A 144,179-nucleotide genomic window follows, 5' to 3' on the forward strand; every position below is an offset into this window, starting at 1 on the left:
GATTTCCTTCTTACACTAATTTGTCCTGCACTATCGCAGTCTGCTTGCACTAGTGCAGGAATAGAGATTTATGCAGAAGGTATAAATGGTGTCTTTACTAAAGGCGTTTTACTTCCTGCAAGGGCTTGAACTTTTCCAGGTTCAAAGCACTCAAATCCTGTGGCAAGAAACTAGTTCTTGCACTGGATCAGAGTTTCTTGCACTTAGCATTTAATTCTTAAAATGAGTTCTTAGTTATTGCAAGTGCTATTATACTATTAAATCAAATTGCACACATAAAAATGAATGTTTTTGATCTCGATAAAGTGTAGGAATAAAGAAACAATCCATATACATTTATCCTGTCATAAAGCATTTAATGAAAGAAAGAAAATTGCAAAAAGTAGAATAAGAAGGTCTATTGTATCACACCAACGTGTACTGGTGCAGGTTCATTTCTCCTGCTTGGACTAGGCAAGGAAAACCAACCAAACAGAACTGCAGAAAAGGAAATATCACACCAACGTGCACTAGTGCAGGTTTATTTCTCCTGCTTGGACCAGGCGGGGAAAACCAATCTGAAATCAAGTGCAGGAAAGGAAATTTATCTACTTCACACAACGGATCCACTTTCACTCAGACAGGAAGGCATGTGCTTGAAAGTAAATTACACTTGACAATATAAACACAAATTACAGGAAACAAGAAATAGGGTAAATGTGTTGGGTTGGCTGGGCCCTAGCCAACCAACGCGTTTCCCTTTTAAATAAAAACGCTGCTCAGTACTTCAATCAATTCATCAGCTCAAATACAGAAATGTGATTTATAAAACATGAGGCAGAGCTCCCTTTTATTAATTCACTGAGGCAAGTACATGCGTGAATACATCGTCCAGCCCAGATTCGGGCGATAACAAAATACAGCAACCTGTTACCACCTCTCTGGCTATCTCTGTTCTATCAAAAAACTCCCTTAGTGCTATTTACATTCTACATTATATTGATCTTTGTCTAAGGGCCAAAATATATCATTCAACTGATTACATAACCAACCACAGAATTTAGCTTCTCGACCTTTAAACTTAGACAGTTAACAAAACAGGACGTATCCATTCTCCAGCTTTCGTTCTTCACAGTTTTGATCTCAGCTGCCTTTGGATCAATCTTGCTGCCGTGGTTGAAGCTGCTCAAAACGGGGCGATTCGATCTCGATTACCTTTGGATCAATCTTGTTGTCGTGGCTAAAGTTTCTCAAAAGGAAGCGGTGATCAAGGAGGTTCAGATCTACTACACGGATTTATTGTGCTGGCAACGATGCAAGATCCGATCCTACACTAGGTTCAGCAGTCACAGTAAGTACTATAACTACCAAATAAACATTGGAGATATCGATAAGTTACAAAGAGTGATTAAAAGTAAGAAATCATGTAATAAATGATTAATTAATGCTAAGTTAAAAATATGAAAAATATAGTGCATACGAAATATGTCACCGTTCTTGCACTGGTGCAAGATGAGGGTGTATACAAGAGGTAAAACAATGGTAAATGGTTATAATTTAGGAAGGGGAAAATGGCAAAAAGAGAGCAAATTAGGGGGCTAACAATAATCAGCAACAACACAACATCAAAATAGTGCCAGATCAACTAGTAGTCTTTATTTTGATTCTATAATAATCTATTTTTGTAAAAATAGTTTAGGATATCTTCTTAGTTCTACTGTTGTATAAATAACTCTCTTCATGAGTTATTAAAGGGTTTCACCCTTGATGAAGCATTTCTAAACATTTGATGTACTTGACTTTTCTGGATGCTTAATACAAAGCAAAGGATTCTGAATTCTCTTTTACACAGTTTGTGTTTCCTGTAAGTTTTTCCAGTATTACTCATTATGTTTCTCTTCATATTCTTATGTCTTACAGAGATACCTAGGTAGGAATAATTGACTTTCAATCTATTCCTATAAGCTTATGAAGTGATAATCTATAAAGAGAATGAATTAATGGACTGTCTATTTAATTAATTCCCTCTGAATCAATAAATCATCAGCATCTTTTGTAAGCTTAAGAATATTCTCTTAAACCTTCTGAACATTTTTTAGAGGTTTTCATACTTATGATTATTTAATTTTCAATTTGAAAACCGTGATAATCATATTATTTCTTTGTTTCTTCTCACCACCATACAAGTTATATCACTGTGTGAAATTTTATAGCAGCCCTCTACTTTGATATTAATATTATTCAAAAGGTTAGGCATTACAGTGTTACATTTGTTTCATTCATTGGTCCTCCTGTTGGCATTATGATTCTGGTTTGGCACTATGGTATAGGTGTTGTACTTGATGGAAACCCACTCAAGTGGCAAAACTCTGTTTATGCTCTCAAAATGATGGAAAATAAGAGGTTCGCAGGTGCAGCGTTCAAAAGGTGCAGACCCGCAGGTACGCCAACCAAGAAGTGCGAACATATCCGCATGTGCACAGTTCAGAAGGTGCGGACCCCAGTTCACTCACTCCAATGCAGAGAAGCGCACACACGTGGGGTCTCTTATGTTTTGGCCCTTGGTATTTAGCCCGTCGTTCATGATCCTATGGTTTTGGCCTGTGGTATAGGATCTAAATTATTGAACCTCGGTTTGGATCCCCTGTATTGGTTTTCGATAGTTTTGACCCATGGTTTGAATAAGGGCTTGCCTATAAAAAGGAAAGGAGATCTCTTGGCTAGACACTTGTGAAAATTGAATATCTTAAGATCTGAAATTTTGGGTAATCGGTTTTAAAAGCTAGATCTAAATCAAGGTGAAATTGAAGGCGAATCTATTGATAGGTCGTGATCTCTTGGGCGCATGATCAGATCTGTGGATCTGACTGTCTGTGGCACATTGGAGGACTGTTAATTTGGCCCTAATCAAAGGTTCGCAGGTCATCCACGGCGTGAGTGCGGGGGTCCGCAGCGCAGCAGAAGGCACAGTGCGGGGATCCGCGGTGTAGTAGAAGGCGCAAGTGTGAGGTACGCATCTCAGAAGAAGGCACAGTGCGGAGGTACGCAGGGAAACAGAAGAACTAGTTGTGAAAGTACGCTGTCAGGAAGACAGTGCAGGTGTGGATCTGAGCAGAGGTACGCAGGCAGCAGAAGGAGTAGGTGCGGAGATACATAGAGCAGAAGACTGACCAGGTGCGAATCTGCGTAGTTTAGACATAGAAGAGCTGCGAATATTCGCATGCCTCTATTGGTGAAGTTGTGGACCTATCTTGAAACATTTGTTGGCTGTCTTTTATCTATTGCTGCAGAGTTCTGGGTTTAGATTTCTGGTATTACTTTTATGTTTACATCATTCTGAGAAGTTGGGTGATTCATTGGTTTGATTGTATAAGGAGATTGGTTGATTCACATGTACTTGATGATTATCTGATGTTCTTGGATCCAGTCTGAAAATTAATGAAACGTGGTCCTTAAAGAAGTAAAAGAGATAAGGGGGTCGTAGCTCCCTTCCAGGAGAGACTGGAAAACGAGAGAGGGTTGTAGCTCTCTGCAGGTTGCAGCTTGTATACTGGTAAAGGATTGCACCAGTACAAAATCATTGTAAAAGAAGTTTCTAATTGAAAGAAGATAGAGACATATTGCAGCAGGTGGTTTTCACCCACATTGGGTTTCCACCTTATATCTGGTGTTCTTTGGTGTGATTATCTGTTTTTCTTGTTCTTGCTCATTATTATATGGTACTGACATACACACTAATGATCAATATCTAAATAAGAAATTAATTGAAAAGAATTTAATAATACTAATTCACCCCCCCCCCCTTCAGTATTATTTCCAACAATTGGTATCAGAGCAGGTCCTTCTGAAGAAGCTTGATCGCTTGAAGGAATATCTATCATCATGAGCAACTACGAGAGGGAAGCATCAATCATGCCACCAATTTTTGATGGGACAAACTTCGTATATTGGAAGGTAAGAGTTACTGCCTATCTTCAATCTCTGGGTACAGAAGTCTGGGACATCATAGATACAGGGTATACTTTTCCATCAGCAACTCCTACAGATCCGGCTGAAAAGAAGAAATATGAAACAAATGCAAAGGCAGACAATACTTTATTAGGATGTCTATCTCAATCAGAATTTGTCAAGGTTATGCAGTATAAATCCGCAAAAGAAATATGGGACAAGATTGTTCTGAGCTATGAAGGAGATGATCAGGTAAAACGAGCAAAACTTCAAACCCTCAAAATTCAGTATGAAAATCTCAGAATGTACAATGATGAAAGTGTGGCTAACTATTTTCTTCGTGTAGATGAGATTGTTAATTGTATGAAAATTTTGGGTGAAGAAATAAAAGAGGCTGTTGTGGTTGAAAAAGTTCTAAGATCTTTGTCCCCTAGGTTTGAATCTAAAGTTTCTGCAATAGAAGAAAAAGAGAATCTACAAATCCTTAAAAAGTCACAGCTGCACGGAATTCTAACTACTTATGAAATGAGGAAAGGAGGTCCATCAGATAGAAGAGAAGCTGTCTTCAAGGCTTCAGGCAAAGGAGAGTACTATGAGTCAGGAGAAGAAGAAGAATCAAATTTTGTCAGAAATCTTCAACGGGGTATTGGAAGATTCAAAGGTAAGTTACCTTTCAAATGTTTTGCTTGTGGAAGATTAGGTCACTATGCTGCAAAATGTCCTCATAAGGATAAGATGGACAAGGGGAAGGAACCTGTTAGATGGAACAAGAAACAGAATGCAAATAAGAAAAGCTATTACACCCATGAAGACAGTGATGGACTTTCAAATAGTGATGAAGATGAATGAGGTAATGAATATAAACTTTTAATGGCTTTTGAAGATGATGATTACATGTATGCTATAGATGTGGATGGCTTTTATGAAGAGATTTCTAGACTCAAAACATGTTTAGAAGAAAAGAATGTGATCATTGATACTCTGCAATTCCAACTTGATGAAAAAGAAAAATTTCTTGAGAAGTTAGAATGTGAAATTGTTGGCCTTAGAAAGGAAATTGAGAAAACAAAGGCTCTTAATCTTAAATTTGTTAAAGGATCTAAAACTCTGGATGAGATTATCAATGTACAGCGTTCTCCTCTAATCAAGACAGGTCTGGGGTATAATGGAGAAACATCTCAAGCATCCACCTCAAAGAGTTATCTCAATGTAGCAAGAAGGAATGAGCAAAAGCCCAATGGAGATCACCAGGTAAAATAGGGACGAATTACATCAAGAATAAACAAAGACTACCAGGTAAATCAGGGGCAATCCGCCTTAAGAATGAACAAAAGCTACAACCAGCCACAGGTAAAACCTTCTCAATTTGCCTCAAGAAGGGATGACAATAGAAACTACAATCATTTGGTAGGTAGAGTTGATAATCGCAGAAGTTTCTTCAATGGCCAATGTTTCTCTTGCCATAAATTTTGCCACAAAGCAGCTCAATGTGTTGCCTATAAAACAATCATGACTAGAGAAGCTCAAAAACAAAGAAATATTACTGGGATCATGAAAAGGACTTATAATAACTTTTCGGCCCTTGAAAATGAAATTGAATGTTCTATTTGTAATAACTTTGGTCATGAAGATTCTGAATGTAGGAGCAGGTTTTTGCAGACAACGGAACAAGCCTCAAGTACCAGAACATGGAGAATAAAGGAACCACAACCAGAAAGATGTGGGATAGCTTTTTATGTAGAAGGATAGGAAAATCAATGGTACATCGACAACGGATGTTCGAAGCATATGACAGGTGATAAAGAAAAACTTGAATCATATACTGCTTTAGAAAAGGGAAAGAAAGTTTCTTTTGGAAATGATACCCCTATAGCCATAAAAGGAATAGGCACTGCTCAATTGAAACAAAAGGTCAAAGCTGGAAATGTTTTGTATGTTGATGGCTTGAAGCATAATCTATGGAGTGTCAGTCAGATGTGCGATCAGGGAACCGAGGTAATATTTCGATCAAATGGATGTAGTGTTCGTGATCTTGATACAGGAAAAATAGTGATCAAAGGCAGAAGAACTCCAAATAATCTATACATATTTGAAGAAGGACAACAACAATGTTATTTGAGCAAGGATGATGAACACTGGCTATGGCACCGGAGGTTGGGGCATCTAATTTTTTCACAAATAAGGAAAGCATGCAAATACCAGGTAGTTCGTGGTCTTCCAGATATCAAAATTCTAGACAACACCATATGCAAATCATGTCAGTTTGGTAAGAAAACCAGAACTAACTTCCCTGAGAAGGAAGGATCAGCCAGTAAGCCTCTTGAGCTAGTCCACACAGATGTATGTGGTCCATTTAGGACAAGGTCACCTCGAGGAGAAGAATACTTTATATTATTCATTGACGACTTCTCCAGGATGGTTTGGTTGGGACTTATGAAACACAAGGACGAAGCATTTGAAAAATTAAAATATTTCAAAGCCTTCGCTAAAAACGAATCAGATCAAAAAATTAAGTGCCTCAAGTCTGACAGAGGTGGGGAGTTTTCCTCAAATGAATTTTTCGATTTCTGTGAAGAACATGGAATAAGAAGGGAATCCTCTACAGCTACGACTCCTCAGCAAAATGGAGTGGTGGAAAGGATGAATAGAACGGTTCAACAAATGGCTTGTGCTATGCTTGATGAGTCTGGAACTCCCGCAACCTTCTGGGGTGAAGCTGCATTTGCTGCGGTTGTTATTCACAACAAAACAAATGTCCGAGTGAATAGCACTCAAACTCCTCATGAGCTCTGGTATGGTGAGACTCCTTCGGTAAAGCATTTCAAAATTTTTGGAAGCAAATGCTATATTAAGAATAATGATGAACAACTTGGCAAACTTGAACCTAGAGCAGATGAAGGCATTCTCCTTGGTTATTCTCCCCACAACAAAGCATATAAGTGTTACAATAAAATACTTGGAAGAATTGTTGATAGCATTGATGTAGTGGTTGATGAAAAAGGATACATTCCTAGGCAAGTAAATTATGAAAATATCGAAGAGGATGAAGACTACAGTCCAAATCAGACTGAAGATGAAGAAGAACCTCAAGAGGCACCAGAGGAACAGAGAAGACTCCATCCAGATATGTTCAAAATAATCATCCAGAATCTCAAATCTTGGGGCAAAAGGAGGCAGGCGTACAAACAAGAAGAACAATTGCAGAAGCTTCAAGCTATTTGGCATTACTCTCCTCCACTGAATCACAAAATGTAAGAGAGGCATGCAAAGATGAATGCTGGGTCAAGGCAATGGATGAAGAACTTGAGCAGATAGAAAAGAACAACACTTGGGAGTTGGTTCCTAGACCAAAAGATAAGAATGTCATATGGACAAAATGGATCTTCAAAAATAAGTTGAATGAAAATGGGGAAGTAATTAGAAACAAGGCCATACTTGTTTGTAAAGGGTATGCTCAACAAGAAGGAATATACTTTGAAGAAACTTTTTCTCCTGTTGCAAGACTTGAGGCCATCCGAATGTTCCTTGCTCTCTCAAGCTTTCAGAAATTCAAAGTATTTCAAATGGACGTGAAATCAGCCTTTCTGAATGGAGACTTAGAAGAAGAAGTATATATTGAGCAGCCAGATGGTTTCATTCTTGGGAATGATCCAAATCTTGTATGCAGACTGAAAAAGGCTCTCTATGGTCTTAAACAGGCTCCAAGGGCTTGGTACTACCATTTGGACAAATATCTTCATCAACAAGGTTTTTCAAAAGGATCAGCAGATAGCAATCTTTATATAAAAATTGAAAATGACAAATTGCTAATACTTGTTGTGTATGTAGATGATATTATCTTTGGCAGCAATGAAGAAGCCATGAGTCAAAGCTTTGCCTTGGTGATGCAGAAAGAATTCGAAATGTATTTTCTTGGAGAGCTGACATATTTTCTTGGTCTACAAATCCAACAAAATGAAGGCGTATCTTTTTATCTCAAACCAGGTACCTCAAGCAGATTTTGAAGAAGTATGGCATGGAAGATGCAAAACCAGTATGTACCCCCATGGTTACAAGATGAAGCCTCAGTGCAAATGATGAATCAGCAGCAGTACATCAGCCAACCTATAGATCTATGATTGGAAGTCTACTTTATTTGATAGGTACCCGACCAGACATCATGCATGCAGTGGGAATAGTTGGAAGATTTTAGGCAAATCCAAAGGAAACTCATCTTCAGGCAATAAAGATAATTTTCAAGTACCTTCAAGGAACTCAAAACTATGGCTTATGGTACCCTAGAGATACAGATCTCACACTTCATGCTTATACATATGCAGATTGAGCTAGAAGCGTGGATGACAGGAAGAGCACAAGTGGTGGTGCATTCTTTATGGGTTCTAGATTAGTATCGTGGTTCAGCAAGAAACAGAGTTCGATTGCTTTATCTACAGCTGAAGCGGAATATGTGACTGCTGCATCTTGCTGCACTCAACTCCTTTGGATGATGCAGACCTTGCAGGATTTTCAAATCACTTGTACACCACCTATCTCCATCTTATGTGATAATACAAGTGCAATCAACATTTCAAAGAACCCAGTCATGCATTCAAAGACCAAGCACATACCGATCAAGTATCACTTTCTCAGGGAACAAGTTCTTGAACAAAAGGTCAAGTTGGAGTATGTTCCTTCTAAGGAACAAGTTGCTGATATACTCACCAAACCATTGCCCAGGGAGACCTTTGAATACCTCAGGCAAAAGCTGGGGGTTGTTGATGCATCATCTTGTTGTTGAACCTCATCTGTTTCAGAGATTGTTGGTTGTACGCGAGTTTCATATGGGGTATACGCATACATTTGCTGGCTTATGGATTGGTCGAAGATCGAATGGCACAGGTTCAGGGGGAGCATATATAATGCATTGTTGGAATTATGGGAGATTGTTGGCATTATGATTCTGGTTTGGCACTATGGTAGAGGTGTTGTACTTGATGGCAACCCACTCAAGTGGCAAAACTCTTTTCAGGCTCTCAAAATTATGGAAAATAAGAGGTTCGCAGGTGCAGCGTTCAAAAGGTGTGGACCCGCAGGTACACCGACCAAGAAGTGCAGACATATCCGCAGGTGCTCAGTTCAGAAGGTGCGGACCCCAGTTCACTCACTCCAATGCAGAGAAGCACGCACACGTGGGGTCTCTTATGTTTTGGCCCTTGGTATTTAGCCCGTCATTCATGATCCTATGGTTTTGGCCCGTGGTATAGGATCTAAATTATTGAACCCCAGTTTGGATCCCCTGTATTGGTTTTCGATGGTTTTGACCCATGGTTTGAATAAGGGCTTGCCTATAAAAAGGAAAGGAGATCTCTTGGCTAGACACTTGTGAAAATTGAATATCTTAAGATCTGAAATTTTGGGTAATCGGTTTTAAAAGCTAGATCTAAATCAAGGTGAAATTGAAGGTGAATCTATTGATAGGTCGTGATCTCTCAGGCGCATGATCAGATCTGTGGATCTGACTGTCTGTGGCACATTGGAGGACTGTTAATTTGGCCCTAATCAAAGGTTCGCAGGCGATCCACGGCGTGAGTGGGAGGGTCCGCAGTGTAGGAGAAGGTGCAGTGCGGGGATCCGCAGCACAGCAGAAGGCGCAGGTGCGAGGTACGCATCTCAGAAGAAGGCACAGTGTGGAGGTACGCAGGGAAACAGAAGAACCAGTTGCGGAAGTACGCTGTCAGGCAGACAGTGTAGTTGCAGATCTGAGCAGAGGTACGTAGGGCAGCAGAAGGAGTAGGTGCGGAGATACGCAGAGTAGAAGACCGACCAGGTGCGAATCTGCGCAGTTTAGACACAGAAGAGCTGCGGATATTCGCATGCCTCTATTGGTGAAGTTGCGGACCTATCTTGAAACATTTGTTGGTTGTCTTTTATCTATTGCTGCAGAGTTCTGGGTTTAGATTTCTGGTATTACTTTTCTGTTTACAGCATTATGAGAAGTTGGGTGATTCATTGGTTTGATTGTATAAGGAGATTGGTTGATTCACATGTACTTGATGATTATCTGATGTTCTTGGATCCAGTCTGAAAATTAATGAAATGTGATCCTTAAAGAAGTAAAAGAGCTAAGGGGGTTGTAGCTCCCTTCTAGGAGAGACTGGAAAATGAGAGAGGGTTGTAGCTCTCTACAGGTTTCAGCCTGCGTACTGGTAAAGGACTGCACCAGTACAAAATCATTGTAAAAGAAGTTTCTAATTGAAAGAAGATAGATACATATTGCAACAAGTGGTTTTCACCCACATTGGGTTTCCACCTTGTATCTGGTGTTCTTTGGTGTGATTATCTGTTTTTCTTGTTCTTTCTCATTATTATATGGTACTGACATACACACTAATGATCAATATCTGAAGAAGAAATTAATTGAAAAGAATTTAATAATACTGATTCACCCCCCCCCCTTAAGTATTATTTCCAACACCTCCAAATTAAAACAGAACCCCAAAACAATTATCTTAGATGCTCTAGCATGATAGCTGACCATTATCATCTCAGAGGTACAACATTGCCTCCGTGGTAGGAGATAAGAAACCAAAAAAGGCACCAGTAAGACAGTCACCACAAAAAATCCCCACAGAACAGACAACAAAGGAGAGAATGGACAAATAGAAACAACCGATGGATTCGCGGGACTTGGATGAAGAAGAGTTGAATGAAGGGAGTGAGGATATCAACGGAGAAGTAGTGGAACAAATTTCTCAGTTGCCACCGTATATGCCACCGCGGAATCCAACCTCTTAATTGGTTAAGGATCCAAACACTATCAAATTTAAGGTATTCACACCGTTGCTACTGAAGGAAGTGCCTATTGAAGGTGAATTATTGGCAAAGGTGCCCCAACTTCGCATGGAAGATTGGGATTTGAATGACTGTGAGAAATTTCCATAGCTTGACCCCAGCAAGTATCTGAAGGCAGTGTACTATGAGGAGTCGGGCATCACAATAGTTGAACCAATGAAATGGGCGACAGGTATTCAGTGTGCAGGATTGTTGAATATTTTGTACGTCCGACACTTTGGATGAAGCGACATAAACACTATTTTTGTGTGCCAGTTGTTGGTGCTGGTCCATGATGGGTGCATATAGATGGGAGAACCCATCCCGATTAATGACATGTTGACACAGAGAATCACAACATTTCCCTATCATGGCGCGAACCCTGCAGATGGTTTTGTAGGGAAGTCACTTGAGAAAAAGTTGGCGGACTAGATAAAGAGTGACTTCGAGCTAATAAAAAAGTCTTAGGGATATGCCATCAGTTCAATCAAGGACAAAGTTGTGCAGTTTGTTGCGCAAATCTTGGTAGGAAATGATCCGGGTCCGGGTGTGACAAAGGACCCTTCCAAGACCTTTTACTTTCATGATGTGTTAAATTGCATTTTTAAAATAACATAAATGAATACATTTGCATGTTGTAAAGAAGAGGAACATAACAATCATCAGCAACATAAAAATCAAAGACGTTGATAACAGAGTTCATCCAAGAGGGACTACGTCTCCGGGCTTTGGTGTCAAGATGGTGTAGGTCACTACATTAAGAACTGTCAATAGTAATGATCTACACAAGAGGTGATGTCACTATCATACAAGGAAAATGCCCTCATGCAGGAGTGGTGCCAAGAGATGTTCCGCTATGGGAACTCTCAGTAAAAAAGGATTCCTATCAGTATGACATAAACTCATGCATGATGAGCATCCCACCAACATGGCATAAAAGGGATCTCAATGCAACATACATGGTGACAACATGAGTATCCCATTAACAAGATGACAAAGGGATCTCAAACATGACGAATCATGACAACAAGTACATCACACATATGATTCTGCATCACATCAAGTAGGAATCATGAAAACGAGTAAGAAACAAGATCCCACATCAAACATCAAACAGGGATCTGTGCAGCACAATGCATAGCAAAAGAAGTACATGAACATACTGCATAGACCTCACATCTAAGGGGTCATTTGAAGAAAAGGATGTCAAACTGCTGAAGCTGGCTGTACCATCAATCTCATGGCGTCGGATCTCATGGAATGACTACTCGCACATGGAATGCTGACACTGGCACTCCACTTAGAAAAGTGGCCAAAAAATTAAATGAGCAAATGGAAAATCTTAATGCACCATCAAATTTGTGGCATCAAATAGTGCAAAATCGACTGTCAAATTTCTGAATTTTGAGAAAGTGGAAATCTAGGGCTTAAGGAATCTTTTAGATTCCCCCTAGATTCCTCAAAGATTCCCTCCTCCGAGTCCTCTACAAATCTACTACTCAGATCATGAAACTAACTATGCCATCGGGTTCGTGTCACTAAGAGGTGTAAGATCAACATAAAATTTGTCCAATCTGGACACTGCAAAAATTTCACCCTCCTGGAATTTGCTCAATCATGGTTCCACTTGCAATAAATTAATTAAAAAAATATTGCCTCGAATTCCATGCTCGCTCCTGGTTCCTCCATGCTGCCCTGGGCACACTGTGCAAAAGAGGTTTATATAAATTCTCCAGCGAATTTACCAATGAAGTAGTTTGGTGTAATGGTAATAATAGAACTTGGTTGAGGAGGGGTCGGGTGGTCAAACCCCGCCCCTCCCATTGTAGTTTTACAAAACTGCATTGACTTGATTTGGGGGTCAGGTCCGCATTGGGTGGGCCGCCCCATATTCTCCATAACACCTTCCAAAAGGGCGTTGTTTTATGTTTGGTACATTGGTGGTGATTGATGGTTACGGTTTATCGTGGAGCCGCCGCGTGGGCGGGGTCGTCCCTCCCGCTGGCTGTGGGTTCAACTCCCACCAGCCTCGTTTAATATGGCACATATAGTTGGAGTTTTGGGGGTGTGGGCTGAGTCCACCTAAGGTGGCCCGCCCACCCCATGTTAAGTTTGTTATATGTTACGGGATAGTTGGAGGAGGGTTTGGCGGGGTCATGGCCACCAACCCAACATTTAAATGGTGTTTGGTGTGGTTGGGCTAGTGGGGGTCATGGCCCGTCGGCCTTTTAGTAATTATTTTTTTGTAATATGGTTTTGGGGGTGGCGAGGGTGGTGGCCCGCCACCACATTTATATTTTTTTAATTTTTATTTAAAATAGGGCATTTTAAAAAAATTATGTCTAACATAAGGGTTATTAGACAAATAAAGAGGCAACAATTTCACCCACTTTCGAGAGCTAGGTTTCATGCCCTGGGGTTAGTCAAATTGTAGGACACTTAAACCTGGCCCACAATCCAACTTTGACAAAATACTTGACTAGCTTGTTCTCCCTCATATGAGCTTGAATTGACGAACCGTTTACACTGTGTTGTGGCCAGCAACACCCCCCCCCTTAGTTCATTTAAGTGTTGACCAAAATACTAAATGAATGGGGACCCTTAGTTAATTTTTAGGAAAAGCAAGAATTTCTTTTCTTCAAAATAAGGTTACCATCATATGCTTAGGTAAAGCCTCTTGAATATTTTAAACCTAAGTCTATGATAAGGAGAAAATCTTTAAAGTCGCGTTGCAAAAAGATAGGAAATACCTTCATTTCTCTTTAAAAAGCGGTATGCGCAAGATCCTCGTGTTAAGAATAACATCGCATCGCAACAAAGTAATACCCATAAAGAAAAACTTAAAGATTCCCTGATCTGAGATAACGCCGATCGCAAGATCGCATATCGCAGAAATGAGCCGGCAAGATTTGGCAAACATCAAACTTCTGCGATCTGCGATGTTGCGATCGATGCGATGCTACATCCTTGCGATTTGCGATGGTATGATTTGCGATGGTGCGATTTTCCATCGCGCGATATGCGAGGTTACGTAAGCAAATCATAAATCACTTCATTACGAATCCTTCGGGCACGCCATTCAAAGAAAAGCCACTTACCATAATCTGACTCGAAATCATGCGCTTTTGATGATAGTAAATGAATTAGTTGTCAGTTATTAAATGGATTAAAGAAGCATGCCTTGGTAGAGATTTACTTCATGTAAGGTGGCATATTTGATACATCTGCTGCATTTAAAACTCTCCCATCACCTTTCTGGATCAGTCATTTCCATTTCACTCGTAATCTGCAGGAACGAAGAGCTAAGACGATTCAGACACAAACGCAGGAAGAAATGGGAAAGAAAAATAAAGCTCAAAGCTCCGAAGCAAAGGAAAAGACGAAGGAGATGGCGCCTTTGTATACAGACACAGCCTGTAACAAAGACGCGGGAATATCAACATGGGAAAGCATGTACAGGCTGCTAGAAGAGGAAAATCCTAGAATAATGAAGGTTGCTGCTGACGCGGGCTCACACCGCTCTTCTGAGGCATCCTTAGAGGACCTAGCATGTTCATTTCTTCACAGAATAGCGGCAAGACCCAAAATTCTACCATATACGGATATGATCAAGTGGATACTGGATGATGCAGACATGAACAACAGACAATTCAAAGTTCAAGGACACGGGCTTATCGGATCGTTTGCTGCGCAAGATTTGAAGCTTATGTATCATCTTCCTGAACCGCAAGCGACCTATAACGCACAATTCGTTAAGAAGTTCGCGGCGAAGAACCCAGATCTATCAGACACCACCAAAGAATGGTCTAGAAAAGAGGAGCCGCTCAAAAAGGACAAAAACGGTATGTACAACACTGGTTCCCTCACCTCTCCATATTGTTTTGCTGCGGCCATGCTCTGTAGGTTATTTTGGATGCCGGATATTAACAAGTTTTCGTCTGAATGGCTACCATTAATTGATGCTGCCACAAACGTCGACATTATAGATTGGGCCAAAATCCTTTCTGATAATCTATACACGGCTGTTATCAATTACCGGTCTAAAAGATCCTTGTCTCAAAGGGTCTATCCTCCTTTTTATCTGTCTGCATATGTTATGGATTTTGTTTGTCTTGTGTCTAAATTCCCTACTATGGGTTGGAAATGGACTAACCAAGACCCATTTCCCATCCATGTTTATCATAAGGTATTATGGGATTCTCAGTTTGCCCCTCACTTCTACCAGATTTTCCACGGGCTTATTTTGCCCCTATATAGAATAATGTATGATAAAGACCCCCCGAGGTGCTCTCCCGAGGCACAAATTGACATCATCCCCATCGCGAGATGGTTCGAGGAAGAATGGTTTACTTATATTAGAGTTTTTGGAAGCACTGTACCTCCACATGTCCTACCCCTATATATCCCTGATAAACTTTTGGCTCGGGAAATTGCTTATCAAACCTGTTCAGAAGGCGGCCTGACCAAAGACCTAAAGGACAAGAAGAAGGCCATATGGCCTCAATTTCCTGTAGCTTGTGGGGCCTTCTCATTGTTCGATGTAGGACACGCTTTCGGCGAAGTGGAGAATGTGATGTGTCTTCAATTATTTAAATTCCCAGCAAGGCCATTTGACCCAAATGATGTTGCCCAAGAGTTCACAACGAACGTCAAAATAAGAGTGTTCTCTGGAAAGAAAGATTTGTTTGATGATCTGTTTCAGAATAGAAGTTCGCTCCAAGAAATTTTGCAGGAAGCTCGGTCAAGGTTGTCTCCAGATGACCTCCAAAGATTCTTGTTATACAGAGAAAGAAGGCTCGCCAGTATTCCTCTAGAGAAGCTGCGACTGCCTGCTAGAGAACCGACTCCGAGCATTAGCCTCAGCGAAAACTCTAGCACTTCCAGATCTAAGTCCAACGCCGCGCAAGGAGTACCTGAGCATCCTAAAGAGTCTGGATACGACCAAGGAAAAAACGAAGAAACAACTAAAGATACAGCCCAGTCAAGTGCAATGTCTCAACAGCAAATTATCACCTCCCCACCAAGAGATGTCCCCCCTCCTGCCATCAAAGCACCACTCGTCACAACAGAGCTAGACAAAGAATGGGAAACCTTCAATGAATTGATCAATCTTGAAGGGCAAGCCCCGAAAACACCCGTGAACAATACACAGGTAGTGCAAGAAGTGGTTTCGACCATAGTCAACAGTGTCACAGAAGCAGAACACGTTCCTATCGCTCCACCTTCTGAGCTTCTACTTAATGTAGAAGAAATTCCCCCACTGGATGTATTCTATAGTCCCCAACACAAAGCAGTTGTAAGGAGACAGAGGAAGAAAAGAAAACTAGAAAATACACTGTCACAAGATGCTGAACATTTGGACGTCTTATGGAAAGACCCCAATAATAACCCGACTGAAAATCTCACGAAGCTGTCTCAGATCGCAGGAGCATATGCTTCTGCAACTATTGATAAGGCATCGGAAGTTCAGCAACTATTGAAAGAACAAGAAGACCAGATACAGCTGCTACAACAACAGTTGCAACAAGCCAATGCTAACATTGAAGCTTCCAGACAGCTCGAGAAACTGCAGGAAGACTTTCAACAGATGCAGATAGGCTATCAAAGAAGTCTCGACGAGAAAGGAAAAAAATTGCAGACTTTACAAGAAATGCATAAAGATGAGCCTAAGCTGGCAGAATTCATTTCAGAATCTATTGGCTTGAACGAGCAACTACTGCAGCAACAGGAAGAGTTGGGACGTAAAATATCACAGTGGAGTCACTATTGCAAGCTGAGCGATAAAATCACCAATCAAGTGGTGGACTTGCGGAGTGACTATGATCAGAGTGACAAAAGGGTGACGGAATATTTAACTTGGCAGGATGATGATGAAGGTAAAAGAGCAGGTGCACCCAGGATAAACGAAAATAATAAAGAATTGCTCTTTAATAAATGGGATGATCAAATCAGGCAGGCGGAGCGAGCAGCAGAGACAGTGGCAACACAGGCAAGCATTCTTATCGACTGTGTAAATGAGAATTTACACAGGGCCAATTTAATTGCAGAGACCACCCCAGGGTACCTACCAAATAAGTTACAACTGGAAACAGAATGGAGGCAGAAAGCGCAGGCAAAGGGGAGAGCAATCCAAGCATTAGCCAGGTTGAATTGGGAATGTTACTGGACGTACTTGGTCAAGCCGCACAGCCAATGGATGACGGTGAAATGCATCACAAACGCAGCCGAAAAAGTAGCGCCAGCTCTCGTAGATGCCGTTTTCGCAGCCCAGCTCAGCGCAGAAATCAGTCAGCCGACTCTCCTCAAGCCCATGCTGAACACTTGCAACTTTAAGGACCAAGTTCATAAGTAACCTTATTTAGAATGTTGTTTTTTTTCTTTCAACTAGATTAGAAAAAGGACGGTCATTTGAAAACTGCATCCTAAATTTTGTAATAATACTATTATTAGAATTAGGAAGTAGTATTTTAACCCTTCTCATTGCATTTGGAGAAGGGTCCAGAAATTTGTCAAAAACTTGTCCTCGGAACATGCACTTCTGCACCCTCAGGGGAGGTTTTGATGAATGGATGGATCGAGATTTATTAATGTTTGCATTTTAATGTCTGCTACTGATGTTGCACTTTTGTACTCTTATTAGATGTTAGAACAAGTGGAGGTAAATCGTTATTGCTTGAAGCTTATGAGTAAAACCAGTCATAAATGGTACTTTTATCTCTTGGCCAATTTCTGCTTATATTCTTAAAGTGATATGCAGTTTTCAGTTGTTTATATGTTAATGCATGAATGTGTGGGTTACCATTTAGCACTTCTGTACGGTGGAGTCATTTATTTGTGCTTGATATATGAATAACTTATTATGCGGTATGCTGTTCACAACTGTTTTGCTTAACTTTTTATGCAAAGTGGTTTATCTTAATTGATTTCTATTCTTATGATAGCTGAATGATCTTTATTACCAGTCATTGTTCGAAATCTCTTTAGATCGCATAATAGAAGAAATACACCCCGGTTAGCGTAGATTAGATGTGTTGTTTCTTATTAGATTACAATAGCATAGAGTTAGTTTAGAAGTTTGAATTAAATTAGCTTAAAATACTCCTAGATCAGCATCATCCAACTCTACACACACACACACCCCTTAGATTGGGAAACTGGTCCCATTATCCCCAGTCGGACCCGCTATACCAAACGGATAAGGAGCTGCCAACCAAGGTCCGGACCGGGTGGGTATCCCCCTTGTTGTCGACCCAATTTTCGGGGCTTCAACACATTGCCACGATCAGGATGACGAGATCTACGCTTTGGTCATGGTTCGAAAGCATTCTAATTACTTTGATTTTCGAGCTTTCATAAGCCCTCTTTGTCATGTGTGCATCTCTAGAGCCACCTGGATAAATCCTCCCCACTAAAGAGCTTTTGGTTCTCCAAAAGCATGAAAAATAATCTGCAACTTCTCTGTACCTTGTCTGCATCACAAGCGTCTTGAAAGGCCTCGCTTCAGTCTCCTTCACCTTTGTTCTTCAGAGCCTTAAGTGATGAGCTGACACCTACAACCTCTGCAACTTATAGTACATTGTTTTGCAAATTACATGCTTGACTTTCATGACCAACTAATGATCCAAGCATCCCACCCTTGCCATGAGTTTAAAACACATACTCAGTGGTCAAGTTTACATCAATATGGACACCATACCCCAGCAATGAAAACAAGGCCAACATATCATTGTTTCTTCAACAAGTGATGGAAAACACATCATCACTGCAACACATGATTTACAATAATAAGGCCAAACACTATTTTTGCTTCGAAAAGTGATGGAAACACGACATCACTTTCACAGTTTATCATGCAACTCAAAATAAGACCAAACATCATTGTTTCCTAAAAAGTGATGGAAAACATCATCACTTTTACATTTTAAAATGCAACAAATGATTTACAAAAGCACGACCATGATAAGACAACATATTTAGAAACAATTTTTCACTTATCAATGTGAATGGGTCATCCCCTGTGGTGGTTTTGCTTGTCAAACAATTGTTTCACCTGGTTCATGCACCGACACTTTGTCTTTAAGGCATTGCTCTAGATGAAGCCTCCAACAAGTGGCACTTTGATGGCCACTTCTTTCGCAATGATTGCAATAGGTATTGTTCCTCCCTATCTGCTTAACATGTTTCTTTACCTGCTGTTGAGAGGGTCTTTCACACCTCATCCTTTTTTGTGCTGCCATTCTTTTCCAACACTTAGAAAATGTAAGGTTATGTAATCCACAAAAGGTACATGTTTTTCGATGCCATGTTTTACGTTCATCATTAAAAACATGATTATAATCAAAATGGACGTTTGAATGTCGAGAGTGGTTATACCTTTCCTTTTTGTCTCTGGTGTAAGTATGGTGATGAGAGCTTGCCTCGGCTCTTTCCCTGCAATGGCCACTGCCATGGGATGATGGGGATGTGTTCCCATCATTCTCTTTCCTCGAAGATTTCAATGATGTCTCGAAAGAATCAGACACCTTCGAGCATTCTCCCTCGGTGTATCTCAAACTTGCAAATTGAGGTCTCTACACAACTTCTAATGGTAACACCTTCGAGCATTTTCCCTTAGTGTATCTCAAGCCTGCAAATTGAGGTCTCTACACAACTTCCAATGGTTGAGTTATGCCTTGGTTATTAACACCAAGTTCTTTTTCCTCCTCATGCCTCGTCCTGGTAAGGAGCCTCATGTTTGTCCCTGTAATTGGGATCTTGAAATCTCCAACAGAAATCATACAATGTGAAGATGAAACCAAAAGGAAATCAACATCTTTTACCTCCTTTGTCGATTTGGAAAGAACTGATGAGGGCTTCTCATCATCTGTTGTTGGTGGTTCGCTAGTTGTCTCGACGCATTCCCCAACTTCCTTTATAACATACCGAAGTCCTGTCTGATGAGGTAATTCTTCTACTTTGATGGGGTTGACAATGCCTTGGCCATTAACGCCCAAGCCTTTTCCTTCATACCCCATTTTCTTCAATAGTTTGGAGCCAATTCCTATGGTATGATTATCAAAAATAGCGAAATCATCATCAGGACACATACATGATTTCAGAGAACTACTTTTTACCTCACATGGGTCACGCTGCAACTTTTCCAAGGCCTTGTCCTTTGCTTGCAGCTGTCATAGTAGACTATGTTTCTCCTCTTTCTCTTCATGTAGAAGCATCTTCAATTTAGCATTATCTGTTTGAAGACCTTGGTTGTTGTGCTTCAATTCTTCCAGGGCCTCTTCCATGGCTCGCAACTGAAGCTGAAATCACTCCTTTTCCTTTGTCTCTTTCTATAGAGTTTCATACATTATTTCCACCCTTTTGGAAATTTTGAGCATGGTCTCGTACATCGCTTTTTCATCCTCTGTCGCAGCACATTCTATTGTTCACGCTTGCAATTCACATCCACGCAAAGACCACTCCGATACCACTTGATCCGCGTCTAGGTGTGACAAAGGACACTTCCAAGACCTTTTACTTTCGTGATGTGTTAAATTGCATTTTTAAAAGAACATAAACGAATACATCTGCATGTTGTAAAGAAGAGGAACATGACAATCATCAGCAACATAAAACTCAAAGACATTGATAATGGAATTCGTCCAGGAGGGACTATGTCTCTGGGCCCCAGTGTCAAGATGGTATAGGCCGCTGCATTAGGTGTTGTCAATAGTGATGATGTACACAAGAGGTGATGTCGCTACCGTACAAGGAAAATTCCCTCACACAGGAGTGGTGCCAAGAGATGTTCCGCAGTGGGAACTCTCAATCAAAAATGACTCCTATCAGTATGACATAAACTCATGCATGATGAGCATCCCGCCAACATGGCATAAAAGGGATCTCAATGCAAACATACATGGCGACAACATGAGTATCCCATCAACATGACAACAAAGGGATCTCAAACATGACGAATCATGACAACAAGTACATCACACATATGATTCCACATCACATTAAGCAGGAATCATGAAAACGAGTAAGAAACAAGATCCCAAATCTAACATCAAACAGGTATCAGTGCAGCACAATGCATAGCAAAAGAAGTACATGAACATACGACATATACCTCACATCCAGGGGCCATCTGAAGAAAAGGATTTCAAACAGATGAAGCTGGTTTTATCATCAATCTCGTGGCTTCGGATCTCATGGAATGACTTCTCGCACATCGAATGCTGAAACCCGCACTCCACTTAGAAAAGTGGCCAAAAAATAAAATGAGCAAATGGAAAATTTGAATGCACCATTAGATTTGTGGCGTCAAATAGTGCAAAATCGACTGTCAAACTTCTGATTCTGAGAAAGTGGAAATCTGGAGCTTAAGGAATCTTTTAGATTCCCCCTAAATTCCTCAAACATTCCCTCCTCTGGGTCCTCTGCAAATTTGCTTCTCAGATCAGGAAACTGACTGCGCCATCAGGTTCGTGTCCCTGAGAGGTGTAAGATCGACATGAAATTGTCCAGTTTGGACATTGCAAAAATTTCACCCTCCTGGAAATTTTGCTTAATCATGGTTCCACCTACAATAAATTGATTAAAAAAAATTGCCTTGAATTCCATGCCCACTCCTGGTTCCTCCATGTTTCCCCGGGCGCATTGTGCAAATGAGGTTTATATAAATTCTCCGGCAGATTTACCAAAGAAGTAGTTTGGTGTAATGGTAATAATAGAACTTGGTTGAGGAGGGGTCAGGTGGTCAAACCCCGCCCCTCCCATTATAGTTTTACAAAACTGCATTGACTTGATTTGGGGGTTGGGTCCACATTGGGCGGCCCGCCCCATATCCTCTGTAACACCTTCCAAAAGGTAGTTGTTTTATGTTTGGTACATTGGTGGTGATTGATGGTTACGATTTATCATGGCGCCCTCTTGCCAGTCGTGGGTTCAACTCCCACCAGCCTCGTTTACTATGGCACATATAGTTGGAGTTTTGGGGGTGTGGATTGGGTCCATGGAGGTGGCCCGCCCACCCCATGTTAAGTTTGTTATATGGTACGGGATATTTGAAGGAGGGTATGGGGGGGTCATGGTCGCCAACCCAACATTTAAATGGTGTTTGTGCGGTTGGGCCAGTGGGGGTCATGTCCTGTCGGCCTTTTAATAATTAATTTTTTGTAATATGGTTTTGGGGGTGGTGGGGGTGGTGGCCTGCCACCACATTTATATATTTTTTTAATTTTTATTTAAAATAGGGCATTTTTTTAAAATTTTGTTTAACATAAGAGTTATTAGACAAATTAAAGAGGCAACAATTTTGCCCACTTTCAGGAGCCAGATTTCATGCCCCGGGGTCCGTCAAATTGTAGGACACTTAAACCTGGCCCACAGTCCAACTTTGACCAAAACTTTGACTGGATCGTTCTCCCTCATACGAGCTCGGATTGACGAACCATTCACATAGCCGCGATCAGGACGACAAGATCTACCCTCAGGTCCTAGTTCTAAGCATTCTGATTACTTTGATCTTCGGGCTTTCATAAGCCCTCTTTATCCTATGTGTGTCTCTAGAGCCACCTGGATTAGGAAATATCATGAGGAAGTGTTGTGTAGATGAAGTGTCAGCACCAATGGTATCCTTGGCTGCGCAATGCAACAAGGGGGTCCAGTTCAATTAAGCAGGCTATCTATGCCAAGAATTCCTCGAATATTTCCGCGAAGAACAGGAGGAGGGTAAAGCGTTCCACTATGTGTGGCTCTTATTTTTGATAGCCCTGATAGCTTGGAGGACGCCAGATGATTCACAGTTCCCCACTATGGATCCAGATCTATACGAGGCTACAAAATTTGTCTCTCTATGGGCATCAAAGGACCCTACCCGTGCCGTAGAAAATAATATGTTCTAAGTGTTATTTGAAATGGATCTGTGGATGGTGATAAACTAGCAGCCAAGGTTGTCACCGAGTCTACTCAAGGAATATCGAAGCATCGCTGACCTTAAGGCCCATTTCCACCATGTTTATATTCGCGGGAGGCATGATTTAACGGAGACATGGATGGAGTTTCTGTTTCTATTCAATGAAGATGATATCACCCAGCTAGTCCTTCATTGGTTGACTGACTGGCTCTCTCTGCCAGGACCTGAGGCGGGCACAGCAGGGACTAGTGAAGATGTGTCGAATAAGGAAAAAACAACTGAAAAGAAGGAAAAGAAGAAGGTGACATAGAAGGTCACCATTGATGTAGAAAATAATATCATGTAGGAACCAGAGCGTGAGGAAGAAGAAGAACATCACACAAAAGAACCTGATCAGGGTGGCGAAGACCCCTATGTAGACTTGGAGGACGTTGATTCTCCATTTGTTGTCAAGAAGCAGAAGAAGAAAAGTGTGGGAGGCACACGTAAGAAGTAGAAATCTGATAAGTCTGTCAACACAAAGCCCCTGGTCCTCACTGATGGGGACCTCAATGAAATTGGAGACACTATCCAATTTTCTGATGAAGGAGATTTGGGAAACATCGAGGATCAGTACAAAGTCGTGCTGACAGAGGTCCAAAAGGGCCTCAAAGAGTTGCAAGTTCAAGCACGCCAAGTTCAAATGAGTGTGGTTCAAGCAAGCATGGTACCAATGACATCAGGTAGTTTTCAGTTGGTACTCACTTCAAAGCTCCACATTGTACACCTGCCTAATGGATCTTTACAGTTGAACAATGTCAAAGATAGGGAGAGTGGGTAGCAACTTAAGAACGTGAGTATTAACCTCACGACACTCCCTCTACAAACATTTCATGAGCTACACTAGGGTGTAGCATATGATCTAAAGGTGAGAGAGCAATAGGCTCCCATGGTGATCAAAGATGCACAGATCACTAGTCAACAGATGTGTGATGAAAAGCACAAAGCTCTCCAAGATCAAGATGAGGTAGTTGTGTGAAGGAAGCAGCTGGAATAGGCCATTTCCAGAGTATGCAGTGAGATTTCAGAGCTCCAAATTCAGTCTGAGGCTGCCTCAAAAGACAAAGTGTAGCAGCTGGAAGATGCATTCAAAGAGTCGAAGGTGCAAGTAGATAAGGTCTATTTTGATCTACAGATGCAAATCATTGAGCTACAATTGGAGCTATAGCCCACCACACCACCTGAGATCTGAGAATAGAGTGAGGCTGCCATCAAAATGAACATGTAAAATATAGGCGCTCCAGTCAAGGACTATAGCCAACTGTTCGAGGAAACGTTAGAACTATGGGCCTCACTGTAAGACGATCCACAAGTGAAAAATATTGAAGTATAAATATGGGATAAGCAATTGCGGTATGATGAAATCAAGGTAGACACACACCTTAGAACCTGTGCAACGGTTCGCCTAGTTGAAAGAAGGGACATCCCTGAAAGCACAAATCTAGGAGTTGTGGAAGAAGATGCAGATTATCACTGCACAAATGTAGCCTTGGGAAGAAGAGCCAGGTCAGGTCTCATAGACTATGGAGGGCAAGCTCAAAAGTATGCAGCAAATGTAGCAGACAATCAACTTATTAGAAGAAGGAACGACTACAGAGAAGTTGGTCGAATAAGTTTGACAAGCAACAACACAATGCATGGAGGTGCTTCACCCAATAAAGTCTTCATTCAGTAGCCTGAAGGTGAAGATGTAGAGTGTACCAATGGAGTGACTCGAGGACGAGTGACATCTTTGTGTTGGGGGCCTATTGGGACAGGGTCCCCTAGGTCTAATTTTGACTAAGTTTTGTAAAATCCTCTGCATTTTAAGGAGAGGAGCGTGTAGGTCATTAGGAGTTAAGGGGTTTTAGGAAGGTCAAAGCCCCTTAGTTTTTGTATTTTTTTGAGCTCCGCCCATGGTTTGTAGACCATGGTATTGTAATAGATCAGTATATAAAGGATGTCTTAGCTTGTATAAAGGAGAAGAATTAGATGGTTGATACTTGTCTAGAGTTTGTCATCTTCTGTAATTAGGTGAAGGGGAAGGCTCCTGCTCTTGTGTGTGCAGAGACCTTGGTAAGTCTGCAGTTGTGTGCACAGGCCCTTGCAGTTGAATGCGTAGGCTCAGAAGTCTGTATTGTTGAAGAATCAAAGTAATAAAAGGGAATTTTGAAGCATATTTGGGTTCAGTTACTTGTTTATTAGTTTATGTATTTATGTATGGTTGTGATTCGTTATACTGTATTTTCTCTGTAAAGTGCATCACAAAGATCCGAATAGTGTTTATTAGGTTTAATGATGCATACTAAAGTAGTTATGTGTAGCTCATAGATTTGTTTAGTACAGAAACTGTTTACAACTATTCTTATGGAGTTACTGGTTTGCAAAGGTCGAATTGAGCCCTAGAATAATAGAGACCTGAAAGCCACACTCATACCCCCTCAGGATGCAGAAACCTGGTTCTAGCATCCCCCTATATTACCTCGGTGAGACTGTGATTTGCCCTGCGTAGGTCATTATTGAAAGGGCCGTTAGTATAGGGTTTTGTTGGTTAGCATAGCCTAACTTCAAACCTAGTTCTAAGCCCCAAATCCAACATGCATAAAATAAATAATAGTGAAATAAAATATCACATACCACTATTGACACAAAATATATCCTAGGAAACCCTTTAGGGAGAAAACCCAACTAGAAGGTGAGGCCACTCTACTCTCTTTCTCTGAATAGAAAATGGTTACGAGTACACAAAATTATGGCATGTGGCTTATGGGTTACTATAGTGAAAAAATTATCTTTGTGTTCCCTCTCATCTACTCTACATGTCTATGGAACAAGATACACTTGAAAATAATGGAACCCCTTTTCCTCCTAATGGCTCAATTATAACACAACCCGATATCATACTAGTGGTTATGTTTGACTCCCTCATCTCCTAAATAGAGTTAAAATATGGATTATCCTAGGGTATTATTCATAATAATCACGTGTCTCACCCCTTTTCCATGATTTATGGGGCTTGGTGTGACATCCTCTCGAATTATGCTGGTGAAAACAAGGAGGTCAGCTTCTGAGTGGCATACATTTTGCATACAAACTCTGATTAAGACGATTCTTGCACCACCGTGTGGAGTACTGAAGAAGGTATGTTTTATTGATTATTTTTTCATCTTTTCTTTAAAAACTCATAATCCCTTTGCATCATGAACTAGGTAAATAATAAGAAATTATGGCAAAATCTATGAGATTTGTATGTAACGCAAAACAACTAATAATCGCCATTTTCTTATGCAGAAAAAGGGAAAAACAAAAGATTGCCGTCCCAAGGAAAAAGATAGGGTAGAGTTAATTGTTGTCCCTGTGGCAGGAAACCATATGCAGACAAGGCGATCCAAATTGAAGCATATCAGCCAAGGAAAGGAAAAGGAGATATCGAATCGGCACAAGAGAACAAAGGGATAACTGGAATTAACAGTTTGGCAAATCCCTCAGGATCCTTTGATCCTGAGGGATCGCAATCTTAACTATTTTTGCATCATTGATATCTCCGCTCGGCTGTTATAAAATGGGGCAGCACTACTAGCCCAGGGGGACTGGTTGTTATTCTTATGTAATTTCTCGCTGTGTTCAAAACTTTGATCATCGACTCTCGTTGAGAAGTGATCCACTGTAACTTTGCTTGGATGCTTTAATATAAATCTGGTTGCTGTTCCATCTTTGATCCTGGAATAATCTCAAGCGGTGTATCCCTGGAGGCTAAGGGCTCGGCCCTGGTGGAACACTTGCTCCTGTACCATTATCTTTAATTCGTGCGTGGTTTTTATTATCAGCTTTGTTCGGTAATCTGATGTGTTTTGTTGTTTTACATCACAGCTCTGTTATATTTACAATATCGTTCTCTGTGATAGGAATATCGTATTGTTCATTTTGATCTTGTAATGTGTTAGCCTCCTGCTGCAACAGGTATTCATCTTTCATGATCGACATTTTTACATGCCAAATATGTCATACTCTGCATGTTGCAACGTTCCATATTTGCTACAAAGGCCAGAGAATTGCCCATGAGAGTGTGCTAGTCTAAATCCCACTGCTATGTTCCATTTTGATGAGTTGTTCCATTTTTGATAAGTTTTTTTCAATTAAGGGAGTGGCCAAACAGCTTAATCTTGGTCTCCCTAGGTTTCAAATTCCTGTTGTAGAATATAGAGAATCAGCATCTGTCCAAACAACTTAATCTTGGTAGATTTGTAGATAGGTAGAGAAACAAGGGTGCTCAACTACTTAATCTGAGCCCCTGGATGAAATAAGTGTAGATGTAGATAGGAGGATAGAAAGAAGAAAAGAATGAAAATCTAGGTATGCTAGTTCAAGTGCACCCAAACCAAAAAAGAAGAGAAAATGTCAGGCAAGTAGGCTGGGTAAGTAGTTTTGTGGTTGCAGAATCAAGCTGTGTGATCCATTTCATGCTTTCAAGTGTTATACCTTTTCAGATCACAAATGAAATGCAATTTTCCCTTGGAGGACTTCAAGCGAGACATGACTAACTCCCCCTTTTTCTTATTCCCCAAATCATTTACTAACCTCCCCAAAGAGGTCAAGATCTGCTTGATTTCTCTTAGGTTTCATCATTTGCCATATCATTGCCTAAGTAAAGATCTGCTTTGCTTTAAGGATGCTTATATTTCTTATACGAGTCATTTTCCCCTTAATAGCCTAAGATTCGCATACTTAGCGCTCTCTCATCATATTTCATATTAACTGCTAACTTTATTATGTAATTCCCTATCTATCTCCCCTCCCCCGACTAACGCTATGTTAATAATTACCCTATATACTTATCCCTTCCTCTGGTTGAAATATAACCATAAGTATCGCTTGGGAATTACTAAGTTTACTTGAAACTTAGTAAGAACCCTCATTTCGCTCGAAAAACCATCTTCCTAAGATGTTTGGACTCCTTCCAAAACACAAGACCCCCCTTCAAAAGCCATCGGACTCATTCCGATGCATCAAGATCCCTTCCAAAGCTGTAAACGGCCTTTCCAATCACATTAACCCTCCTCCGATAAGTCTTCCTCTCCTCCGACGCGATATTGTTGTCGGAGGTCGAGGCGTTCATTCATCGGCCTGCCCCTTTATACTCTCCCGATATCGCTTCGCCTATGTGATTTCGCGATCGGCAGTCGCAAGGTTTTTTTACCTATATACATACGCCCCCTCTCGTCCGCCGATGCGATATTGCTATCGCATCCGAAAGCATATCGCATCGCAATCCATGCATTTCTGCAATATTTCCCATCTTTTTCACAACCGCATGCCATGTCGCCTCTCCAAAATTGGCGATCTCCCCCATCACATCATATATATAAAAACTATTGCCCTCTGCCCTTGCCGATTGCCGATCTCCGAGTAAAAACCCCGCCGTACTGCCACATCACCCTGCCACGTCACTACTGTACTAGGACCCCCTACTGACGTCATACTTATGTCATGCCGACGTCATCACTAAAGGAAGGCGCGAAGGGCGCAAATCGCAGCAAAGAGAGCCCGGAATAAAAATCTGAGGCAGTGTTCAATGCGCTAATCGCACATCGCTAAGGAAAAATGACCAAAATGGAAAGCCTCATATCGTTCAGCTTCCAAGAGGCCCGAAAATTCGCAGTTTTAACAGGATTTCTTCATTTATGATTCCTATTCAAATCAGTCAGCGCCAGTAGCATTCCAGGAGCCACGGAAATCATTTGCAACAGCCATTCTTGCCTTGAAAGAGCAGAAAAGGGGCGATGTGATAGTTTCAAACACGCCGAGGGAGAGAAAACAGCCTGATTCAAGTGTCAAAGAGTATCAGAGGAAAGATGAAGCCCAGAATAAATTAAAGAGTATCAGTGAAGCAGCAAAGAATATCAGTTCGAAGCGGGCAAACATTAAAAGCCCCCAAACATAGTCAAAGAAAGCGGTATTGCCATTTAAAGGCTCTCAGATCACAGTTAATACACGTCAAAGCCACTCAAGAGCATGGATCAAAGCCCAAAGCACATTTATGGCTGAATGAACCGCACAAAGCCATAAGGACAAATTTCAAAACATATTTTTGAGGCAGCTGCCCCAGCACAACACTTAGATATCTTCTTGCATTAATTCCACGACAAGATTAGATTAAAAAACTCATTTCCCTCAGATTTGTTTAAGATCTACTGTAATGAATATTGAGATATTTTCCCTATATAAATGACCTGAATTCATTGTTTAAAGGGTTGGTTGGTTGAGTCGCCCCACGAGAGACCCGCTCTGTATATCTGATATGTTTTCTTTAATCAAAGATGGCTGAAAAGCTTGGAGGATGGACTGTCTGATGTGTTGTTACTGTTCTGAAGAATGAATATGGAATTCTTGTGTTGCAACATGATCCAATAAGTGTCTCTTATCTCTGTTTTAAATTCATACATGTTTTTATCATACATATATCACCATCTAAGTTACAGAAAGAAAGATTAGCTTAGAATTTGCATGGCTGCACTCTATGCTCAGTTTCTGTGACTTCTATATGTTTTCTTTGGACTCAGGCATAAAAATGAATTCCTCATGGCTCGTATTTGCTCTGTTTCATTCATGTTTGACAGTTATCTAGGGATTCTTTATTGCTCCTAGATAGAGCTCATTCACCCTCCCTCCGTTAAGCTGAAAGAGAGATTCTTAATTGCCTCTCTTTTCTTAGCATTCAATCCATCTCCATTTAGCTTGAAAATTGTTTCATGTATAGCTATCTTGCTCCATATTCCTCTTGTGATCAAGAAAACGCACCAGCAGTCCCACTCCTTGACTCCACGCCCAATGGTTCTAAAACTTTCATGCTATCCTTGCCTCTTTACTTGAAAGCATCATCCATCCCACCAAAACTAAAACAAAACCCCTGTACTCAATAACTAGCCTAAAATCATCACGAACAAAGCTAAATCCTAAAGAGAGAGCCCTCTCTGACTGCTGGTGGGCTAGCACCTGCAATCCAAAGATTGGTTTGTGGTTACCTCGGCCGTATCCTTTAAGGAGCTTTAAGGACAACCTGAGTGATAACATAATGGCGACTCCACTGGGGATATCCTCAGTTAATCTCACAAATCAAGTTGGAGAGCTCCACTGGGAAAAACAATGAATTTTCTAATTGCTGCGTATTCCTTAAAACTACAGATGAAGCCTGAATTTCAGCCAGGAAGCCTTGGAAACTAGTCTTGCTTTGCATTTACAGGAGTAAACAAATGCTGCTTCAGTCAAACTTCGTGCTAGTTTTAACTTATACATAGCTGTTCCAATATTTGATCAGTTCCTTGCTAATTCTATAAAACATTCGCAGAAAATACCAAAACAAGTTCAGAATCTGGCTCCCAAAAGAAATTCACGGTATACAAGGTCAAATCCAGACCCAAACCCCCCAGTTATTTTTGAAAATCCCAATTTAATCCCAAGGAACCTCAGGAAGCTAGAGCAAAGAGAATATTTTGTTGACTTTAGCCCTAAAACTGTTCAGCCAAGCTATGTTTCAACCCCTGTCAAGGTTTTATTTCGTTCCACCCCCACTTCCCCTTTTTCATCATCCACCTCTCAAAGCACTCCTTCCACACCTTCATTTACTGCACATACTCCCCTAACCGCTGTTGTTACAACTGTTCCAGCTGTTCCTATTGTTCCACTTATCCCTGTAAACATGGCTAATAGATATGCACCCCTGCAATTGCCTGCTAATCCAGGGGCTATGCCTCAGGATTATCAAACTAAAATCACATATTTTGATGGAACTGGTTCTTGCACAGCCCTTCAGCATACAAAGAAGATGCAAGACTATTTTGAGAGCTACGAGATAGATGACGATAGCGTCAGAATGAAGATTTTCGTCCAAAGTTTGACAGGTGATGATGTCAAAACTTGGTTTAGAGCACTCACAGCCAATTCCATAGCAGACCCAGAAGCTTTATACCAGTCATTTATCAATAGATGGGAGAAAAAGAAAGACCCCTTGCACATATTATCTGAATATGACACCATAAAAAGAGGCCCTCAAGAATCTGTCTTGGACTATTGTGCAAGATTTAATAATGTTTATAATGCAATACCACAGAACTTAAGACCTCCACCTGATCTTGCTTTGTATAAATTCCCTGATGGTTTTGACACTGACATGGCTTATCAGTTAAGGGAAAGAGCCCCTCAAACCCTTGCAGACATGCAGAATGTCGTTGTTAGCGTAGAGGCAAATCTAATTACCAAAAGAAACAGAGCTAGAACTGAGAGAAGAACCACCTTTAAAGAGGAACCCTCAGCCTTAGATAAAAAGCTGGATGCTATTATCAGTGGCATGCACAGGCTAGGAGACAGAATAGAGAGTGTTGAGAGGAAATCATCATGGGAAGGACCACAACCTAATACCATAAGGAACCCAAATTTTCGGAAAACTCAGAATACAAATGCTGGTAGGTCTAGCCCAGACCATGATGTAAGGCCTCCTTTTCACGAAAATTACACTGAAGCATCTACATCTAGTGAACAGACGAAAGACACTCACATGAACTTGGTGGATTCGAGGGCTGAGCAAAAAATTTTCCTAACTCAACAAGACCAAGATGAGCATGACTTCAATGAATTCCAGACTAATTCTGGTGAGCCTTTTGATTTTAAACAACGTTATGATACTGTTGTGTATGAGATCCACAAACAATATAAGCTAAGAACTAGGACCATTTATATTTCTGAACCTATCAAACCAAAGGATGGCAAACGGTCCGATAAAATTAAAGGCAAGGCTGTCATAATAGAATCAACTGATATACCTGTCCCAAACCCACATAAAGTGACTGTAGGGGACATAACAGAAATGCAGCCTTCTAATGATCAGCCTCTGCCACCCTCTTCCTCAAAAGAGAACTCGAAAAGCGTTCCAAAAATCCCTCCTAAAACAGAAAAACCGCAACCAATCACTTCCCATAACGCTGATAAACAAGACCAAATTGTTGATACTCCAATGGAAAAAGGGAAGCCTGCCTCCCAAAACACTAAAACCCAGTCTGAGAAATCATTTGACTTAGAGGCAGAAATAGGTAAATTAAAGATATCTGTCCCTCTCTCAGAACTTGCTAAACATGATGTGTATAGGCAAAAAATTCAAAGATCACTTCAAATCCCAGAGAATAAGGATGATGTCAATATTCTAGATGATCAACCTGAACTGTTGTTCGGTCCGGAAGTTAATGGAAAATCAACATATGGATCTGTCTTACCCTTTTATGTCAGTTTACATATACATAACAAAGTCTTGCACAATGCTATGTTTGACTCAGGTGCCTCACACAACCTTATGCCCAAAGCTGTAATGGAAAAGCTGAACCTTGATGTAACAAGACCTTACAAAGATCTATTCTCCTTTGACTCAAGCCAAGTCAAGTGTTTAGGCCTCATCAAAGACTTGTGTGTCTCCTTAGTCCAATATCCCAACAAGACAATCCTCATGGATGTGGTGGTTGCTGACATTCCACCAAAGTATGGCATGCTATTATCAAGATCTTGGGGTGCAAAACTCCAAGGATCCCTCCAATTAGACCTCTCTTATGCCACTATATCTGTCTTTGGGCAACCAAAGAGACTGTATAGAGAAACACTGATGAAGTATGTGGTAACTAGTGAGGACAAACCCCAAAATTTTCCTATTCACTCAATCCATTCTGATATGGATTCTTTTATTCTATTTACTGATGAAACAAATACTCTCATTGATGATAAGCCATTGGCTTTAGAACTAAACACACACACCGATGAAGAATTGGTTGCCCATACTGATCAAACTGTCAAAACAATCAAGGCAACCAGCATACAAGAAAAACCTCCCCAAGCAGAAATTTCAATTCTACCCAATCCTAAAGTGACTGAAACTCTTGATACTAACCACAAGCAAGAAATCACATGGTACTTAGATTTTGATGGCTCTGTTAACAAGTTAGGAGCAGGGGCAGGTGTCTAGATTCACAATACACATAACAATCATGCAGAAGGTCATGCCTACAGACTAAATTTCAAATGCACTAATAACATGGCAGAATATGAGGCTCTCCTTTTAGGCCTTAAACTGCTCAAAGCTCTAGGAGATGCAAAAGTGTCTATTCTAGGTGACTCTGATTTAATCATACAACAAATGAAAGGCAACTTTGTTACCAATGACAATAGAATGAGGGCCTATAGGACTGCTGCCACTAATATACTCAATGCATTCACTAAATCCACGCTTGCCAAGATCTCAAGAGATCATAACATTCACGCACATAGTCTAGCCACTTTTGCTAGCACATGCAAGCTTCCCTTTGAGCCAGATCACCACTTTACTGCTGAGATAAAACATAAGCCCGTTGTCCCTAATAACGTTAAAGACTGGCAAGTGTTTGAAAATGATGCCCAGATTAACAACTTCCTCTCTCTTGAGCATGAGTTTTTAAATATTAACATTGACATGGATGCTATGACGGATGAACAACAGCAAACAAATGAAAATCAGCAGACTGTAACAGCTGTAACAGCCAAACAAATGTTGAACCCAACTGTTTTCGACAGTGCAAACATAGAAGAGCTGAAACAGATGCATTTGGAGGAAATAGCCAAAACAGAGGCCGAGATCATTGATCTAAAGGATAACTTTCTCCCTACTGGCCTTACTCCATTAGAAGATATGTTTGATGCTAATGATGTTCCCAAAAAGCCAAAAATACAACCCCTAAACACTGCTATAGAAGAACATAACATTGGGACAGCAGAGAAGCCCAAAATGATCAAACTATCTCAATCTTTGCCAAGTGATCAAAAGCCCAAATATGTTGATTTGTTCAAAGAATTCCAAGATGTATTTGCTTGGAGTTATGAGGACTTGAAGTCCTATGACACCTCAGTGATCCAACATACCATTCCCTTAAAACCAAACCAAAAGCCCTTCAAACATAAACTTAGAAGAATCAATCCCGTACTCCTTCCTCTGATTGAAAAGGAAGTGAAAAGAATGTTTGAAGCAGGTATCATAGCACCCATCAGATTCTCTGAATGGGTATCCAATCTTGTTCCCACAAGAAAAAAGATAGGTGAGATTAGGCTATGTGTAGACCTAAGAAATTTAAACCAAGTCTCCCTAAAATACCACTACCCCTTGCCAAAAATGGACCACATCCTCCAAAGAGTAGTGGGGTCATCTAGAATATCTTTGCTAGATGGATTTTCAGGTTTTAATCAAATATTGGTTCACCCGGATGACCAAGACAAGATAGCCTTTACCACACCGTGGGGAACATTTAAGTATGTGAAGATGCCTTTCGGACTTAAAAACGCTAGTGCTACCTTTCAAAGGGCAATGGATATTGCATTTGCTAGGGAAATACATGATTTCCTAGTTGTCTACCTCGATGACTTAACCCCTTTCTCCAAATCTGATCAAGAGCACCTAAAACATTTGAGGCAAATATTCATGACATGTAGGAAATACGACATTTCCTTGAACCCCAAGAAGTCTCTCTTTGGCCTTGAAGAAGGTAAACTACTAGGCCATATCATCTCAAAATATGGGATTAGAATAGATCCTGAAAGGATCCAAGCCATTTTGCAAATCCCATATCCAAGGAATATAAAAGAATTGCAAGCATTCCTAGGAAAGATCAATTTCCTAAGGAGATTTATCCCAAATCTAGCTGAACTGATAAGACTGTTAAGCAACATGTTAAAAAAGGATGCCAAGGTAAAATGGTCTCTTGAAACCAAACAAGCCTTTGAGAGTATCAAATCTGCCTTAACCCAAGCCCCAGTCCTCACAAGTCCACAATTTGACAAAGATTTCATCATATTTTCATTTGCATCTGAGCACACCATAGCTGCTGTCCTTCTGCAAAAGGATGATCAAGGAGCTGAAAAGCCAATTGCATTTTTCAGCCGAGCCTTAAGAGATGCTCCCTTGAAGTACCAAATCATGGAGAAGCAGGCCTATGCCCTTGTTAAAGCAATCAAAGATTTCCGAGTTTACATTTTATATTCACATGTGATTGCCTATGTCCCAAATGCTATTGTAAAAGACATATTAACCCAAGAGGGGTTAGAGGGCAGAAGAGGCAAGTGGATTGCTAACATCCTTGAGTATGACATAGAAATAAAACCAACCAAGCTCATAAAGGGACAAGGTTTAGCCAAACTGATGTCCGAAACAAACTTTCAAGCCGTAGAAATTAACCAATTGGACAATGAACAGGAGCTGGCGACTCCACAGATCAGTGAAACCATTTTGCAATCCCCATGGTATGCTGATATATGCTTTGTATTGTTAAACCTGTTTGCTCCCCCAGGATTGTCCAGAACTAAGAAAAGATTTTTAAAAATGAAGGCTTCAAAGTTTAGCGTCATAGATGGTGCTTTATTTTGGAAAAATCATGAAGGTATATTGCTTAGTTGTTTAACCATGAGTGAAACTAACAATGTCATGAAAGAATTCCACGCAGGGGACTGTGGAGGACATCTATATTGGAATTCCATTGCTGATAAAATTTTAAGGGCTGGTTTCTATTGGCCCTCCTTGTTTGCAGATGTAAAGAAGTTTACTACCTCGTGCCATAAATGCCAAATCTTTGAGGGCAAAAGAAAGTTGTTGCCTTTGCCTCTTAAGCCCATTTCAACCGAAAAGCCTTTTCAACAATGGGGTCTCGACTTCATTGGAGAAATCCATCCCTCTTCCTCAGCCCAACATAAGTGGATTTTAACAGCCACCGACTATTTCACCAAGTGGATCGAGGCCATCCCATGTAGGCAAGCCAATGACTCCACAATTATCCAATTCCTTGAATACAATATCCTTTCGAGATTTGGCTGCCCTGAGAAGATCATCACTGACAACGCTGCTGCTTTCAAATCCAAAAAAATGATCAATTTTGCCACAAATTTCACATCACCTTGGGCCACTCCACAGCCTATTACCCTCAAGGTAATGGCCTGGCCGAATCGTCCAACAAGAGTCTGATCAATATTATCAAGAAGATCTTAGAAGAAAATAAGAAGAACTGGCATAGAAAGCTCGCAAATGCCCTGTGGGCAGACAAACTTTCAACAAAGAAATCCATTGGGATGAGCCCTTATGAGCTGGTATATGGCATGGAGGCCAGATTTCCATCTTCCTTGGGCATTCCTATCATCAAGTTGTTACAAGAGATCCAAGCAGAACCAAATAATATTCAAAGAAGAATAAATCAGACCATTCATCTTCAGCAAACCAGAGAGCATGTGTATGAGAGAGCTCAAATTGTGCAATAAAGGCTAAAGAAAACATTTGACAAAAGGACTAAAGTTGAGGATTTCTATATTGGCGACAAAGTGTTAAGGTGGGACTCACGAAGAGAAGACAAGGGAAAGCATGCAAAATTTGATTTTCTGTGGAAAGGCCCATTTGTTATCAGTGCTGTGCAAGGCAATAACACGTATTTTCTCAAAACTATAGATAACAGCACAGTGGAAGACGGCCCCGTAAATGGCCGAATGTTGAAACATTATCGAGACCCCTTTTAAGGGATATGGTGCCCCTGTATATATCTGTACATTAGTGTTTGTATATATCAGAGTTTTCCTTTTATTTTTCATAAGCAATTCGATTGCTAGTAGCCACGCAGCATAGTATGGAGACAGAGTAGCGCAAGTCCTCCATTTCAACGCTATGTCTTTGCATTGATTTTGGGAAAAGAGCGCAATTCTGAAGAAAAGAGCCAAAGGAGCGCAACATTTGAAACCTCTATTCGTTTGAAGTTAATTTCAAAGAGAAGCACCTCAAATTTGCTCCCAGTTATCAAGTTACTTCGAAAGGTTTCCAGCTCTTCAGTCAATAGTATCAAAACATAGGAGCGTTTTTAGTGTTACATCTACAGCCTGTTCAAAAAAACAAAATTAAGAGTAGTTGCTCCGGTTTTTTCCTTTTTTTGTGTTTATTTCAAAAGGCAGTTTTCAAGCAAAAGTGTATGTAATATCAAGCACATAGAAGAAAGCAGGCAGTGCTTCATATTCGCAGTGATTCAGTTGAGGGAAAGTGCTGCTCATACGTCAAAGTCCCATGCATTTAACAGTCAGCACAAAGAAGGTCTCAGTCCTACAGCAACAATAGAAGATCAAGGCAATCTGACCTGCTGTTCTTGGCTTTTCACAAGGAAAAGCCATCCCCAAGTGGAGCCACTGTTAGCCTCCTGCTGCAGCAGGTATTCATCTTTCATGATCAACATTTTTACATGCCAAATATGTCATACTCTGCATGCTTCAATGTTCCATATTTGCTACAAAGGCCAGAGAATTGCCCATGAGAGTGTGCTAGTCTAAATGCCACTGCTATGTTCCATTTTGATGAGTTGTTCCATTTTTGATAAGTTTTTTTCAATTAAGGGAGTGGCCAAACAGCTTAATCTTGGTCTCCCTAGGTTTCAAATTCCTATTGTAGAATATAGAGAATCAGCATCTGTCCAAACAACTTAATCTTGGTAGATTTGTAGATAGGTAGATAAACAAGGTTGCTCAACTGCTTAATATGAGCCCCTGGATGAAATAAGTGTAGATGTAGATAGGAGGACAGAAAGAAGAAAAGAATGAAAAGCTGGGTATGCTAGTTCAAGTGCACCCAAACCAAAAAAGAAGAGAAAATGTCAGGCAAGTAGGCTGGGTAAGTAGTTTTGTGGTTGCAGAATCAAGCTGTGTGATCCATTTCATGCTTTCAAGTGTTATACCTTTTCAGATCACAAATGCAATGCAATTTTTCCTTGGAGGACTTCAAGCGAGACATGACTAACTCCCCCTTCTTCTTATTCCCCAAATCATTTACTAACCTCCCCAAAGAGGTCAAGATCTGCTTGATTTCTCTTAGGTTTCATCATTTGCCATATCATTGCCTAAGTAAAGATCTGCTTTGCTTTAAGGATGCTTATATTTCTTATACGAGTCATTTTCCCATTAATAGCCTAAGATTTTCATACTTAGCGCTCTCTCATCATATTTCATATTAACTGCTAACTTTATTATGTAATTCCCTATCTATCTCCCCTCCCCCGACTAACGCTATGTTAATAATTCCCCTATATACTTATCCCTTCCTCTGGTTGAAATATAACCATAAGCATCGCTTGGGAATTACTAAGTTTACTTGAAACTTAGTAAGAACACTCATTTCGCTCAAAAAACCTAAGATGTTTGGACTCCTTCCAAAACACAAGACCCCCCTTCAAAAGCCATCGGACTCATTCTAATGCATCAAGATCCCTTCCAAAGCTATAAACGGCCTTTCTGATCACATTAACCCTCCTCCGATAAGTCTTCCTCTCCTCCAACGCGATATCGCTATCGGATGTCGAGGCGTTCATTCATCGGCCCGCCCCTTTATACTCTCCCAATATCGCTTCACTGATGCGATTTCGCGATCGGCAGTCGCAAGGTTTTTTTACCTATATACATACGCCCCCTCTCATCCGCCGATGCGATATTGCTATCGCATCCGAAAGCATATCGCATCGCGATCCATGCATTTCCGCAATATTTCCCATCTTTTGCACAGCCGCATGCCATGTCGCCTCTCCGAAATCGGCGATCGCCCCCATCGCATCATATATATAAAAACCATTGCCCTCTGCCCTTGCCGATTGCCGATCTCCGAGTAAAAACCCCTTCGTACTGCCACATCACCCTGCCACGTCACTACCGTACTGGGACCCCCTGCTGACGTCATACTGACGTCATGCCGATGTCATCACTAAAGGAAGGCGTGAAGGGCGCAAATCGCAGCAAAGAGAGCTCGGAATAAAAATCTGAGGCAGTTTTCGATGCGCAATTAGCGCTAATCGCGCATCGCTAAGGAAAAATGACCAAAATGGAAAGCCTCATATCATTCAGCTTCCAAGAGGCCCGAAAATTCGCAGTTTTAACAAGATTTCTTCATTTATGATTCCTATTCAAATCGGCCAGTGCCAGTAGCATTCCAGGAGCCACGGAAATCATTTGCAGCAACCATTCTTGCCTTGAAAGGGCAGAAAAGGGGCGATGTGACAGTTTCAAACACGCTGAGGGAGAGAAAATGGCCCGATTCAAGTGTCAAAGAGTATCAGAGGAAAGATGAAGCCTGGAATAAATTAAAGAGTATCAGTGAAGTGGCAAAGAGTATCAGTTCGAAGCGGGCAAACATTAAAAGCCCCCAAACATAGTCAAAGAAAGCGGTACTGACATTTAAAGGCTCTCAGATCACAGTTAATACACGTCAAAGCCACTCAAGAGCATGGATCAAAGCCCAAAGCACAGTTATGGCTGAATGAACCGCACAGAGCCATAAGGACAGATTTCAAAACATATTTTTGAGGCAACTGCCCCAGCGCAGCACTTAGATATCTTCTTGCATTAATTCCACGACAAGATTAGATTAAAAAACGCATTTCCCTTAGTTCTGTTTAAGATCTGTTGTAATGAATATTGAGATATTTTCCCTATATAAACGACCCGAATTCATTGTTTAACGGGTTGGTTGGTTGAGTCGCCCCAGGAGAGACCCGCTCTGTATATCTGATATGTTTTCTTTAATCAAAGATGGCTAAAAAGCTTGGAGGATGGACTGTCTGATGTGTTGTTACTGTTCTGAAGAATGAATATGGAATTCTTGTGCTACAACATGATCCAATAAGTGTCTCTTATCTCTGTTTTAAATTCATACATGTTTTTATCATACATATATGACCATCTAAGTTACAGAAAGAAAGATTAGCTTAGAATTTGCATGGCTGCACTCTATGCTCAATTTCTGTGACTTCTATATGTTTTCTTCTGACTCAGGCATAAAAATGAATTCCTCATGGCTCGTATTTGCTCTGTTTCATTCATATTTGACGGTTATCTAGGGATTCTTTATTTCTCCTAGATAGAGCTCATTCACCCTCCCTCCGTTAAGCTGAAAGATAGATTCTTAATTGCCTCTCTTTTCTTAGCATTCAATCCATCTCCATTTAGCTTGAAAATTGTTTCATGTATAGCTATCTTGCTCCATATTCCTCTTGTGATCAAGAAAATGCACCAGCAGTCCCACTCCTTGACTCCACGTCCAATGGTTCTAAAACTTTCATGCTATCCCTGCCTCTTTACTTGAAAGCATCATCCATCCCACCAAAACTAAAACAAAACCCCTGTACTCAATAACTAGCCTAAAATCATCACGAACAAAGCTAAATCCTAAAGAGAGAGCCCTCTCTGACTGCTGGTGGGCTAGCACCTGTAGTCCAAAGATTGGTTTGTGGTTACCTCGGCCGTATCCTTTAAGAAGCTTTAAGGACAACCTAAGTGATAACATAATGCATTGTTGTTCTTTTAATCATTGATGTAACATTACTGTTCCTTACAGAATGGTATTGTTGTTCAATTACAGAGTAATCGGGATGGAACATTCTTAAGTTGGTATTACTATATTCATCTATGGTTTATACTTAATTACGATTGTTGTTCAATTGACATTGATGTTCCATTACGAATTGCGATCGTTATCCTTTGTAACTGAGATTAATATTTGTGGTATCGGAGTCAGATTATTGTTTCTCTCAAGGTGTGTTGTATGTGTTATTTATTTCGGTTTATTGTATTGGCTCCAAGTGTTGTTATATATTTCATTGCTAATCATTTTTCATTCTATTTCCATTTGCTGTCCGATTTATTCTTAGAGTAAGGATTGCTCTCTGATTTCTACAGGATACGATTGCTGCCTTTATCTCCTTAGAGTAAGGTTTTGTTGTTTATCAAGACTAGTTGTTGTTCCATTTCCTAGTTGTTGTTTCAATTATAGTTGCTATTCCATTCCTGTTATTTGAATTGCCATTGTGCTGAACGATCTGAAACTGTAGTGAGCATTGACATTTGTTGTCTAGTTCCCAGGTTGATGATCTGTTCCTTGATTGTCTTCAGTTACATCAGTTTATAGAGGGATGAGTTATTGCTACTGTACCCTTGACTGATAATTTACTTAGTCATCCGAATGCATGATTTCAGTCTTAAAGTGCTTTGTTGTAAGTAGATCTTATTTTAAGCATCCGTTTACTCTTGTATTTTCTTGAGCACTATATTACTAGCATTACTCTGACAAATGACCGCCTCAAACTGAGTACACTCTTTGAGATAACAAATCGTTCCTGGATTGATAAGTTAATGTGGCGTAAATAGAGGTGAAAAAGACCCTTTTTATGGTTCGACATTTTGTCGCCGTTGTCGGGGAAGAGTGTAGTCGTTTGTTTCTTTTTCAGAGTAGTGTAAGAACCTGTTAGGGAAGAACTGGGTTTTAAAAACGAAAGGTAAGAACCTGCGTGTGGAGTATGTAATAACCCTTCTCCCCTGCCCGCTTTCCTGCAGATTTGTTGCTATTTTGTTTGGGTAGAACTTAGCAGTTGATTTGAGTGCATGACTAAGCAGAAAAAGCTTGAAAAGAATCCCAAACCTCTACCCAAGCCCGATAAAGCTAAGGGGCCAGTGACCCTTGGCCGATCGACCTTTATAGACGAAATCCTTAAAAAAGTAGAATCTCAGCCTTTAGTAGGACCTAGAAAAGTTACTTCTAGACAACCTACTAGTTCCCTTCAGGCCACAGGATCACCATCTATAGCCTTTGCTGAGGTGCATAGTCAAACCGAAGAGCAAGATTTTCAAGAAATTGAAAATTCTAGCCCAAAATCATTGCAAGAAGGGAACCTTAGCAATCTTTGTGAAGGAAGAGGAGAAATAGGAGAAACTGAAGAACCAAAATCTCCTCTTGGGGTAATACAGCCATTAAGTAGCCCAGATAAGGGAAGTGCTGCAAAAATCATTTATAACGAAGTTGAAGAAACTCAAGAACCTGAACCCTCCCAGACATTAGACACTCTCATCATCCCAGATAAAGGAAGTGTTGTTAAGGCCATTCCCATTAGAGCCATTCCCCCTCGACAACCTAGGAATACCCTCCTAGACATCCCAGAAGGTTATTGGCATATATTTGACCAAATGGCCCAGAACCAGCCAAACACCCAAACCTCTACACTACAATACCCCATTGTGGATACTGTAGCTAATGCACCTATGAAAGCAATTCCTCTCCAGCATATCCCTACATTCCATGGCCTTACATCAAAAGATATGGATGCATTTTTATTCGAATTTGACGTGCTGTGTAGAGGATATGACTATACCACCGACCCCCAGAAACTAAAATTATTTCCCTCCACATTAAAAGGGGCTGCTCCAATATGGTTTATGGGATTAGGTGGTGGTGTTATAAATAACTGGGACCAAATGAAAGAGTCTTTTCTAAAAAAATATCAGGACTATTGCAGGTCTAGAGAATTAAAAGATGAAATATTTCAGATGATAGCTAGACCAAATGAAACATTAGAAGAATATGCTGAACGTTTCCAGTACAATCTTCAAATATCTCCTTATGCATCGTTACCCTTACCTGATAATGTATTAAAAACAACATTAATTAGGGGAATGAAGGAACAATGGATTGAAACACTAAATATTATGGGAAAAAGAGATATTTATCAGGAAAATTTTGCTGACATTATTAATCTATGTATCAGAGCTCGAGAGGCAGCACAAGACTAAAACTAGCAGAACATGATCGGTTTGAAAGAAATAACAGAACTTCGGCAGAAGGAGTAACTTTTGCAGAAATTGGAAATTTATTAGAAAATTTTAAAACTGACATATTGGGGACACTAACAACACAAGTTGATATTATGTAGGCCAAACAAAAGAAAGCAGAAGCAAAACAGAATTTGGCGATCTTCTGTCCCAGATGCAGAAGGAAACACAGCCATAAGGAGTGTCCATTAGATGCAGTCCAAGTTTGCGCCATTTGTACAAAAGACCACTCCACAGAGAGCTGCCCCTCACTTCCTGGATTGAAAGCAGTATACAAGGAAGCAGAAGAAGAGCCAGAATTGGTGTATCTACTTAATCAGTGCCGTCAATGGCAGCCGTGACAATCAGGTATGTTTTCAGACCCAGTTCCTTCTTTTCAGCCTCCACAATATCATGCTCAACAATATAATACAATGTGGCAAAATCAACCTCCCTTCCCGAATTGGTCACAGCAATCATTTCCTTCATCATCTCCATGGCCGAATCAATAAAGCCAACCCAATTGGCCAAATTTTCCCTATACCCCACCATATTGGCAAAACAATGCATATCCAGCACAATGGACTCCTCCTACTTCACAGAGTCAAGCCTGGCAGACAAACTGGCAAAGACCGATGAATCAGCCAGTAGGAACCATCCCGCTCCCTCAACCTACACTACCAGCATTACAACAAAACCCCCAGCCTAACTTAAGACCGCAACTCCCAGCCCAACCCAACCCCAATCCAAATAATAGACCGGTCCAATCCATTCAAATAATTGAGACACCAGAGATAGGAACCAATCTAAGGGAGTGTAATGACCTTCAATTAAGATCTGGGCGTATCATCGAAACAGAGGGAGATAAAACAGCTCAAGTTGAAAATCAATTACCTATGGAACAACCACCACAAGAAGAGGATGTGACCAGACAACAAATTCATGATCCAGCAACCACATCCTCTCCTCCATTCCTAGAACGCTTAATTATACCTCGACCTATACAATACCCTGATTTTGACATTCTGGGAGAACTACAAAATTTGTACATAAAAATCCCACTCCTCCAAGCCATTCAAGACATTCCAATATATGCAAAGACTATCAAAGAGCTATGTATAAAGAAACCAAGGAGGAAAATAACAAACAACCCAAAAGTCCAAGTAGTTGGCACTCTATCCGACTTATTATCAGGGAAAGAAACACCCGTTAAATACGAAGACCCAGGAAATCCAATAGTAACCGTACAAATCAATGGACAAACCTTCTCAAATGCCTTAGTTGATCTAGGAGTTGCAATTAATATCTTAACAACCACCACTTGCCAAAAACTGGGCATTACATCAGTAGAACTGACCTCCACTTTATTAGAATTGGCTGACCGATCTGTGGTTCGGCCAGAAGGCACACTACATGATGTTATGGTATTCGTTGACTCCTGGGAGTATCCGGCCGATTTTCTGATAATAAACCCCAAAAACCGACTTGATGGACATCCATTGCTTTTAGGTAGACCTTGGCTTGCAACTGGTGATGCTTATATTCGCTGCCGACAAGGCAGTATGACCATAGCTAGGGGGGCAAATATCAAGAATCTAGCTTTATATCCCCCAACGCAGCCAAGTGTCACAATAATAAAAACTAACAAGAATCCTGTATCATACCTCACCGAAAATATTAGATCTCCATTAACCATAGAAGAGGCCCTCGATTTCAAAGACCAAACAGAAGATGATGCCATTAACAATTTCATTAACCAAACTGAAACCAGATCTCGCATATAATGTCACATGATAGAAGCAGCATTTGATAATGAATTAGAAGAAGATCCTCTTAAAGATACACACGATCAAACAATACCTACTACCTCTGTCTTAAATAGTAAAAGTGTAGAAATTGACCCAGGAAAGACATTAAACATTAATGCCAACCTGACTTCCGAACAAGAAGAGAAGCTCATCCAACTACCAAGGAAATACAAAGAAGCATTTGCATGGGACTATCCTGATATGAAAGGAATTGATCCCCAGTTATGTACACACCACATTTACATAGAAAAAGATGTGAGACCTGTTCACCAACCACAAAGGAGACTTAATCCTCATCTAAAAGACATTGTAAAAGCTGAACTTCAAAAACTTTTAGATGTGAACTTCATCTACCCTATCTCCGATAGTAAATGGGTCTCTCCACTTGTTGTGGTACCAAAGAAGAATGGGAAGTGGAGGATTTGTGTAGATTATAGAGAACTAAATAAAGCAACACAAAAAGACCACTTTCCCCTTCCATTCATTGACCAAGTATTAGACACTCTGGCAGGAAATAAATTCTTTTCTTTCTTAGATGGCTTTAGTGGATACAATCAGATTCAGATTGCCCTTGAAGACCAAGACAAAACCACTTTTACTTGTCCTTGGGGAACATTTGCCTACAGAGTTCTACCTTTTGGCTTATGCAATGCTCCTGCCACATTTCAAAGGGCTATCCTCAGCATCTTTTCAGATTTAATAAATGAAGGACTCGAAGTATACATGGATGATTTTACACCATACGGAGACAATTTTGATGCAGCATTGGACACACTAGAAAAAGATTTGTAGCGTTGCATTGCCACTAGGCTCTGTTTGAGCCATGAAAAATTTTATATGATGATGACTGAAGGACTTATTCTAGGCCATTATATCTCAGCAGCTGGCATACAGGTAGACCCAGCTAAAATTCAAATAATTTTACTAATTCCCACTCCCACCACTCAAACAGAGGTATGCAGTTTTCTTGGATTTTCTGGTTACTATAGAAGATTTATAGAACATTTTTTGCATATTGCTGCACCTCTATATGCATTGACAGGTAATGTTGACTTTCTTTGGACAGAAAAATGTGACCGTGCTTTCCAGGATCTGAAGAGGCTTGTGTCAACAACCCCAGTCCTTAGAGGTCCAAATTGGGACCTGCCATTTCAAATTTCATCAAATGCCTCAGATACAGCTATTGGAGAAGTCCTTGGGCGGGAAGAAGATAAAAAAACATATGCAATTATTTATATTAGCAAGAATATATCCCCTGCTGAATTGAATTATACCGTTACTGAAAAGGAATTTCTAGCTGTAATACATGTTGTCAATAAGTTTAGTTATTACATTACTGGATATCTTGTTATCTTGTATACAGATCACTCTACCATAAAATATTTAGCAAATAAACCAATAAAAAATGGTAGAATAACTAGATGGCTGATTTTATTGCGGGAATTTGATATCACAATCAAGGACTGACCTGGAAAAGAAAATCTTGTAGCTAACTTTCTCTCGCAGATGCCCAAACCAGTGGATGCAGCAGCAGTTGAAGATCAATTTCCAGATGAGCATCTGTTTGCTGCCACTGTTAAAACACCCTGGTATGCTAATGTTGCGAATTACTTAGCAGTAGGCAAATTACCGAAACATCTGATCCCCAATGAACGAAAACAGATTGTCCAGCGAAGTGCTTGATTTTCTTGGATTGGGGGCTACCTGTTCCATAAAGGAGTAGATATGCACATCAGGAGATGTGTCCGGGAGGATGAAATTTCTGACATTTTGAAAGCTTGTCACGATGGACCATGTGGCGGACACTTTGCCGATCGGAGAACTGGACATAAGGTGTTGAAAACAGGGTATTATTGGCCCATGATCTTTAAAGATGAAAAGAAGTTCATTCAAGCTTGTGACAGTTGCCAAAGATTAGGACAACCTGGTCAGTCTAACTAAATTCCCCTGAATCCACAGCTGGTTATTGAACCATTCGAGTGATGGGCACTCGATTTCATTGGTCCAATTAACCCATCCTCAAACTAGAAAACATATATTCTGGTGGCAACAAAATATGTTACCAAATGGGTTGAAGCAGAGGCATTGCCAAGAGCTACAGAGGATTCTGTCATACAGTTCCTATTCCATATATTTGTGCGATATGGGCTTCCAAGAGACATAATTACAGATGGTGGACCACAGTTTGCTGGTAACAAGATTGCTGCAACACTAAAAAACTATCATATCCAACATAAAATTACTACTCCATACCACCCACAGGCAAATGGTCAAGTAGAAAGCAACAATAAAATAATAGAAGCAATCTTAACAAAAACCATTGCGTCACATAGACACGATTGGGTTGCAAGATTACCAGAAGCCTTGTGGGCTTACAGAACAACATGGAGAAGCACTACTGGCTATTCACCATACCAATTGGTATTTGGAAAGGAACCCATTTTTCCCATAGAATTCGAAATCCAAACACTACGAACAGCACAAGAAGTTGGTCTAGATCTAAACGAGGCACAGATTAATAGATTACAACAGATCAATGAGCTAGATGAGATCAGGGTCTCTGCCCTTCAACACACTGCATTAATCCAACAGCAGCGAGCTAAATGGCATGACGCTCTCATTAAAAAGAAAGTCTTCTGCAAAGGAGATTGGGCGCTCTTATACGATTCCAGGTTTCAAGATTTTCCCGAGAAGCTTCAGACTCGTTGGCTGGGGCCATACGAAATCCAAAAGGTACATGATAATGGCACCCTTACCCTAATCACCATTGACGGATCTGGACATACCTTCAAGGCAAACGGCCACCGAGTTCGACTATACCGCAAACCACTTACTCGGGAATCCTTCTACCAGCAACTCCGCGAAGACTCCGACATGAAAATTTTGGTGGAGGAAGAGAAATCTTCCTCACCTCTAGTTCATTAAAGTGATTCAACTGTTCTTACATTTTGTACATAATTCTTTTGCTTTGTTAGCATAAATTATTCTCTGTACATATTTTTTGCACTTTGTTGTTCCTTTTTGAAGAATCAGCAATTCTATTGTTTTTGTTGTTCCTTTTAGAAGGAACAACACCTTCACTATCTTGCTGATTCCTTTCTTTCAAAAAGAACAGCTTGCATTTTTCTGTTGTTCCTTTTTCAAAAGGGACAGCACTATTGTTTTTGTTGTTCCTTTTCTGAAGGAACAGCATTTGTGTGCATTTTTGTTTTTCTGTCGTTCTTTTTTCAAAGGAACATCACTTTCATTTTGTTGTTCCTCTTCAAAAGGAACAACACTTTTTGTATTAGTCATTCCTTTTTCACTTTGTTGTTCCTTTTCCAGAGGAACAACACTTTTGGTTTTTGTTGTTCCTTTTCCAAAGGAATGGCACTTGCGTTTTTTGTTGTTCCTTTTCCAAAGGAACATCACTTTTGGTTTTCGCTGTTCCTTTTCCAAAAGAATGGCACTTGCATTTTTTGTTGTTCCTTTTCCAAAGGAACAACACTTTTGGTTTTTACTGTTCCTTTTCCAAAAGAACAACACTTGCGTTTTTTTGCTGTTCCTTTTCTAAAGGAACAACACTTTTGGTTTTTTTTGTTCCTTTTCCAAAGGAACAGCGCTTACGTTTTTTTTTTGTTCCTTTTCCAAACGAACAGCACTTTCGAGGATTGTTGTTCCTTTTCCAAAGGAACGGAAATTGCGTTTTCTGTTGTTCCTTTTCCAAAATAACAACACTTGTACTTTTTGCTCTTCCTTTTTGAAATAACAATACTCTCGTATTCCTTTTATTTATGCTTGTTCTCCTTGCTATTCCAATTAAAGGACAACTGTTTTTCTTCTCAATATATAATAATTTCAAGTCTTTTGGAGTTCAGCTATACACATATGCAATGGATACAAAACTAGAGCATACTAAAATCAGTAAATTATATAAAATCATTATTTTTACGAGAAATTGCTTTGAATCGATAAGAGGAAAGAGGAAAAGACACAATTATCCATCACTTTTGCTGTCATTACCTACTAATACTAATATGATTGGTTATCTTTATCATGGTGGTTCTTTTTTTAAATTTCCCATAATCTTCTTTCATCATTATTAAGGAATAAGAACAAAGGGTATATTTTCTTCTATTGAGATGTTAAGACTTCTTCCACCATTCCTACTCTTAAGGGGTGCTGAACCACCCTTTGTGTATACATAGGAAAGTACTCTATAAAAGAAAAAAGAGAAAAATGTTTGTATAACTTATGGGTTGTCAAATGCAGGATAGGGGGTCTCATCAAGAGCTAGCCTACCATGATCATAAGGAAGAAAGTGAAGTGGCATTCCCACTATGGCCACCACACCAGGGATATGATCCAAGAGGCACATCAGAAAAAATAAAGAGTCCTTGGAACAGGAGGTCTCATCACGAGCCGGCCTGCCCACCTTTCACTCCTTCCTGGTGAATGGCATTATGGTTTAACTGGTTACCAAGCCAGCATAATGGCCTCCATTTTGACATTGTACAACACTTCCTAAGCATACACAAAGGATCATGGTTCCATGGGTGAAACAAACAACTTTGTCAAGGTTATGGACACCTGTCGGCAGCAGAGCTTTGTTAATGGTATTGAAGTCACATTCCTTATACACCAATAGTAATCATCAACACCCTTCTTTGTCTTATACCTTTGTAATATGTCACATAAGATTATGTATATCATTTCCCCGAACCATTAAACACATGAAAATCTATTACAGCCAATCATGACGGAAAATGTTGATAATGACCGCATCGGACTTTTTGTACACATCAGTTGTCCTATCCTCCCAGCCTCGCATCATATCATAGAATTTTCTTATTTGTTAAGTGATCCTACTATACACCTCGATTTCGGAAATCTGCTCCTTTTGTAAAACACAGCATTTCGGCATACGTTGTTCCTTTATGACTCTGTACTATGGCAAGTCGGCACGCCGCTCCCTCATTTGACGGCCGAGGCCAGCCTATCACATTGCAGGGGGGAGGCAGGTAACCTCATAATTTACTGGTATACGTGTTAGACTATTATTTGGAAAACTGTTTACTTGGAAATAGCAAGGCTCAATGGTATATTGTTTTTCAATCTACATGGCTTGCTATTCCTAAGCCATTTCCATATTATGCTCTGTAGCAATTAGTAAGTAACCCAAGATTTGAACGAGCCCTGTTGTTTCATTATTTTCTCTATATTTCTAACAGTTTGAACAGCCTACTGTTCCATTGTCGTCTCTATGTTTTTATAGTGAGCTAAAGCATGGGAGGAAGATCAATTCGGAGAGAACCACAGGTATTGACAGTTTCTGATGCTGCACAGGAAATCCTGGCAAGGGCAGGATGGCTAGTTTATCTTAATCGTTTACAGGAATCCAACGAGACCGTAGCAATAGAATTCTTGCAGAACTTGCAAGAATATCACTCCATAGTAAGGGGGAGACACATAGCAGTCACCGATGACATAATTGCAGAGGTCTCGGGACTGCCAGCCACTGGACCTGTGTGGACTCTAAAGAAGGAGAGACTGCGAAAGATCATGAAGATCTTCCAAGATGAAGGCCAGAACCTGACAGTCAGAGGAAAGGGAGTCCTACCAGCAGCATTGGGCGAGCCGTGGGAAAAATTGGCGAAGATCATCCAGAGCTACATCACCTGTGAAGGCAGGAAAGACATGGTAAGACCACGAAACCTTAAACTCTCAGTTGTATTAAAACAGAAATGCTCTGTGAACTTACCTTCATTTTAAAATTCATTACTTCATGATGTCGCCTGAAGTATGAAGAAATCACAACATGTAGAATCGATAGTAAGTCACCATGGGCTGATACGGCTAATAGTTAGCCACAGTCTTTCTCAGCAACAGAGCATCTGGGAAGAGCTAATTGGCATGATAGACAGGGGACTGACTATGCTGGCCCCAAAACGTAAGCATGCTACCAGTGCACCAGATAGACCATTGAAATGGAGGAAATCAGTCAAACTGGCATAGATTAGAGGGAGGCTAGAAAATTCCCAAGGGAATACTAGTGAACCAGTAGAGATAGACGATTCAGGGGATGAACAACCCCCACAATTGGAAAGAGAAGAGAATGAGAAAGGATTGGAAGGAAATGAGGAAGGATAAACGGAGGAAGAGACCGAGCAACTTGGGCAGGAGGAGGAAGAAACAGAGCAATGCGAAGATAGCCCATTGCAAAATCCATTGCAAGAGGATGAATTGGCCAAAATTCTGGCCAATATGGGCGAATATGCCCAACCTCTCAGCCCGATAGGCCTCCAGATTGAAGAAGAACCAAAAGAGCATTCTGCGCAGGACAAAAATGCACCCGAAGAATTACACGACAAGGAAGTAGAAGAACAGAATCATCCTATTCATGATGAAAGTATGACAAGAGAGAAAAGTGATACAGAGGAGGAACAATCTGTTCCCAACCAGGCTACACCAGAAGAATTCCAGGAAGAAGAAGGGGTGGAAAAAGAGGTCACCTAGGAAATAACATAACCAACTAGGGTTTTTACTCCTGAGCAACCCAAACAGAACAACGAAGGAGCACCCCAAGAAGAAAACCAAGGAATTGGCCAAGGTGACAGCTCAGGCTCGACTAAACAGACAACTGTTCTTTCTAAGAAAATAGAAGAAATTAGAACACTACGAAAAGAACAAAAAAGATTTCTGAATGTGATAGCACGACTTCAACAACAAATCAGGGTTTTGAAAATGAGAAAGAGAGCAAAAAGGACTTCGGGGGTAAGACATGCAACCACTCCGGTGAGACCCCCGAAGAAAAAGGTTCAGAGGACCCACATCCAGCTTGTTGTTCAAAACCTTGTTGAAGAGCAGTCTGCTATTCAAAACCCTGTTGAAGAACAATCTACTATTTAAAACCCTGTTGAAGTGCAGACTGCCGTTCAAAACCAAAAGGAACAGCATTCAACTATTGCCCATGTTGAAGTGAAAACAGATGATATATCGGCCTGTGACAAAGAAGTTCAGACAGAGGCACAGTCCTCTGAAGGAATGCAGACCATAAACACGAGGCGATGCAATAAGAAGATTCAAGTAAATCTTCCACTTGCCACTACTACATGGGACAGTGATCCGAGGACAGTAACCCTACGAGAGGGTTTGATGCGGGCTCAACAAGCAGTGGAAAAACTCATAGAACGAACGGTTTCTCGAGAAAAGTATGAAGAATTACAACAACAGCTAAGGAATGTCAATTTATCCGAAAGCCAGGCTTTTGAAGGATGGCGAAAGGAAGAAGAGAAAGTTGCAAAGGTAACTCATATGTTAGATGTAGTTATCAAGCAGATGGATACCTTATGCTCTTTGTACACTGACGTCCTAGCATGTAGAGCCCCTACTAAGAATTATGACTTGTTTTTAATGGAACGATATTTGCAATTGAAAATTAAGGCTGTCAAATCAGGAGCCCCTATACAAGTTAATACTATTGGTGATTTTATAAATTGTTGTAAGCACTATGGAGTAAAGGTTCAAATACTATTGTGTGAATTCTATCTGCATAACCTTGTGTTAGATCAAGAGATAGAGCATAAACCCGGCCCTTTCGTTGGGGATATCCAACTACAAGCATTTGTTTCGTTTGGAGTTAATCAAATCAAATGGCTTAAAGCCTATAATGCCTTCCAAAGACAAGAAAACGGATTAGACTTATGGGTAAGAGCTGAGCCTAGAGATCCATTATAGTTATGGAATAAACACAGGAGTCTCATGAGGACTCCGGGCGTGATTGAAGCATTAGGACCCATTCATACAACAATCAATCGGCAAGGGATAGAATACTTCTTTACCATCAAGGACCTTGCCATTGCAGCTGCTAAATTTCGATATCAGACCTCTAATCCGAATATCCAACTCAGGGAACCATTTAATTATGAAAACTTTAAGTTAGCCGCTGATCGCTTGAGCCTCTATGGTGAACTTATCTTGAGGGTAGGGCCATCTTGGTTAGGATATAGGTTCAGGAGTCCGATTATTTGGCACCCTGCACCTGGGTACCAAGCCCTATATGAGATGCCTGAGGGTCAGACAGGCCATCTTTTTGAACACCTAGTTAGGCATCATGGTTGTAGACCACCACATGAGATCCCGTCTCCAGCTTACTCTCTCACTGCCTTACATGTCAACTACAATGTTTTCATGAGGGCATGAAAAAGGGTAAGTAGGGGGGTGTGTGGAGTACTGAAGAAGGTATGTTTTATTGATTATTTTGTCATCTTTTCTTTAAAAACTCATAATCCCTTTGCATCATGAACTAGGTAAATAATAAGAAATTATGGCAAAATATATGAGATTTGTATGTAACACAAACAACTAATAATTGCCATTTTCTTATGCAGAAAAAGGGAAAAACGAAAGATTGTCGTCCCAAGGAAAAAGACAGGGCAGAGTTAACTGTTGTCCCTGTGGCAGGAAACCATATGTAGACAAGGCGATCCAAATTGAAGCGTATCAGCCAAGGAAAGGAAAAGGAGATATCGAATCGGCGTAAGAGAACAAAGGGATAACTGGAATTAACAGTTTGGAAAAGGATCCTGAGGGATCACAATCTTAACTGTTCTTGCATCATTGATATCTCCACTCGGCTATTATAAAAAGGGGCAGCACTGCTAGCCCAGGGGGACCGGTTGTTATTCTTATGTAATTTCTCTTTGTATTTAAAACTTTGATCATCGACTCTCGTTGAGAAGTGATCCACTGTAACTTTGCTTGGATGCTTTAATATAAATCTGGTTGTTGTTCCATCTTTGATCCTGGAATAATCTCAAGTGGTGTATCCCTAGACGCTAAGGGCCCGACCCTGGTGGAACACTTGCTCCTGTACCATTATCTTTAATTCGTGTGTGGTTTTTATTATCAGATTTGTTTGGTAATCTGATGTGTTTTGTTGTTTTACATCACAACTCTGTTATATTCACAATATCGTTCTCTGTGACAGGAATGTCGTATTGTTCTTTCTGATCTTGTAACGCATTGTTGTTCTTTTAATCATTGATGTAACATTATTGTTCCTTACAGAATGCTATTGCTATTCAATTACAGAGTAACCAGTCTGGAACATTCTTAAGTTGGTATTACTGTATTCATTTATGGTTTATACTTAATTATGATTGTTGTTCAATTGACATTGTTGTTCCATTTCCTAGTTGTTGTTTCAATTATAGTTGTTGTTCCATTTCCTGTTATTTGCATTGCCATTACGCTGAACGATCTAAAACTATAGTGAGCATTGACATTCGTTGTCTAGTTCCCAGGTTGATGATCTTTTCCTTGATTGTCTTCAGTTACATCAGTTTACAGAGGGATGAGTTATTGTTACTATACCCTTGACTGATAATTTACTTAGTCTTCCGAATGCATGATTTCAGTCTTAAAGTGCTTTGCTGTAAGTAGATCTTATTTTAAGCATACGTTTACTCTTGTATTTTCTTGAGCACTATACTACTATCATTACTTTGACAAATGGTCGCCTCAAACTAAGTACACTCTTTGAGATAACAAATCGTTCCTGAATTGATAAGTTAATGTGGGGTAAATAGAGGTGAAAAAGACCCTTTTTACGGTTTGACACACTGAAAAGGTCTCTATGTGTAGACTAGGAAAAAGAGGTGCCACATTATAGAAAACACGTTTTACCCCCCAAAAAACATCATTTGATGCCTAAAATGATCCTTGAAGGTTTTAGACCCTAATTAGCCAAACTGGGTCCCACTGGTAAAAAACGTCCTTTGAGTTGATTCCTCCACTTTTTCCACTCTAAAAACATTGATATGGATGGAAAACAATATAATGATCATATCCATATCATGCACACGTATGGATTTAAATGATATGGGAATATATTTCAATGGAAAAGATAGCATAATCAAACTCTCAAGTGAAGAAAATAAATTAGTTAACAGTCAAAGAGACATCAAAGGCATAAGTCCTTGAATTTTTGCAACAAACTTATCTTGATCAACAAATTTATATGGCATATTTAGTTTAGAAAAATATGGATATATATTCTATTCGTGTTGATTGAAATTATCTTAAAAATATAACTCTTCTTGGGAATGCGAGGAGCTTTTGGAATCCAGAGGCTGGACCAAGGGAATTTTTGGATGGTTTTAGAGGACCAAAGGTTGCATCAAAGACTAGAGGAGATTTGTACCATTACATTTTGTTTATTTTAATCATTTGTGTTTTAGAATTATAAATGAGTTACCAGAGCTTTTTCCAAAGGAAAAAGCGAAACTTTTTATTAAGATTTATAAAAAGTTTACATTGTAAATGCTGAGCATCACTGATCCGTCACAAGGGATACCGAGGACTGTATTTACAGCAAAAAACACGCTGACTTGAACCTCAGCTGTTCTAAGTATGCTGCTGATACTAAACTGAAACCTCTGAAAAGAGGTGCCAATCAAATACTGCAAAGACACAGGACTGTTTGCACGAGAAATAAAACAGAAAAATTAAACGCAGCTTGCCTGGCCTCCTCAACATAGAGGAAAACGACCCGACACCTGGTATGGAGGAATTATATGCAGTCCTACCAAAATGGAGACACGAAAAAAGGAGCCGAGTAATGAAACAAAAACAGCTCGAGATTCAGGGAGGCTGATGGTATGGCAGCTGAAAAGATCTTCTAGTTTGCCCTTGCTCTTCTTCTACGATCACCCAACTGCCCAAATCCTGTTGTAGTCCATCTTTAGATAGTTGGTCTGCTGATTCATTTCTTTCCCTGAAGATGTGGCGTAGAGAGAAGCTGTTAAAGTATGATTTTAATCTCTGAACTTCTCCCAAGATTTGTTTTAGAAGCTGGTTCCTGCACGTACTTTGTCCATTTACCCATCTGATCACTATTTGGGAGTCTCCAAAAATTTGAATTGAGAGGATGCGCCTTTGAATGAGCCAACAGATGAGAAGTTTCAAGGCCATGAGTTCAGCATAGTTGTTTGAGCCAGCTCCAAGGCCCACCGATGCTTTTAGAACAGATAAAGGGGATTCATTGATGACTAAACCTGCTCCGGCTTTATTATTCTGAGATGCGCCATCAAAGAAGGCCCAGGGGATCCCTTCTATGATCTGCGTTTCAGGAATGATTCTTTGGGCCGGGGCTTCCTTAGGCTCGGGGATACTAGAGTAGATGGCATTACTCTGGCTTGCGGTGATTGATATAGGAGTATCCTTATCCTGGAAAGTACTTCTGTTCCTGCTTATCCAAATACCCCAACTGATGATGAGGGGAAGGTTGCGCAGGTTCCCATTGGGATGGGAGTCCCACCATTTTTGCCAAGCATCTTGCACAGTGTGTTCGTCCCATTCTAACCTTTTGTTCATGAGTTTCCCTACCTCATCCCAGATTTTAATGGCTACTGAACATTTTAAAAAGAGGTGGTTTATTGTCTCAGCTTCTGATTTACACAGTGTGCACCTCCCAGGCCCGGACATGAATCTTGTCTGCAAGTAGTCCCAAGTTGGAATTCTACTTTTAAGAATACACCAGAACAGGATTTTTGACTTTGGGGGGCTCTTAAGTTTCCATAGATGTTTTGACCACCACTCAGGATTCTCCCATCCTTTTCTTGACATAAGGAAACTATACCCACTCTTTGGAACATATTCCCCAGTGTCTGCATGGGTCCAAATTAACTCATCCTGTCTATCATTCAACCTGACATTTGTTCTAGAGAGATCTTGAGTAAAGGTACTCCATTCGATCCACCATCTTTGCTCCAGATCCAACTCTTCACCATTCTTCCACGCTTGACCCCAGAAGGATGAAGATCCCGGATTTGCCACTTGACTAAGATAGAGAAACCCTTTATCCTCTAACTGCTGAATCAGTTCAGGGTTAAGGGCAAACCTTTCTGAACAACCAACCCAAGGGTCCCTCCCTATCTTAACCTTTTCTCCATTCCCGATTTTCCAAGCTAGGCCTTGTTCAATTACTTTAAAAGACTCCAGAGTTGCTTTCCAAATTACCGACACATTCTTATGGCTCTTGACTGGGTTCCTGATCCAGACTTCCAAAGGAATAGGGTCTATATATTTCCTTTTAACTGTTCTGGTCCAGAGGTTTTCCATTTTAATGAGGCGCCACCCTGATTTTGCCGACAAAGAAAGTCTGAAATCGGGTAAATTTTTTATCCCCCAGCCTCCCCAGTCTTTTGGTCTCGCCACTTTCTCCCAGGCAACCCATGGGAGAACCGAGGATTCTTTGGATCCTGCCCACAAGAATCTGCTGCAGATCCTTCGAATTTTCTCCAGCACTCCTTTTGGGACCCAAGTTAAAGCTGCCCAATAAACTGGAATGGCTAGTAACACTGATTTGATCAGGGTCAATCTCCCTGCTCTGGAGAGCCATTTGAAGCTCCAGTGTCTGATTCTGGCTTCAATTTTTGCAATTAGCCAAGACCAGTCCTCCTTCCTATAGTTGTTTGGCTTCAGCCAGAAGCCCAGGTACTTGAATGGGGATGCCATATGGCACATTTCAAATGGAAAGTACATGCTGAAATGTTCCTTTTCCTGTCTACTTAGCCCTTCCATGATGATTTGTGATTTCCTGGGATTTATCTGCATTCCGGTAGCTTTCAAAAAGAGGTCAAAGATATTTTTAAGCTCCTTTAAATCATTTGTGGATCCACTAGTAAAAACCAGAATATCGTCTACAAAGAGAAGATGGGATATGAAAAGGTTTACTGCTACCTCAATACCTTTTATCTTACCTTCCCTTCTGCTTTTGTGAATCAGCTGGCTTAGACCTTCAGCTACCAAAAGGAACAACAGAGGGGATAAGGGGCAGCCTTGCCTCAGTCCTTTTTGTCCTTTGAAGAAAGGGGTAGCAGCGCCATTTATGAGTAATGCATAACTGACATCCGTGATGCACCCCATAACCCATCTGATGAAATCCACTTTGAATCCTAAGTGCGTTAGGAGCAAGCGAATATAAGTCCAGTTTATCCGGTCATAGGCCTTAGATAAATCAATTTTTATTACAGCTCCCTTCTTGTTTTTCATCTTTACACTATGAAGGACCTCCTGCGCCACTCCTATTGCTTCATGAATTTGTCTCCCATTCAGGAACCCAAATTGTTCAGGAGATATATGCCTTGATAGAATTGGTTTGATCCTGAGAGCTATCACTTTTGCAATAATTTTATAAATACTGTTACAAAGGGAGATTGGTCTGAAGTCCTCAAAAGATTCCGGAGCTTCCTTTTTTGGAATGAGAGCAATAAAAGTTGTATTAAAAGGACTATAAATTTCTCCCTTTTGTCTTGATTCCTCCACAACATCTGTTATTTCGTCTCCTATCTGCTCAAAGAAGTGTAAGAAAAGCTCTACCGTCCAACCGTCCGGCCCCGGGCTTTTTTCTTTTGCCATGGATTTTATGACACTTTCCACTTCTTCCTTCGTTACCGGCTCCATTAGAGAATCTGCATCTTCCTCCTCCACATAGCTGTGAAAACATTGCGCTGTTTGGATGACTTCTGCTATGGTGATCTCTCCATTATCTTTAAATAAAGATTGGAAGTGGTTTACCCCGAGGGATGATAGCGCTTCAAAAGTCTTAGCCTCCCTACCATCTTCCGACTTTAAATGCCAGATGGTGTTTGCACTCTTCCTTCCTTTTGCATAATTATGGAAAAATCTGGTGTTATCATCCCCTGCTTTGAGCCAGATTGCCCTGCTCTTGAGCCTCCATTCTTCCTCTCTTGCCAGCAGAATTTGATTCTTTTGCTTTTCCAGTGCAACAATTTTCTCCTTTGATTCCTGGGTCGCATATCCATCTGCCTCTATGCATTCGAGAGATTGGAGTTCCTCTGATATCTTAGATAGGTCTTCGTTCTGCTTAAGTTTCCTATCCTTAGCCCACAAAATAGTTGCCTTTTTCAGTCTTTTAAGGTTTTCCATAAGAAGAAAACCTTTATTCTCTTGAGATCCTCTGGCTGTATGTGTCCATGTTTCTTGGAACAGATTAGTGTAGGATTCTTCTTGAAGCCAAGTGGCATTGAATTTGAATGGAGCTGGGGGTTTTGAGGGAACTTTGGATAGCTCAAGATAAATCGGAAAATGATCCGAAGGGCCCCCTTCTTCTACCCATTGCCTGAATAAAGGAATTGCATCTGTTAAAGCCTCATTTATTAGGAAGCGATCTAATCTCTTCGCCACTCTGGCAGCTCCTACTCTTCTATTCCTCCAAGTTGGTTTCAACTTGATGAGATTTGCTTCAATAAGATTATTTGAGGCTAAAAGATCCGTAAAAAATTCTGATTGTGGATCCTCTCTTGCAGCAGGGCCCCAGGCTTCCGCTCTTCCGAGAGAGAAATTTAGATCTCCTCCCATCACCAGGAGGTTATTCTTCATAAACGATGATCCCATCAACTTGTTCCAGAAAGGAATCCTTCCTTGGCACGGCCCATAAATATTGATGATTGTTATAGGAGATTCAAATTCAGTGGACTGGCATTCTATCCCCAACACCTGCTTCATTCCCCACCTGTTCCATATCCTAATTTTACTTTCTCTGATTCCCACAGCCAAGCCTCCAGAGTGGCCGTCGGAGTCCATTGCTATAAAGGACCATCCAGGAAGGAGAGCATTAAGCATTGATTCCATGTCTTCCCCTTTCCCCAAAGTCTCCTGAAGAAGGAGAACGTCAGCTTTGGAGTTCAACACTAACTCCCTAAGGGCCAGTTTTTTGGGTTTACTGGCTAAACCCCTACAGTTCCAGGATGTAATGATCATTTAGAAACAGGTGTGGGGCTTTGCACTGCTCTAAGTGCCCCGGTTATGGAGAGTTGTTTCCCGTCTGCCACGTCAAAGATAGCCTGGACTTTGGCTTCAGAGAGCTTAGATTTCCTACCCCTTTTTTTCCTTAGCAGGCTCTGAGATGAGGCTGGGTCAATTCCCCCTACGGCAATCGAGGATACAGGCTTGCTTACTAGGGAGCGGAGGTTGTAGGGGCAAAGGGGTTGCTGGTCTGGGGCAGAAGAGGTAAAGGCGCACCCTTCACCATTCGGATCCAGGGAGGGAATGGCAGCCGATAAGTTTTTATTTGAGTTTTCCAGATTCCCTTCTTCCAACGTAACAGATTTAGCATTTTGATCAGTGGGTGAATCATCAGATGAACATTTAACCATACATTTGTCTTTATTTTCAACATAAGGAAGAGGAGAATCTGGATTTATACCCTTTTGTTCCTCTGCAGGCCTTGGGTCTGCAGGTGATGGTGCACCTTCAGCAGCCTTCATAGCTACCTCTGGTTCCGGATCGGCGAGGAAACTTTCCTTTGGAGGTGCCTGTGTTCCAGCTTCCTGACCTTGGCTCCCCTGTAGCATGTCTTTATCCATATGTTCATCCTCCTGCACTACTGGAAACTCCTTGTTTGGCTGGAAATGAGGGCGACTGAAGGTCCTTTCTGCCCACTCCCTAGTTCTCTGAAACCTTCTCCTGCTTCTTCCTAGAGGGCATTCCTTTGCCAAGTGCCCATACACATGGCATCTATGACAGCGAAACGGCAGATATTCGTAGTCCAAGATTTGATCAAAAACATAGTCCTTGTACTGGAGGATGATTTTCTCTGCCAATCCTCCACTTGGCTTAAGGTTAACCAGGATCCGAGCCATTGCCCTGTTGTGGGTTTCCAGGAAAGACATATCAGCCTCCAAAAATGTTCCTAGCCGGTTCCCGATCGCCTTGAACACTGATTCGACCCATAGAAACGATGGCAGCCCTGGTGCTCTTACCCATACCGGGAAGACATCAGCCTTTTCATGGTCTGCATCAAACATGGGGCTCCAGTTTTTGAAAAGTACTGGAATGTTTTCAATCGACCAATATCTCTTCAAAACCCAATCTGCTGCCTCTTTATTATCAAACCTGACTGAAAACCATCCTTTAGCCAAAGTCATAACCTTAAAGTTTCTAGTTGAATCCGAAAGCCAGTTTAGCTTCCCCCAGGCTTGAATGAACTCGGAAGGGAATTTCTTCCCTCTAGCTCTGCCTACCAGGGTACATTCAGCAACCTCCAAAACTTCTTCAATCTGGATGTCCATCCCAAGCACCAGATTCCCTTCTACCCCTTGGGATTTGATCAATCTCTGCTTTTTCCTCTGCCCTTCTGAGACTTTGGGTCCTCTGGATGTATTCCTTCGGGCTTTGTCTGTCTGCAATCCTTTATGAAGAACTGAACCAGCGATCTGAGGAGAGATTTCGGGCTCCGGTCTAATCTCCTTCTCAAAAACAATCGGAGAATTTGAGGGTTCTGTCAGAGGGGGATTAAAAACCTGAGACCCATGAGCAGATCGTCTATCATCCTCCCTTAACCCTTGGGTTCCTTCGAGGCTCTGAGCCGGTCTCTCAGTCTCTTTAGGGCTGTTCCTGCTATATGCTATTAAAACACTTGAGATAGGTGCTGTGATTCCGACATCGCCAGGCAGCCTATGCCCTAGCTTTGAGCCTAGGGTTTCGAAATCTTCCAGTCCGCCGTTAAGAAACGACCCTGAGTACCCCGGCTTCCCTTTATTTTCAAAATGAGAAATGGATGAGCTTGTCTGTTGAAAACCCTGAGACGATCTTGTCGGTCGATGCTGCAACTTCCCATCATGGGCCTCTGCTGCCGTCGCAGGCTTTTCTTTGGATTCGATTGGGAAGATTTGAGTGGATCTATTAGGGTCCGAAACAAACGGAGAAGGAGCTGGTTTTTCCACCGTTCCAAAGTAACGGACGATGTTCTCAGAGGTAGGGTCCTTTCCCCAGACGGAGAGAATATCTTCCAGAGCTGGGTTCAGGTCAATACCCTCCTCCGGACTAACCATGGTTCCTGTGCTGATCACGGTTTAATGTCGACTTGTCGTGTGCTGAGAAATCGCTGATAATGTCGACAGGTCAATACCCCCACCTGCCGACTACTGCCTACCTTACGTCTGAACAAGTTCAGTCTGCTACTGACTACGCCCCGTCCGAAACGATGAAGGACCCTAACCTCGGCCCTGCGGGCCTAGGGCTGGCCCCTGTTGCCGTCGAAGACTCCTGCTGCGCTCCTCCTCCATTTTCCCCGTCGAAGACCCGAGAGTGAGACATATATGCTAGAGCATCTGCCCTCCCTAATTACGAAGGAAATGAATGCCCATCTCAGTTCTCCCCCGCCCACAGAGGAGATTAAAAATGTAGTATTATCATTCCTCATAGATAAGGCTCTTGGTCCGGATGGCCTTTCTGCGAGCTTTTTCCAACACTTCTTGGAATCGATAGGTCAATGAGTTACCAGAGCTTGTGCACTATTGTAAAGCTCAAAGAACTCATTAGTGAACCATGAGGCCTATCAATTATTATTGCTTTTGATACTACTATCATTGTCAAGAGTAATGAAACACTTCTCTTTTATTTTTCCCAAATTATGTTCCAGATTAATATAAGTTTGTATGACATGCATTTTTATTGATTTATACATAGTTATATTTGTTTAATGCCACTTATAAGCTATCTTTCACAATTGTTATGAATTTGGAAAAATGAATTACTAAAAGTGAGTATGCATATGAGGGAATTCTTGGCAATTGTTTACTAAGTTGTTTATTAATATATATTTTCTTTAATGGTTGTCAGATTATATGAACTATTTATGTAGTCCGACAATTTATCATAATATCATTTTGAGTTCATGTTTATCCTCCATGCTGAGCACGAGTATGTGTAGTTGTTTTTTTCTCAGTAACTATTTACTGAGTTAATAGTGATGTGTATTTTTTTAATCATTGTTAGGTTGTATGAACTACTTTCATTACTTGATAGCTTACATTTATCTCATGTTCACTCATTTATTATTCTTCTTACTCCTAACCGAGATACTATAAACTACTTATGTATCTTAGTTAGGATAGTTTAGGCTTAGAATAAAGATAAAATAGTTCTTTTTCTTTTCTGAAAATTATCTTAAACTACATTTAGATTTAGGATAACTTTAATGAAAGTATTCTTTCGAGGAGTAATTTATTCAGTGGCAACTAGGTCCACATACCTATGGACATGACCGTACCAAAGGATTAAAGGCGTAATTGGGGTCTTGATTAGGTGATGATCTCCTATTGTGGGTAAGACATTTTTTCCTATAAACACTAGGAACATAGTTATCGATAAAAGGAGAAAATTACCGATTACCCATTTTTTTGAGGTAGCAAATCGCTCGATTTTGAAAAGTGGTTATTCAGAATATCTTCTTTTTTTTAAGCATATTTTTGGCACTTTAAATTTTCTTGTGTATCAAGTATGAACATTTGTTTTTAATATTAGTGATTTTCATATTGATTTTGAAAAGTGTTGATGCAACATCAACCCCCTTTTTTTAGGGGGGGCTTATTTTTGACACTTTAAATTTTCTAATGTATTAAGTGTGAATATTTTTTTTTAAATGTTGATTATTTTATCATTTTTCAAGTTGTCTTATTCATCTTCTTGTTTTTCGTCCTAAGATGTTTCTTTTTTAATGGTACATGTGTTTTTTGTTTTTCTTTGAAACGTTTTTTTATAATGAAATTTTTAATTTGTTTTGCAAAGTTTGAAAAACTAATAACATTAATATTTTGAGGTTAGGATAATTTATTTATTTATATATCGTTAATTAATACTTCAATATACATAAAATAATTGTCACTAAAACATAACAATTTTAAACACTCGATAAAAATACACATTTTGCATATAGATATAATTAACAAAAAAGTATTTCAGGGCTTTTTCACTGAAAACAACATGTGAAATAAAATATTTTTATGAAAAAAAAAAGAATAAAAAAGTTTAAAAAATAACCATTTTTATGAATTTTATATTCAAAGATAATGACATTTTAAGTACTTTTCCAAAAAAGTTGATTCAAATAAAATTTAAAGTAAAAATAACCAAAAAAAATAACAAAAACTAATGGGAAAAAAAACATCAAAACTAATTTTTATGTTTTAAATTAACTCAAGAAAAACATTAAAAATAAATAAAGGAAGTTCGCTTGGGATAGCTCAATTCGCAATGGCCATGTTAATGAAGTATCACAGAGCCGAAAGTCTTGGGTCCAAATCTTGTGCTATTCCCCCATTCAAGGTTAGGAGTTGGACATGATGAAGATCTAGTCCTACCAAGCTTACAAAAATAATAATAATAACAAATGAAAAAAAAAAATAGAAAAAAATAATTATAAAAAAACATTAAAAAAAACAAACAAAATAAAAATTAATAATAATAATAATAATAAATCATTTAAAAAAAAACATTTTTTAAAAAAAATATAAAAACATTTAAGAAAAAAACTAAGAAATTAAATTTAAAACAAAAAATCGGAAATCCGAGTTAGCCAGCTCCTCACCGCCCAAGGGGTCACGGGACTTGGCCCTAGGTGGGATGGGAATTGTCACCCAAGGCCAGGCCCCGCGGCCCCTTGGGTGAGCTAAGAACGGCCGCCCAAGCCAGACCCCGTAGCCCCCTCAACGGGGGAAATCGATTCCCGAAATCGACTTACCCCGTCCAACGGGCCGCGGGGCCTGGCCCTGGGAAGGGGAAGTCGATTCCGGGCCCCGCGGCTCCCTGGGCGGGGGAAGTTGATTCCTAGGCCCCACGTCCCCCTACTGGGCGTGGAGCTTTTTAATGTTTTTTTTTTAATTATATATATATTAGTTTTTAATTTGGTTTTTTTTTGTATTTTTTTTTTTCAATTCTTTTTTATTTTTAAATGTTTCTTTACTTAATTTGAAAAAAAAATGTTTTAATGTTTTTTTTTTTAAGTTTTTGTTGTTGTTGTTGTTTTTTTTTAATAATTTAACTGTATTGTTTTGAACTTTTAATGTTACTAATTTTTATTTTTAAGGGTTTTTTTTAATTGGTTTTTAAAATTTTATGTTCTATTTTTTTAACATTTTTTTTTTTGTTATTTTTACGTTAAATTTTATCTGAATAGTTTGTTTTGGGAAAAAAAAAAAAAAAATCATCATTTTTTAATACAAAATTCATAAAAATTTATTAAAATTTGTGATTTTTTCAATTTTTTTATTCAGTTTTTTCAAAAAATATTTTATTTAACTTGTCATTTTTTGCTGCCTAGTGGGTTTAGAATTTTTTTTTTTATACATTTCTTTTTTCTTAAATGTTTTTTTATATAATTTCCTTTAAAATGCTTTTTCTTAGCTTTTTTTTAATGTTTTTTACTTATTATTTTTATTTTATTTTTAATGTTTTTTTAATAATTAAAAAAAAAATAATGTTTTTTATTTCTTTATTTCTATTTTATTGTGTTTTTTTTTAAATTTATTTTTTTAATGTTTTTTTTTTATTATTTCTTTTAAAGTTTTTTTAATTAATTGTTTTTTTCTTCTTTCTTTTTTTCTTTTTTTTTATATCTCAATATTATTTATTTATTTTTAATGTTTTTTTTGCCAAAATTTTAAATTATGTTTTTTTTTAATATGTTTGATATTTTTTCGTCATTTTTATATATATTTTTATATTTTATGTTTTTTTCAATTTTTTTTTAATTTTTTTATGTTTTAATATCTATTTTTATTTACTTATTATTTTATTTTATTTTCAATTTTTGTAATTTTTTGTTTTATTTTTTATTTTTCAATGTTTTCATATTCTCAATATATTTGATTGGATATATATGTCAAAATAAAAAGTATGTAGAAGTAATAAGTCTAGGAGAACAATTTTTTTGTTGATGGTGTACTTCCTTTGTGGTCAATAGGATTCTCGAAACGACAATTTTTTTTGGGGTAATTTTCAATATGTTTATTAATTTCAATTTATTAAATTCAAAAGAAATATAATTTTAATATTAAATTATTATTTTCTTTTGTTGACTAGTGGAATCAGCAACGGCAGTGGTATCGTACTCACGTTACACGAGGTCGAATCCCACCGGCTGCCACTATAACCTCTAGGAGGAACCGCCCAGCCCGCAAGAACGACCCTCGGTTAAGACGAGACTCGAACTCGTGACCTGCACAGTGGCACGGATGACTTAGCAGATCGTCCGCTGGCCACGAGACCAAACCTCTATGGGCAATATTATTATTATTATTATTATTATTATTATTATTATTATTATTATTATGACATATATAAATTTAATTAAAATATATATATTTCTGAATAATGAAATAGAGTTTTTAAAAAAGCAATTTGCAAATTCAAATTCTTAAAATTATTTAAAAATAAAATATTTACACAAATTTCCAAAAAAACAAATATTTTAATGCAGAGAGTAGAAAAAACTCCAAAACCACATATAAATACATTTGTTTTGTAAAGTTGGTCATTCATCATAAGTGAAGTGTGACTTCAATACATTATATAAAAATGACATTACATTTAATAAGTTGTTATTAATATGATAAACTTATAATAAAAATAAATTAATATAAATTAAATGGTAATAATATTTTAAAAGAATGTTAACCCCACAGCTGAAAATTTTTGGAATTTTAAGGCTTTTTATAGAGGTGATATTTTATCTTTAAAGCCATGCACAAAAATCCTTGGAATTTTAAGGTTTTTCAGAGTCATGATATTTTATCTTTAACATCATTATTAAAAGATGTTGAGAATTTACCCAGAGAAAACAAAAAAAAAAAATAACGTTATTCCAGGATCAACACTTTTCGTTTTCAGGATGTTTTTTGCACAAAAAAAAATTGACTTTTAATTCCATTTTTAAAAAATGTTGAAAATTAACCCGGAAAAAACCGTTATTCCAACGTCAACAATTTTTGTTTTCGGGTTGTTTTTTCATGTTTCTTTTGGGTTTTTCTGTTAGAGTTATCGTTTTGAGGTAATAGTTCTCGATTGACCAATAACTTTGTTTAGTGCAAAGAATATAATGCATACCTAACATGGTGATTAATCAAAAGGTGTACATTTTGTTTCCACTCAATATATCCATTGATGATCGGTAAAAATGTGTCCATCGATGATTCCACTTGATGTATCCATTAGAGATCAACCAATTTCTCCTACTAATAAATCAATATTCTTCAATCTTAGTGGATGTCCTAAAATCTCATTAATAATTTCATGAAAACATATTTTATTAGTGATTGTAAAAATCCTTAAATGATACACAACACAAACTTAGAAAGATGACTAAACCCATGGTTAATCTAGGCTATCAATTTCAAATTTAACATTTCATATTGGCCATTTATGGATATATGTAGCTTCTAATTGGGAAACTTATATAGGGTCACCATGAAAAATCTAGTATGAGCTTCACATGGCAAATTTCTAACCCAAAATTCACCCAATTTTAACACATATCAACTCTACAACAACCAATTCAAACAAATCCACATTGACCTTCACGCATATAGGTTCAATACTTAAACCACTACTTTCATATACATTATTGGATACCCATCTCCAAGCTTGGTCATGTCACATAAAATTTCATCTTTGATACCAATTGAATTTACCCAAATCACTAGGTACCTTAGGAACTCGTGTTCTTGAAAAAATCTTGAAATTATAATATTGTTTACACAATTGAAGAAGCATGCAGTGAAAAAGAAACTCACACAAAAGATAAAGAAAACATATACACATTAACAAGGAACACATTCATCATATAATGCATAGAAATAGCATATACATATGACATTAAATAATAAATAATCATAGAGTAAGGAGAGCATGAATATAATTAACAAAGAATACTTATCTTTCTCAAAGGATTTCAACGACTGATTGCAAATGTCGAATGTTCCACCTAGCCATGGAATCTACTACTCCAAACCTCTCAACAACAGGTCAACGTTGAGTCACCCTTGAGCTAAGGCTATGAATCCACAAGGATGGGAACCCAGGTTGACTCTAATCCCTTGCATACATTCAATATTCTCATGTTGTTACAATTTACATAGCCACACAATAATCTCATGCTATAATGATTTACTTAATCAGTCACACAACCATCTCAACTTACCAACTCTCTTTCCCTTTTAGCCTACACAACCTAAGGAAATTAATCCCATTTCTATGCAATTTAGTCCCTCTCCAATTCCCTACGAAGCCCAGTGTTATTGGTTAGAGAATCCTAGTGCTAAAATCTATAGACATGATCATCCATGTGCAATTTCCTCAACCATGCCAATGCATACATGCACTCATGCATACTCACAAGCTAGAAAATAACTAGTCTTAACACACATCTAATTAGCAATGGATCTCTCTCCTATAGAACTTTTCTCTCCAAATAGTAAGAGCAAGAATGAATGAATATTCCCTTGGCCATTCAAAAACAAGGTTAATATATGAATGCTCCAAATGTGCCATGTGGCATCCCCAACAAGAAGCTCATGTAACTTCATTTTCTCAAGTAAATAGAATATGGGTTTAATAAAATATGATAAAATTGTATATGGCCTCTTTAGCTACCCCCTCCCTCGTGGAATCATAGCCCCTTATAACTATTTTCCTTGTCAATCTACAAATGATCATGTATTTTATTAATTATATTTGTAAATTATTACATTGCTAGACTCTAGGACCTTTCATCATGTACAAACATATATTATTCATTTGGGGAATAAAATTGGGGTATTACAAAAGCTATTTGGGATTTTGTGCCAAGGGCTCCAAGTGGAGGTTATATGCAACTAAGGTTAATAGAGAAAAATTATGGGCATATATGAAAGATACTTCTACAAAATACATTTTCTCTCTGTGTCATTCCATTCCATTATCTATTTTTGCAAATAGTCACAATTGATCTTTCAAATGCACATGGTGTTCCTCGCCATGGTACATGATAGTATCATGGAAGGTTCCTTACCATTGTCATGTAATGACACACTTTTTTTTACAAACAATTGTCTCGTGTTTCATGAATAGTCATCACATAGTCATGTAACATTATCATATAGCATACCTAGCCACAATCTTGTCATAGTGTAACTACTAAATAAATGGTAACACAAAACCACACATATATTCCTTGAATTTTACAACTTGATGGAACCCTAAAATGATTGGTTTTGGGCCACAAATCCTTAAAATTACAAATGAAATGGATGAAATTAAAAAGTAAAGGAGAGGAGCAACCTAGAAGTCACACAATTATCCTTCTTATCCAATCTCCTACCATTAGCATTGAAAGCTCTACATAAAATCCATCCCACTCTAATTTCATATAAAACAAATGAAATTCAAACTTGTATTTTGGTCCTATTTAAAGCTCATTTGACCTACATTTTATTTTATCCCATACACCTTAACTTTGTTTTTCACAGAACCTAAATGATTAGATTTGTTTCCTCAGACACTTTCATAATGCTCTTGATGTTTCTTGTGCTAAAGAAATAATTTTAAGAGCTCTTTTTTTACTTTTCCTTATATGTGGTGCACAATCCCTACTTAAGATATACTTTTTCAGATCAAGATATAAACATACAATTTGTCTTAAACAATAATTTATGTATTCTTTTTACTTCTCTTTAACTTTGTTGTAAAATCTACCTCATCTCTACAAATTACCTTCCATTCCATTTCAAATTAATGTCTTATCCTTTTAGAATAATAACATCACCATCATAAATATCCCTAATATAACACCCTTTACCCTTTAGTTCTCATTAACCCTATTTACCCTCCACATCAAAAATCTATATCTTTTACAACAAATCATAACATAAGCTTTCCCCAAAACTTACTCCCCAAGTAAATTACATGTAAAAGCCAAGTACACTGTGAAAATAAAGCCAATCTTTTAACTGCGTAAGCCAACCTCCAAAATAAAGCGACGAACAAAGACATGCCATATAAGTCTAACTCGCTAAATTGCTTTAAAAGTGAAAAATATATATATATATGACTTTAGGTTTGGAAATCAACCACAGAACTAAATGACTAAAAATAGAATATATAAATACGTATGACAAAGTTCTTAAAAGCAACAACACCGGAGAATGGGAAAGCAATATTTCCATCATTAAAAGCAATTTCCAAAAAGCAAAGATGAATCATTGCTTTTGACTTCACGAGAATCATATATCAACCGACACTGTATATTGGATAGTCATGCCTAAAAACAATGGTAAGTTTTAATTTAAATATCAAAAATCATTTTGTTTAGTTTTTATATTTTCTCCTCCCTCTTATTCAAGTATTCACTTATTGAATACATTAGTGGATACAATATGAAGTGGATCCCATTTAAATTTAAATGAGTATTTTCTAACTTACTTGGTTTATATATCTATCTATATATATAATTGAAATTGGATAAAGATAAACAAAAATTATTAAAAAAATTAAATTATATTTTTATTTTAGAAAGATATCCGAGATACTTAGATTGTGTAAATTAAATAATTTACAATTTACAATTTCAGTAAATTTTTATATTTAAATTTTGTAAACTAAATAATTCAAATTTATAAGTTTAATAAATCCCTATCATATTTCTTACAAAATTGATTGAAAAGATATATCCCAACACTGGCCTCTTTCAAATAAATAGAATAGTGTAAAACAATTAAACTACACTTATATATTTTAGTATAAAACAATTAAACTACACTTAAATATTTAAATATGTAAAGGAATTAATGATGGCAACTTTTTTGACAAAATCCAAATTCAAATTCATGAAGATAGAGAATAATACTCCATCGTTATCTAATTATCCTCTATTACTTGAAAATAAAACTTAAATATTTTCACATTGGGAAAATTGAAAATAAAATACAAACATTTTTCACATTGAGAAAATTGAAAATGATTCTTAAACCCTTTCACAACTCTTAATACTTCACATTTTCCTTTCCATGTTACACACCCATGTTATGATTTGAGAATTACTTGAATCTCTTTAAATGTTTTTAAAATCAACAACTAGTGTCACTATTACAGAGGATGAAAGTGAAAAAACTCCTACTACAGAGGATGAAGGAAAGATTCCCTCTGATGTAGGGCTTCCAACTTTTATCAATCCATGGAGTGAGTGATTTACAAGAAGGCTAGATCTTAGTAGAATTGGCCTATCAGATCCCTATTAGCAAGGAAATGATCAAGGTTATAGGAGAACATTGTATGGATTACGATACAGAGCATCTCATCCAATTTCTTCACAAATTTTGACAAATGGGACTTGTAAAAGAAACTGATAGAGTCCATTTATATGGGAAAGCCACGATGTTGAGAGAGAGAGTGGGGGAACCCCCTCCAGAGGTCCAATCCATGGAGAAGCCAAAGCGATGAGTTAGGATTAGCAAAAACAAGTTAAAAGTGAAACAAAATGTTATTTCGAATAAAACAACATATTTTATCATTTATTCAATATAATATATCATACCCTTTGATACAAATGTATATGATTGCATTGCTAATGCCTGGAAGGAACCTTGGGAAAAAATTTACTACCTCTTTACCTAATCATATTACTCATTATATTGTTAATGGTAATATGATATTGTTGGGTCCTTCGTTTTTGCATAGTTTTGATCAATTTTTGGCTAGAAAACAATCATGGAGATGAATAGCGAAAGAAGAAAAGTAAATGGAAAAATATGTCGACATTTCGAAGTAGAAAGGAGAAAGAGGCGGGTGGAGAAAGAAATCAGTTATCTTGGTATTTGTCAAAGCTGTGTAGATTTCATCAAAGGGATCAAGTTGGACCAAACCAAGCGTGCATGGATCAAGACAAAGAAGATATCTATAAAAGCCACATGCATTGAGCCGAATAGAGATAATAGTGAGGGAGCTATGTTGACAAATTTGTCTAAATGAGAGTTGAATCCTTCTGCGTGTATTGTGAATGTAATTCAGACTTATTATGTCCTATCTTGATATAATCTTGAGTAGATCTTGTGCAACCTTCAAATATCTTCATTGTAATGGCTTGGATTTTGAGATAATATAATGAGAGTGTTGTAGCGCTATATTTGTGTGTTTGTGAATGAATGTTGTTATATTATGTATACCCTTTTTAAATTTTTTGTAATATTTTATTGAGTAATCTGCTATATGTATGTGTGTAATGTGCCCAAGGTTTTTTGGGTTTTCCTATGTGCTTAAATAATTAATGAATAATGTATGAAATGATCTTAATCCCAACCTTGTCTAAACTCCCCTTTAACATTTAAGAAGTATCGTCATGCCTAAGGTGAATGTTTTCTCCTTTGCGAAGGAATGAAAATGTTGGCGTTGTGCTAGACTATGACAGTATCTTTTGTTGGAAACCAGTGGTTGAACATTGGGTCTACATGACAAAACTTTCTACCAACAAATGGTTTTGTTGTTGGGACCTTGATATTTTTGAAGGGATCTAGATCATGGTGTCAAGGATTCTCTGTTGCAAATAATACTGAGAGCGGGGGGGGTGAATCAATATTATCAACTCACTAACTTTTTCTTTTTATAATAAGATTTATATACGCTACTTCAATGAAGGGAACTCACGTGTGCACGTAACTGTTCTTAAAGCAACCAACATATATCCAGTGAACTTATGATTCAGTTAATTCATCATATGTTGATCTTTAATCAGTGCAACGGTACTTAATTAACCATTTAAACAGTAACCATGTGTAGTAATAACAGAATAAGAAATCACACATAAGCAACACACATGAACACCAAGATTTAAGGTGGAAACCTAATGTGGGATAAACACTACCTGTTGTTGTCATCTTTGTCATCTTTTAATATAAAAAAAACATGTTTACAATCTTGTACTGGTGCAGATTCACACCAGTACGCATGCACCCACTTGCAGAAGGCTACAACCTTCTCTCGTTTTCTAGCTTCTACTAGAAGGGAGCTACAACCCCCTAGCTCTTGTACTAGTTGATATGTTTACTAGTACATAGGCACCGACCTACAGAAGGCTACGACCTTCTCTCTTCCTCCAAGGACCACGTTTCATAAATTTTCAGACGGGATACTCCTGGTACACAACAACATAATATGTAGGCCAAGTTTCATCAAATTTTCATACTGGACCCATCAGCAACATTGAACCTCAATATCAATCACCACTATCACTGAAAACCAATCAACACTGGAGCAAATCACAATCAATCAATCTGAACATTCAGAACATTATCACCAAAACATAGAGAAGAACCTAGAACTCTGCATCAACAACTAGAACCAACTACAACTTCAAACATCATATCTCATAATGTATACACTACTTCGAAGTACTCAAATAACATGTATATGTGCCTTCACCAAGGAAAACCAGCGTATATATTTGCAAATACTAACTTAAAAACTTCATAGCTATTCCAGACTTCAGTCATACCTAGATCATAACATTTACAGAATAAAACATGCATTAGGATTCAGACCTAGCCCATCCATTATCATATCATACAATGATAATTCATTTCAGGTCTTATGAACTTGATCCATCATTAGATCTCATTCATCATCCACCACTTATGTGCATACTTAGTTTAGATCAAGAAAAGCACTAGAAACCCATAACATGTATATTTTCTTTTGATCTAACTCTTCATAAGATATTCATTACTTGCACACTTAGCCCTTTGATCTTCTCCTCCTTATATACTTATATCCTTTGTTAATACATCATACAAAAACCATAGTTATGCTGCTGGTATTCTTTGATGGTATTAAGATTATTTGCCGCGCTCATTACCATGGGTCAATACCATGGTAGGAACCCCTAGTATTCATTATCCTTGATTTTCCATCCCATACACGCTTTTCCTTCTGTGAAAGTGCATGCATATGTATACGCTCCTTTTGTTTTGTGAACCTGCGTGTATACGCTACTTTGACAAGGTGAACCTGGATATATATCTTAAACTATTCTCTTTCTTTAATCTCTAGAGTTTGATCTATAATCCTTTGTTAACCTATTGCACTGTGAACTGTCATCATATATGTGAGTTTCCATCAAGGACAACACTTGTATCATAATTCCAACAATATCCCCCTTTGGACTTGATGGCAACCACAACACCAAAATACTCTCCCCCTTTGACATCAAGGACAGAGGGTGGACCAAGATATTCTCCCCAGTAGGGATGCTTTATACATGCTGAATTCTCTGATCATGCTCCCCCTGAGATTTTACCGAAATATTTGATGGATGTGAAATGAAGTACATGAATCTATCACTCAACTAAGTGAGTATGACCTTCCTATCACCAATGAATCATACATACATCAATCACCCAACCAAGTGGGGATATACCAAATGTTCATACATGAAAAAATTTGCAATTATTACATCATCCCTCCCATGCATAGTGGGGTTACATCATAAGTCTTTACATGACCTTTACATCAAATGACATACATGACATTTATAAAAAGGAATAAAAATATAAACACGACCATGATCATCATCAACAACTATAATACACCATATATGATCTACACCAAAAGCATTTGTCAGTAGCATCATGATCAATAACCTGTATATGTCCATCATCAAAAGAGTCATCTGACTCAAAACAACTATGTGGATCAAGCAATATAAGTATCATCATGTACCAAGGTCTTCTAATATAATTCCAACAATGCATTATTAGAAACATATGCTCCCCTTGAACCTGTGCCAGTTGTTCACTATTAGAGTTGATCATTGCATTTGTTAGTAGGAATCATCAAGGCATAATCATCAACCAGTTATTCATCAAGTTATTAACAACATATGAGGGCCAAAAAAACTTCCACATATCATCAGTAGACTGTAATCATCATCAATCAGAACATAAAATATAATTGATAATTGACTTAACCATATCAGACCCCTTTTCCTTATTCTGTCCCACTGCTTCTTCATCAAAACAACATATACGCGACTGTGCAACTTCTAACTCGCATACATACACGACTTTTCTTCATAATAACTGCATATGAGAATTGGAATACTGAAGTTTCACACTTTTAGCTCCCCCTGGGTCTGTTATGTCTATATACTAAGCTATGCCACATCTTTCTGACAACAATTCCTTCTTCTTCAATACCTTGGATTGTGATGATTTTTTCTCCATTTGGTATGGTGGCCGAAATTTGCTCCTACATTCCTTTGTTATATGCCCAAACTTGTTACAATCATAACATCTTATATGTTTCATATTCCTTCTATCGCAATCAATAGCTTTGTGTTTGAACATATTGCAAGAAAAACAATATCCCTTAAAGTACCTGGAAACGAATGATCTTTTCATGTGACGGTTACCAACTTGAACCATTCTACTTCTGCATCTAGCTGCAAATGTCCAAAATTATGACATATAAAACATTCAACATTATTTATCAGAGGAAATAACCGATTATCACTTCCATAGTTAGGAGTAAATATTTTTCTTTGAAGTCTTTCTTTCCTTAGTTGTTGATGGGGTTGACCTCTTATCTCCTTGTTGAGCATTTCAGATTTTGCACAAGAGTTCCTTACCTCATCTTGTGAGCTAGATTCACCTTCAACAATTTCATGGAAACCAAGACCAGTCTTTATAGGAGGAGAATGTTGAACTTTGATGATTTCATCTAACGTTTCCGATCCTTTAGCGAATCTAAGATTCTGAGTTTTTGTCTTCTCAATTTCTTTTCTTAGACTTGCTACTTCACACTCTAATATTTCATTGTGCTTGTCCTTTTCAGTGAGTTGATGTGTCATTGTGTCTATGACTGTATCGTTTTCATCCAAACATATTTTGAGTTGAGTGATTTCTTTAAGGAAACCTTCCTTTTCTAAGGTATCATTTTCATATGCCATGAGTAGTTTAATATCTTGATCATCTTCATCACTATTAGACAGACCATCACTATCTTCATGAGTATAATAAATTCTTCTATTACTTTCTGCAGAAATCTTTCCTTTGTCATGAGGGCATTTAGTAGGGTAATGACCGACTCTTCCACAAGTAAAACATTTGAAGGGAATCTTACCTTTGAATCTTCTAGAACCCCATTGAAGTTTCTTTAGAAAGTTTACCTCTTCTTCTTCTGATATATATCCTGATTCTTTGATATCTCCCTTTTATTTTCCTTTCACAGAAGCATTGAAAGCGATTTCTCTGATTTCTAATGGACCTCCTTTCCTCATTTCAAAGGCAGTTAAAATTCCATGAAGTTGAACAATAGTAACAAATTGTAGATATTTCTTTTCTTCAATGGTTGATATGAAAATGGGGCACTTATGCTTCTTTTCTAGCTTACAAGAACCTCTCCCACTTACAAAGCTTGAATTTTCCCAAGTCTATTTGATTAACCAATGCGGAATTAAGAAATGCTTTAAAGTATAGGCATATGTTTGCTTTTAATGTAAACTGATTGTGTGCTATAAATTAATGTGCTGAAACTGATATATAAATGTATATAACAATAAATAGAGCAGCAGAGATAATGCAACAATAAAGCAGATGCATAAACAACAATATTAATTTGGAGTTCACCCACAACTCTTGGGCTACGTCTCCGTGATCTCTAGTTAATTCAACTAGGCTCTCTGGGATTATGGTGTAAGTCTTTTACAAGCTCTTTGGCTCAACTCATGTTGTCCTACACATAAACAGTGGGTTCAAATGCCATTTTATCCCTTCGACTCTTGAAGCTCTGTCTCTTGGCTCTCTGGCTCTTGGTTCTAGCTCTTGGCTCTGACTCTGGCTCTTTGGCTCTTGGTTTTGGCTCTTGGCGCTGACTCTTTGGCTCTGGGCTCCTCAACTCTAGCTTCTTTGGCTCTCTATCAGAAAAAAAAAAAAAAAAAGTCCTCTTGGCTTTTCACTTGGCTTTCAAGTGGCCCCGTATGCTACTCTTTTGCTTCTGCGCTACTATCTCAATGATGCCTTGTCTCAGCACTAATCTGTCTCAACGCTGCCTTGTCTCAACGTTGCTCTGTCTCAACGCTGCCTTGTCTTAGCGCTGCTTTGTCTCAATGCTGCCTTGTCTCAGCGCTGCTCTGTCTCAACGCTGCCTCTTGGCCTTAGCTTCCTTCTTTGGCTTCAGCAACAGTTCCCACAATGACCAACAACCCAACAACAACTAACAGTCCTCTCATTCTGTTGTTCTGTGGCTTTTAAGCCAAATCGGCACTGTCTGTTCATTGTCCATCTCAGGCTTTCCATCTTCCTGCCACAATCTACTCGAATCCCTTCTTTGGCATTCAATAATCATGGCATAACGCACTCAAGGGAGGCGGCCACCTGTTTCCAAAACGGATGAGGGCAATCGGCGCTTGAAATCCCTAGTAACAATCATTCATTATTTACACAGAATGCTGTGAAAACACAGGAAAATCCACGTAAAACACAATTCCGAACTTGAAACATTATACAGAGGCATTTCGGAACCCTTTTGGGTCCGTAATATTGCATCGGGCTTAACTCCCCTTTGTAGTTCGTTTAATAAACAAAATACGCAATTACGAAGGAAATTGGTGCTTTCCGAACTTCAAAACATATACAATTGCATCTATAAACTTATCGGGTCCGCCTTCAATCGCATATCACAATCGCAATAGGAAGGAGCCCCGGTCCATGGTCTTAACGCAAATAGCAATGCGATATTCACCGTTAAATCTCCATCGTCCAATTAGACTCGTGATCCAGCGGTGCAGATGCGATCGCATTATCGCAATATCGCGGTGCTATGGCCCAGGGGTCTTCCCTTATGACATACGTCGATCCGATACATATCGTTGATGCCTGATCCGCAGACGCCGATAATCGACGATTGCAGTCGCATTGGCCTCAGCCTCTTTTAAGTCTTCACATGGATCTGTGCGATGCGATAAAGCGGCAATCGCTGATGACCCAGGTCCTTCCCTTTGAAATAATTGCAATGCAATATTTCCTCTTTGACCAATCAAAAAAAGGCCACATGGCCCAATCCTGACCTGCCATGTGTCAGTTGTGGATTGGCCCGTGAGCCTATACTAAAAATCAACATTTTCAATATAGTTTAAAATTTAATGAAACCGCCTCCTTTTCTAAGGACATTAGCAACTTTCATTTTACAATAACTCCTTCATCTGGAGTCTGTTTTCACCTATTCTAGTTGCGTTAAATTCAGAATGAGGAGATCTCTTCAATGAGACTATTTCTAGGAGCAGACTGCGATTTTCATTTTCCTCTGATTTACAAAGGGTTTGTGCCATTTGGAACCTTTTACCTCTTACATGAAGTCTTTTAGACTTAGAGGTTTATCCAGGATCCATTTTTGGATCACGCCTTCCCACTAAGAGAACTTTTGGTCTCCAAAAGGCTGATATACTGATCTGAACAGTAAATGAGAGTGACTCACCCTCTTCTTTCAGCCTCCCTACACTTGCCTTCGCATAGTGCCTATGAACCAAAGTTTCTAACCACTTCCCTTCTTGGATGGGTTGGTCTTCTTGGGAAGAACTGTCTTCCTCCTTGCCTTCTTGCAGAACTTCTGTTGTACTGGTCATAGAAGGTGGTTTGAACTTCTTTGCCTTGATCATTGATCCAAGGTGGCTCAAACAAATGTGAAGTACATCTGCTCTACAAAAACTTCCATTTGTACCTATTTGACAAGCTGCCAACAACAACTATTAACAACACAGGCATACAGACAACAACTGGATGGACTAAACTTCTGCTTCAACAAAAGAAATAGATTTCACATCTTGTGAACACCTCCATGTCTTACATCTGCATACAAATGATGGACTAGATAACAAGCCCACAAAACATGCCTTTAAACAGATGACCCTTAAGTCAAGCATGTAGAAAAAGACCATTAGGACTCTTTTTCCAAAAGATGGAACTTTCATCATCATCTCCATTTGAGACCAAGTCAACTTCTTTCAAGTCAACATGACATCACATGCATGTCAAATCAATCAACCCTGCAAGTTAATTACACATACATGTTAAAAACAAGGAAATCATCAACATCCCTGTGTCCATGCATCTCATGCTCATGCATGCATTTCATCCTTCAACTTTTACTTAAGAACACTATACTTTTGAAGCTAAAATGAAATATAATGTAGATGCATTAAGAACTCTAACCATTCCTTACCAATCCATTTCAAAGGTACTACCTTTTTCTGCACATCAGCATCATCATGTGAATCATTCTGAGACACATCATTCATGGAGTCTTCACTTCCATTTCTGCCATCTTCTCTTTCCACTTTCTTCAGCTTTGGTGGAAGCATTGTTGGATTCAGTGTCCAACACTTTGCAGCAAGATGTCCTTGCTTATGGCAGTAAGTGCACTGCATGTGCATCCTCTTGATAGCATGATTTGCCTTGTCCAATGGACCTTTGGCTTCTTGCTTCTTTTCCTTCTTCTGCTTCCTGTATGCGGCCATTTTCTTCCAACATCTAGAAACATCATGGTTATCCAAACCACAAAAGGAACATGCAACTCTTTTCCCATACATATGTGGAAATTCATCATGCTTTGCAAAATCAAAAGGAATGTGTTTAGAACCAGATTTATACCTGCCTCTTTCACCTTTATTACCTTCATGAGGAGGTGAAGCAAATGAAGAAGTGGCTCCCTTTGGAACACCATCAATCTCTTCAAGGCTGTTAGAGTCTCCCCAACTCTCTAGTTCAAGTGTGTGCTTCTGAACACCTGCATCCTGCAATTGATGTTTCAAGCTATTGTATTCCTCTTGGATACAACCTTCACACTTCTGAGGTAGAGGACATGAAATGAAACTCCTTCTTGGGACTATTTCAATGGCTTTCATGGTAGCTTTGGAATTCTCTCCATAAGACTATCCATAGCCAAGACCCAAATATTTAGGCCTTTCCTCAACCATTATTGGTTCAACAATACCTTGTGCATGCTTTCCCAAGCCCTTTCCTTCATAGCCCATCTTGGACATTAGCTTGGAACCTATGCCTTTAGTATGTTTCTCAAAAGAACCAATACAAGCATTCTCAGAAGAATTTGAAGACAAACTGGAATGACTTACCTCTTCTTCAAGCTGGTACTTCACTAAGGCTTCTTGGGCAACAAAGAGCTATGTTTACAACTCATGCATCCTTTTCAGGTTCATATTTGCAATATGAAGTTGCCTCTCCATTTCCTGCAATTTGTCAGCAAGCAACTACTTCTCTTCCTTCATGGAATTCAACTGTTCTCTAAGTATGTTGCTCTTCCTTCCATCCTCATACATTTCTCTCACCATATCCATCATGGTGGAAAATTCTTGCTTCATGTATTCATCAAAGAATCTTGTGAAGAGAGCAGAATTTGAGGACCCACTTGTAGAAGTTGTCATTATGCCAATGAACAAAAAAACTTCAACAAGATAAATAAAGAGCTTATTTAAGCAACCTCTTGCAACAAACCTCTTGTGCTTTGGATTGCCTTGAGGTCCTTTGGGATAGAAGAATGCCTTCAGCCCTTCTCCTTCTTGTCCTTCCTGGACTGAGCTATCAATAGCTTCCCCTTTACCTCTGCAAACTCAGAAAATAGTCAGTCTGCAAAACAAGCATACAATCAGCCTCTTACTGTTCAAACACCTTTTAGACAAGCAGTCTTTTCTCTGTCAATCAAGAATTTTGTTATAACCTTCTTAAAGGTGTGGTTAATCAATCTTAAGCTCTGATACCACTTGATCTGAAAATGGGGCACTTAGGCTTCTTATCTAGCTTACAATAACCTCTCCCACTTCCAAAGCTTGAATTTTTCCAAGTCTATTTGATTAACTAATGCGGAATTAAGAAATGCTTTAAAGTATAGGCATATGTTTGTTTTTATTGTAAACTGATTGTGTGCTATAAATTAATGTGCTGAAACTGATATATAAATGCATATAACAGTAAATAGAGCAGTAGAGATAATGCAACAATAAAGCAGACACATAAACAACAATATTAATTTGGAGTTCACCCACAACTTTTGGGCTACGTCTCTGTGAGCTCTAGTTAATTCAACTAGGCTCTCTGGGATTATGGTGTAAGTCTTTTACAAGCTCTTTGGCTCAACTCCTTCGGCTCTTGAAGCTCTGGCTCTTGGTTCTAGCTCTTGGCTCTGACTCTGGCTCTTTGGCTCTTGGTTTTGGCTCTTGGCGTTGACTCTTTGGCTCTGGGCTCCTCAGCTCTGGCTTCTTTGGCTCTCTATTAGAAAAAAATTCCTCTTGGCTTCCAAGTGACCCCGTAGGCTGCTCTTTTGCTTCTGCGCTGTTGTCTCAACGCTGCCTTGTCTCAGTGTTGCTCTGTCCCAACGCTGCCTTGTCTCAGCGCTGCTTTGTATCAACGCTGCCTCTTGGCCTTAGCTTCCTGCTTTGGCTTCAGCAACAGTTCCCACAATGACCAACAACCTAGTGACAACCAACAGTCCTCTCGTTCTGTTGTTCTGTGGATTTTAAGCCAAATCGACATTGTCTGTTCATTGTCCCTCTCGGGCTTTCTGTCTTCTTGCCACAGTGTTCTTGAATTCCTTCTTTGGCATTCAATAATCATGGAATAATGCACTAAGGGGAAGCAGCCACCTGTTTCTACAACGGATGAGGGAAATTGGCGCTTGAAATCCCTAGTAATAGTCATTCTCTGTTTACATAGAACACTGTGAAAACACGATAAAATCCACATAAAACACAATTCCAAACTTTAAACATTATACAGAGGCATTTCGGAACCCTTTCGAGTCCGTAATATCGCATCGGGCTTACTCCTCTTTGTATTTCGTTTAATAAACGAAATACGCAATTACAAAGGAAATTGGCGCTTTCCGGACTTCAAAACACATACAGTTGCATCTATAAACTTACCAGGTCTTCCTTCAATCGCATATAGCAATTGAAACAAGCAGGAGCCCCAACCCATGTTCTTAATGCAAATAGCGATGCGATATTCCCCGTTAAATATCCACCATCCGATCAGAATCGCGATCCAACGGTCCAGGTGCTACGGCCCGAGGGTCTTCCCTTATGACATACATCGATCCGATACATATCGCCGATGCCTAATCCGCTGATGCCGATAATCGGTGATTGCATGTCGCATTGGCCTCGACCTTTGTTAAGTCTTCACATGGATCTTTGCGATGCAATAAAGTGGCAATCGCTTATCACAATCACTGATGGCCCAAGGTCCTTCCCTTTGAAATAATTGTGATGTGATATTTCCTCTTTGACCAATCAAACAAGGCCATGTGGCCCAATCCCACCCTGCCATGTGTCAACTATGGATTAGCCCGTGAGCCTATACTAAAAATCAAAATTTTCAATATAGTTTAAAATTTAATGAAATTGCCTCCTTTTCTAAGGACATTGGCAACTTTCATTTTACAATAACTCCTTCATCTAGAGTTCGTTTTCACCCATTCAAGTTGCATTGAATTCAGAATGAGGAGATCTCTGCAATGAGACTATTTCCAGGAGTAGCCTACGATTTTCATTTTCCTCTGATTTACAAAGGATTTGTGCCATTTGACACCTTTTATCTCTTACATAAAGTCTTTTAGACTTAGAGGTTTATCCAGGATCCATTTTTGGATCAATGGTATATACTTTTGACTCAAATTTAGAAGACAGAGATCTCAAAATTTTCTCAACTATAGTAGCCTTCTTTATTTCTTCACCTAGATTTCTCATATGATTTACAATCCCATCTACTCATAAGAAATAACTAGAAATACTTTCATCACTATGCATCTTGAGAGTTTCATACTGGATTTTGAGAGTTTGGAGTTTAGCACATTTTACCTAGGAGTCTCCTTCATAGCTCTGAATGATTATGTCCCATATTTCCTTGGTTGTGTTGAACTGCATGACTTTGACATAACTAGATTCTGATAGACTTCCCAATAAAGCATTGATGACTTTGGCATTGATTTCATATGATTTCTTTTCTGTTGGATCCATGGGGACTACTGCTGGATATTGGTATCCTCTTTCCACAATTTCCCAAACATCAGCTCCAAGTGACTGAAGATAGGCTCTAGTTCTTGTCTTCCAATATACTAAGTTATCTCCATTGAAGATTGGTGGTCTGATAGATCCCATTCCTTTGTGAGTGATCATCTTGAGAGATCTTCCTTCAAGCGATCAAGCTTCTTTTCAAGGAACTTCTCTGATTCCAATTGTTGGAAATAATACTGAGAGGGGGGGGGGGGGGGGGGGGGGGTGAATCAGTATTATCAACTCACTAACGTTTTCATTTCATAATCAGATTTATATACTCTACTTCAATGAAGGGAACTCGCGTGTGCATGAAACTATTCTTAAGGCAACCAACATATATCCATTGAACTTATGATTCAGTTAATTCATCATATTTTGGTGTTTAATCAGTGCATCAGTACTTAATTAACCATTTAAACAGTAACCATGTGCAGCAATAAAAGAATAAGTAATCACACATAAGCAACACACATGAACACCAAGATTTAAGGTGGAAACCCAATGCGGGAGAAAAACCACCCTGTCATCTCTGTCTTCTTTTAATATAAGAAAAAACCTGTTTATAATCTTGTATTGGTGCAGACTCATACCAGTACGCAGGCACCTACCTGCAGAAGGCTACAACCTTCTCTCGCTTTCCGGCTTCTACTGGAAGGGAGCTACAACCCTCTAGCTCTTGTACTAGCCGATAAGTTTACTAGTACGTAGGCGCTGACCTACAGAAGGCTACAACCTTCTCTCTTCCTCCTGGGACCACGTTTCATAAATTTTCAGACTGGATACTCCTGGTAAACAACAACACAATATGTAGGCCACGTTTCATCAAATTTTCATACTAGATCCATCAACAACATTAAAGCTCAATATCAATCACCATTGAAATACAACCAATCAATGAAAACCCATCAACACTGAAGCAAATCACAATCAATAAATTTGAACATTCAGAACACTGCCACCAGAACATAGAGCAGAACCTAGAACTCTGCATCAACAACCAGAACCAATTGCAACTTCAAACATCATATCTCATTATGTATACACTACTTCGGAGCACCGAACCAGTGTATATATCTGCAAATACTAACTTTAAAACTTCACAGCTATTCCAAACTTCAGTCATACCCAGATCATAACATTTACAGAATAAAACATGTGTTAGCATTCAGATCTAGCCCATCCATTATCATATCATACAATGATAATTCATTTCAGGTCTTATGAACTTGATCCATCATTAGATCTCATTCATCATCCACCACTTATGTGCATACTTAGTTTAGATCAAACAAAGCACAAGAAACCCATAACATGCATATTTGCTTTTGATCTAACTCTTCATAAGATATTCATTACTTTCACACTTAGCCCTTTGATCTTCTCCTCCTTATATACTTATATCCTTTGTCAATACCTTGGACCAAAACCATAGTTATGCTGCTGGTATTCTTTGATGGTATCAAGATTCTTTACTGTACTCATTACCATGGGTCAATACCATGGTAGGAACACCTGGTATTCATTATCCTTGATTTTCTATCCCATACACAATTTTCCTTCCGTGAAAGTGCATGAATACGTATATACTGCTTTTATTTTGTGAACCCATGTGTATACGCTACTTTGACAAGGTGAACCTGCATATACATCTTAAACTATTCTCTTTCTTCAATCTTTGGAGTCTGATATGTAATCCTTTGTTGTTAACTTGTTGCACTGTAAACTTTCATCATATATGTGAGTTTCCATTAAGGACGATACATGTATCATAATGCCAACATTCTCATGGATAACATTCAACAGTGGTTGTACAAGAAACGTGACTTATTTATCCTACAACAAGTTTAGTTGAGATAGAATAACTTAGATTAGGTCAAGGAGGAAATCCTATTTGCAGAACCTGCATGTGATCAATACGAGATTTTCTTATGCAAATTTCCTCGAGAATTATATAATTGGGTGACTAAATTGTGGCACAAAGTAGGATTAGAAGCCATGTCTGAATATTCAAAAATTGGACCACAAATGATTTAGTTGCATTGCATCAGCTAGATACTAAATTAACTAGAGTTGTTGATTTTTGGGTTCAAGCGACTTTGGAAGGCTACATTATTGAATTTATTGTGGAGAACCATAAGTCCTTGTCCAAAGCTGAAGTAGTATTCAAGAACGAGCTGTAGGGAAGATTATTAAAATAAATTCCCTTATGGGTCAAGGTTCTTATGGTTGAAGAGATATTATTTCCATCCAAGAAACCAATATGGTAACTTAAAACCTTAGGTACTAGGGGTAGGATTTGGGGGAGATATGTTGCTCAGTTGTGGAACATGAGGGGAAGTTGCAATGGATGCAGAAGAGTTGTGGAAGGCATGAGATTTTAGGGCACTTAGAAGGGAAAGGATAGCTTATGAGTGGTGGGAAAATAAGTTGTGAGAGATTAAAAGATGGAGAAGAGAGTTGCAATAGATAAGTGAAGTGTTGAGTAGTTTTAGGTTGCGAATAGGAGGAATGGCTAGCCCAGAGTTGCGGAATAATAAAGTAGGAGAACTACCTTATTCTAGAAGAATAAGAGAAGCTAAAGGAGATTCAATAAGATACTAGCATAGAAGAAGTGGAGCTCACCACAAATCATAAGGAATCTAGACGCTCGAAATGCCTAGAAAGCTAGTTGTGATAATTGATCAAAATAATCTTGTAGGTGAAGAGATGCATTTCAGGATAATACAATTATTCTTAGAAGATGATTTGGTCCCCACAAGTAACAATCCACAAAACAATAATGCAACCAATTCTCTCCCTAACCTCCCCCTCGTAATTTATCAAAATCTTGTCAATTTTCTTTCCAAATTAGTTAAAACTTTGAAATTTCAAAAAGTTCATAGTAAATATAGTTGGCAGTTTTAGTGGATTTGGTAGTTCTTGTAGTTCTTGTAGTAGTCTTTTCACAACTTGTTTCACAAGGTTTTGTATTAGTTTCACTTGGTCAAACAACAATGATGGGGAATGTAGTAGGATCGTTCACTTGGTACCCTAAGTTCTAGGGACAAAGAGATGAAGATGTACAACAACATTGGTTTCTATGTGAAGCCATCTAGAGGGATAGACATACCCTAGATGCCACTAAGATCATTTAATTCTAGATAACTCTTTGAGATAGAGTTCTCATATGGTTCATAAAATGGTTTGATTTGAATCTAAATCCATTTCTTGATATAGTTAAGTGAGAGTTTATTAAAGAATTCAAACTTCCTCACACAAACCAACAGGTTTAGCAGAGTTATGAGATATTAAATAGCGAGAGGGAGAGATAGCATGGGAGTTCATGCAACGGTTTAAAGATGCAATTGAGAAATTTCTTATCCTATTAATCCTCATCATCAAAGGGACTGGTTTATTAAGGCTCTGGTTTCATTGACTAGAACTCCTTTGATGCAACAGAAAATGAATAAATTATAAGATGCATTGGAACAAGATATGAAGATTGAGGTAATGGCAGGATACCCTCATGAAAATAGGGCAGGCACTACATCTAATGATCCTACTATTATTTGTTTACAATATCAGATTTTTGATCTCATAGAGAGATTGAAGGATATGCATAGTGTAAAACCTCTTCGTCCATGGGTTTGGTGCACTAATTTCCATGTTGAAGAGCATCACGCCACTGAATGCAAAAGGTTGCATAGTGTAGGCCCTTCTACTATGCCTATGGGACCACCTCAGCCACCGCTAAGATCTATTGCCAGAGTCACACCAGTATCCACAAGTGTTCCTTATCAAGGACATAATCAGTATCGTGCATTTCCCAATCATCAAGGTACATCCTCTAATTAATATTGTGATATTTGTCACACCTTTTTTCTATTTTGCAAAAGTATTCCAATGTTCCAAACAATATGTTTTGCGAGTTTTGTGGGTCCTTGACACACCATACCAACTAATGCAAAGCTTTGGATGCTCTTGTCTATCGCTTGGATTGGAATGCAATTTGGGTTAATGAAGCTCCTCAAGGACGAGGAGGAGTTGGCTTAAGAGGGGGGAGATCTGGAGAAAGAGGCCTAATCAAATACTATAATTGTGATCAAGAGGGCGATGTTGCTCGTGATTTTCCATTACTAAGGAGGCCCTCATGTTCCCACTTCTAGGTATATACGCAAGCTATTGAATATTTTCCTGAGCTGATTGCTCGCTGGGAGGAACACAACAGGAAAAGGGGCACTAATTTAATCAATGCAAAACCTAGAGAACATGAACTAGTCCTTCAACCAAATATTAATATTATCACTAGAGAGGGGAAGCTAACTGGAGCGAATAAGGAGGTACCTTAGCAACCTACCATAATAAGGCATGCATCTCTAAAGAATTATTATGACCCCACGTAGCAAAAGGAGTAATACAAGGATGTTACGGAAATATTTAAGCAGTTGGTTTCTTCTTACACCCCATGAGAAGAACAACAAGAAAATGGATAGTTGAAGAGTCGTCGATATTCACAAGAGACATCTCATCCTATGATGGAGTGCCTTAAGTTGTTTCTGCATATTATGAGTGATGAGAAATTATCTGGCCAATTGCGTAAAAATATTAAAATTGTTGTCAAAGATGAAGAATTTTTAGAAAGGCATATTTTTGCTAATTTGCCTGAATTTCATTCCAGATGTGTCTACCATAACAAGAGGATAAAAGGAAGGGATTTTTGCATTGATTCCCAAATTGCATGGTACTAGATCAAAGATACTATGTTATATTTCAGATCATATTTAAATATCTTGCTGAGAAAAACTTGGGAGGCATTGGGAAAACCCAAGTTGGTGTTTTCCACTATTCGTCTATGCATAACTAATTAGTATTTCATTATTCCCATTGGTCACATAGAAGATGTCGAAGTTGATATTGTTGGATGGAAAACATATGCATATTTTAAAGACATTGATATATTATGGGTGATAAAGATCCTTATCCAACCTTATTGGGATTAAACTAGGCATTTGAAAATTATGTTGTTATCGATCTTAAGCAAGATACCATGACCTTTGAAGTAGATGGCATTGGAGGTATACAACCATTGGATCCTTATCAAGGTCTAAAGTTTACAAATCCTTTTAATGATGTAGAAGAACCTAATATTTCAGATCAACTATATCATCTTACTATAGGAAAGAGGGAGTACTATATAAATCCTACAACATATTGTCCTCTTATCTAGAGGAGTGTTCAATATACAAAAGTTGGTTCAAATGTTGTGTTGGACGATTGGAAATAAAGAGAACATGAACTGCACTCTAGATGTTGCACAATTATTCGTTGTGATTGTTAAATTGGTACAGAGGTAAGGGATCAACCTACTTTCAATGGTATAGGATTTTTTGTTGAATTTATTAAAGAATTTAATTCAAATATTGAAGAAATGCAAAAGATTCCTTTGATGGAAATTTCTTTGCAAGCAAGACCTGCGAGATGGTGGGGAGCCCATTGTAACTAGTCTCAAAACTAAGACTCAATTAAGTATGTTATGTTGTGTCGATTTACTGTTCCTAAGAAGAATTTAGATGATATTCTTGTATATGGGGGTTGTACTAGCCCTTAGAAGCATTTTTAGACCAGTAATGCAGTTTGGACAAAACTTGGACTTCCTATTGAATTATGGGTGCATTAGTTCATTCACACATTGGGGACATTTTCACAAGCCCAATATCTAAAAGAAGAAATAAAAATGAAGACAACTAATTGGCAGGTGTTGACTAAGTTTTGCAGTGATTTCTCCTTCTTAGATGAGGATGCAAATATAGTTTAGTATTTGAAATCAATTAATAGAGTACTATTCCCCACTAGAAATCTTGTTGTTGAACTTAAAATCTATGAAGATCGCAGACATCTATGTGAATTTGGATTCCATGAAGTTGTCACTTGCTGCAAAATCAATAAGGAACCTGAAGAAGACAACTTGGAGGAATTAAGGCATCTTACATTCAAGGAGTCTGAAGGTCAAAGAAGTATCATAGACGATCCTATCAAAGATTCTTTGCATCTGAAACCCTTAAAGTTTTAGAAGTACAATATCATAAGTGAAGAACAACCCAAATTAGCCACTATTGGTGATTATTGGGAGAGATGAAAATTGTTTTGAATATGATGTGAGGCTAGTCAAACATCGACCCTACCATTTGAATCCGCAGGTCAAATAAAATGTTAATAAAAAGATGGATAAAATGTTGGCTGCAGGTTTCATATTTGTATTTGATGAAGCTAAATGGATCAGTACTATTGTCATCTAGGACAAAAAAATATTCAAATGACATTAGAGTCTATGTAGACTATTGAAGTCTTAATAATTCTTGCGTCTAGTATCTATTTCCTACTCCCTTTAGCAATGGAGTATTAGATAATGTTACAAGCTAGGAAGCTTACTCTTTTACAAATGGATTTTTTGGATATCATCAAGTTCACATTGTTGAGGAGGATAAAAAGAAAACCATTTTTACCACTGAATGGGGTTCATATCCTTATCATGTCATGTCATTCGGTCTTAAGAATGCTCCAGTTGTCTTCTCTAGGATTGTTATTGCTACTTTTAGGGAATATATTCATAAGTTTCTTGAGGTCTACATGGATGATTGGATAGTCTATATCATTTTGAAGAAATGTTATAGTTCATTGCGGGTTAAGTTTGATCACTGCAGACAATTGAATATTTCATTGAATGGGAAGAAATGTATTTTTGTTGTGCCTTTTGGTGCTTTTCTTGGCCATATTTTTTGCAAAGATGGTGTGTGTGTTGACCCTGCTAAAGTCATAGTGATCCTAAATACGCTGCCACCTACAAGTGTCAAATAGTTACAATATACATTGGGACATATGGGGTATTATAGAAGATTTATTTGCATTTATGCTTTAATAACTGCACCATTGGAGAGGTTGTTGAAGAAGGCTGAAAAGTTTGTATAGACTGAAGAATGTCATGCTATTTTCAACACTTTGAAAGAATATCTAGATTGGGCCAAATAATTTCATGTACACATTGATGCATCTGGTATTGTTTTTGATGTTATTTTGGTGCAAATTGGTAAAGGTAATCTTTATCACCTAATGTATTTTTCTAGTAGAAAATTTTCCAATGCTGAAATAAATTATAAAACAATTGAGTGGGAGGCTCTAGCCATGATATATTCACTTCAAAATTTCAAGAATTATCTACTTGGGGGTATTTTCAAGTTCTTCATTGATAACTCTACACTGAAGTACCTTGTTAACAAAATTTTTCATGAAGAAATAATCTATAGATGGTTTCTTTTGTTTCAAGAATTTTCGTTTGAAGTTGTTGTCAATCCAAGTCGTGCTAATGTGGGACCAGATCACCTTTCTCGCTTGGAGTCTGGAGAAGCAATACAATCACTTGATGATCAATTTCCTAATGCCGATTTATTTAGGATTGAAGTTGTGCCAAATTATCTTAAGGATATTGCAATATTTTTGGTGGCTGGTAAGTGCCCAGATGACTATACTACTACATAAAAGAAGCATTTGGTGGTGTGTGTTGTAGATTACCATTTAATTGCAGGCTAATTGTATAATATGGGACTCGACCATATCCTGCGCAGATGTATTCTTGACCATGAGAGAGATGTTGCTTTATGGGAATGTCATTGTGGTGTTGTAGAAGGTCTTGTTTGATCAGGTGCTCAGTGTTTAGCTCAAAATTAAAAGTTCTCATATTGGCTCGAAACATGTACGACTGCGTCCATCTTGTTAAGATGATCGCAACGCAATTCCTTTCATTGAAAACCAAGTCTGACTGAAGGAGAAAATGCCTGTTGTTCATTTTCCTAAACAAATAAAAAAATTGTAGAACAAGACATAATGATGACATGGCAGTACAGTCAGCATGATGGGAATCTTATTCAGTTTTTTCCCAATAAGGTTGTGACAAGTGTCACTTCAGGATTCGCCAATTTGGTTGTGTGATGGTGAAATTGCCCAATGTCCTCGAAGGTGGAATTATGGGTTCATAGTGAATATTACGTGGAAATTGTTTTTTTAATATATCTATATATATATATATATATATATATATATATTATACTAAGTATTAAATATCAAACTTTTTATAAATCCACATATATATAAATCCAAATTATATCAAAGTCCAAAGTTCGAATGTATTTGTAAATCTCTTCGCATTGCGATGCCTATTGTATCGGCTCGACCTTTGCGGAGCGGGGATAGAGCAAAACGGCCATAATGAAGACGCTTATTGTATGCTCTGGATTCGATGCATTTCCATCGTAGTGTCTGAATAGAGACTGAGATTTCATCTCGAATCATACCAAGAATATTTGATCAGATCATTAAATCATTTCTTTCTCTTGAAATTCATTCAATTCTTACACACGTCTCTTTTTGGGAGGTCTACATCCATTATGTGGCATAGGGGTTACGTCACGTACAAAACTTAATAGTATGCCACTTCTACGAATGGTTATTAATGTTGTATCTCTCCCTCGACCAGGGCCACTTATCATAACTTCTACTCGTTCCATACCCCGATCCATTAATGCACGAATAACATTTTCTGTTGCAGTCTGGGTAGCAAATGGTGTACCTCTCCTTGTACCTTTGAATCCACAGGCACCAGCGGAAGACCAAGAAAGAACTTGTCCCCGTACATCTGTAGCAGTCACTATGGTATTGTTAAAACTTGCTTGAACGTAAATAACTCCTTTGAGTACTCGATGTTCATTCCTACGTGAACCAATTCTTTTTATAGTTTTTGACATATTAATCATTATGAGTTCAGTTCGAAAAATGCATATCGAAATCTATTTTACCACTAGATCCGTTAATTGATATAGAAGAGGATTACCCCTGTTTTTGCTTATGTCTCGGATTAGAACAAATTATCATAACTCATTTCCGTCTATGAATTGGTCGACATTTGCCACAAATTCTACGAATAGAAGCACGAATTTTCATATTTGTGACCCTCCAATTTGCTCATATTACATTTTGTTTCCTGAGACAGAGAGTCTGTTTCATCTGTGATTCTCGATCCCTATCGGATGTTCAAAAGGTGATTCAATCGTTTGAAGATTTGTTGCTAAGTCTATATATTATACGTCCTTTGGTTAAATCATAAGCACTTAATTCGACCTTGACCCTATCTCCTGGTAGTATTCGTACGGAATTACGTCGAATCCTACCCGAAATATGAGTCAGAATCTGACATCCATTATCTATCAGAACTCGAAACATACCGTTGGGGAGTGATTCAGTAACCAAACCTTCCGCATGGATCAGATTCTGTTTCTTCATCGAATCTCCTCCTCTTTTGATTCAAAAACTTGACTAACGTGCTTGGATGAAGATGAATGGTGTCTCGACTTGCTACGACTTTTCATACTATGGGGATATCTTACAGAATAAATATTTTTGGACAACATTTGGATTAATTACCATACATAACATAAAATTTCTCCTCCAATTTTTTTCTGTCGAGCTTCTCGATCCGTCAAAATTCCTTGGGAAGTAGAAAGAATTACGATCCCCATTCCACCTAGAACTTTTGGAATTTCTCGATAATTAGAATAAATTCTCAAACCAGGTTTGCTGGTACGCTTTGACGTGGTCATATATGTCCTTTTCTTCCTTCTCCGATATTTTGAAGTCGATATCAAAAAATATTTTTGGCCTTCCTGATGTTCCCTAACATCTTCTATAAAACCTTCTCGTAAAAGGATCCTTCCAATGTTCTTGGTAATATTAGTAGCTGTTACTCGAACCGTTCCTTTTTCTACCATGTCAGCGTTTCTTATAGAAGTAATTAGATTGGTAATAGTATCATTACCCATGACGAACGAATTCTTAGGAATTCCTGGTCTCGATATAAAAGGCATGTTCGATCTTCTTTGAGGAATATGCCTGAGGTGCAATGAATTTAATTGATCCATGTACCATTTGATGAACCTTAAGTCAAAGATTCTTACAAGATCTATCAGTACTTATAATACTTCGGGAGCCAATGAAACTATTTTCGTGAAATTCAATTGTCTCAATTCCTGAGCAACCGGACCAAAAACTCGAGTTCCTTTTGGATTTCCTTCCTGATCAATGACAACGGCTGCATTGTCATCAGATCGTATCATCATTCCATTGTCACGTTCAAATTCTTTACAGGTGCGTATAACTACGGCTCTAACTACTTCCGATTTTTCCAGGGGCATGTTAGGTACTGCTTCTTTAATTATAGCAATGATAACATCACCTATATGAGCGCATTTACGATTACTTGCTCCTAGAACTCGAATACACATTATTTTTCGGGCTCCACTGTTATCCGCTATATTCAAATAAGTTTGAGACTGAATCATTTTTCCTCCAAAATATTTTTTACCTCGGCAGATAACATGAAAAAAAAGGAAGAGTTCTTACGAACTAGTAATCTTCTTCCACCAGAAATAACTCTTTGATTCTGTATGGATGGGTTGGGTTAAGTAGTAACAAATTGAGTACGTATAGGCATTTTGTATGCAGCTATTCTAGCAGCTGCTCTAGCGACGGTTTTGGATACTCCACCCATTTCATAAAGTATTCGACCTGGTCTGATGACAGATACCCAATATTCGGGAGATCCTTTCCCGGAACCCATATGTGTTTCTGCAGGTCTCATTGTAATAGGTTTGTCGGGAAATATACGTACCCATATTTTTCTGCCATGACGGGCATAACGATTAATCGTTCTTCGTCCGGCTTCTATCTGCCCAGATGTGATCCAAGCGGGTTCAAGTGCTTGAAGAGCGAATCTACCGAAACAAATGCGATTGCCGCGGTAAGATACTCCTTTCATTCTTCCCCTATGTTGTTTACGAAATTTTGTTCTTTTTGGGTTATAGTCGATGGTTAATAGTATTTTGATCCCATCTCTAATCCAGAGCCGGACATGAAAGTTTCTTCTCATCCGGCTCCTCGTGAATAATCAATGTGTAGATAAATGAGTCTATATCTATGCATTACACATATTGTATATAGAATCTAATTTACAGGACAAATAACTCTTAAATTTCCATCCAATGTCTTAATAAAGAATTTCACAGGCGAATATTTACTCTTCTAGTATTTGCTCCATGGGGTCGACTTACCTATAGACTCCAATGAGATTAATTGGTTTTTGGTTTATTTCGCCATCCTATCCAATGAATGATTAAGATTCCTATATGATCTTATGCAGTCATAGGTTCCATCGTTCCATAGCTTCTATCTAAATGCCCAGGTCTTCCCTCCGCAATGGAGCTTTCTTTTAATCTGTTACGGAATCAATTTCCTTAGTTTCCATCGACCCGAAGCTCTTTCTCCTTCATAAACTGAATTCCTTCAATCTTGCTTGAATGAATCAGGATGATTCTTATGCTTTATCACACTGCTTTTTGGAGGGTAGTTAATGAACCATACAATATTGGGAGAATATTTCTCCTTTTTCTTCTTTTTCCGCATTACCAAACACCTTTCTCGCTTCACGAGAGATCAAAATATCATTTTTTCTCTCCTGGAAGAAAGTATTTACGAGGTGATAGTATCTACCCATAGTTATTGGATCTTGGCAATATGAAGCAATGAGTTAGTCTCTAGTTTATTTATAGAGACCAATCCGTTCTTATTTCAAGTTCTCCATAACATAACTTCGGAAAAGAATGAAAAGCTCGATTCCAACGAGTCGCACACTAAGCATAGCACGGTTCCAAAATGGTAAATCTAATTTCTATTCGATCTAATAGAATTGATGATCCATGATCGGGCAGATTGGAAAAAAAAGACCAATTATTCCTACTCTTCTAAAATCCAAATTTTTATCCCTAAAACTCCATAGATGGTTTTAACCGGATAATAACAATAATCAATCCTAGCCCGAATTGTCTGTAGGGGAACCCTACCTCCCCTGTCCCATTCGACCCGGGCAATTTCCTTTCCATCGAGACGTCCTGCAATTTGGATCTGAATACCTTCTACCTCTTCCCGTTCAGCCAGTTCAATAGCTTTCTTCATTGTTTTTCTGAATGGAACTCTCTTCTCTAGTTGTAGGGCAATATACTCTGCAAGAATATTAGGTTTTCTATAGGGTTTCGCAACTTTTTCTATAGCAATGTGAAGTTTTCGGTCCACAGAATCGAGCATATTTAGTACATCGTTTCTTAATTTTTCAATTCCTTGACCCCTACCTTCTATTAACAACAAGTTGGGAAATCCAATATAGATTTTGACCTTAATCAAATCGATCTTTCTGTGAATCTCTACACGTGCAATTCCTCCATAATTCGAGGAGCTCTTTATATGCGTTCGTACATAGTTTTCAATGCAAGTACGTATTTTTTGATCTTCTCGGAGATCTTTGGAATAATTCCTTTGTTGTGTGAACCAATGGGAACGCTCATTTTGAGTTACACCAAGTCTAAAACCAAGTGGATTTATTTTCTGCGCCATACATATCCTTTTTTTCGGGATTCTATATATATATATATATTATACTAAGTATTAAATATCAAACTTTTTATAAATCCACATATATATAAATCCAAATTATATCAAAGTCCAAAGTTCGAATGTATTTGTATGGCAAAATGTATTAAGGGATGAGTGGAGGGTGGGTCAAACCCGTGAACTCCCTCTCCCAACTCCATTGCTTTACCACTGGACCAAGTGGCGAGATTTGAAAACAATGGCCACGATATGTTAGTTAATGCCAACAGTGGTGACAACAGCAGAGCGAAGGGATCCAACCCCGTGGGCCAGCTCCCTCACCATATGACCCCAAGGCTATGACCAAGGGCCAGCGCTAAATGGATAAGCATGATTAGCACCACTAATCTTGTTTAGCACTAATTAATCTGTAAATTAAGATGGCGGTAGGTTTGGAGGCATGCCAATTTCAGCGGAATTTCCAAATTAGCAGTGCTAACTGCAATCTTCTCCAGTTTTAGTGGGGTTTCCTAGGGAAACCTTGAATGAAGCATATCTTGAGAAATTTTCGACCAAATTGAGCTTAGAAAGAGGTGTTCTTGGCTAATTTGGACATTCTAAACTCATTGGTATAGGTTACAGAGGCAATAGAAGACATCTATAGGTGATTTTTCCATAGGTAAGTTTAGGGAAGCCTAGGGCCACTAGGGAAGAAGGTCATCCATAGATCAGCCAATGTCAGTTTTCAGAGATCTAATTGTCATTTTTAACTAATTTCGGTCCTATGAACACATTGGTGTAGGTATGAGGAGCCATAAAGCTTTGTAAAAAATATTTTTTTCCATATTGAGCTAATACAAAGGCCCAAGCCATGGAAGCTAGACCAAGGATATGTAGCCTAGGAGGGGTGAACTCCTTCATCAAAACAATGTATTAATGTGTCTCTTTGATGGTTTGCTGCACTGTACATGATTGTTGTTCAATATTTCTTTCTGAAGCTATTTTTCTCATGAATGGCTTTTAAAACTTAAGGAAATTTACCAAATTGTATCTACAAACAACTAATGAAACCTCAACATAAGGAGAAATAAGAAAGCACATATTTATAAATCTGTAATTGTTATTAGAACAACACAACTAATCATACAAAAACAGTTCAAGTTGGTATCAGAGCAAAGGTTGAATTTCTTGATTGCTTGAGTTTGTGCAATTAGTATTTTAATGGTTACAAAATTGTGATGCTTACAAGGTTAAAGTTGCAGAAAAGAAAAGGGAAGTTATTGGTTGCAACTCTTGAGGTAATGCCCAGAAGAAGGAGAGCCATAAGGCCACCATCTCCACCACCCAAATTTCCAATTCCAGCTGCACTTGAAACTCCTCAAGATTTTCCTTCAATTGAGATTCAAAAGGTACAATCAGTACAAATTTCTGAACATGAATCCATAGCCATTATGTCTAGAGAAAGAAAGCCTGAAAGTCCCTCTTCAGAAGAGGAAGAATTCAAGAAAGCTTTCTATACTTTGACTGAGATGGTTAAAGTCCTCTATGAAGATAGTAACACTTGAATGGTTGGAGAGAGTTTTAAACCTCCACATGGATAAAGAAGATCAGAGGACAAAAACGATGAGAAGAAGGATTCTGAAGGGAATGGTGGAAAGCCACCTCCATCGCCACCATCCTCATCATCTTCCTAATCATCTCCATCATCTCACACATCATCATCTTCCACTACCACCATTGAAACTGCCCATACTCATTCCAAAACCCCAAAAGGAAAGACTCCATTACTGAAATTGGACATAAAATTTGAACTTCCCATGTACAATGGAGAGGTGAATGCAGAAAAGTTGGCCAATTGGATTCGACAGTTGGAGGTATACTACAGAATTCAGAACCTTCAAGAAGATGACATAAAGATCCAGTTGGCTTCATTGAGGCTAGAAGGAGTTGCATTAGTTTGGTGGGAAGCAAAGACTCAAGAGGAAATGAGAATCCATGGTAAGATATCCATCACTTGGGTTGAATTTGTTTTTGTAATTAAAAGACAGTTTTATCCTTTAGCCTATATGAAAAAAGCCATTATGAGTTGGCAGAATTTTAGGCAGCTTAAAGGCCAAACAATCCAAGATTATACACAGGAGTTTAGGAAAAGGGCTTTGTTATTAGGAGTGAATTTGAATTCCCAAGACACACTACTGAAATACATTTGGGGTTTACATTCCTATCTTAAACACACTATTCTTATGTTCAATCCAAATAATTTGGATGAAGTATGTGTGCAAGCCACACATCTTGAATCTATAGGAAAGAACATTCAGGAAGAGAGTAGTGATAAAAAGCCACCTAAGGGTAAGGAGAAAGAGAAAGGAGGAAAATGGAGAGGGAAGAAAAGTGAAAGTGTGAAGAAAGAAGGGGATAAAGTTATCTGTGAACATTATTCAAAAGAGGGACATAATGAGGATCATTATTGGAAACTCCATCCAGAAATGAGACCAAATAAATTCAACAATAAAGGGAAACAGAAAACCACTTCTATCACTCAAGAAGATTTAGGTTTTGAATCAGGTGATGAAAACAAAATCACTATCATGGGAATCAAAGGAAAACAAGATATTGAAAGCATTAGTTGACAAAACTGTAACACTACTACTACATATGAAAAGAGACGAATTGAGTTATTTCATGTTAGGGTCATATCTAACACACCAAGATTGACACACTCTTCGATAGTGGGTCACAAGTGTAATCTCTGAAGACTTAGTCAACAGACTGAATATTGAAACTATACCTCACCATAAACCATACCCTTTGGGATGGATAACAAGAGACACCAATTTACAGGTTACAAGAAAATTTTTGTTTTAAGTTTGCAATCACTTCAAATTTTGTTGATGAACTAGAGTTATATGTGATACTGCTTGATATTTCAGGTGTGGTGTTGGGTAGTCCATATTTGTATGACCGGAAAGCAGTCCCTTACCTCCATGAAAGCAAGTATCACTTGTTCAAGTATGGTGTGGAGTATATAGTGAGAGCACATCACAAAAAGTTAAACGTATCAATTGTTAATGCAGGGCAGGAAAAAGGCTAGTGAATTCAAGTAAAAGTTTAGTACTTCTCATTTTCAAGACAAATGATGATATTTATTATGAAAATGTCATTGCATGTAATGCAAGTTTCAATTTTGATTTGGCTGGTTCATTTCATCAGAGTGATGAAGTATTTCAAGTTATGAAAGAATCAACCTTCAAGGAGAAAGAAACTTCACATGAAATATCTTTGTAGCAAGAGGTTTCCCTTTGTGATGTTAGCATGCAAGGGTTGACAAAATTGCAAAGTGTAGAGACACCAATGCAATGCAAAATTTTGTTGAAAAATGAGCTCATTCAATCATCCCTTACACCATGTTGTGCACTGATGGTTATGGTGCCAAAGAAGAATAGTAAGCATTTCAAGAAAGAGGACAAAAAGAGTAGTTTTTGCGAAAGCAAAGTTGTAAAAAGAGGTCAGTGCAAGAATATACATAACACCAAACAAGAATTGTTTGTATGGCTTTTAATGTTGTATGTTCTTTGTAGCACTTCTATTACATACATGTATTTGAATTATGGCAAAAAAGAGTCCTTTCATGAAGAAATTGTTCACTTGGGTAATGTAAACATGTTTAGAAAGCTTTCTTATGCACATGTCATCTATGAAGGAAAATTATTTGATGTTTTGAAGATATCAAAGTACAAGTTGGGTTTCATTTCGTTGACGCATTTGGTCCATGATATTGGAGGAGGTAAGTTGAAGGCAAACCTCTCCAAGTTGGATACCATTGTTGATTGGTCAATGCCCAAGATCGTCATTTTGATAAGAAGTTTGTTGGGAGCATCCCAATGTTGGAGGAGAGTTTTTTTTTACATTTCTTCTTTCAAAGCTCCTTGGGATGCATTTTCATGTGTGTGCAAATTCTTACAATGGGGAGGCAAACAACAAGAGGCATGTGTTGCTTCAAATGAAAAGATCAATTCAATAATTTTTTATGCTCCTTCAAACTTGAAAGGTTCATTTGAGTTTCAGGTTTATGCAAGCAACTTCACCATCTTATTTCATTCAAAAGATTTCCATGGTGTAAAGATTAAGTTGCAGCGATCCATGCACTTTCATTGGATGAATACTTGTCAAAAATTTCACTTGGTTCGAAGGTACAAAAGAGGTATAAGCAACAAGTTCATTGTTATGCCTTTTAGGCCTATTGGTTATGTAACTGTTTTATTCAGGCGTCATTATGTTTTACATGAAAGTTATGTTCAGAAAATTTCATACTTTCAAGATGTACAATCAGGTTTGAGTCATGTAAACCAAATAGTGAAATTTGTCATCCATTTGCATTATATTTTGTTATGTCGTCTTGGTAAGAAGGATGTTTCTTTTGATGGCAACATGGACAAAACCATGAGTTTCTATGAATGACTAAAAATGGTGCAACAAACAGTGCAAGATCAGCTTGAAAAGGGCAAAGACAAGTACAGGTATTATGTCAATCACAGGTTTCAAGTCGACGATGCAAGTTGGTGTCAGTTTTGCAAAAAGAGGCTTCAAGTTTTTGAACAAGGAGAGAATGTTCAGATTTCACATTCTGAATGCATTCCTACAGAATTTTTGAATCAGTTTCAACAAGATGCCATCTGTGACAGAAGAACAGGGTCCTTAAGGCAAGTGAATGTTGATTTCCTTAGAGAGGAGCTCAAGGAAACAAATTCGTCAAAATCCAATTGGATTAAGCTTGGAAAGGTTAGGGGGTTGTACCGTCATCTACTTGCCAGATAATAGTGATCTTTTGGGGTCCAAAAGGCTTCTAGTGGGGAGAAATGATCAGGTGCTCAATATTTAGCTCAAATTTCAAAGCTCTCAGATTGGCTCAAAACATGTACAACTTCATCTGTCTTGTCAAGACGATCGTAGCACAATTCATTTCCCTGAAAACCGAGTCTGGATGAAGGAGAAAAGGCTCGTTGTTTGTTTTCCTAAACAACTAAAAAAATTGCAGAACATGACAAACGATGACATGGCAGTATAGTTAGCATGATGGAAATCTTCTTCAATTTTTTACCAATGAGGTTGTGATAAGTGTCACTTCAGGATTAGCCAGTTTGGTTGTGTGAAGGTGAAATTTCCCAATGTCCTCCAATGTGGAATTATGGGTTCATGGTGAATATTATGTGGAAATTGTTTTTTGTTTAATATATCTATCTATATATATATATATATATATATATATATATATATATATATATATATATATATATATATATATTAAATATTAAACATTATATATAAATAAGAATTATATCAAAGTCCAAAGTCCGAATGTATTCGTATGGCAAAATGTATTAAGGGATGGGCGAAGGGCGGGTCGAACCTGTGACCTCCCCCTCTCAACTCCATTGTTTTACTGTTGGACCAAGTGGCAGGATTTGAAAACATTGGCCACGATATGATATTTAATGCCGACAGTGGAGCGAAGGGAGCCAGCCCCACGGGCGAGCTCCCTCACCATATGACCCAAAGGCTATGACCAAGGGCCAACGCTAAACATATAAGCATGATTAGCACCACTAATATTGTTTAGCACTAGTTAATCCTTAAATTAAGATGGCGACAGTTTTGGAGGCACTCCAATTTCGGCGGAATTTTCAAATTGACGGTGCTAACTGGAGTCTTCTCCAGTTTTAGCGGGATTTCCTAGGGAAAATTGAATGAAGCATATCTTCAGCAATTTTCGACTAAATTGAGCTCATAAAGAGGTGTTCTTGGCTAATTTGGACCTTCTTAACTCATTGGTACAGGTTGTAGAGGCAATAGACAACTTCTACAGGTGATTTTGCCACAGGGAAATTCAGGGAAGCCTAGGGCCAACAGGGAAGGAGGTCATGCCTAGATCAGCGAGAGTCAGTTTTCAGAGATATAATAGTCATTTTTGGCTAATTTGGATCCTCTGAACACATTGGTGTAGGTATTAGGAGCCATATAGCTTTGTAGACAAATTTTTTTCGGCTTTGAGCTAATATAGAGGCCTAAGCCATGGAAGCTAGACCAAGGAGATATAGCCGAGGAGGGGTGAACTCTTTCATCATAACACTGTGTTAATGTGTCTCTTTGATGGTTTGCTGCACTGTACATGTTTGATGTTTAGTGTTTCATTCTGAAGATATTTTTATCATGAATGTCTTTTAAAACTTAAGGAAATTTACCAGATTGTATGCACAAACAACTAATGAAACCTCAGCACAAGGAGAAATAAGCAAGCACATATTTATAAATTTGTAACTATTATTAGCACAGAAAAACTAATCATACAAAAACAGTTCAATGCTACAGGGAAAGAAACTACAAGGAAAGTGCTACAAGATGGACTATGGTGGCTGACTCTTTTCAAATATGCCAATGAATTCGTTAGGAATTGTGATGTATGCTAGAGGGTTTGGAGACTTTCCCATCGGGATGAACTTCCATTGCATCCATTCAGATCCCTTGAAGCCTTTGAGAAGTGCATTGTTGTTTTTGTTGAGCCAGTATATCCTCCTGTGTGACACTCAAACTCTCACTACATTATTACTGCAACTGATTATTTGACATGCTGGGTCGAGGCAGGTCCCGTTAAGGATTTTACTACAAGTACTGCTTCTAGGTTCATATTTGAGAATATTATTACAAGGTTTTGGCTGTCCAAGGAATCTCACAAGTGATCAAGGGTGACACTTTATCAAGGAAATTGTTGCTACATTACTGTAGGAGTTTATGATTCAACACCATAAGAGTAACCCATATCATCTCGAGGAAAATGGAACTTTTGAAGCCTTTAAAAATATTTTGGAGAAGGGACTCTCTAAAGTATGATCTGCTAACATAGATGACTAGGGTGAGAGAGTTCGTACTACACTATGGTCCTATCGTACTACTGTCAAGTTCCTGCATAAGTATACTCCCTTTCAGCTTGTATATAGAAAAGAAGTAGTGGTACCTACTAAATTTATTGTTCTGAATTTATTCATTGTGCAAGCCACCAAAATGTCTAATGATGAACTTATTCTAAAACGTTTGCAAGAATTGTGGGAATTGGATGAGCACTATTTTCTTGAAGTTTTCCATCCAAGCATTGAGAAGGAAGACAAAAAGATTGGCTTGATAGACATATTAAAAGGAATTTTTTATTTTTTATTTTTTTTTGTGGGAGACCAAGTGATTCTCTATGACATTAAATACCTTAAACATCTTTAAAAATTGCAAATTCATTGGTTGGGTCCTTTCTTTGTTGCGGAAATAAGAGATTTTGGAATTGTTAAGATCACACAACTTGATGGATTTATTTTTCCTGGTTGGGTGAATGGTGCACACTTGAAACCCTGTTATGGTCACTAAAGTCACTTTGGTTTTTCGCTCTCTGTAATGGGGCACAAGTTAGGTTTAGGATTGAGTCACTTGCATCAGTTAGTTAGTCAGTCTAGTTGTGTGTGTTGTCTATCTTATTTATTATTTGCGACCCACTGCAACCCATTGTGGTTCGAGAGGTTTATGTTGTCATTTATGACATTTATTCAACCATTTAATGCTAGTCTTTTCAGCCATTAAGTCATTTTCCCCATAATAGTTATTTTTTGTGATTTAATTTCTACTTTAAAGCATTAAAGTAATTTTCATTGAATTTTTCTTTTTGGAATTTCCTTTTGGGGTCATATGTGTCATGTCATGGGGATCAGTTTCTTGGTTGTCGTCAATATCCAAATGAAGCCTGATTTGGTTAAGTTGTCACATTTAATCACCAACGGTCAAGTCATTCCGTGGTATGTTGTTGTTTTTCCTATAAGTGTCATGCATTGAAGCCTTATTACTCATTTGTGTTTGTATATCCTATTGTTACCTTGAAGATAGTTCTTGGCTACAAAGGAACCAGTGCCCAGAACATCTACAAGATTGGTAAGAACTTTTAAAGATTGGTTGGAGAGAGAGAGACATTACAAGAACTGCAACGAATATTCTTGTTCAAAAACTTTCCTCTTACAACCAATGTTGCTAGACCATTGAGGGTTGCAAGCTTTAAAATATTTAATATGAAAAGAAGTAGTTTAGAAAGAGAAAATCTAAAACTTGAGCCATGTAGGTTTTAATCCCGTATAGAAATTACCTGCATACGAATTCTAAAACATAGAAAATAAGCAATGCGAGAGCATAACACATAAAACACATATACACAGAGATTTTCCCCTGGATCCCAAAACCAGGACTACCAGCTTGATTTTTCATTATTTTCCTTTCAATGTTACAACACATATTTATACATGCCAAAGCATCCAATACCATGTAACGAAAACCATCACGTCCAGAACCATGGACCGAAAACCATCGCGTCCAAAACCATGTGCGAAAATCATGCACAAAACCATAGGTAGGTCCGCCCAACCTAATATAGGGTCCAAAACCAAAATTTTCCAAGGCACTGCCCCAGACCCCATAGAGGGGGGTTACCTACACCCCTCAAACCCCCTGCGACCCCCCCTCTATGCAATCAGCGCAATGAAGGGGGGTCTCTGCCCCCCCCTCAACGCAATGAAGGGGGGTCTCTGCCCCCCCGCACCCCCCCCACCTCTAACCCCCTGGTTAACTATGTGGGCCAGTCGTGGAAATAATATAACACAACCCAACAAGCCAATTGGAATTCAAGTTTCAAAGTCTGAGATGAAATTAATGGAAAAAGAGAGAAAATGGAATGAATTTCTAAAAGGATGGAGCACCCATTAAGGTTCTATTATTATACTTATAGGTGCCATATGAAACCTATGGTTACATAGACAAATCCAAAAAACTTAAAATGCTACTGCTACATACACCCTTCCGGCAGAAGAAAAATACACTTCGAAAAATTAGCACACAAAAGAAAAAAATAACACTTTAAAACTTATCTCAATTCCAAAATCAAACTAGTTTTCATCGATGAATTTTAGAGGGATTTATTAATTACATCAAAGTCTAATTATTTGGCTCTAAACCCTTACAAAATGTTGATTCTATACTTTTATTTCTATCATAGTCAAACTGTTCTTGAATCAGTTATGGAACTTATTTATAAATATTTATATAGTTGCCTATTTTCATAGGTGACAATTATTTCTTTTTAATGTATTAGAGCTTATCCTATATTAACATACTTTTAGGGTTTAATATTTTATATATTATATTAATTTATATCCTTTCTTATTTGAAAATGTAAAAGATATTTCCTTTAGAATGTTTTCCTTTGGGCTTTAGAACTATTATAAACAATGTTTCCTCAGTGTGAACAATCAACTATGGACCCGAGATTATTGTTATGATCACATTAAAAATTAGGTGGAGAGCCCATTGGCTCTTGTGGTGGTTGATGGTGCATGAGGTCCCAGGTTGTTATGGCATCCATGTTAGAAAAAACCATAACTAGTTTTACCAAAACAAATATTCTCTTGTGACACCCCTCAATAATGGTTTTGAAAAATGAGGTAAGTGTGTTGCAATCAATGATGGTATTTGATTTAGATATTGGCGGGATTGAAATTCTACTTTAACCCTCCTTTTTTTTAAAGTTCAGTCACATCAAGTCATCGCAATTTTCTAATTTGGAGCATGAAGCATGTGAATTGTCGATTTGTTTAACTGCCAGAAATTATAAACTGGATCGAAAAAGGTAAATGCTTTTAATTTTCTCAATAAACTAGTGCTCTTCCATTTCATTTTATCACATGAAAGAAAAGAAAAATTGGATCATGAGGGGATAATTTTCTTCTTTGGAGATATGAAAGATATGATGGTTGACATATAGTTCGATGCCGCCTATGAATTTCTACCTCCAATGACAAATATTGAAACACTGAAATTATAAGAAATGATATTGGAATGTTTAACCAAACCCATTTTCTCATCACTCGGGTGGTAGTCTGGCTTCGTCCTCTATAACATCAGGCCCTATTAAAAATCCAACAATCAAACATCCATCTTACCCATGCCTTTCACACTTCTTTCTAGACTACAGGTTTCTCTCAAAATCAAAACTCTAGACATCATGAGTAGTGCCAACCAATGATTGAGAATGAAACGATTCGGCTTGTAAATCACTGTTTGAGTGTCATCCATCACGTGGTGCAAGAAAATGAACATTTTATTAAACAACATTCTCACCAACACCTTCTTCATCATCAAAAATACCTAAGAGATATGTCAATTCTATCACAATTTGGGTCACTGGAAATAGTAGACTCATATTTCCATGACAACTTAAGCAGAAGCTCCTTTTCCATAACCCTTATCTTCATATCAAGCTCAACAATTGTAATTTGTTGCGATGAAAAACATCACTTTAGAGATAAAATTTTAGTCAATAGATCTTTTATTTCAATTTCTTTTCTGAAGCGCTGCAAATTTAGTTAAACGATTAGATCATTAAGATTACAAAATAGTTGTTTCCATGTATTTGTATTCCTTTATTGACTTAAGCTTCCTGCTACGTTGATCTATCCAATTTGGCCATCTTTGGTTACTTTCATTGCTTTAATCTCATAGTATTGAAAATTTCCTTGTCGCTTCATCCTTCAAATGCCTTTATTCACTTTATATTCTCTTAAGTTCCTCATCAGAAGCAAATAAATGTGATCCCTATACAAGATTTACACCAATGCTAAAATACCTCTCTGATTTTGCAGTGCTATCACTTCCAAAATGAATTTTATAATTCTCCTATTAGTGGGACCATTTTCTCCAAGCCATTGTGATATTGAGGATTCTCATGGTATTTCAGGTACAAAAATAGGTTCGGTATTTGATGAACCATAATGTGGCTGTATCATATTAATACCTCGATTCCGATGCATCTAAGAAGATGAGATCTTGACGGAAGATGATACAATACCAAAGGTAACAACGACCAAATACAACACCACCCCTGCAGCAAAGACACCAATTTTGACAAAGCATTCACTAGAAAAATTACTTTCTTCATTGTGTTCATCATTGAGAGTAACTCCAGCCAAAAGTAGGTAAAAGGCAATTATAAAAAGTAATCCAGGTAAGGAAAAAACATGTGATGGAAATATTCGTACTCAAAGGCGACTGGTAATGGACGTGAGTTCTACAACAGAGACAACCAGCTGCAACATTTAGAATAATTTGAGCCATCATAAGAGTCAATGTCACTATCACTCCCATACTAAAAGGGATATTACTAGTATCTATGCATTCCCCACTCTGAGTCATTTCCACTTGATCAACCTTTGTGTGCACTGCCTCAACTGCAATCCCCAATAAAAAATCTTCTCAACCCAAAATTACCATCATAATGCATATCCACTACATTGATTTCTTTATCTTTTGATACAATTTTGAGTGTGTGTTCTCACTAGGCCTTTTCCACCTTAAAAAATATGGATGTTGCAACAACTTGATATCATATGTTTTACTTTTTTCCTTCCTTTATTTGCATCCATAAATGCAATGAAGATTCCCATGTGGCATAATGGAATGCTAGAGAAGAACATGTCACAAACTTTCCTCCCTCCAATCATAATAATAGAATATGAAATGTGAAAATCATGTTAATTATATTACTGTCACAGATGAGTTGTTGACCGCATCCACAACATACTCACTCTTTTTGTTGAAGGCAGGTGTAATGACCAAAAGTTGTATACACAGGGAAAATATTTAAAATACTTCAAAGACGTAAATATCCATTGTAAAACATGTAACTGTATATTGAATATTGTATAAGAATTGATATGAGATATGAGATGATAACAAATGAGAATGAGGGTCTACTTATATACCCTAGGCAGGTGCCCTTTCATGAATTCTCATGTCTCTAATACATGCCTCTTCATTACTAACTAACTAACCATTAGTTAATTAATTATTATTTATTATATTTATATTTATACTTATATTTATTATTTTTATATAAATTATATTCATAACATTGCCTCTCTCTTCAAGAAGCTTTGTCCTCAAAGCTTATTGAGAATAACTTCTCTTCTCTGAATTTTCATCTTTGTTGATACAATATTATATGATGCTCTTAGTGATAGACAAAATTGTCGTACTGAGAATGGATCAGACCATCCTAGATTAATATGCTATGGAACCTTCTGATCTCTGGAAATTTGTGATGAATAGTTATCATAGGACTGGATTCTACAAAATTAAGTATTCTTGAGAACATAAATTTGTTGTTTATGTTCTGAGTGATACTGGTACATAGATTGATCGGAAACTCTACTCTTGTGATTCAAATGTCAATAAATAGTTCTTCTAGTTGGAACTTCCCTTATCATGTTAGTGGTTGTTTCCTAATTTCCTGAAGGCATTGTTGTTGTTGAGTTGCTACTAAATTATCATTTGGAATGTCCATCGTTTGAGCTACAACTTCTACATGTATCTTCACTTCAGTGGGTTTATCCTTTGCTTCAGTTATGATTTTGACTAGATCGATATTTGTTTCTTTATCTTCAACTTGGACTAAAACAATTGGAGGCTTCGATACTACTTAAAGTTGCTCTAACATGTCATTTAGTGATTCATTGTCACTTTTAAGCTTTTTTATTTGTATAAGTAAGGCTTGGTTATGATTCCTTAGACGTGAAAGTTTGTCATTTTTTGGATCATTGAGTTTGTCCTTAGTATCTTTCTCTTCATCTTTAAAAAATTATATGCACTCTAATAAGTTTTTATTAAGGATTTTTAGGCACAAATTTTGTTTTTGTTTTTCTAATAGATTCTCCTTTAGTTCCTTATCAGAACTTTCCTTTTCTTGTTTTAGTCTTTGTTTCTTAACCTAGGGCTTTTTTATCTGTGAAAGCAATTTCTCATTGTGGTCCCTTAGACGCCAAATTTCTTTGTTGTTTTCTATTGATTTTTCATGAAACTGATCTTCAAGATCTTTATATTTCTTCTTTGATGTTTTGTTCTTTTGTTGAAGTTTTGTGATTTTTTCCTTTAATTATTTTATTTGCATCTGCTCATTGTCTTAATGTTCTTCTATACTAAATATCTTCCACACCTTGAACAACGTAAATTATACTTTTTTAATATATGTATATCCAATTTATTTTAGACAACTTGGACATTTAGTCCAAAATAGTGATTGTTGTGTGGGACTCATATTGACTACTTCCTTCATTATTTTTGAAATGGGCTCCATTTTTATTGACTTGATAACCTTCTTTGGTAATATATATATATATATATGCTCAACAATTGTTTTTTTCCTCTTAAATTCTGTTCTTTGTTTTATTATTTTTTTAACTTTTTTTTTTCCTTTTTTTAATTTTTTTTGTTTTTTTGTTTTTATAAACTTTTTTTTTTCTATATATAATTATACTCTTTTTTCTTTTTCTTTTTGAAAATTTACAACCCTAGTGAAACGCGGATATTCACATCTTTGGGGTATAATATAAAATATATATCCACTTATGTGTCTTTGACTGGGTTAATTTTCTCCATGTAAAAAGTAAAAGTTACCATCCACATAAAGAGATTTTGCCTTCCTTTTGTTCTTCTTTTACCTTGAAAATACAATGGGAAATTACCATGGGTTGCTAAAATCACAAGCTTGTAAACCACTTAATGAAGAATCAAGATAATCTTATCTACTCTTTCTTCTCTTACATATAGTTTTAAAGATATTTGGAAATATTCCCTTTTGAATTTATCATGCACTTTTTATCAATAATGTAGAACATTTTTATATATATGAATGTTGTCCTTCAAAATTTACATCGGACTATTTTATTTTTTACTAGAATCATCGAAATGTCAATGGCCAAAGGCATTATTATTATTTTGATTAAATAAATAAATAAAATCGATTCTTTTATTTTATAATATTTTTTCCAAATCCCTTTTTTTTAACTCGTTTTTTTTGTAAGTGGCCAAGGGCCTAACCAAAAATGAAGAAACTCCAACTCGTGTAGCGAAACATTTTAGTTGCGACAACAAGTTAATGGCCAAAGGCCGAGATCTGCTAACGTAGCTCTGATACCAATGTAACGACCAAACGTCATAGACACAACGAAAATCTTTAAAATAGTTCAAAGAAGTAAATGTCCATTGTAAGACATGTAATTGTAGATTTAATATTGTATAAAAATTGATATGAGATATGAGATGATTACACATGAGAATGAGGGCCTGCTTATATACCCTAGGTAGGTTCCCTTTCATGAATGGTCATGTCTCTAAGACATGCCTCTTCATTACTAACTAACTAACCATTAGTTAATTAATTATTAATTATTATTCTATTTATATTTATATTTATATTTATTATTTTTATATGAATTATATTCATAACAAGAGGTGACTTCCTTTACAAAGCACTTGCTGTTTTTTGTTATGCAAATATGGGATATATCCCACATTTGTGCGACGACAAGATAATACACAGTTTATAATATACCTTGTACATGTGCACACTCGACGCGTTCTACACTTATATTGGGTCTTTCATGGGCTCCTCTCTTGGTGCCTTATATGGGCACTAACCTTTGTTGGATTTGGTGCTTGGTTTATGAGTTGGAAAAGTAGAGTTGGAAACTGGGCCTCGAGCCCAATAATTTTAAACTTAAGAATTGCTCTGCCTAAAAGCCCGAGAGCAATAAAATGCTTATAAATAAATTAATTTTTTTATAAAAATTATAAGCATTGTGCTTCGGAAAAAAAGACATAATTTGTTTAACCAGCTTTGTAACATCAACAACATATGGTGCTTCATTCTTGCCACTTTTCCCCAATTTTTTTTTCTATGTAAAACTAAATCTATTAATGGAAACATAATGTACAGTGAGGCCTCGGCCTCTGCAGGTATAGGTTAGCCATAAGACCATTTTAAACAAGAAGACTTAAAATCGAGACTGCCCCAGATGGGGAAACCAGTCTGAGAACAAGATAAAGATGGGTACTACCCACGTGGGGGCTACAATCCCAGAACTCAAAATTTATTGCCATGGTAAATTCAAAAAAGACTGCCAAAATTAACCACTGTAAAAAGATTAAAAAAAAAAAAAAAAACAAAACTCAAAAGACCAAGCTTGACACATGAGCTGTGGCATGCAACTGCTAGGTGTCTTAAGATGGTGGCTTCTCTTCCACGATCGGACACCCATAGTCATCTGAATCAGTATCCTCTACTTACCTGCCACTCGTGTTGTCCTGCGGCTCTCTGTCTTCAACTTGAATGCCTTTGGCTTTGCTGGTGGCATTGCCTCTCGATGTCTCTGGTCTGCTGGTGGACGGATGGTCCTTGGCTTTCTGCGGATGGCTTGAGCTCAGCTCCTGCTGAACATTTTCGTGCGGCAGAGGGAGCTGGTTCTTCGCAAGGTTGAGGCCTGGATCCATGCATGAGCCAACTACCTCCCTAAAGTCCACTAAGACGATGGAAATGATTAACGGTCTATCCATGGAACAGAGAAAACAGAATTGAGCGTACTGGGTAGTAGCAGTAAGATTGGTAGGCTGGGTGACTACGTCAGTGCAACGAACCTCACTGAGGCTAGCTTGTCCTCTTCCGCTACACGTATCCAAATATCTGTCATGGAAGCGGGAAGAGGAAGGGCTGGGGGGTAGGGAAGCCGAAGGGGAAGTCGAAGCTGAGGGAGGCAGTGAAGGGGGGCAGATGGCTTTGCCCCTGCTACCACCACGCCTGCATCTCATGCGATGACGACGACGCATATTTCTCTGAGTGGGATGTTGCAGCGAGAAGTGAGCCGAAGTGGCAGGGAGCGGGGAGAGAGCAACAGAGGTGATACTGTAAAGAACAGGGGGAATCAAGTCAGGGCTAGAGGCAGGGGCCGAGGCCTCAATTTGCAGGGTGCAGTGAATTGACTGGGAGAAGTGGTGACCATTGCTTAGGTCGATGTAGCAGAGAAGTCTGCAACGCCTACCTGTTGCGGTTCGAGAGCTTGGCTCTGCTGCAGTAGGGTGGAAAGAGCAATTGAGAGGCAGAATGGAGGATTGCAGAGGGCTTGGCTCCATATTTTTATGCTTACAGGGGATGTCTCGATCCGCACAATGAGTTAATGTTGTCGGTCGAGGGGCAGAGGCATGCCTTAAATTCCCAAAAGGGAAGGCGCGGACTACCATGTGGCTCGGCCACCTGCCAGGCCGACATCGTATCCACATTGAATTCTCATCTGCCACCCGCATCCGTGGGTGCTACATCAATTTGCACCAATGTGATATATTCCTATTGGTGTTTGGAATATTTTATAATATCGAGCGAACCTGTGTATAGAGTTCGATCACTAGCCACCCCTAAATTGGCTAAGAGGTCGGCCACTTTGTTGCCATTTCTCTTGATGTGTTTGAAGGTGATTGCCCTATTGGTTGCAAGCCAATGCTCAATGTGTTGTAAACAAGCTGCAAGTCTCTAGCTACAAGACAACTTGTGTACTGGAGTTCCCTGAATAATTTGATTGGCCATATTGATGAGGATTTGTGAGTCTCCTTCGATTATTAAGGGAAAGTAGCCATGCTGCTGAGCGAGGTGGAGACCTTGCCACAATCCTTCCAGTTCAGCCGAGTTGTTCGTGTCCCATCCTGATGTGCCTAGGAAGAGTAGCAAAGGATTGCCATAGTGATCCCTGAAAATTCCTCCATGTCCGGCTTGGCCTGGATTGCCTTTAGAAGCGCCATCAAAGTTTAACTGGGTGAATCCTGGAGGCGGAGGGCACCATTTACTGGAAGAGTGGTGGGAAGGGACAGATCTACTGGGATGCTCTTGAGTCTGGATGAGCCTGAGGTTCCAATTCTTCCAGATGGTCCATTCTTGCGGATCGGTGGGAAAGTCATCATCACTCCAAGTTTGGAGCGCTAGAGTTTCCTGAAGGTTGCTGCACAGATTGCTCCATATGATCTCTATGGGGGTGGTTTGATTCCTGAAGATACGTCGATTCCTTTCCTTCCAAATTGTCCAGATGAGGAGGCCTGGAACGATTCTCCATAAGGAGTTAAGCAGGGGACTTTTGTACGGATTTTTAGCCCAGTGACGAATGGTTTTGGTGATGTCTTCTTTAACTCTACCATCCTTTTGACATCTGAAGATTGTTTTTTCCCAAAGTTTGTTTGCCAAATAACAGGAGTCCATGAGATGTTGTATAGTTTCCTCCTGTTGCTTGCAGTTGGGGCATCTTGAGGGGCCATAGAATTTTTTTTTCCTTAAGTTGTCCCAAGTAAGAATTCTTTTATGACATAACAGCCATAGAAAAGTGGAGATCTTGGGCCAGATTTTAGGAGACCACACTTTGTCCCAGAGAGGGTCCTTGTTATTCTGAGTATTAATCATAAGGTTGTACGCCTCTTGTGTGGTGAAAGTCCCACGTGGTTTGTATCCCCAATGTAGGATATCCTTTTCTTCAGAGAATCTGATTCTCCTATTGGTTAGCTCTGTGTCCAACTCCTTATACATTATCTCTGTACCGTGCCTGATGATGTGCTCTGCTTTTTTCCATTGTCTATATCCCTGATCGAGGGTGGGAATCCAGTACTGGTTGACCGTTTTCCATTGATGAGCTTCCTCATCCTCTATTTGTGGTAGTGAGATTAAGTTGTTGAGTTTGGGTCTTTGCTTCCATGAATCCATCCAGAAGCAGGCATTGTTGCCATCTCTTATTTCCCAAAAGTTGTGCTGATGGATCATGTGTCTGTGCATTCTAGCCGCATTCCAAATTAGGGAGCCTTTTCCCGTATCTGTGAGCCTGATCAAGTCTTCATTCGATCTGTTGTTGGCATATTTGGCTTTCCATAGGATCGCCCAGGGCGTGTGCGGAGCTGAGAGCCACGACTGCGTTACTATGTTGAGGGTCCCGAAGACCGATTCCCCCAAGGTTTTTTGGGAGGCAAACTGTCGCCCACTTGACCAATGCCCATTTGTGATTATGTCTAGCAGATCCCCATAGAAAATTCCTTTGAAGATCTTTGATTTTTTAAGTACCCATTTAGGCGCTGCTAGAACAGAGAAGAGATAAAGAGGCATAGATTGCAATACAACCTTGATGAGGATTAGTCGACTTGCCATGTTTAGGGCTCTAAAGGTCTAGGAAGTGAGACGGGCTTCAAGTTTGTCTAGGAGTAGTTGCCATGAGTGCTTAAGAGCAGAGTCAGTTAAGGGGGTGCCAAGGTACTTGGAGGGGAGAGAGGCGACAGAGAATCCCAGAATGCGGGCTATGGAGTTTTGAGTTATGGCAGGAGTATGGAAAAAGAAGATCTGGGATTTAACAGTGTTGATGCTAGCTCCCGAGGCTGTTGAGAAGTCGTCAAGGAGGGACTTGAATTTTCGGGCTTCTTGGACCGAGGGATGCCCAAATAACATGTTATCATCCACAAATTGCTGGTGGGTGATGGCAGGGGAATTATGAAGGGATATACCTCGAAGCTGATGCTCCTAGAGAGCATGTTTGATGGTCCTACCCAACCCTTCAGCCATAAGAACAAAGAGAAAAGGAGAGAGGGGATCTCCTTGATGGATGCCTCTTGAGGGTTGAAAGGGGGTGGAAGGAATTCTATTAACCAGAATGGAGAAGAAAGATGAGGAGATTAAGCTCATGATCCATCGTACCCAAACATGTGAGAAACCAAAGGCTGTTAACATTTTTTGAATGTACATCCAACTCAACTTATCAAAAGCTTTTGAGAGGTCGATTTTTAGAAGCATACCTGCTTTCTTGTGGTGCTTGAGAGAGTGGATGATCTCATGGGTGAGGATGATGCCATCTATGATTTGCCTTCCTTCGACATAACCCGATTGTTCTGGCAAGATGAGCAGGGGAAGCAACGGCTTCAATCGGGAAGCTATAACTTTAGATATGATTTTGTAGATGACATTACAAAGGGCTATAGGCCTGAATTTGTCTGGAGTGTTAGAGTGTTCCTCCTTGGGGATGAGAGTAATGAATGTTGCATTTAGAGAGGGCAGCATCCAATGGAGTGTTCTAGATTCTTCCACTACCTGCCAGACCTCCTCTTTGATAACATCCTAGAATCTGTGAAAGAAGGTGGAGGTGAAGCCATCTGGACCAGGAGCTTTTCCTTCCTTGAGTTGTTTCATAGCTGATTCAACCTCCTGTAAGGAGACCGGATGAAGTAGCAATTGATTGTGTTCATCTGTTATCACCTTCGGGATATGTGGGAGAATCTTGTCAATTGCTGGTTGTCTGTTGATGTCAGGTTCTTGATGGACTGTTTTGAAGTGCTTAAGGAGTTCTTTTTCAATATCCCCATGATCTTCCAATCGGTCTCCATGCTGATTATGAATTTGGGTGATGTTATTATGCATTCGCCTCTGGATGACAGTATGATGAAAGAATTTTGTATTCCTCTCGCCTTCCTTTAACCATCTTATTCGGGATTTTTGTTTCCAGAGGATTTCCTCTTGTTTTTCTCTTTCTATGATCTGTGTCTGAAGGTTCTTTTCCTGTTCTATGAGGGCTTCAGTCCTTCCTTCTGTTATGATGGTTTGCTGGAGTTTCTCCATCTCCTAAGCAAGGGCTCTTTGAGCTTGGAAAATGTTTCCAAATGTGGCATGGTTCCACTGTTTGATTTGCGCTTTTAGGAATCTAAGCTTTTGCTGGAATTGAAACATTTTGGAGCCTGCAGGGGGGAGAAAACTTTTCCATGCATACTGAACTAGATCTTTGAAATTTGGATGGGTCAACCAAAAAGATTCAAAGCGGAAGGGTCTTCGAGTGGAGTTTCCCAGTCTTTGCCATTGAAGCAAAATGGGCCAATGGTCCGATCCTGAAAGTGGCAAAATTGAGGCTGAGAGGTCTCCTCCCAGGTGGATAGCATTATCTGAGATCAGAAATCTGTCTAGCCTTGAAGCAATCTGATGGGGACCGGATCTTTTGTTATTCCAGGTGTAGATTCCATTGTTGAAGGGCAGATCGATTAGCCAATTGCTTTGAATGAACTCCTTGAAATACTCACTTTCATTGTCTAGTCTGATTCGGCCTCCTAGTTTTTCCTCTAATTTAGTGATCATATTGAAGTCGCCCCCCGTAATCCAGAGTGGATGAGTCTGAGTGGCATTGAGCAGCGTGAGCGTGTCCAGAGTTGTTGTTTTGTCCACAGCAACTTGTGGGAAATAAACATTGGTAAGGTGACCGTGCACATTGGTCCCTATGATATGGAAGTTGGCTTGAATGAAGTGATGGTTTGCATGGAAGTCTGTGAGCACAATGGCCTGTGCATTCCATGCTATTGCTAATCCTCCCGAGGCTCCTATAGCATCCACCACCATTGAGTGACTACCAGGCCATGCTTTTGAAAGAATGGTACTGAGAAAAGTACTATTACATTTCGTTTCTTGCATGAAGAAGATATGAGGTTTCTCCTGCTGTATCAAGTGTTTGATCATTCTGTATTTCCCAGGGCCATTTAGCCCTCTTAAATTCCATGATGTGAGCTTCATGGTTCAGGGTTGGGGAGTGGCCTGTAGTACTTTGTGAGTTTAGAATATCTACCAGATTCTACCAACATTTCCCCGATGAGGATAGTTCTTTGTAGATCTATCTTTCTCCCTCATTTCTTGGTATCCTTGAACAGGTTCTTTCCATCCCACTGACTTCCTGGTTGAATTCCTAAAGATCGTTGTTGATGTGCTCTAGAGAGGATAACCTCTAGACTTTCTAGCTGTCTTGCTGGGATCTTATCAAATTGTTTCTGCTTGCATGCTTGCTCAAGGCCAAAAATGTCCAAGTCTCCTAGGTCGATGCTTTCAGGCTCTTCATCCATCTACTTGAGTTCACTGCTCTTGGCCATGATGTTCGCTGCATGCTTGGGATCAATCAGAAAGGTATCGATGTCCATACCATTAGGTTTCCAGGCCGAATCTTTAATGGAAGAGGTGATGGGGAGAACTTGGGTTTACTCGGGGAATTGGTCAGGAGACGAAGCTGAATGAGGGTTGACAGAGGGCTGTTTGGGAATCTCATAAGAGTGCATGGGGGGCTCAGAGACCATTGAGGTAGGCTGAGCTAGAATATCAAAGCTATTGCTGGTAGAGGGAGTAGAATTGTTGGCAGGGGGATTTTTGGGTTGAGAAGCAGGCTTTTTATGGTTCCTTTTCTGAGAGTTCACTTTAGTAAAGCCATCTTGATCAGTTTGCCCTGAGGAGGCATTGGAGGAGGGCTTGGCATTAAGCGGGCAATCCCGGAATAGATGTCCATGAGCGTGACATTTTCTACATCTAAAGGGAACATGTTCATAATCTATTGTCTGAATCCATTCAAAATCATCATGAAATAGACTTACCGAGTCTGGAAGAGCTTTGTTCAGATGCATGTAGACACAAATGCGAGCATAGGAGGTATACCTTCTGAGTTTTGTTTCTTCTGCAACTTTTATAAACTCTCCCAAGCCATTTCCAATGTCTTTTAAGGACTCTTCATCCCAATATTCCAGCGGCAGGGAATATAACCAGATCCAAACTGGTGTCGAGCTCAGATCTTCTTTGTCCAGATTGAATCTTTCGATCCAATCACGTAGATAAAGCCCAACAACATTGAAGAAATAAGGGTCGCCGTCTATGACCCTATTTCGATCCTCAATGCAGTTGAATATCGCTGTAAAGAACCCCTTTGGTCCTAATTTCATATTGATGTGCCCTTTTGGTTTCCATTTGGCTGCTATCCAGCCCTATAAGGCTTTCTCTGTTGGCCAAAACCCAATAAATTTCCCAATAAGGGCATGATCTTTCATGAATTGGATTTGGGTGTTGATTCTTTGACTGGGCAATTCAATCTTTGGTCGTTCTACGGCTACAGGTTTGCAGGTCGCAGAGGTTACTTTGGGCATTTCATCATCGCCTACAACGTTTTGCTGCCTGTCCGGGGGTATAGCTTCTGTATCCTGTGGTTCATTATGCATATCATGTTTATGCTGATCTGTTTGCATCTGCGAGGCAGAGGCCTTGTCAGATCTGTTCTTGGCCAGAAACGCAGGGTTCACCATGGGGGGAGGCCCAGAGTCCTCCCCCGTCAGGGTTGCCATTGAGGCTATACTATTAGCTGGCGTGTGTAGCTGTCAAGAGTTGCAGGGTCAATGATTCAGGGGCGCCGTGCTCAGAGCAGTGCTCCATTGCAGATTTTGGTTAAACCCTAGATCGCCACGTTCAGAGCGCTCAATTCTTCAGTATCACACTTTTCCCCAAATTTTAAATGACCTTTCTTTTGATTTTGGTTTCTTGCTCAAAATTACCCTAAAGTTTTTATTTTTTATTTTTGGCTGTGCAAGATTGAGTTACAACATCGACTCCAACTGGGGAAAGTGTTTTAGATTGCAAGACACTAAGAACTATAGGCTAGTAGCCTTGTTGGGCATGGAGTCAAAATCTAAAAACATTGAAATATAAAATCTCTCCAAAACTTGTTTCAACTGGAACTGCTCTTGTTATTCATCAACTAAAACTATTGAACTAAAACCTTCTGACATTGAAAGTGAAATTCTCTCTGGTTGAGCTTATTTATATACAATACTCCTACCTATATAAAAGGTTGATTTCAATAAAGCAAAATCAACCTTCTAGTGACACCAGGACAACATTTGAGTGTTGGATCTGATGTTGATTCCTTGAACTGTTAAAAGGGGTAAATGTAGGAACAAAACAAAATGATTAATAGGTGTTAATATATGTTCAGGAAAACATATCAGCTACAAAAATACTCTTATCTCCAAACCACTAAAATACTACAAACTTAATTTGCTATAGGATCATAAAATACATGGAAAACGTTTTCATCCTGATCAACAAGCATAATCCCTTTAAAATCTATAGCAACTAGATTATGCATATTTTGAAATTTTTTTAACACAAGTTCTTTAGGCTTGTTGAAAATATCATCTTTTGGTTCTATTTTTTGAGTTGCAAATCCTCTGCAAAAATTGTGTTCTTCTTTCAAATCAAAATGCATTCCAGACTCTTGTAAGTTGCTTACCTTTATTTGTTGGACATAATTTTCTTCTTGTAGTTGTCTTTGGCATAAAATTGTACCTTGTTCTTCATTATGAATCATAAACCAGAGTCTCTTTGTCAACCTCATTATCAACTTCCTCTTTTTGTTCAACTTTCCATGACTGGGACTATTGTTGCTCTGGAATTCCCAACTCCCCATCTGAGTCATACAAATCATAAATAGGAGGACCATCAAATTCAAAAAGATAAGATCTCCGAGGATTTGTTTGCAGCTTAATAATCTACCCTTTTTCTTGATTGTTGAGTGGTGATTTTTTATGTAGGTTTGAAATTTCTTCCAGTTCAATTCTTCCTTTATCATCTTTAAGTAGGCTCAATGGATATTCTTCTTATGGGGTTGTTGAAGAACAATCTCTTTTAAAATTTCTAGCATCTTCTTCACAAAAATATTGTTTCTTGGATCCATAAATTTCTTCATAATCAATTTGTTTATGCTCTCCTATATTATCAAGATTAACTAGAAAGTTCATTTTTGCGAATTTCTTCAATGATTTCATCACTAGTGTTAAAAGATTTTCCAAAATGAAAATACTCATAATGGTCTTCAAAAATAAAAGTTTGTGCATATAAAGTTCTACCCAAAGAATAGAACATGGAATGGAAATTTTTCAAAGAAGAAATGTTAGAATAAGGTAAAGATTTGCACCAAACTCTAGCTTCTTGGTCTAAAGAAAACCTAAACAACTTCATCTTTACATCATCATGAACAATACCCTATTTCTCCATGCATTCATGAAGGCCTTTAAGGTATTGAGTTAGGATTTCATCTACATTGCCTCTGAATATTAGTATATACATATCCCATTCATGAAAAGAAGGTAAATAATGGGGATAACCAACAATGCAAGAGAAATCTAGTGGTGAAAATTTGTTAGCCATAAATGCAGGGACAACCATTCTTAAAACCTAGAAAGGAATAAGAGTACCCAAAGTGAAGCAACAGGTGATGATATATAGCCAAAGGATGGTTCTTATCACCTTCAAGAATCAGTTATTAAATACTCAATAAAAACGCATGGAAAATATTTTCACTTCTATAACTGGAAATAGCGCCAATTGATGTTGTTACCTCAGAGACAGTTCCTGACTGTAATGGAACTAGTGCCCATGGCGTCTACAAGTTTGGTAAAAAAAATTAAATACTAGTTGTAGAGAGAGAAATTACAAGAGGTGCAATGAATATTCCAGTTAAAAAACCCGCCTCTTACAACCAATGTGGCCAGAACATTGGGGTTTGCAAGATTTAAATTATTTAAGATGGCAAGAAGCAATTTAGAAAGAGAAGGTTTAAAACTTGAGCGAATTGGAATTCATGTTTCAAAGTCAAAGAATGGAATTAATGGAAAAAGAGAGAAAATGGAATGAATTTATGAAAGGATGGAGCGCCCATTAAGGTGTTCTTGTTCTACTTGTAGGTGTCATCTGAAACCGATTGTTACATAGAAAAATATGTAAACATGAATAGAACAATCCTGCTGCTACATACACCCTTTCAGCAAAAGAAAAATACATTGTGAAAAAATAGCACACAAAATAAAAACTTAATACATTAAAACTTATCTTAGTTCCAGAATCAAATTGGTTTTCATTGATGAATTTCTGGGGGATTGATTCATTACATCAAAGTCTAATTCTCTGGCTCTGAACGCTTACAAAATGTTGATTCTGGACTTTTATTTCTGGCCTAGTCTAACTGTTCTTGAATTAGTTCTGGAACTAATTTATAGATAGTTATATAACTGCCTCTTTTCACAAACGACAATTCTTTCTTTTTGTGGTATGAGAGCTTATCCTATTTTAAAACAATTTGATGGTTTAATATTATATATATATATATATATATAATATTAATTTATGACCTTTTTTATTTGAAAATATATAAGCTCTTTCCTTGACAATGTTTTCCTTAGGGCATTAAAATTGTTATAAACAATGTCGCCTAGTGTGAACAATCAACTGTGGACCCCAGATTGTCGTTATGTGGACCCCAGATGGTGCGTGTGAGTCCCAGGTTTTCGTGGCATCCACGTCAGAAAAAACCATAAGTAGTTTTACCTCAATAATGGTTTTGAAAAAATGAGGTAGGGGTATCGTAATAAACTGGTGCTCTTCCATTTCATTTTATCACATGCAGGAAAAAAAAAAGGTGGATCGTGAGGGGATAATTGTCTGCATTAGAGATACGAAAGATATAATGGTTGACATATAGTTGGATGGTGCCTGTAAATTTCTATCTCCAATGACAGATATTGAAACACTAAAATTATAAGACATGATATTGGAATGTTTAACGAGACCCATTATTGAGTCCTTCGTTGGCTCCTCTCTTGGTGTCTTGTATGGGCAACATTGGTGGTATTTGGTGCTTGGTTTGTGAGTTGGAAAATTTGATTCGGGGATTGGGCCTCCACCCCAAGAATTTTAAATCAAAGCACTAATTTGCATAAAAATTGCTTTGCATAGAAGGCTGACAGCAATAAAAGGCTTATAAATAAATCATTTTTTTTATATAAAAATTATAATCATTGAAGAATTAACTAACTCTGTAACATCAACAACATATGTTATTTCCATCTGGCCACTTTTTCCAAATTTTAAATGACTTTTTTTTTTTTTTTTTTCTTTTTTTTCTTTTTTTTTTTTTTTTTTTTTTGGTTGCTGGCTCAAAATTGCCTAAATTTTTTTTATTTTTGGCTATGCAAGGTTGAGCTACAACATATCCTTTGGAGTCGTTCACCCTAGCTTATATGTCTAGTTCCCCTGTGCCTCAATTTCGTCGCCATCACCCTGTCTAGTTAATCTACAACCATCAACCAACAACTATGGGCCACTATGCTAAACCAGTCATTCCTTTTGATTTCTCTATTGATTGTATTGAGCCTACATAGGAAGCCCTGCGGAAATATAAGAAGGATACTCTGGTCGAAAATGATTTCTCCAACCCAACATTATTCCTAGCTTTGAGTTCATAAGTATATATGTATTCCATTGCAATCCCATCCAGTGATGCCAGTCTAAGGATCAAGCTTGAGTTCCATCCATTATAGTGGTCCACACTTATGAAATTGCAGGATTTACATGTCTTCAACACTACATGTGAAGCTATGACGTGTACCAAGTTTCTTATTAGTAAGATACATAATGGTTCACTCTAGCTCAATAAGGAATATCATATCCATGTGGATGACATTCAGAAGCTCATCGGATTATCCATGCATGACAAAGACGTCTCCACTGCATTTAAGGGCACCTCGAAGCGAAGCAATAAGAAGGGTGAAGATACTCTATATGAGAAATATGGCACGTGGTATAAGGGTCATGGAGCTGTTATCGATATGATTAATGATGACCATGTTAAATTTTCATGTTATATTATTATCGGTAAGGTCATGTGGCATTATACAAAAGGGAAGTGTTCATTGGATACAATATTTGTCGTGGAATGTTGTGTGCAAGGTGAGTTGCTGAATTGGTGTAACTTCCTTCTGAATGAACTTTTTGAGGCCTGTGAGGATGTGTATAAGATAATCACATATTTCATCTATGACTATCTAGTAGTTTCTATTGCAATGATGTGATGGTGCACCCTAAAGGGTCTATCCCTAGTTTTTGTACCAAAAGAGGAAGCCCTAACTCTCTCTTATGTTCCATGGCGGACTCAAGATGATGTTGCTAACATAACATTTAATGAGAAAACATTTGATAAATGGCACACCAAAATGATAGATGCTACTTAGCTGAAGATCAGGGTGCCTCAATCTATTTTAAAAAAATATGCATATTAGACGTGGTTTGTTATTAGACACAACCACACCTTCGTTCGGCCCAAGGTTGTCAATAAGGATACCTTTAATATGAATTCATTTCCCTATTACATGTTAGAAGATGCATTTCATCGTGACGTTTTAACTTGGACAAGAATCCAGTGTATGCAGAAAGAGGATGAAATCATCCACTCTCTTGATGCGATTCAGCCTCGTGACCAAAATTTTAATGCTCCATCATCATCCAAGAAGCGCTTTGCAACTTCTACATCTAATTTTCAACCCTTTATGAAGTGATTACAAGCATGTGTTTCCTCTACTCATGCCACAATATCCAATGTGGAATCATTGGTGAATCCACTGACTGTACCCTCTTCTATTCCTAACGTAGTTCGATATGTCGGTAAACCTTTCAAACCTCCATCACTTCCATTTACATCTATAAATCCTATGTCATCTTCCCCTCCTACAATTTCATCTATCGACCCTACTACTACTTGTGATGCCTTTGCGCTTGCTCAAGTTGTTTCCTAAAAAATTTCTTCTACATACTCTAATCTTATTGTTAGTTCTTCACCTGTAATTAATTTATCGGACGATGAACATAAAGATCCTATTGAACACACTAAGATTATTGAGGAACATACTCATTCCCTGCATGATCATTCTCCAATACATAGTCATGTATCCTCTCCCCATACCGCCAGACCATTTACAACCATCTCAAACCACCCTTTTGGGCATTTCGAACCTAGAGACACCACCAGAAATATTTCTAATATGGAGATAGAGTCAGAGCCCAAGAATAAAGTTGAACTAAAGCCAAGTACATCAAAAGCTAGTGTGCACCTGTGCAGCCTCCATCTATACCCGAATCAGCACCAAGCATGGTCATCCCACCAGAGCAGCTTTCTACACTTAGTCGTGACCCAAACTATTTCAAGCAGACTGTCCATCCAATTGCATAGTCTCTCGACATTATTCCTTTGCTTCCATTGCAAGTGCTCATGAAAATTAGAGAGAAGTTCCAACAAGATATTGCACTAGAGGTATCCTCACAAGGACATTTAGAGAAATCCATCATAAGTGGGAAGCATCTTGAATCACGGATGCCTCCAATGGTTAACATTTCTTCTTCGGATCTTCAACACTGGTCATAACAACAACTCCTTCAATTGATTAAGACTTCATCCCTTTCGATAGAGGAACACCCAATCATCGTCGACCCTAAATATAATGATCTTGTTGTTGCACATGAATTCCAACAACAAGAGCTTCTTAATGTTGTGGTAGAATCATGGAAAATTTTAGGGGCTAATATTCATAGGTGGGCTAATTTTCCATGGTTTTTCCAAAATAAAGATTCGCCAATTTCCATTTTTTCTAAAAATAATTCGCCCAAGTTTTATAATATAAAATTATTTTACCTTAAATATCTCCAAAATTATATAGAGAATATATATATATATATATATATATATATATATATATATATATATATAAATTGAATGATTTTACAAAGATATCACCAAATATTTTATAGTTTTTATAGTAGAGACTAGCAATATTCGTTGAGGTTTCTAAACTTTAAGATAAATTTCCATCCTTAAAATTTTCCCTAGGTAGAATGTGCTTAGTTTCATATGGAGAAGGAGAAATTGACCAAATAAGTTGAGTAAATTAGTTCCAAGCTTCAAAAGATGTGTCTCGTTTTCATAGAAATTTGTTCCTAATGCTCTGGAGGATTTCTCTTTGTGTGAGCCTGCCCAACGTCTTGATTTTGTTTAAACCGCCTACACAAAGATAGTTTTCTCAAACAAAGACCTGTGTAGTATTGTTACCCACTTGTAGAAATCCCTCCTAGACCCTACAACACAGTTCCAACAACAAATTACTGAAACTATTAAGTAGGCATCCACTTCCAAAACTATACTTCAACAGTGTATGTGGATTTCCCAGGAGATTTTCCGCCAAGTTCAAGATTAGCTTGGTTTAGTTGTTAAGCACAATAATCTTCTTTATTCATTAGATGAACAGAGAAAATGCCTCATAGAGAAATATATTGAGATTGATGAATTGGCACAACAACAACAATTCTTTACTCAGGCTGAATATATTGAGAGGTAAATTCATGTGCTAGAGGAGGAATCAGATAGAGTCAAGAATGCTATTCACGACCTTCATCATATCGTCAAAGGTAAATTTATGAACCTTTGTAAACTAAATCATGATGTAGACACCCAGTGGTAAACCTTGCTCTCCTTGTGCCCTGAACATCCAAATGCTAAGACTACCACTCAATTTAATGAGCAGGCTACTACTTTACTTTCCACTTGGAAATCTCTAATGGATGGCTACTACTCTTTCAAAGCTAAAATTCGTAGATAGTATTAGAGTTGGGTTCTTTATTTGAAGGCGAAGCAACAGAACAGGGAGAAAAATCCTCGACAACAGTCATGCAACTGCAGGAAGAGAAAAGTGTGCAGACAAAGGATTGAATCGAGGGTGAGTCACTAGATTGTGGTCGGGGCCTGTTCGATTCTTCATTTTTTGACAATTCTGATAAGTTTTTGGCAGGAAAAGAGTTGCGGAGATGAACATCAAAAGAAGAAAAGTAAATGGAAAAACAGGTCGGAAGTCGGGATCAGAAAGGAGAAAGTGACGGGCGAAGAATGAAAGCGATTATCTCAAGATTTGTCAAAGTTGCGAAAGAAGAATGGCTAGGTGTTAGTTTTGAAAGAGTCAAGCGGAAGTGGACCAAAACACCTAGATTTCGTCAAAGAGATCAAGTTGGACTAGATCAAGCGAGCATGGATCAAGACAGAGAATATATCTATAAAATTTGCATGCATTGAGCCGAATAAAGACAATAGAGAGGGAGTTATGCTGACATGCTGTGAGAATGAGAGTTGAATCCTTTTGCATGTATTGTGAATGTAATTCATACTTGCTTTGTCCTACTTTGATATAAGCTTGAGTAGATCTTGCGCAACCTTCGTAAACATTCATTGTAATCGCTTGGATTTTAATATAATATAATGAGAGTGTTGCAAGGATATATCTATATGTTCTGTGAATGAATGTTGCCATATTGTGTATCCCCCTTTTAAATTTTTTGTAATGTTTAATTGAGTAATCTGCTATATGCATGTGTGTAATGTACCCAAGGTTGTTTGGGTTTTCCTATGTACTTAAATAATTAATGAATAATTTATCCAATGATCTGAATCACAACACTGTATAAACTCCCCTCTAACATTTAAGAAGACTTAGCATGCCTTAGGTGAGACTTTTCTCCTTCGCGGAGGAATGAAAAACCATCCATTACGCTAGACTACGACGAGATATTTTGTTGGCAACCAGTGCTTGAACCCTGGGTCTACATGAAAAGACTTTCTACCAACAAATATAATAATATATAATCCTTTGGATTTATATTATACCTAAGAAACATCAACTTTACACATATCATGTCTAGATTTGACCACTTTTCAACTGAAACCAATGCTTATTGTTGGCACTATTTTGAATCTGACCCGGGTTAATGCATGAGACGCAACCAACAAACCCCATTGGATACCGACCCTTTCAACATCATTTGTAAAATAGGCAAAGTCTCACCCAAGGCACCTATGGGGGTTGCGAGAACCAGGCTTATGTAGCAATGAGGAGAATGGGAATCTGATATGTGAAAACATTCTATAATACCTAGCCTCTTATTCAAATGTTAAACCCGATTACGCATATTCATAGCAATTTTGGAAACAATTTTTTTTTTTTTTTTTTCTACGTAAGACTATGCTATTTATATTACAAAATATCAAAAATTACAGCAGTTTTTACATCAGGGCCATGGCCCTGCATCTCCAGAGAGATTGGCATTTTCTCATAATGGACCTTTCAGAGAAACACAGTTGCAAAAATGAATCAGCTTACCACCCTGACTAGCAAAGCGACCTTTGACGGTGCAAATTCCAACACAGTGGACATATGAATTGACACAGTGGACACATAAACCGACAGACAGCATATGAACCGATACAAGGGACATTAAAATCAACATAGTGGACACATAGACCGACAGAATGACAAACAGACAAAGAGAGCGGAAGAGACGAATAGAGAGATGCGTTCCTTTCCCGGCAGCGAAGCTCATAATGATGGCTGAGCTATTCCTCATCAGTTGTGTAAGGCTCATCCTTCATTTTGCCTTTGAGCTTCTGGGATTCCTCCATGTCCGAGAGCAAAGACCTCTGAACCGGCTCACTGGGGCCAGCATTAGCTGCTTGTGTGGTTGGGGGAATGTCTGCTCTGGTTGGCCGCCTCATATCAACCATGGGAACTTGCATATCGACCACTGGCACATTCAGGTCTTCCAATTGCCCCCTGAGACTGCTGCAATGTTCCACCGAGACTGAAACAATGAGAGTGTTGTTCTCCAAAGTGCAGGGGATCCGGTAGCGAACAGCCGGATGCTCCATATGACCACAATCCATAATTTCTCCCCTCTCACTCAAATTGTTGCGGCCTGCAAGTCTTCTCGGGTTCCTATGCTGCTCAGAAGTGATTTCCACCGATGAGGAAGGCGAAACGACTGGCCTCTGTGAGGCAGCACGACCCCTAGAACCGCCACGACGGCTGCTCATTCTGGGCCTTTCTCTCTGCATCTCCAGACAAGAATTCCTCTGAGAAATCTTACACTGAACCAGAGAGTGTTCCGTCTCTGCCAGCACTTGCTCGGACGGCTTGAAAGAATGCAGGAAAGCGGCATGGGGTTCGAGTTTATGGAGCGCCATCCTCCTCGCTCTCTGCTGTGCAATGAATGCCGAAAAGACCAGCTTTAAAACCCAAGTTACTTCACCCTCCATCGCATTTACTATGCCTGCGTGTTGGTTTATCGTGGCTCGTCCGGGTTGACACCTGCCCATGTGACGAGCCACATGCCTATCGCGCGGTGAAATCACCCGCATCCGGGAAGCAATTTTGGAAACATTACCATACATAAAAAAAAAATTAAAAAAAGGGTGGCCATATTCATGCATAATCAACACGACATGCATATATATTAAATAACACAAAAGATAACACACATCAATATCTATACATCTTTTATTACTAAAAAAATGAAGTATTGGGTGTAATACATCCACATTACAAACTGATTTCATCCTGACTCACTACCCTAATACATAATCATAAAAACCAACATGAATTATTCATCCCATTGACCAAAAACCCAAAACACCCAACAACTAACCAACTAACAACCAACTTGAATCCCTTTGGCTTCTGCCTCTTTATATAAAATTACATAAACTTGAATACCATAGAAAATACCCACGAATACAATTACAATGGGAATACATGATATAGTAGACCAAATCAACACAAGTTCGACATACAATCAACTTTAACCATTACATCTCCTTCACTTCTGTGTTACTCATTTCTACATAGTTCTCCATTCTACGCTAATTCTACGCAATTTAACAAAACTACATGATGCTATCGTGAGTTGTTTCTACTCCATCTTTTGTATACACAATACCAAAACTGTCTCAAAATATTAGTTAACCCAAACACTTATTTTATTTCATGAAGTGGAAAATTTTATAATAACTAACTTGTACTTTTTTCCTAAATTAAACTTCTTCTAATATAACTCTTTTATTATTTACTAAAATTTCTCTTACACAAATAAACTATAGTGTACTATTTCTACACTGTATTTATTTAGTTTCACTCTAAATCACATCGACCCATATTTTTTTTTGGTATCTTAAATAATTATAACATTTCAAATCAGTGTGACTTCGTATTGCTCTCTTATACATAGTGAAAAAACCATTGTTTAATACAACCTATAAAAACATAATTTACCTACATGGTCATATTATACTTCTCTTCAACTCCTTTTTAATTCTTACAAGATTTAATTTTCATAAACGAGAATTTTTTTCCTCTCTTAACAATAAATCTACATTATTTTATAGAAGGCATTTAAAATATTTTAAGAAGAAATAAACCTACATTATTTTAAAGAAGCCATCTAAAATATGCTAACAAATTTATTATATCCTTTTCATTTACGCATGCTTTGTAGATATTGTCATGTCCTTTTTGAACGATTATCGAACTTAGCTAACAAGGAGAAGACTCGAAAACAATTTTTTTTATTTAAATTGGAATCCAATACATTTTAAAGTCATAAAAAAAATAAAAATGTATAAATTTCAGTTAATTCAAAATACAAATTTCAGTTAAATCAAAATTGTATTTTGAATTTTATTTATAAATAACGATTAAACTTAATTGTAGAGTTATATATAGAGATATAAAGATCGAATATTTATGTTTTAATTCAAAATTATTTAAAAAATTTAATTGTAGAGTTATATATTTTTCAGAGGGAAAATACATCTCCCTGAAGAAGCAACATATTACATATATACGCTGAAGCGAGCAGATACAACAGCCGAAGCTGTGGAGCGAATCCATCACATCAAACACAATATACCGTACATTCTCAATGAAACACTATAGGCTGTCGCGCAACGCCACATACAGGGACTCGATCGCTGGTGGGGTGCGAGAAAACCGACTGCCCCAACCGTTGACCCATGCACTCGTGTGCTATTGTAGAGTTATATATAGAGATATAAAGATTGAATATTTATTTTTTAATCTAAAATTATTTTAAAAAATTAACTATGTATGAGTAATCTTTGATGTAATTAGGAATTCATTATAGATGTCACTCCCAAGGCCAAGTAGGATTATGATGTTATTAAGGGGAAGGAAAATCCCTAAAGACCCACATATCATTGACCCGACCTAACTACTCTTATGTTTATCTATTCTACTCACAAGTAAACACTCTAGAAAACCATCCAACCACCAGACAACCATGATGTTCTTATCCTCTACAATACAACATAAGGAAGACATCTCTCTTCTATATTCAACAATCTCTTAGGGGTATGCTCCCTTCGAGTGTTCTTAGTATGGGCAACAAGAGTCAATCCTATTGTTTATTTTTCAAAATAATCTTGCATAAACATACATTGGTTCTAAAGCACCCAATAACTAACAATTAACAAGGGAAAAGGAGGTTTCTGAAACTAATAACCTACATTCTCCTCTACAACCATCCATCTCTCTTCTTAGGTTTACAAAATCTTTCTCATAGCTAGTTTTGGTCATTTTCAAGTTTGTATCTTAATCTAATGGATGAGAATCTAGTTTTGAAAACTTCAATTATACTTGAAAATGAGAATGGTGAGAGTGTATAAGAAGATTTTGCATAGGAATGAAGGAGATTCAATTTTCCATGAGGATGGGCCTCTCACACTTCCCACTTCCCATGATGAATGTACCCAACCTTTAAGCCTTCATAACTATGTGAGGCGGACTTCCTTACCAATTGCCAAATGCATTCATTGATTGACTTCTAAGTCAAAGATGACTGACAGTGTTTAAATAAAGCATATTATAAGTTAGGAGCTAAGAAATATATTTATATAATTTACACAATATTAGTCATTTTATTTAAGCTCATAGTATCGTGACTCTCATCATTCTAAATACTTGTTTATAAATTATATATAAATAGACCTAATACATTCAAATGATCAAACTTGAGATTATATAGAATTTTTATTTGCTTCTACCGCATCCAATAATAAACATCCTTTTGCATTTTGTACACACATACCATATCATTGGTCCTACAATGAACTCTTATTGTTGTTGCTAATATTTCCACTAATGATCACTAAAACATGTAACATTACCTATTAAAAATTTGTGAAAATTTTATATTAATTTTGAAAAACAATTTTACATTAATACAATATTTTTTTATTTTCTTTGCCATCATAAACTATTATTCCATGTCTTCAAAATTACATTCAAATTTATAATTTAATTAATTATTTTATATATATATTTTTCAAACATATGATATAAATTATATTATTAAACACATTTTTTTCGCTTTATAATTCAATTCAATTTGAACTTTCTCTTGTTTCTAGTTAATTTATATTTTTATAGTTCAATAATAATAGCTAAACGTATTTTCAACCAACCAACTAAATATATTTATCAAATATTTTAATAATAAAAAATAAAATACCAAATATTTAATTTCTATTTAAAGGAAAATAAATGTTACATAATCTATTTATTTTACTTTCACTACATTTTTTTCCCAAGTTCTTCTCAAACATAATCCAAATCTCACATTCTTTTCTTGCACTTTATCACAATAATAAGATTTAATTTTCTTAATTTTACATTTACCTACACTTTAATGAATTGCTACTTAGTTTTAGATCTACCGACACTTTAGTGAATTGTTACATGTAAAGATTTGTGTGAATTGTTTAACACCCTTATACTTGGGTTATGCAGCGTCTTGGGGTATGCACATAGAAAATTTTAACAATAAAGTACTTTATCCCATTTATAATAAGGTCAAAAGTCTTAGTGGAATATATATATATATATGCCATGATTAAAAGCACATTCTCCAAAAGAAAAACTAAAAAGATAATATATGAGGTCGCATTTTATGTATTAATAAATCCCAATAATTAGACAGTAATGCTTTGGAAATTGTACATAATCTAAAGTTGGATGTGATATGTCACATCCTCAATACTCCTATTCAACTACTAGATATGGCTAGATTGGCACATTCTTCAACATGAATATAAAGGATTCATGGAATGATTGATATGTGGAATAACCGACACTAACGTTTTTGGGTTTCATAGGTTGCTACGAAACTTGAAGTTTTCATAGGTTTTGATTTTCACATTGCATATGAAGAAGCATACCGTGAAATTATATTTTTGGGTGTTTTTGGTGTGTTCTCGTATCATGGTTTCTAAAGTGTATTGTGACCAGAAGGGGGTTATGTAACTAGAAGGGAGTTATGTAACTAAGGGAGTTATGTGACTAGAAGGTTTTTAATGGTTTCTTGTTATAATATTGTTGGGTCAAGGGTATCTTATTAGTTTTCATTAGTGGGTGTAAAGAATGCTAGAAACTAGTAAAATATTGAGAGAGGGGAATTAATGTTTTAATAATTTTAAAAATTAGTTGTTTAAAGTAAAATATTTAGCAACACGTAAATAAATAATAACATATACACAAGATTTTTTTAAATAGTGGGAAAACCTACCATAATTTAGTATGGACACAAGATATTAACGTGGAAACTCAACTGAGAATAACCATAATTTCTTTTTAATTATGATGCAAAATAAAGCTCCAACTTCAAATTACATCAATTTGTGTAGGCGACAACCTACATAAGACTCTAACCTCTTTTTCTCTTGCAAGCACTAGCTTGTTGATTTTTATAGGCACCAACTTGAAGGAAGCTCCAACTCCCTGATGCGCAAGCACCTACCTACACAACCTTTCAGATCCTTCTTACATAAATTTTCAAACTTAGATCTGAGGCTTCTTTTTCATAAAATATTACCTGATAAACTTTTCCTTCTCAAAACTGCTCTTCAACCCAACATACACGTATTTGTCTTTGATGATATATGTTCTCTTGTATCTTGCTATTGCTTAAAAAGCTTTACACTTGCTTCTATTCTTGGTTGATTTTCTATTTCAAATTTTAGCTTACAATTAGGCTTCTAATTTGTTTTACATATTTTTTTTCTTTACATCGTTATTCATTTTTGTTCATCTATGCTTTCTCTTAGTTGTTAAATTAGTTAACAACAATTTTCACACTTGTTCTACAACACGTTTTACATGGCTTGCATGTTATTTGGAGTTTTAACTGCCATTCTAGTGCCTGAACACTAATTTTCAGAGCATTTGCACTATAATTCTAATTTTGGTGCTTCAAATGCTAAATTTGCAATACGCCTGAATAACTCAAATGCCAAATTTTGTAGCCCCTTACCTTAGCACCTAGAGCGCACGCAACCAAGGGCTAGAATGATAATCTTACAACCTTCAAGAACTAAGCTTGCTATTTGATATCCAATTCATTTTATTTTTCACTAGCATTTAGATCCCTAGCATCCCTGGATGTGCAGAATGACTTTTCCTTTGGAATCCTGACCACTGCAAAACCATTACAAAATGAAGCCTTCACATTAATCTTCAAGATATGCCATGTCATTTGCCATGTCACCTGTTGACATCATCCTACCAAGTGGTGTCCAATGAGTGGTGCCACGTGTCACCCAAAAATAAACCACTTGGTCACCCAAATGGGCCAAAGTCATCCACCATTGTCAATTTGTCAACGAGCCATGTCATCTTCTTGCCACATAATCGCCACTTGGCACCAATTACCACATCACCTACGTAGCTCAAATTCCAATCCATTTGAGGCAAAAAATCATGGTTCTTGAAAAATAATAATGAAGCCCCCATATTATCTGGTTCTAGAAAAGTAATGAAACCCCCGGATTAGCTGGTTCTGGAATAATAGTGAAACCCCTGGATTATTTGGTTTTGGAAAAATAATGAACCCCTAGATTTTTTGGATGAATCCATTTATGGAAAAATAACACAATCCCATATTTCTTAGATGTGCCTAGATATCCTGGATACCTTACCCAACATAAATTGTCTTCACTTCACCTCTCCTCCTCCTCCCTTCCCCTCACTCTCTCCTCCCCTCTCTTTATTTATCTTCCCTCTTTGATCTACCCTCTTCCCCTTCCTCTCTCCACTTTTCCTCACCTCCCTCTTCCTCAATATCGGCTTCCATAGCTCCTCCCCCTCCCCATTCCTCTCATGCATCTAACTCTTCCCCTTCCTTTCTCGCTTTTCCTATTTAGAACAAAAACACTTATGCCCTTCGATCTCAAACTAAGTTATATCACATACCCCCTTCCTCTAGAGGTTTATCCCCTTACTTTCATGTCCCTAACTTGGTTGTCCATAAGTCCAACCTTTGCAAAACTCAGGAAAGGGAATTTCTTGACATTAAGAAAGGGAAACAAGTCCCCATATCTTGGGCCCTTAAAGTAGACAGAGTCCCCACATCCCCATAGAAATTGTCTTCCTCTCTTTCGATGCTCAAGGGTTGGGGGTTGCCAAAAACATTAGCCCTCAAAAGGATCCTCACAAGTTACAATCTAGATGTTATTCTTATTCAGGAGATGATGTGTCCTGGGGACAAATATAGAATGATTCTAGAAGGAATCTTAAAGAACCAACCCTTTTTCGACTTGGATGCCACTTGTCACTCTAGTGGCATTATTAATGGTTGGAGCCCTAATTGCATGGTGAATGTGTCTTCTACTATATCCTTGAATTTTCTTCTCATGCTCAGAATTAAGGATTTTAATTTTGAACTAACAATATTAAATATGTACCAACCTTATAATGATCAAATTGTATTTTGGAAGGACTTGACTCAAGAAAATTCCTTCGCAAACCAATATGCAGTTATGGAAGGCGACCTAAATTTCATCATGTCCTTACAAGAAGTTTGGGGCTTAAGTCTGCACCCTAATCCATAGAGCTCCTTATTCTGGGACTTTATTTCGAAACACAATTTAATTAATATTGAACCTATCAAGATTATCCCAACATGGATCAATGGTCATTTAGATGGAAATGAAGTATTAAAATAGCTCAATCATTTTCTCATTTTGGAAGGGATTTGGAACACAAGCTTTTCTATCAAATATTATGTTGAAACAAGGGGCATTTCATACCACTGGCCTATAATTCTGCATATCAAACTTAGGGGCAATTCAAATACATATCCTTTCCATTTTACCCTTACATTGCTTCAGGAGGAAGACTATTGTTCACTCATCCAATCCTCATGGAGACACTTCACACCTTAGGAGGATCTTCCATACATGGAATAATTCAAGGATAATCTCCTTAATATGAAAATATCTCACAGGCTTGGCTAAGGCCCATCATGCTGGAGGTTGAATAGAATATCAATGAGCTTCAACCATCATATTCCTTAGGGCCAGTCTCATCAGTAAGTCTACAGGAAATGTGTGTCCTGGAAGAAATACGACACTTTATTTTACATATGGAAGAAGAGAGGTGGAACCTTAAAATTAGGGCAATTTGGCTATAATTAGGAGATAGAAACAAAAATTTATTTCACTAATATTCCAACTATAGTAAACAAAGGAACACAATATGGGAAATCACATCTAATGATGGAGTTTTATTTCATGCCTTTGAGGTGAAGGCAAAGGTAGGGGCACGCATTTTTCAGTCTCTTCATTAGGCACCTCTTGGATGCCCCATCCAAGATATCCTCTAGGTAATCTCTATTTTTACTACCATAATTTCATAAGAGATGAAGGCATTCCTAATAGATGAAGTCTCAGAAGCTAAATTATTGGTTGTCTTGAAAATTCAAGGCTTGTATGGTGTTTTTATGGAATTTTATTTGGGCTTTTATGAGCTCCTCTTGGCTTCCCAACAACTCTCCTTTAATTTCTTCCTTTTGAATGAAATGGACCCCCTATTGCTTAGATTAATATTTTGAGTATTTGATCATTGATTTTGGACACTAACCTTGAATTCCTTGCAAAATGGTATCCCACGAAAACATCTTTACTTCCTTATGACTTTTGCTTTAAGATTTGGATCAAATTTGCAATAGATTTCCTTTTATTGGTTCCATGGGTTTTTTATATTGATTGTTTCTAATAAATTATGCTTCATTGCAATTCCTAACATTATTTTTATCATAGATTAGTGATTGACGTTTTTTTCATAAAAGGATAAAAACATTTATGTTTTTATCATTTTTATGTTATAACGATATCATTATTTTCTCCTAAACATAGTTAAGGATTGGTCCTTGGTGGATGTATTAAAATAGTATTAGGGATAAATTATCTGAATAGAAATTATATTATGGAAATATACCCATTTGATGGCTCATTGATAACATTTATTTTATCATAATTTTGATTATCGCACCAGTTCCTATGTTGATGAATTTCAGTTATGAATGGTCATATCATTATACATATGGAAAATATGGAAGTTAATAAATTAAATGGTTCAACGATTATGTGGAAATGGTGAATGTTTATGTGCCATGTTACTCATATTACATGTGGACTAGGGTTTTGGTAAAATATCTCGAGGATTTATTTGTGTCATTATGGTTCTCAACTGGTTTTAATGTTGCCCTGAATTGCTCGTACCCATTTTCTCTTCTCATTTCCAACCACTTGATATCCAAAACCCTCCCATAATTTATTTATTGTCATTTCTTTTTCATTTGAAACCCTCGTTGTTTCAAAAAGGCTCTTACTATGTTTCTCTGCCAATTTCCATTCTGCCAAACCCTAACTAGCCACTTTGTTGCTAAATTGTTGGTACCTTTGTTTGAATCTCTACCATCTTCCCACAAATAATTAGAGAATATTTTCCATGGCTCATTGTGAGAGTTGAACCTATTGGAGGTGAAACTGTTGAGGCATATGAAAAATATTTGGCCTTATTCAAGCAAGTGGGTTGGTGCGAGTTTATACATTCTTTGAGGGAACCAAATGTTGAAGTAGAAAAGAAATTTGTGTAGACTTACAAAAGTAAAACTACGTGAGTCGATGACATTGATATTTCAGTGACCGAAGTTTTCATTAAAGAGGCCACGAAACTGCCTGTGGAAGGTGATCAGTGGTCGAAGAATTGCTCAGTTAAGAATGTGTCATGGGACAAATTCTTTCTTTCTAAGAAAATTGTATAAAATATAAAAGGTACTCCTATGAACTTACTATAACCCAAATGGTGTGATTCGGTTTTGTTTGTTAGAAGGTATATAACTTGCAAAGAACGATATGGTTTGGTTTTTTATTATTATTTTAGGCTTCTTATGGTGTTCTTAGGCTATAAATTGAATATACCTTATTATCTGTACAAAAGCCTCTCAAAAATGTCCAAATTTTATCAAAGGAGTTTAAAGAACCTCGAATGCATGGGTGATTCATGGGATAATTTTGTGTCAAAATAACTTTGTCAAACCCTCAAATAAGTGTTGGGAATAAATATCACCACACGTTGAGAAAAATGATCAGGGTTTTCAATATTTTGTCTCAGAAAGCCTTGTCCCTCCACCTCAGCTAGAAAACCCTATCTTTCCACCTTCATAAGATATATTATATGGTTTCAAAGAATAATGTTTAAATTTCTCCCCTTCTCGAATCACTCATAGCATGGCCTAAAGAATAAGGATTGGGTCTGTTGAGTGAAACCTTGACCTGACATTGTTAGATAATCTTGATACTCAGTCGAATGATTCTATGAATTTCAACCATTTTGAACCTGCAAATGGCATAAACTAATGTGAGAAAAAAATAATTTTGTCAACACAGGTTACAAGTAAATGACTTGCTAGATTGATTTCTAGAGCTAAAAAAAATACGCATAAGAAAAAGTTGCCTCTATTTGTTCATATAGAGGTTCCTGAAGGGTCTCTATTGAAATAGGAAAAACCACATGCTGAACTTGTTGAAGGTTATGAAGACAAATTTGTTTTCAGAAAATATGAGATCAATGTTAATAATACATAGAAATATTCTCACGAGTGTTTCTAGATGTGGTATTAGCAAGCAAAGTATGCAGTTGTAGTCCCTTACCTAGATAACCAAATTCAACAATTGTATGATCAAGATGAACAATCAAGCTCACATAATAAATCCCTCATAGAGCAACATGAAAACCAAACTGCTAAACTTAGGGAAAAGCTAGAGGTGGCTGGTAAGAAAGTTATTATAAAATCCTTTAGTTTCAATGTGATAATCACTTCAAATTTGTAAGGATTTACTACCTCCAAATGGATTTTGTTCAAAGTCAATTTTTTTTTCTATTTATCGTTTTGAAAGGTATTGATTTTTATTTGTTTGTTTTATTAACTTTGAAAATAATAGCTACAAAATCTTTGATTTTAGCCATTATTTAATATAGAAGATAATTTATTACTTATATGAATCTATTATCCTATAGGTATTGTTTGTAGTTGCATATCAAACAATAGTTTCCTGTTTGGTATTTTGGATTATCATTTCTTGCTGACATGGTATATTGAGTCATAACATTTGTTTACTTTTAAAACGGTCTCATTATGAACAATAGGTCATATTTGTAGGATGGACCTTGGTACCAAGATTCGTGGAATAGAAATATCTATTTCGATTTGTAATTATTTTGTATGGGGTCCCTTTGGTATAAATACATGATATTATTTGAAGAAAAGGGGGGAACCCAAATACTCTATAAGAGTGGGATAGATAGACAAAGTTTGAGTTTTGGTGACATTGATACTTTGACTTATGTACTATAAGTTTATATTGAATGAAGTTAATATAATTTACAGTTTTGTTTAAATAAGTTCACTGTTACTTTTGGGATTTCTAATATTTCCTTGACCGCGTTTCAGGTGGTCTCAAAGTTTATATAGCATCTCTCATATAACTGTGTCTCTTTGGGTTGATGTTAAAATGTCTATCCATATATCTACTGTTAATTACTTGTGTTTGTTTCATTTCAAATTAAGTTATATTTCTTATGATTTTCATCTACATAAATATAAGTTAATTTAAATATATTGTGCTCTTTTGATTCATCAACTGTGTTTTCATAATTTGGATGTGTCATGTGTATGTACATGAATGTAAACAAGATTGATTAGACTATTTTGTTTTCTAGATTTATTTATATGTCTTTCATTTGTTATAAAGGGATGTGGCTACTTTGTACTAAATAAATAATTAATCTTGAGTTAATCAGGAAACAAAATCAGTCTTATAATTTAATGTATTTATTTGGCCATGGCATAACTATAAGTAATAGTTGTGAATTACATTTCTGATTTTTTTATGTAAAATATTTTAAAGAAAGTTGACAGTTATTTCATTTTGGTAAAAGTAATCAAAAGTATAGTCGTGTTCTTGTTTGTTATATTTTCATTTATGTTACATTAAAAGTTGGTTATATTTTATAATCATTCTTTCTGTATAAAACATAATTTATAATTTTAATGTTTTATAATTTACCTTATACCAATTAGAGTCATTATTGTAATCTAGGGAAAAGTGTACATGGTTACCAATAGCATAGACATCAAGCATTCACATAAAAAAGCACATAAGCAAGGAGGAAAAGAAGAGATACATATAGTGGAGAACCAACAAAAGCACACTTTATATTATGTCTCTTAAAATCCAATATGGAGATCGAAATATTGCTTCATCTGTAGTATCCATGTTACGAGATCCTTTCCATCAAACTTCCTCATATCGATATTTGGAACATGGTGGGTCTTCAATCCACCGTTAGAGTCTATGAAATCATGATTAACATTTATTTTTTTCTCATCATGAGTTTTCTCTATTACCTTTTCGCCATTAGGAAGCCTTTCTTGTAGAAACTTTGTCAAACCTTCCTTCAAACCTTCCATGTCCTTCTTCAAATATTCAATGTTGTCTTTCATACCATCCATATTAGCTTCCACGCCTTTCTTTAAACCATCCATCTTATCTTCCATGCCTTTCTTTAAACCATCCATCTTAGCTTTTGTTACTTTTTGTGAGAGTGAAATTTGTTGCACTTGGTCTCGTAATTTTGATATATCATGTTGCATTTCTTCCTCTTCTTCATGAGTCATGCTAGAGATTTTAGGTTGCTTACTAGGTGTTTCCATTTTCTTTCTTCGGGGCATCAATTAATGATAATTATTCTTCACTATGCCCTTTGAATTCTTTCAAACTAATTTTTCAAACCAAACTTATGCAAAATTTAAAAAACAACTACACACCAGAGCCAAAACAGAGCCAAAAGAGATCTGTGCAATAACTACTTCTAATGCTAAGTTGTGCTGGAAATAAATGCAATAAAATATATAAAACAGGTGTTCATGAGGGAGCAGCCTCATCAAAATGGCTCTTTAGGGCTGCGCATGGTCCTGCAGCTTCAAAAATGGACTAAAAGAGTTCCTTGAGCCACGCGTTGTCCTCTGTGTGATAACTGCGCATTTAAGGAAGCAGCGCTGCTCCAAAATATGACTGGGAACAATGTCTCTGCAATAACTCTGCCTTGAAAGCCTTCATCTATGCCTTTAGGTGGCTTTAAAGCAAAAAAGAAGTGTTGGTGAGCCTTAATGGCTGAATGATGCTTTGTTGACTTTGCTGGGCTTGCTTTGCTTTCATCTGCTTTGAAAAACTGGACTGATACTCTTTGCCGCTTCTGGAGATGCTATGGCACGCCTCTGGGCCCCTCCTGGCTTGAAAAGGCCTTTAACTACTACATCGCCCATCATGGCCGCTGTTCGGCCCCAAAAACTTGCTGTGAAGTCCTCCAGCTGCCTATGGGAGCTTATCGGCCCTTGCCGATCCAAAAACTGCCTTTAATCTGATAAATCGCTACAAAAATGATGAAAAGGGATCGCCCACAGATTTGCCGAGGCAAAATCATGAATTTTGGCACAAATAGAGCCACAAGCGATGTACAATGGGCCGAGCAAATCCGTGCTTGCCTTAGATTTGAGCGGGCGGAGGCGCCGCATAGAAACCTGCATAAACCAACCCTCCCTTTGAAACAGGCAAAATACCTTTAAAACTGCAAATTTTGATAAAAAATGGCGCTTAGCGAATCACTGTTCATAACATTAAATGCTGGCCGTTGGATCCGGCGCGGGCCGATCCAACGGCCAGCGCTAAATCGCATCGGGGCGGACCATTGTTCCCAACACATAAAACCTCTGAAAAGCTGCGGACCCGAAATTCTTATATGCCCTTTCTTTATGGAGATCGGGTCCGGCCCATCGGAGCTTTCATATCGGCGGATTTGGAAAAATGGGTAAGCGGACCCGATATACCATATGCTGCGCTTTATTACTTTTCGGCTCCACTGGTCGGAGCCATATAGGAGTGATGCGATTAGATATGGGCCGTTGATCTCTGGGCCTAAATGGGCGACTGAGATTAACTCGGCAATTCGCTATCGGCGGGGTCATGGGGTTGCCACATAAAAACGCCGAAAACCCATCGGACCCGATAAGTTTATACAGGCCCTCTTTATTTTATTTCGGGTCCGACCCATCGGCGGAACCCAAATCAGCGGTTTTAACAGAGGATTGGGTCCGTGGACCCGAAAAACCCTTAACAATGCATTTGATAACTCATCGGCTCCACCAAATCGGAGCAGTATATGGGGCGATGTGAAATGGGGGCCGCGCGACAAGATCTGGACCGTCAGATCTGGGGCCCGATCCAACGGTCCTGGATCCATCGGCGAATCGGCAGTCGGAGGGACCAGAGGGCGGCACATATGGAATCACCGAACTGCGTGGACCCGATATGCTTTTACCGGTCCACTTTATATGTTTTTGGGTCCGGCCCATCGGCACTATGCCCCATGCCTTGAGACTTAGCCATTTTCGCTTATATATGCCACTGCCCCCTCCCGATAGCGATATCACATCGGAGGGGGACAAAAAAGACCTCTTTCTCATCGGAGCATGCATTTTATTAAAATGCCAAGGAAAAAAGAATTCGGAGGGGTAGCCTTTGGTGTTTTGGATGGATTCTAAAGCATCGGAAGGGGTCCGACAGCCAAAAAGGGAGAATTTTATCATTTTGTGAAGGGTTTTCATGGTTTTTGTATTCTTATGCCTTGGAAGGAGTCCAAAGGCACTTAGGAGGAAAGTGAGGTGGTTTTGAGAGGGGTTTAGTGACCAAAGAGGGTTTCATGCCTTATAAAGGCAAACCAAGGCCAAAGAGATGATTTTTATACATGTGAAGGGAAACTATGCAAAGGAATGAGTCCTTATGCATTTGGAAGATGGTTAGAGGGGTCAATGAGGGTTCTTGCTGAGTTTCAGATAAACTTAGCAATTCCCGAGGATATATATGGTTATTTTTCAACCAGGGGGAAGGGGTAAGTATATAGGGGAGTTATATAGATAGTTTTAGTAGGGGAAGGGTAAAGAGATAGGGAGTTACATAATAAAGTTAGTAGTTAATATGATAATGATGAGAAAAAGCGCTAAGAATGAAGTCTTAGGCTATCAATGGGGGAAAATGACTGATAGAAGAAGTGTGAACATTCCTTGAGTGAAGCAGATCTTCACCAAGGCAAATGATATGAAAAATGATGAAATTAAGAGGTAGCAAGCAGATCTTGACCTCTTTAGGGGAAGTTAGTGAGTGATTTGGGGAAAGAGGAAGAAGGGGAAGTTAGTCATGCCTCGCTTGAAGTCCTTCAAATGGAAAACTGCCTCGAACTTGTGATATGATAGATATAACACTTGACAATATGAAATGGATCACAAGCCATGATTCTGCAACCACAAAGCTACCTACCCGACCTACTCACCTAACATTTTCTCTTCTTTTTGGTTTGGGTGCACTTGAACTAGCATACCCAGCTTTTCACTCTTTTCTTCTTGCTGTGCCCCTATCTACTTCTACACTTATTTCAGCCAGGGGCTCAGATTAAACTGTTGAGCACCCTTGTTTCTCTACCTATCTACAAATCTGCCAAGATTAAGCAGTTTGGACAGATATTTATTCTCTATATTCTACAACAAGAAATTGAAACCTAGGGAGGCCAAGATTAAGCTGTTTGGCCTACCCTTAACTGAAAACTGATCAAAATGGATTACTTATCAAAACTGGAACAAAGCAGTAGCATTAAAACTGGCACACCTTCATGGATACTTCTCTGGTCATCTGCAGCAAATATGGAGCATTGCAGCATGCATAGTACGACATATTTGGCATGTAAAAATGTCGATCATGAAAGATGATTAACCTGCTGCAGCAGGAGGCTAACACTAAGCAAAATGGCACCGCTACCAATAAGCAAAACGACAATTCTACTCAGAAACACAATAATAGTTCTGGCCAACAACAAGACTAGTTGGAATAGGCTAGAGGTATTCAATCCAAGGCTGAACTGACTAAAATTGATCTAACCAAGGATATTCCACCTACTTCTCTGACACATATTGAAAAGGAGCTACATTAGTGGGATCAAAATTTGTTAGATCGGCAGAACTCTCACGATAACTCATGAGAATGCACCCAGTCAGATGACAAAGTCATAATTCATATTGAACAAACTCAACAAACAACGATTGTGCCAATAAACCAACAACAAATAATAACGACTTATCTACCAATGACTAATCCATTAGTCACTTTTACCATTACAATGTCATCTAATCTAATGACAACAAGCACATAGGGAACTCCAGTTAACAAAAAACTTATTGATATCTACACTAAGTATGTTGACTTAAAACTTTCTAGTGATAAGAATATCTTTGAAGTCTTAGAGAATTTTGTAAAATCATATAAATTGCGGATGAAAAAGAGGAAGAAAGACACCACTAAGATTCAACAAAGATAAGAATGAGAAAGGGATATTTGGTTGGAATGCCAGCAACGGGAAGTAGAAAAATTTAACATCGACATTCCAGTCGAAGTTGATGATCATCACATTGCCTTCTAGTAGTTGGTGCATCAGTTGATTGACATAAATGAGTAGCTTAGTGTTAGGTCCCTATAATATTAGTGATTCCCCCATTACTATTTTCATTGTAGCCCTTATTATTATTATTGTGCCCCTATTGTCCCCATATTTTTATTAGTGTGCCCCATAGAAGCCCACTATTGTTATTGTTGTGCCCTTACATTATTATTGATATGTCGGCTTTGATTATATTTTGACCCCTTAGACTCCTACATATAGAAAGGAGGTCTAGTCATTTGTATCATCCAAGAATTGTTCATTAGTGTAAGGTAAAGGAGGTTTCCCCCTCAAAGAGGCTGATTTTGAAGTCGTTGATCTATCTTTTCTATCTTTTTGTGAGTTGGTTTCATAACATTTGGTATCAGAGCTTTGGATTCTATGGTTTCACTACTCCAAAACAGGTCATCATGGCATTTTCACTATAAATTATTTTCTGCGACGTTTCAGAAGCTAAAACAAAACCCCATTTAAGACGAAATCTTGATGATCCTCGGATCCGAATGTTAGATATTTTATCGCTATATTTTCGGAGATATGATCCAAGGATGTTATGGTTTTTGTAGGCTCCCGAATTACATCCCAAATAGATGACCTTGGAAAAATCGTCATAACTTTCGCTCTAAGTATCAGAATAAAATTTCGTAGGAAGTTATCGAAAGAGGACAGACTGTATCTTTATGTGCATCATTTTCAGGTCAGAAGGTTGAAATAGTGACACGTGGCACTTTGTACAAGTTCGCTCTAATGAAAAAGTGTATAATTAGGTCATTTTTGGAGATTGGGCATAACACTTTCTTGGAGAATCCAATTTCGATCAGACTGGTGGTGTTGGAAAGAGGACTCAAAGGGATACCACAGTTTTCAATTTCATACCTTGGAGATCCAAAATTTCAGAGATACATTAGATTCAATATCGATCTCCTACAAAGTGAAAAAGGTGTGTAGTTGTTTTTTAAATTGTGCATAAGTTTGGTTTGAAAAATTAGTTTGAAGGAATTCAAAGGGCATAGTGAAGAATAATTATCATTAATTGATGCCCCGAAGAAAGAAAATGGAAACGCCTAGTAAGCAACCTAAAAGCTCTAGCATGACTCATGAAGAAGAGGAAGAAATGCAACATGATATATCAAAATTACGAGACCAAGTGCAACAAATTTCACTCTCACAAAAAGTAACAAAAGCTAAGATGGATGGTTTAAAGAAAAGCATGGAAGATAAGACATATGGTTTAAAAAAAGGCGTGGAAGATAAGACGGATGGTTTAAAAAAAGGCGTGGAAGATAATATGGATGGTATGAAAGACAACATTGAATATTTGAAGAAGGACATGGAAGGTTTGAAGGAAGGTTTGACAAAGTTTCTACAAGAAAGGCTTCCTAATGGCGACAAGGTAATAGAGAAAACTCATGATGAGAACAAAATAAATGTTAATCATGATTTAATAGACTTTAACGGTGAATTGAAGACCCACCATGTTCCAAAGATCGATATGAGGAAGTTTGATGGAAAGGATCTCATAACATGGATACTACAGATGAAGCAATATTTCGATCTCCATATTGGATTTTAAGAGACATAATATTAAGTGTGCTTTTATCGGTTCTCCACTACATGTATCTCTTCTTTTTCTCCTTGCTTATGTGCTTTTTTATGTGAATGCTTGATGTCTATGCTATTGGTAACCATGTACACTTTTCCCTAGCTTACAATAATGACTCTAACTGGTATAAGTTAAATTATAAAACATTAAAATTATAAATTATGTTTTATACAAAAAGAATGATTATAAAATATAACCAACTTTTAATGTAACATAAATAAAAATATAACAAACAAGAACACAACTATACTTTTTATTACTTTTACCAAAATGAAATAACTGTCAACTTTCTTTAAAATATTTTACATAAAAAAAACAAAAATGTAATTCACAACTATTACTTATAGTTATGCCATGGCCAAATAAATACATTAAATTATAAGACTGATTTTGTTTCCTGATTAACTCAAGATTAATTATTTATTTAGTACAAAGTAGCCACATCCCTTTATAACAAATGAAAGACATATAAATAAATCTAGAAAACAAAATAGTCTAATCAATCTTGTTTGCATTCATGTACATACAAGTGACACATCCAAATTATGAAAACACTGTTGATGAATCAAAAGAGAACAATATATTTAAATTAACTTATATTTATGTAGATGAAAATCATAAGAAATATAACTTAATTTGAAATGAAACAAACATAAGTAATTAACAATAGATATATGGATAAACATTTTAACATCAACCCAAAGAGACACAGTTATATGAGAGATGCTATATAAACTTTAAGACCACCTGAAACGCAGTCAAGGAAATATTAGAAATCCCAAAAGTAACAGTGAACTTATTTAAACAAAACTGTAAATTATATTAACTTCATTCAATATAAACTTATAGTATATAAGT

At 38.0% G+C, this 144,179-nt stretch overlaps 1 pseudogene; it reads right to left on the minus strand.

The window, feature by feature from the left end:
- Positions 1–105,137: 105,137 nt before the first annotated feature.
- LOC149211118 (protein VASCULATURE COMPLEXITY AND CONNECTIVITY-like) lies at positions 105,138–105,787 on the minus strand (annotated as a pseudogene).
- Between the last annotated feature and the right edge of the window lie 38,392 nt (positions 105,788–144,179).

This window comes from Pinus tabuliformis, chromosome 1_2 (assembly GCF_031772625.1).
Source record: "Pinus tabuliformis cultivar Carrire ecotype Pingquan chromosome 1_2, CPIR1, whole genome shotgun sequence".
In the NCBI taxonomy this organism is placed as follows: domain Eukaryota; kingdom Viridiplantae; phylum Streptophyta; class Pinopsida; order Pinales; family Pinaceae; genus Pinus; species Pinus tabuliformis.